The following is a 144179-nucleotide window of genomic DNA, read 5'->3' on the forward strand; positions in this document are numbered from 1 at the left end:
CACCCCTAGTCATTTCTAACTGGGGCCTGGTCATTAGTTTGGATTTTTGTCTCTTCTATTCTTTGAATTAAGGCATAGCTGAAAATCGAGTGTCATTAATTTGTGTGTGAAGCAAATTGCAATGTTTTTTGAATTAGTTCAGTAGAAGGGTCTCTGCCCTGTGAACTTTTAGTGTCCTTGTGATTTCCTAGAACCTTACAGAATATGGGGAAACAAATAATAGCTGTAGCCAAAGCAAACAACATACAGCTTTAAAATAAATACCTGATGCCTATTAGGACCTCTACCATGTTAATTGCCACACAAAAAAATCAGAAATGGTGGGTTCATCAATTGCCAACAGCAAAAACAATAAGTAACCATAAAATAGATCTGACATTAAAACAAACAATAGGTGTCAACTATTTCATCCACAGAATAATCACAACAGCATTAATGGTGGGGGCAGAAATTCTATAAACACATTTTTTTTCTAAAAGATGGTAAAATACAATTAATTAAGAGAAAAGAAAATGTGATAGGAAGGTAGAAAAGAGTTTACAATTTCAAAAAATGCAAAGGAAGAATGCAGAAGAGATGTGGCAGGTGATGGTTAAGAGGAAGGAGGAAAAATAGAAGAAACAAAGTAAAGGGAGAGATAAATAAAGAACAACAGAATCCAGTGCTAGGAGGAGAAGAAAAGAGAGAAAAAAATAAACGAAAATAATACAAAACAAAACCAAAATATATGAAATCCAAACCCTCACCCTCAAAAATCAAGGCATAGAAAAATCACTATATTTAAAAAATACAAAGACGACGACGAAGAAGAAGAAGAAGAAGAAGAAGAAGAAGAAGAAGAAGAAGAAGAAGAAGAAGAAGGAGGAGAAGAAGAAGAAGGAGAAGAAGAAGAAACAAATACACACATGTATATATGTCAATGAATCAATCAACACAGCAAGGCTGCACGCACACACACACACACACACACACACACACACAAAGGAAAAAGATTCTTAATGAAAAAATGAATGAATTGTTTCCACTGAGGTGGTAAAAAAATAGTTGACTAGAACAAATGATCACTGTCTATCCCTAACAATCTTTCTTTGTGATTTTTCTTAAGTTATGTACTGAGAGCAAAATCTATGGCTAGGGATTGTTAACCCCTCCCTCTTTTTGTGTTGTTCTCTGAGCTGTCAGTTGGTGTGGCCCAAGACTAAACCTGATTGAAATATTCTCAAGTTCTCTTCTTATCAGTAGAGAGTAGGATGGAGTGGAATGTATAGTCAGTTGGAGCTTTGTCCGCACAGACTAGATCTAAGCACTCCCAGGGTAGGGCTACTGCAGAGTTTTATGAGTGGAGTTCTTGCAAGTGGGGCTTAGTCAAATCAGACCTCAGGGGCTCTGTTGGGTGTTGTGTGATCAGGAGAGATTAGATCAACATGCTCTTAAGGTCTCATAGTTGCTGATAACTCTAGAAAGTCTGCATCTCAGAAGCCTCCCAAGAATTCTAATCATGGGGTAGGGGAGCTAATCCTCCACACACTGCACTGTCATGAACACACCCGTTCCAAGCTTCTTCTCTAAGTTATTCATACCCCATGTTCAGATTCCCTACCAACTTCAGTTGGTCATGTGAATCAACACACTCAAAGAAGAAGCAACTTGGGCACCCCTTTACTTTTCCAACTTGAGTTCCCCTAGGTATAATCTTCTCTGTGCCTGTTTCATTCACCTTCTGCTAGGTACACCCTAGGCCATATGGTAGGGGCTTGCCTGGACAGTGTGGCAGTGTTTGTTTGCTTTGATCTCCTGGCTCAGCAGCAACTGCAGCTATGACTCCTTCAAGATGGCTTCCACCTCAGATCTCCACCACCAGTTGAAAGTCAGAGAGTATTTTTCAAGCACTGGTGCACTGTGCAGCCTCTGGATCATCTAAATTCAAGCTGCTTTTTAAATCTCGTTATTTCCATATGTAAAGCTGCTGTCACAAGTGCCTTGACTCTAATGTAGTCTTTCTTCTTTGTTTAATGTACTCAAATTTCTGAGTTTCTAAGACACTCTGCTATCCAATATGAAATTTTAGTGAAATCTCTCTTTCACTCACCTCATTGAGAAACAATAATCCCACTGCTTGAATCTTGATCCATAGAGTGACTAGGAATGCAGGCTTCTTCTAATCTGCCATCTTGAATCCTCCCCCAAATGGAAATTAACAAAATTATTTTGATTGGTAATAACATTAATAAGAATGAAATACTTGGAATAAATTTAATCAAGGGGGGTATAAGACTTATACACTGAAAAAGCACAAAATATTCCTGAACAAATTAAGATCCTAATTCATGAAGACATTTTGTTTTCATGGATAAGAAGATTTAATGTTATTAAGATGGCAATTCTCCCAAGGTGATCTACAAATTCAATGCAATCTCTATCAAAATCCCACTAGTCAATTTTTGGCTGAATGGAAAAGCTGATTTTTCAAATTTCAAGGGATGCTGAATAATCAAAGCAATCTTGAAAAAAAGAAGAACAAAATTGGAAGAGTCAGACTTCTCAATTTCAAAAGTTACTACAAAATCACAGAAATCAAAACAAGGCGGTATTGACATTAAAATGAATATATAGATCAATGGAATAAAATTGAGAGTCAAAGAATAAGCACTCGCAATGATGGTCAATTGATGCTCAACAAGGTGGGCAAGATCATTCAATGGCAAAATAATGTTCCTTTCAATAAATGGTACTAAGTACACTGTATATCCAAATGCAAAAGAATGAAGTTGAACCCTTACTTTGTACCATATGCAATGATTAACTCAAATTAATTGAAGAAATGAATATAAAATCTAAAACTATAAAACTGTTAGAATAAATTATAGATAACATCAAGACCTTGAACTAGAAGTTGATTTTTTAGTTATAATACCAAAAGTACAGGTAACCAAAGAAAAAATAGATGTTACTAAAATTGAATGGTTTTATGCATTAAAGGACGCTATTGAGAGAATGAAAAGGTAACACAAGATGGAAGAAAGTGTTTTTAAATCATATATCTAATAAAGTCTAAGTATCCAGAATATGTGTATCTATATCTATCTATATCTCTCTATACATCTATATTATACACACACACACACACACACACACACATCAAATGGAATGAAATTTATAGCATCTTGTACAACTCAAGAACAAATAGACAAACAATTTAATTTAAAAAACAACAAAAATTTGAATAGACATCTCTACAGAGAAGACATATAAATGATCCATAAAATATGCAAAGTTACTAAACATCATTAGACACTAAGAAATTGCAAACTGAAACCACAATGAGATATAATATTAAGTTGTTTACTAAGTTGCCCATAATTTTTAAAAATCAAAAAATAACAAGTATTGGTGAATATATGGGAAAAAACTGTATATTGCTGGTAGAAATGTAAAATGGTGCAGTGGCTATGAATTGGTTGGATAGTTTCTCAAAAAGTTAAACATGAAATTGCCATATGAGCCAGCAATTCTGCTCTTATGTATAACCAAAAGGGATTCAAACAAATGTTTGCAGATAAATGTTCAATGCATCATTGAGTTAGTCAGTTTTTCATTACTGTAACCAGATTACCTAACAAGAACAACTTAGAGAAACAAATGTTTATTTGGGGCTCATAGTTTCAGAGGTCTCAGTTCCTGGTTGGCCAATTCCATTGCTTTGGGCCCAATGAGACAGAACATCATGGCAGAATGGTTGGTAGAAGGAAGCGTCTCAGCTCTTGGGAGCCAGAAACAGAGAGAAAGCAATGAGCCAGGGACAAATACAATCCTTAAGGGCATGCCACAGTGTTCACCACTCCGGCCATGGCTCATCTTCCTATAATTACCACGCTTAATACATTCAAATTATTAATACATAAAATAGATTATTCTACTGATTAGGTTATAACTCTCATAAGCTAATCATTTCACCTCTGAACATTCCTGAATTGTCCAACACATAAACTTTTGGTGGAGCACGTTATATCCAAACTATACACAGGAGAGAGATGAAAACAATTGACAAATGGATAAACAAAATGTGGTATATCTGTACAATGGAATACTACATAACCTTAAAAATAATTCAAGTACTGACACCACAGTATGAATGAATCTTGAAAACATTGTGCTTTGTGAAAGAAGCCATTTACAACATATTAGGTATTTATGATTCCATTTATATGCAACACCCATAGGATGTAAATACACAGAGATAGTGGACTAGAGGTTTCCAGGAGTTACAGGGGGAGAAAATGGAAGGTGACTTCTTAATGAGTATGAGGTTTTCTTTAGGGATGATGAAAATATCTTGGAACTAGACAGAGGTAATAATCAGTGTGCTATATGTACTAAATGCCACTATATTTTATTATGTGAATTTTATTTTTAAAAAAATTAACAAAAAAAGGGATAAAGACTTTGGATAAATACAATAAAAACAGAGAATTCATTGCCAGTACACCAGCACTACAAAAAAAAAAAAAAATAATAAATAAATAAAATAAACCAAAAGCAACAATAAGGGAAAAAAAAAGATAAAAGCAGAAATCAATGAAACCCAGAACAAAAGAATTGGAGAAAAAAATCAACAAAATCAGAAGCTATTAATTTAAAAAAATCAATAATATTGACCAAGAAAATGAAACAGGAAAGATACAAATTACAAATATCAGGAATGAGCTGGAGAGGCAGCCCAGTGGCAGAGCACTTGCTTACCATGCTCAAGGCCCTGAGTTCAGTCCCCAATATTGCAAAAACCAAAATATCAGGAAAGAAAGAGTGGCCATAAAAGGAAAATATGGGACAATTATGAACTATTATGACCATAAATTCAACAATATAAACAAAATGAACAAATCACCTGAAAGACACAAACTTCCAACACTTCCTCCCTCTTTAAGAACAATTAGATAACAAGAACAGTTCTGTATATTTTTCAAACAATTAAACTTGTAATTAAAATCCTCTAAAAAACACCCAAGCCAGGTACGTTTCTGGGATGCCAGTGACTGGGGAAGCTGAGGCCAAGTTTGAGACCAGCCTCGGCCACTTAGCAAGACCCTAGCTCAAAATAAAAACTAAACAATGCTGGGGTTGTAGCTCAGAAGTAGAGCACCCCAATATCACAACAAACAAACAAATAACAAAAAGAAACCAAGGCTTTGTTGGCAAATTCTACCAATGAGCAAGGATCAGATAACATGAATCCACACAAATTCTTTCAGGATAAAGAATCCGAGAGACTACTTCCCAAATCATTGTATGTTACAAGTACTGCCCTGATATAACCACAAAAGACATTACAAGAAAATAAGCTATAGGCTATTATCATTCATAGCTGCAAGTATTCTGAACAAGATGTCAATTAATCAAATCCAGTGATTATATAAAAAGGTCAATACATCAGGTCTAAGTGGTATTTATTATAGGACCTGAAGGTTGGTTCAACATGAAAGAGTCAAGCAATGTAATTTATCATATCAACAGGCTAAAGAAAAAAAAACATATGAGCATCCCAATAGATGTGAAAAAAAATCTTTTGGACGATATTCAACGTCTGTTGTGATTTGGATCTGGATTGTGTCCCGAATTCTCAAGTGGTGAAAGCTTGGTTCCCAAAGCAGCAATGTTCAGAGGTGCAGGTTGTGAGAGGTAGGCCCTGATTGAAGGGAGTGGGTCCGTGGAGGCATGCCCTTCGTGTCTGTATCTTGTCTCTAGCCCCTTCCTCCCTCTTTCCTTGCTTTCTGCCTTCAATGAGATGAGCAATTCTGCCTACCTCATACTGGAGCACCAGAAAAGCCAGGGGGCAGGATGCATGTTCCAGGGGAAACCTTTGTCTCCAAGGGTTAAGCCCCATCCACAGCCTGTGGACCTTTTCAGTTCCACTGTCCTCCTAAATGGGAACCCCAGTGAGACTGTCCTTTGCACCTTCCCCTTGCCCTGTGAGCCTCTGCTGCCTGAGAAGGGCCAAGAGTCAGGGCAAAAGAACATCAGAAGGGCCAGCCAACCTGCCGTTCATTTCCACTTCCCACTGGCAAGGGCCCTCACACCTGACTTAGCCCTCCAGCTTGACTCTGGGCAACCCCATACCAAGGGAAAGCGTTTGAAGAAGGTTACCAGGAGGCTTGCTACCAGTGTACGACAACTGTGTTGTTGCATGACACATGTCAGCAGTAAGGTGGCTCCAATGTAAGAGGGCAGAAATGTGCCAGAGTGTGGCTCCAAAGAAGGGGATAGCTCACACACACACCCACACACACACACACACACACAAAAAAAAAAATGCACAGCCTGAGGATCCTGTTCTCTGTGGATCCTGACACCTTGCATGGGCCTGGGTCATGTGAACCCTGAAACAGCTGCAGGAGCAATATGTGCCAACTAACTCAGGTTTCTCTGCACAAGTTCCAGCGAAGAGCACTTCTGCATCCACCAGGATGTCAGGCATATCCCCTGCTCCCACCTGCAGACGACATCCAGAGGCTGTTCTTCCTGGAACACTCCCCCTGCCTGCTCCTCTATCCTTTCTCCAAATCTTCTGAGATGTTTCTTAACCAATTTATTTCAAATTGTGTAATGAAATTATTCACAATACGGTAGAATAAGGTGACTAGGGAAGAACAGAGGTACTTCAGATTAAACAGAGGGCAGTGAAGGGACAGAAGGGGGTATGGGAATAGGAATGATAGAATAAATGACACATTGTTATCTTACATGCATATATGATCACATGACCTGTATGATTACACGACCTGTGTAACTCTACATCATGTACAACCAGAGATTGAGAAGTTATACTCCATTTATGTATGATGTGTCAAAATGCATTCTACTGCCATGTAGAACTACAAAAATAAAATTAATTTTAAAAACTTCTTATGATCTATAAAATATATTTTGATAGACTATATTAAAATTTACTATTTCTACTCTTGAAAAGAGATGATTAAAAGACAAACCACAGAGCAGTACAAAATATGTTTTATCATGTATCTTATAAATGACTTACAGCCAAAGGATGTAAAAAACTTTCAAAACTCAATAAGAAAAATTATTCAGTAAAAATGGGAGAAACTTTTGAACAAAGATGACACGTAGGTGGCAAACATGTTCGTCAAAAAATGTTCAACATCAATTTTGTTAGGAAAATAAAATCATAATAGAATGACAACACATATTTAGGGAAAAAAAGTTGGCAAATTCAAGTGTCTAGAAATTTTAATTTTTAGAACTCTAGGTATGATAGAGGTGTATAATGGAGCAATCAATTTGGAATCAGTTTGACAGTGTCTTATAAAGTCAGAAAACAATCCAGTAATCCTAGTGGCTGAGCATGTTCACTGCAGGGGGACATGGGGTGGGAGAGAGCCCTGGGACTTGGTGGGGTGACCCCTGGCGAGGCAACCAAAGTGCTGCTGCCAGGAGGAGGATGAGCAGGGATTCCGATTGACAACACCCTTCCTGTAGCAGAGGAACTTTGAGAAGGTTTTGCAAGGCAGCCCAAGGATTAAAAATTCTCACCCATGTATGTGGGCCAGGTCATGCTTCTGCACATAGAGAAAGCACAGTCCTCACCTCCCTGCCTGAGCCTGGTTCCTGGCACCTTCAGACCCCATGTCATGGGCACCCTAGCCCCATCCTGGGACCCTCCTGGCTTGGGCTTCCAAACCAGAGAGTGGAGGGTGTCCAAGCCAGAAGCCTGGCACCCATCTTCACAGCAGTTTGGCAGCTCTCTGGCAGGGCCTGCAAGACCTTCCTGGTCTTCTTTATACCTTTACCCCATGGCCATGCCTGGTAGATGGGAGCTCAGTGATTGCCAGGTGCATGAATCAATGTGTAAACAGGTGAATGACCTAAGCGAGAGTAGAAGGAGTTATCCACACCCTGAAACCAATTCTCTTGGTAAATACTTCATACATGAGGACTTATTCTGGGGGCAGAAAGGCCAAGGCTCAGGGCTCTTCCCTGCACTCAGGGTCTGCAGATGTCTCACGATGACTGAAATCGGGTGAGAGGCTTGGCATCCCTGTCTTCAGAGGTGATATCCGAGTTTCTGGAAGATCTCCGCCTATTCCCCAGAGAAACATGAATATTCCTCCTCCTATTAGCCTATCCCTCTGCCTCATAATTCCTATCCTATGAGTGAGTAATCATATCCTTCAAACCCCTGGACTTGAGAAGGACTTTGGTCACCGAGTAAAATCTTTTCCCCTAACACTTGTCTCTCATTGATTTTCCCACGAGATGAACTTCTTTAACTAGGGCTGCATAAGTGTCCAAGTGACCCTGTCCAAGAGGCATGCTCTTTGTGCCAGGCTCTAGACTGAACTCTTAGACATGTCATCTTATTGATGCTCACAGCTACCCGAGTGGAGAACTATAATTATCCCTTTTAAAGATGAAAAAAGGCAGGCCCAGAGGCAGTAAGTGGCCTTCCCAGAGTCATACAGCTGGCAAATGGCAGAGCTGATGTTTGAATCCAGGAATCTACGTTCAGGGCCAATGGATTCAACCACTGATCTTCATCAGTTGCTGGGCTCTCGGGGACATGGAGGGTGGAGGGGAACAACCTGGGATTAAGAGCCACATAAACCAGGATTTGCAATCCTTGCTCCTAGCTGTGAACACAGACAGGCCTTGGCTTCTTTAGGCCTCATTTCCTCTTCAATGAGTGGGAAAGGGGTTGTTGGATTGGATCCAGTGAGACAATAATACAGGTTAAGTACATTCAACATTTACACAGCAGTTACTGTGTGCCCAGCCCTGGGGACACAGGAGTGAATAGGACGGACATGTCCCTCCCTTATGAAGCTCACAGATTATTGGTGGAAACAAGAGAAATATCTGGGAAGTCACAGGATGTCCTAGTAGCACTAAAGAGGGATTCAAGGAAGGTTATATACGAGCTGAGAAGGCGTTGGGGGGAGGAGCAGGGAGTAGGGAATGTTCCCAGCAATGAGAAACAGCATGATAAAGACCTGGCAGCAAGAGAGTCCACAGTGCATCAAAGACTCACAGTGCTGAACAAGTATGAAGGCCCACAAGAGCACAAAGGACTGAAAGCTTGAGCAATCCTCTGACCTTCAGTAGCAGAGGGTTGGGCATTCTAGGATAGAGGACAGCACCAACAGAGGGCAGAGGTCAGAGAACTTGTGGGAGGATGAGTCTTGGAGGGCAGAGGAGGTGAGGCTGCAGGAAAGGCTGGAACCAGGTCAGGGAGGGCCTTGAAGACCACATGAGGACTTTGTTGGACCATGGGGAATCACTGGAGGTGATTGAGCAAGGGAGAGCCAAAATCATCATCATGCTTCAGGCAGATCACTAATAAAGAAGAAAAGCTCAGATGTGGAAATTTTCCATCTTGTCCCTTTAGAGGGGAAATGGGACTCTGAGAATTCTGTGATTTTCCAGAAATTTTCCTACTTCCCCACATTGGTGATGTTTCCAGCTCCTTGTGGTGATTACCCACAAAACCTAAAGCCAGAAAGAGTGGGGAGGAAGCAAGTGGCAGCCTGATGGGAGGCCTGTCAGAGGAGGAGAAGCCCTGAGCTGGCATGTAGGGAGCTGCTGGGGAGTGCAGCAGGGACACCGTGGTGCAGAGGGAGGCACAGGGAGACAGTCCAGCTTCTGTGATGCCCCTGAGGCCCCGCCCTAGCCCAGGGTCCCTTCACCTGGCCCTGAGGCAGTAGGTACTCCCCATGGCCCAGAGCAGCCATAGAAATGCAGCCCTATCCAAGGAGGAGCCCACGTCTGCACTAGGTGGCAGCACCCTGCCCCCAGGCTCAGCCTGCTGCCTCCACCTATGACACTCCAGACCCTGCACACATACCCCCACACAGGAACTGGACAGAGACACTCCCTGAGGGAGACAGTGGCAAGGCCTGTGTTGACCCTGAGCGAGCCACTCCAGGGCTCTGAGCCTCAGCTTCCTGTCCTGGCCAGTCTCCCCTTGGCACCTCTTCCAGGCTTACTGTGAGGATTGGAGGAGACCACCAACAGGACTCACTCTGCACACTGTGGGTGGGATGTTTCCTCTGGACCTGGTGCAGATGGTGCAGTGGAGCCGGGACCCGGCCTGGGCAGCACTGAATTGCACAATGGGGAAGTTCTGCCTGGTCAAGCGTTCTGGGGCTTTAGTCATGTTAAGGAAGACTCAGCTTGCTCTGTGTTTCTGAATCTGTCTTTGGCTCTCTGTCTGCCTGTCCGTCTCTCTCTCTTTTATGATACTGGGAATTGAATCAGGGGAAAAATTTACCACTGATCTACCCTCACCCACCCACTCCCCACCTTTTTTAAAATTTTTTTTTTTAAATTTTGAGACATGGTCTTGCTGAGTTGCTTAGGGCCTTACTAAATTTCTGAGGCTGGCCTCAAACTTGTGATCCTCCTGCCTCAACCTCCCAAATTTCTGAGATTATAAGTGTGCGCCACTATGCCTTGCTGCACATCTCTCGTTACCTCTTTTGTCACACTAATTTATAGGCTTTTTCAACAAACCTGAGAGGTTCCAGGCTGCCTCCAGAAGACCAGAACAATGTTTTTATGTTTGATTTTCTTATCCTTTGGAAAACACTATTTTTTTTTTTTATTTTAAAGGGAACTTTTAGACTCTACCAACACTTTAAATGTTTATTCTCTCTACTCAGCAACTCTGTGTCTAGAAGTTTATTCTACGGGTACAAACATACAAATGTAGACCAGGGTCATTTCAGCATAATTTATAACTCTAAAAATGTAAAAACAATGTAAATGTCCATCAATAGGGGATCGGTTAGCTAATTTGTGGCACAGGCATGCTTTTAAATGGATGTAGTTCTAAAAATGGATGAATAATATCTGTATGTACCACTATCCTGTGAGTATGTCCACAATGTACAGTTAAGTAGAAAACAAAGTTACAAAATAGTAATGGTAGTTTTGAAAACAACTATAATTCCATTCAATGCAAAATAAAAATATTAGTATGCATGTAAGTGGGGGGAACCCTAGAAAAATAAAATTGAACTATTAACAATTTAAACATATAAAGTCATACACACAGAGCCACTGACTAAAGTAAGAAAGCATTTAAAATGTTTTAATAAAATACCAAACACACAAAGTACAAAAGCACACAAAGGGAATTTTTTCTCTTTCTTTATTACATACTCTGATAATGGGTTTGGGCATATGTTCTTTAAATGCTTTTATAAACTAATTGTTGTAAAACTAGATAATAAACTCAGATAACAGAGGCCTTGGAGAGACATGGTTCTAATTCAGAGGAGGGACATTAATGGGGCTGGAGGCCCCTCCTGGGCTACAGTTCAGGGCCCAGTAAGAACAAACTCTTTCAGTCCTTCCCTCTTTTTCCAGGAACATGGAGAATGGGGTCGTCGAAGAAATGTGTAGTCTAAGTGGCTCCTCTGTCTGGGAACCTGATCATTTCACTTGATCTGTCCAACAACCCAATGGGCTCATGGTCTCCTTCCATCTCCAAAGCTGTAAATCCTGCTGGGACCTTTGCTTTCATTGTCACATCCCTGATGACTGACTCTCCTGCCTTATTCTTTTTTTTTTTTCTTTTTTAATTGATTTTTTTTAAAAAAATAAATGACAGCAGAATGCGTTAGAATTCTTATTACACTTATATACAACAATTTTTCATATCTCTGTTTGTATATAAAGTATGTTGACACCTAATTCGTGTCTTCACATATGTAGTTTGGATAATGATGTCTATCACATTCCACCATCCTTGCTAATCCCCTGCCCCTATTCCCTATCTAGAATTCATCTATTCCTCCCATGTTCCCCATCCCTACCCCACTATGAGTCAGCCTCCTTATATCAGAGAAAACATTAGGCATTTGTTTTTTGGGGATTGGCTAACTTCACCCAGCATTATCTTCTCCAACGCCATCCATTTACCTGCAAATGCCATGACTTTGTTTTCTTTTATTGATGAGTAAAATTCCATTGTGTATATATACCACATTTTTTTATCCACTCATCCACTGAAGGGCATCTAGGTTGGCTCCACAGTTTAGCTATTGTAAATTAAACGTTGACATGGCTGTGTCCCTGAAGTATGCTGTTTTTAAGTCCTTTGGGCATATAGTATAGTCTGAGGAGAGGAGAGGGATAGCTGGGTCAAATGGTAACCATTTGAAGTTAGCCAATCCCCAAAAGGACTTAAAAACAGCATGCTTCCCAGCTATCCCTCTCCTCTCCTGCCTTATTCTTATGAGGACTCTGTGATAACACAGGGGCCCACCCAGGTGACTCAGGTTGTCTCCTTATCTCAAGATCTTATCACATCTGCAAAGCCCCTTTTTGTCATGCTAGATAACATATTCATAGGTTCTGGGGATTGGGATGTGGACATCTTTGGAGGCCATTCTTCTTCCTACCACACTGGAGAAGTAATTAGGAAGCATAAATGGAAGAAGAGAGAGTTGTTTGAGTGTGACTGAAAGTGGGCGGAAGAACATTCTGGAAGAGGAAACAGCACAAACCAGGACCCTGAGGTAGGAGGGAGGATGATGGGGTAAAAAACTACAAACATGGTTGGTGCAGTGGAAGTGCAGAGGGCAGAGCCTGTAGTGGAAGGAGGAAAATGAGAAGGCAGAGTTCCATGGCCCTGCCCTAGAGAAGAGTAGGGGCACAATCAGATGTGTCCTTTGGACATGGATCCCAGAATGGACACAGGGAGCTCTTTAGATGGGTGTGGGTCTGGAAACCACTGGGGCCACCACTTAAAACCTTCTGGCTCTATGAATCATGTGCATCTTACCCATAAAGCTTTGATGTTAATTTTAATATGGGAAATTCTAAATATCTATAAAAACAGAGATAATGGTTGACTGAAGACTCATGTATCTACCCATCTCCTAGATACAAAGTAAGCTGGTAAAGTCATGGCCAATGTTCCAGTATCTATAGTCCTTCAGTCCAGCATTATTTTGAGGCAAATTTCAGGTATCCTATTATTTTATCCAAATTTCTTTCAGATTGTGTTTGTGTATGTATAAAAACTCCTTTAAAAATAAATAATATCCTAAGGGCCAAGAAGTCACCTCTGTGGGTTGGTACATATTTGTGGAAGCTATCAGGGCACACACTTATCCTTACAGGAAGAATATACCTTTTCCTTTTTTCGCTCAGAATTCTAAACTAGTTTCTATGTTAAAACCCACACCTTCTCAGGGCAGAGGATTTCTCCTCCTGTGTCTGCCAAGTTTATTCTGGCCCAACCTGAACCTTCTCTCACCATACCCCAGCATCCCTACTACAAATTGCAAGGCCTGGGTGATATGCCTCCAGTACATCACACGGGGCAATCAGGCTCCAGCCCCTGCCCAACTCACAGAACAGCGGATGCTCCAGGCTGGTGCTCCATCCAGTTGCTTTCTTGGTATTAAGGAGAAGCCCTTTTCAAAATGGGAGGGAAGTTCAAGCAACTCCTGTGACATATCAAGGACACCTGCAGGTAGAACTTTCTCCTTTCCAAATTCCTCTGCATTTTGAAATGAGGGTGGGAGGTGGAGAGGTCTCTAATCATACCTTTCTTACAGTTGCTTGTTTCTGTGACTTTTTCAAGGAAGAGTAGAATGATGCTGATGTCCCTCTTCTTAAATAAAGATGCACCTTGAAGTTTCCTTCTCTGCTCTCCCCCAGCACAGCCCCCACTCTCGGGTGATGTTCTGTTCTCAATATCTATTTTATGTAACAACCCCTCCTCCCATATTCTGAATTAATACAACAATCCTTTTATTATAGAAGTGGGTCTTATGGGTGGCAGGAAATAGGACCAGATTTGTCAATGAGGCTTCTTCAATTCATTCATCACTACTTCCTCCTATTCCCCCAATCCCGTAGTATACTACTGAATCATTCTGGTCATTCTTTCCACAGTGATTGCATCATCAGTCCTACCAGCAAAGTATATAACTAAAAAGTTATACATGAGAGTAGAATATATTTTGACATATCATATACACATGGAGTGTAACTTCCCATTCTTGTGGTTATACATTACGTGGAGTTACACTGGTTGTGTATTCATATATGAACACAGGAAAGTTGCATCCAATTCATTCTTCTGTCTTTCCCATTCCCATCCCTGCTCCCTTTCCCTAACTCACTCCTGTCCAATCCATTGAAACTCCCTCCCCATCCCCTGCCATCCCACCTATAGTGAGTCAGCATCTAAGTATCAGAAGGAACACTCAGCCTTTGATTTTTTGAGATTAACTTATTTAACATAGAATATAGTCTTTTCCATTCATTTATTGGCAAATGCCATAATTTCATTCTTTTTTATGGCTGAGTAATATCCATTGTGTATATATACCATGATTTCTTTTATCCACTCAGCTGATGAAGAGTACCTAGGTTGTTCCATAGCTTAACTATTGTGAATTGAGCTGCTACGAGCATTGATGTGACTGCATCACTATAGCATGCTGATTTTAAGTCCTTTGGGTATATGTCAAGGAGTGGGATAACTGGGTCAAATGGCTGTTGCATTCTAGGTTTTCTGAGGAATACTGCTTTCCAGAGTGGGTTGAATCATCAGTCCTACCAGCAATGTATATATTTGTTGACCATTCATACTCCTTCTTCTGTGAGGTGCCTGTTCAATTCCTTTGCCCATTTATTGATTGGTTGTTTTTTATTTTGTTGTTGTTGGTGGTGGTGGTTTGTTTGTTTGTTTTGGTGTTGTTTATTGAGTTCTTTACATATCCTGTATATTAATACTCTATCTGAAGTACAGGTGGCAAAGATTTTCTCCCATTCTGTAAGCTTTTTTTTCACTTTCTTGATTGCTTCTTTTGCTGTGAAGAAGCTTTTTAGTTTGTTACCATCCCATTTATTGATTTTTTATTTTACTTCTTGCACTTTAGGAGACTTGTTGAGAAATTTAGTTCCTAAGGCAACATGATGGAGATTTAGGACTAGTCTTTCTTCTAGTAGGTGCAGGGTCTCTGTCTAATGCCTATGTCTTTGATCCACTTTGAGTTGAATTTTGTGCAGGGTGAAGGATAGAAGTCTAATTTCATTGTTACATATGGATTTCCAGTTTTCCCAGCACCATTTGTTGAAGAGACTATCTTTTATCCAATGAATGTTTATGGCTCTTTTGTCTAGTAAGAGATAACTGCATTTATGTGGTTTTTGTCTCTGTGGTCACTGTTCTTGTTAGTCCAACCTCTGTGGTTCTGGGTTTTGAACAATCCCACTAATACACATTGGCTGAGAGTGAGGGATCGGTCTATGTTGAAAAGTCTGCATAATACTGCCAGAAGAAGGGGCCATGAACACTGAGAATACAAAAGTAGCTGTTCACTACAGTTCTCCCCTTGAATGCTCTTCTCCAATACACCTCTAATTAGCCTCCAATAAACACAGCTTCAAAAGTACCCTGCCAACATAGGGCAAGTTCTCCATGTGAAACACAAACTACAGTCATCTCGTTCTCTAAAGAGAGACCACCCAAAGTCTTGTCTCATGACTGCAGCCACAGCATGTCCAGTCTTTATTCTGATACATATTCCTCTTCATCTGATTAAGTGTGGTTCTCAGGATCTGCAGCCTTTAAGTAAATGACAGTTATATATCACTTCACCATTCATTGGAATAAACTATAAATATTAGTAGAGAAAAGAAAAAAGACCAGGATACTTGTTATTGAACTCATTTTTTTTTTTTTTTTGAAAAATAGAGAAGCAACAACAGTGGTTATGAGCCCAGGGCATATATCATATTCTGTTGGATAGGGGAAATCCAGCTTTCTTGGGTGGCCTTCATTGATGTAGGAGAGCTGGGCATGGAGTGAACTGCCTCTGGGAATGCAGTTCTGTATCAGGTCATTCCCTGTCCAAGTCAGTGTAGGTATATCAGTGATAACTGCTCTTGGCTGCAGGTGACAGAATACCCAGCTAACAGAGGCTTAAACAAGCATGAATTTATTTTTATCACATAACAATATACCTCAAGGTAAGCATTTACCTATTTAAATTATGACTCAAGGAAATCCATGGTCTGTGAACCACAAATCTGTTGCTTTTTTCAAATAGCTAGAATGCGGCAGACATTGTGCCTGCACTCCACATGTCCCCTTTTATCGTGAATTGCAAAAAACTCTCCCAGAAACCTTCAAACAAACATTTATTTAAATCTCCAGGGGCAGAACAGTGTCACATGCCCACCTCTGGTTGGAAGGAAGGTTGGAAGAAGCTAGACTTTTGTCTTGTATGTGTGTGTGTGTGTGTGTGTGTGTGTGAGAGAGAGAGAGAGAGAGAGAGAGAGAGAGAATTGAGATTCTATTAGCAAAACAAGCATGAAAATTGACTTAGATATTGATAATGGGGAGTAATGAGGATATGAGGGGGTATATAGTTTTTCCAAAAGGAAAGTCAAGGATCAAGAGGGGAGGGGATGCCAGGTAGGGAAAATAATATCTTGCTATTGTGATCCCAAATAAAAACAGTTTTTGATTCTAAGGGAATGGGGAGTTTGTCTCTGGACTTAATAAAATAATAGTAATATCTCAGAGGAGATTGGGCTTCTTAAAAAAATCTTTCTGAGACAATTACAACTTGTGCTTTCATCAGCAATTTCAGAAAAGATGGAAAGGAGACTTAAAGGATGCTGATTTGTGCCTTATTGTCTGTGGCACATGTAGTGTATCTCATGGAGACACCAAGGAACCAGGGCTGCTGTCCCCCCACAGCCTCCCACCCGACCTTGGTGAGTGCTAGGGTTTTCTCATTTACTGAGACTGAATGGTCCAGAGCCCCAGATGCCCCCGCTCCTGCCTCTACCTCATATTAATATTCATGGATCCAGTGCTCAGAGGACTTGGGGGAGATTTTCAGGTGAGTCATAGCAGCAAAGTTTCATTATTTCTAGATCGCATCAGTTAGCTCACCCAACCAACCTAAGCCTAAAAGCTCCCTTAGAGCCTACAGTCAGGGGCTCCTGGGTGGTATTACTGGCTGAGCCTCTAGTGGGCAGGATCTAGCAAAGCAGGCAGTGCACACGTGGGCTGTAATTCTAGACAGAAGAGCACTCCCAGGAGTGGGAAGAAAATGCTGCTGTTCCAGAAATGCCCAGGGAATGAATCTAATAGAACAGACATCTTCATTAGAGACTGAGTTGATTCTGAAGCAACAACTAATCTAGGTTCTCCTTCTTCTCTCTTTCTCTTTCTCCATCTTTACCCTCAGTTAAACTGAAGTAATATTAGAAATGATTAGGAGTGCATCTCTTAAGGACAACAGAGTGAACCTACTGAGTAAGGATAACCTGTCCTATAAAAGAGCATGTGGCTATGTCTTCATTGGTTCAACTGAAGAAAAAAAAAAAATGTGCAGCAAGCCAGAGGGCTGAGAGCGTTACTCAGGCAGATTTTAGATCCCAGGGCCCTTTAAATTTGTCACCCTACAGGGAGGGAATGGGAATCCTTTTTCAGATTCATCCCTAGGATATTAATCTCTTTTCTTTTATCCTTTGGAAGAGAAGATGAGACCCTGCAAACTAAAAGGAGCCATTATCTCTGCTAAAGTAATTTTAGCTCTAGGAAAAGTCCAATTTAGATTTGAGGTTTTTTTTTTTTTTTTTTTTTTTAATTCCTTGCAAATCAGGTGACAAGAATAGTTGAGAAACTGGGGAAATAGATCTGTGAGTACCAGGAAATAGGGCCAGATATGTCAATGGAGCTCCTTCAAATGACGCATCACTACTCTCTGCTGTCCCCCAACTCCTCCAGCTGGACTACCGAATGTCTTCCCAATTGCTCCACTTAAAAAAAATAAATAAATAAATATTTATTTTTTCGTTGTATTTGGTTGGAAACAATACCTTTATTTTATTTATTTTTATGTGGTTCTGAGGATCGAACCCAGGGCCTTGTGCATGCTAGGCGAGCACTCTGCCACTGAGCCACAACCCCAGCACCAATTGCTCCCCTTTTTAATCCATCCTCTACAATTTTGTGTAGATCTTTTTTTTTTTCTTTTCATGGATCCCATCACCATATTCCTGTGCTTGAAAACTATAGTGACCTCCATACTGTCTGTAGAAATAAATGGCCACTCCAAAGCAATGATACACAGGCCTTCCAGCCAACCTCCTGGGTCCAGCCTGCCTTTCCAAGCCCTCTCTGCTCCTCACAGCCAGTGGCCATTGCCTGGCACAATACCTGCTATACACTCAGTCACACTGGTCCTGCAAGGGTTACCGACTGTGCCAGTCTCTATCCCCTGCATATAACATGCTTATGCTTCCTCATATCTTGTACATTCCAGTTATTCCCTTTCCCATCCCATCTGCTTGGAGAATGTGTACTTATTCCTAAATCTCCTGCTCAAATGTCACCTCTTTCCATGGACTAACACTCCCTCTCTCCACCCCTGCTTCTCCAGGCAGAATCATTTGGGGTTTCCATCCCATGTTCTGTGTTCCTCACATGTAACAGCTCCTGCATTGTCAGTTTATACACTCTAATATGCTATCAAGAGATAATTGAGTTCCCAAGAAAATTTATTTTATCAATTCCATTAAAGATAAAAAGAGGTTGAGGTTAGGGTGTTTGAGACTCACAAATAACACAGTTTTCCTCTAGGGATTTCAATAATAACGATGATTCGTAGCTATCAGAGTATTTCATTGCAAGCCAAAATATCAAATTACTTGATCAAGTAAAAATATCTCACTTGCCTCACAAGCCACATACCTGAGTCTTCCAAATCCCAATTGTCTTTGGACTTGAGCTTCTAATTTTGCTGGTGTCAAAATTCCTAACACAAAGTCAACAAAAGGACATGAGTATGAAAGAGTGGGCAAAGGAAGCATCACTCACACCATGGTGGGTCCTGGTGCTCCGGTATTAGGAGACCCCCACCTTTTCAGAGGGATGAAGTCCCAGTGAAAAGCCTGTTGTGACCAATGTTTTTTAATTCATTGACTGTATGGTCAATATCCAGTCTACTTAAGAAAACTCTCTCTTAGGAAAAAGACCTCTACTTAGGAATTCATTATCCTCCTTCTAGATGGAAGGACACCAAAAGCAATTTCATCACCTCAAGATTGCTGAATTGGTGATAAATGTCTTGCACTAACTTGACTTTGACTAGAGCTTGTTTCTATGCCTAGACATTTGTAGCATGAATTGGATACAGTTCCATTCCTCACCTCAAACTTCTATGTACTGATGACAATATTTTATTGTCATTAACGGAGTGATTTTAATATAAAATTAACCCTTTTAAGATAAGATATTAATGTGTATTGATAAATATGCTAAGACATTTACATGAATTATCTCAGCTACTTCTTTAACAACTCTATGTCATAAGCATTATTGCTGAACTATTATATACATGCATAAGTTGGGACCTAGTGGGATCATTATTTGTGCCATAAACAAATTTGTGGGAAATGGCATAAAATAACCTGTCAAAATAAAACCTCTCACTTTGAGTAGATGCCTTCTAATATTTAATCAGCTCATAGTTTTCCTCTCCAAGAAGAAAGTTAATTCATTTACTTGCACATTTGTAAGTTTTGTGATAAGTTTATCTTGCAGGATTTATCAGTTTAGTATTAGATATTCAGTGGATGTTCTATATTTATGCCTGAGATAGTGATGATTTGAACATGCTTAAGCTAAAATGACCATAGCTTTTTTTCTATAGCAGAAAACTGAGGCCCTCACCACATATTTGTTCAGTGTAGCATGGGACCAGAGATGTTTTCTAAAGGAAATCTTGACCCATGAGGGCACTTAACTATAGTGATGTTTGAGCAGTGGAATGGCTTCATTTTAACCAAAGGATATCAACTCTCTGCAAGAGTTGACTATTAGAGAATATGTTCCACACTTAATCCATACCTTAGTGCATGTCTTCCAATACTAATCAAGGTATCCCCGTGAACTCTCTGCTACTTGATTCTTATCAAAAGCTAAGCTTATAGAAATTAGAGTCATGAAAGAGGTTTGGAGGAGTATTATGCCTATAGTCTATTAGATTGCATATGAGGTATCTTAAGTGGACTTGGGAAAGAAGCATTATATATATAATTAATTAATCAGATGAATACATGCAAGCCATTTTACTTCTTTGCATCTTAGTTTCCCCTTTGATACCATGAAGTAGTTGGGCTGAGTGACCTTGATGTGTTTTCCAATGCTAGTATTTCAAGAGGTAGTCTTAACTCTAACCATTTATGTGCTGATGAGAAAATCAAATCACAAATCAGTCAAAGTAGTGGAAGATCCAAATTTTATTTCTATGGGGTCTGGGAATCCGTTAGAGTTTGTGATGTCTCTGAGTCAATGATGAACATATAATGGATGCCTTTCTATCATAACCTATCTCCATTTGGATATTGAAGTAATTTCAAGGAAGCTTTGTCCACCATAGATGAGTTGAGACACTCTTGCCACAGTCCTTGTAAGAGATGATGATGGCTTGGGGCACAACAACATCAATAGAAATGGACTTAGCAAATACTTTTGATGGTTAGAAAATAGGAAATGATAGAGAAAGGTATAACAAGAAGAACTTCTAAGTTTCTGGCCTCACCAAGCTTGTGGATGATAAAACTATTTAATAAGACTGAAGACTAAGGGATAAACAGGTTGTGAGTGAGTTAAGAGTTCTGTTTTGAATGTGTTAGGCTGGACCTTCAGGTGGAAATGTCAAGAAGGTTGACATATCTAAGTCTGGTGTCCAGAGGACAGGTATGAGCTGAATATACAAAAAGTTTGGGACTCATCAGCCTTAAGGTTGGAATTAGTGTTTGGGGATCAGATAAAGTCACTTAAGGGGAGAACAAAAGGAGAAAACAATGTGACTTTCCCCCATTTCCTGGCTCTATTAGATTTTCAGTCCATCTCTTTTCTTGGCCATTTTCTCTTCAGTTACCCTTAATCAAGCAATTAATCAATAAACTGAAAACATTTAATGAATATTTTCAAATCTGAGATCTTATCTGCATTCCTTTTTGCTTTAATGTTCTCTTACCCAAGAATGGGATTTAATACAGATTTAAAAGAGTGCTATCTCCAATACAGTGTCCTCCAAAGAGCCATTCTTCAATGACCACTTCAGTCTTTCAGCAGGGCAGCCAATTCAGTGACCCACACAATTACAGCTTTGAAGAATACCCGTCTAAATATCCTACAAGTAGAAATGCCCCCCTCCTCTGCCTGTGATAGCTTAAGTAATTTAGAAAACAATGTGAAGTTAAACAAAATCTCAGGATGTTGACAACCAAGTAGGAACTTTCAATAGTATTATATACCTTCATTCAAGGAAGATTGCATTCCACACTCTGTATGACAAGCATACAGTACCCAAAGGAAGAGAGTTAGTAACCCAGATGGTCAAAGTAAAATAGGATCTGTATGGAACCCAGAGATAGAAACATTACCAATAGGTAAGATTCCATACAACCTGCCCTGTAAGTGATTTATGGATAACCTTTTATATGCCTCTAAAATATATTTATATACATTTAATTAATATTAATTTTATGTATAGAGATAAACATACAGTTGGTGATAGGGAGGAAAAAAGATCACATATTATTTATTGTTCAATCTATTTGGTTATCTTTAAAGAGCCACAAGTCATGATTATCTCTGCATTTGTCTCCTTCATATTTGAAGGATGTATTTTATTTCCTTGTAAGTTGCCCTGCTTTTCTAATCTTAAAATCTCCCCCAGCCTTCCCTTATACAACAAGCCTTTTACTTTAGAAAAATGTTTTTTGGGAGTTTAAAGAAACCAATTATTTTAAAGTCCTTCTGTAATTTACTACATCAGTCCACATGTAGAGTATGGAATTCAAATGTAGAATTTCATTTTCTGGCATTAGAAAAGTATTACTATTATTATTTCTAGCAGTTGTTTCCAGTCACTTTAAAACTTGGATTTTCACAAGGCATAATGTTGCACGATGAATAAAGTTATTCTTCTCTTGAGTACAGAAAGGGCTGAAATAAGATATATAATTCTTCCTAACTATAAATTGTAAATACAGGGTAGATGCTCACAAAAAGATATATTTCACTTATATATATATGTATTTTCAATAGTTAAAACATATACTGAAGGAAACACTGTACACTTATTAAAAAATTTCCTGCTTCTGTTTTTTTTAACCAGACAGATAACAAAGAAAATGAAAGACATTCAATACTGGGGCAATAAATATAGCAGTGCAGAGTATTAGGTTATGTACACAGGTGGTTCTTAAGATAAACTAAGTTATTCTATTTCTGGCTCTTAAGAAACTGTACAATGATAATTTCTTCAAAATGTCTCTGAGGATAACACTGCAAAGTAAAATCAAATAAAGCTGAACTAAAAATTGTCTACTTAAAAACCTTTGAAAAGAAAAAAGTCACAGATGAATCCTAGAGCTTATTTGTATAGCCTAAACCTGAAAGATTTGTGCAATTATTAAAGTGAACATTTACTTAGGAATACAAAGTCAAATAAAGCCATACTGTAAAAAGATTTTAAAAGTCGTTTTCCTTTTGGGAATGTTCACTCTCAACAGGGGGACTAGCCCATAGTAGGTGAAATACCTACTGAGTGAATATTTGTTGGGATAAAACAGAAAGTGCTGCATTCAGGAAACCTCAAAATTAGTTATGTTAAGGTAATTTTAAATTAAAATTTTTGTAAAACACCCTACCCTGTAAATGATTTATGGATAACCTTATATATGCCTTTAAAATATATTTATATACCTTTAATTAATATTAATTTTATATATAGATATATATGTATACATTTGGTGATTGGGAGGAAAACATCAATTTATATTAATATTTTAAACTATTTTAAAAATCATCAAAATATAACTATGGGGTTAGAAACTAACCATCTTTCCCTATGCTATTATCATACCAATCCTATACCTTGATAAAATGAAGTGTTCTTATAGCAGTAACTTTTGGGTTAACTGAAGGATTATCAGGCAATCAACTTATTTCTAAATTTAATACTAATTACAGCAAATTGCTTCCAAAATGACTTCATATTTTAGGTATATATTTGAATTTAACAAATATTAGAAAAGTAATTTAAATAACACAATTAAGGAGCACAATTGTTTCTAAAATATTAATATATTTTTCCACCAGAGGGCGACATTTGCAAGACATTTCAATCTCTGGAAAGTATTTCTTTACCCAGGGATGTAAATAAACGTAGACATTTTTCATTGCAGTTGGCTTATATTTCATGTAAATATTTAAAAATATCCATATTATCATTTAAAATTTTTATATAAAGCTCAATATCTACTAATAGTAAAATATACACCGTAATAAGTTTACTCTTTATATAAGAGAACTTTCAAAGGAAATAGGTATATATTTTTGTTTTTTATTTCAATTTATTAATAACAATCCAGTTCAAATATTATTAAAAATATTAGTGTGGAAGAAACAAAGGAAAAGAAGTTTTCATGAGGGAATAATGAAAAATTTATAGAATTTTACAAATGGAATGTATAATAGAGATCACCTACTATAAGACTCCATTGTTGCCAATAAAAATGTGGTTCAAAGGGGCTAGAAGTCCTGGGAACTTATGAAAATGCTGAATATTGAGCCCCACCCTATACCTATTGAGTCAGAATCTCTGTTTCAATAACACCTTAAACTGTGAGAAATGGCTGCCACTCATGCTTATAATCAGGTGTGTGACTTCCAGAAACTCTTAAATCTCACTTTCCTCCTCCTTAAAATGGGAAGAAAACCATTTTAGGTCTGAGGTTGTGGCTCAGTGGCAGAGCACTTGCTTAGCATGTGCGAGACACTAGATTCAATTCTCAGCACTGCATATAAATAAATAAAATAAAGGTTCATTGACAGCTAAAAACCTTTTTTAAAAAAAAATTAGTTTAAAAATTATGAGGAGTAAGTGATGTCAGAATGAAAATAAAAGCCATTCATAAACTGTAATATGCTATTCAGGTTTGTTATACTCAATGAAACCTTCTTGGGAGGAGGGACAGTTCTCCCAGAGGAAAGGTTGGACTAATCATGGGATTTGAAGCACTGTTAAAATTGAATATAAAGTATTTGAGATAAAGGAGAGGGTCTAGAGAAAGTAATTTCTTTTTTATCCACCCAAATTAATACCATATGTATAATTGCTAATATGTCTTTGCCTAAAGATAAATCCAATTAATTTATCAGGGTCACAAAAGTCCATGTTTAGTGTTTGAAATTTGGGACCATTTATGAAGAAAATCTGTTGGTTTAGTGAATGGTATGTGTGTATACATCTCACATATTGGGAGAAGCTATTATTTAAAAATAACCCCATGACATTGTTAAGCTTCAGGTGGTCCAACAACAATTCTTATAATTCTCTACATACATTTTCCCCTTGTTTATGACTTTGCTAAAAGTTCCTCCTCTGGCTGGGATGCTTTTCAACTGCTACCACCCCTCCTGCCTGCCCAATTCCACTGGGCTGCCATCATCTTCGTAGGTCTAAATTTCTTTTAAAATATTAGGACAGACAAGAGAACATTGCCTTCTGAGATCTTTTGTGTTTACTTCCACACATAAGCTGGATATTTAACTTGCCTCATTTTACCTATAATTATTTGTAACCATATTTGTCTGTCTCCCATGTAGCTTATACAGTCTCTCATGGGGGTATTCCCAAACCCAGTGTAGTTCTTGGCACTCAATGAATATTCTTAGAATGGATAAATCAATATTAGCACTCAAACTGCTATCAAGAGAATGAAGGAGAAGGCCAGATAATATTTATTTCAGAGTAGGTGAAAATAATGTAATTATTTTACTATAGAAATAATATTTTAATGCTGGATTTATTTTTCTTGGTCTTTTTGAGATACAGAGATAGATAGATAGATAGATAGATAGATAGATAGATAGATAGATAGAGGTAGTAGATGTGGCCCTCAAGTTTTCTGGTGGTTCAGATTTCTAGTCACTGAGGTTAAAATTTAGGCAAGAATTCTTAAGAGTATGATTTTTATATAACAATACCAGCTTCACAAACATTTGTCATAGCTTTCATTTTATATAAATTTTCAGAATTTCAAAATCATATATATTTCTAAATGAAATAAATTTATTGGATGAGTTATTAAAGACTTACTATGGATATATTTTAAAGCACCTGGTTGAGGCAAGTCCTGAATAAGCAAGTTTAATGAGTTTTTTTCTCATACCTGATATTCTTTGGAAGTAGATAATATTTTAAGGCATTCTAGGATTCATTGAAATATTTATTCACTGTTTTATTGGAGATGTATAATTTAATGTATGTTTATCAAAATTTAAAAGAAACTATGTTTCTAGTATTCTTTCTTGCCATAATTCATAGTGGAATATAATTTGGCAACTATCAAATTTAATAATAGAGAGTGTTTTTGAAAACTTGTGAATTTTTCCAATTATCTGTTCATCAAATCTATCCACTATATCATTTACATTATTCAGGGAATATTCTTACATGATTCTATATTTAGGTTCATGTAGGTGAAGATTTAGGACCATGGTCTCTAACTAAAATCTACTTCCCCTCTTGGCTTAAATAACATTTAATGTTTTGACCTTGAGAAAGTGGTTCAAGGCCAAACTGTTTTATAATCAGTCGCCTGAATTGCATCTAAGAGGTTTGTGGGTTTGTGATTCATGTGAAAGGCATTAATAATTCAGATTAATTTTGTACAGTTTTCTTGCTTTGCTTAATGAAATAAATTCATTGATGCTATACTTATAGATGAAAATCTTAAAAAATCTTACACGGATACCTCTCCAAAAGTTTGCTTTAAGAGAAAGCAGCTCAAAGGGGGGAAAGATTTCAACAGAATTTAAGTATATTAAAATAAATCTTAAAACATTTTCAAATTATATGTATACATATACATATATGTATATATGTGTGTGTGTATAAATATATATATACACAGATATGTGTGTGTGTGTGTGTGTGTATTTGGGGGATACAGGGGATTAAACTGAGGGGCACTTGACCACAAAGCCACATCCCCAGCATTATTTTGTATTTTCTTTAGAGACAGGGTCTCACTGAGTTGCATAGTGCCTTTCCATTGCTGAGGCTGGCTTTACAAATTATATACTTTTTAACAACCACAAGTATAGGTACAGATTTCATTAGTAGATTCATTTCAGTAATGTATTGAAAATTAATTATAGATGCTTAAAATTCTAAGGAATTTATATTAATATTTCTGTCTTTTATTTTCTCTAGTGCTCTGACATTATAGCTTTTTTTTTTTTTTTTTTTTGCCTCCTTTCCCTTTCTCCGCCCCCTCCCCCTTATTTCTGTCTCTTTCTGTCTCTCAATTTCTATCTACCACACTACCTTACTTTTCTTTTCAGGGATTAAATCAAACACAGAGATGATATAATTATGCATTTTGTATACAGGTATTTTATGTTTTAAGAAATCCAGGTGCTCAGGAATATCGCAAACCTAAGTGAAATATCTTGCAATCTTCCTTCCCTGCAATACTGTCAGAGCTGGCATCATCATCGTGCTGGGCAAAACGTAGCACTGGAAGTAATTTGTCATTTTTAAAATAAAGTCTTCTTCCCTTGCAGAACCAAATACAACATTCTTCCTGCAAACTCTGGAGATGATGACATTTTCCCTTGGTTTCCATAGCATCCGTTCCTGAAGAGCCTCAGAATGGTCCTTGGTCAAGGCGATCCGCCCAGCTCCCCTGGAAAGTTGATAACCCATGTAGCCAAAAGAAGCGGCGGCCCCTTTTCTGAAACTCTGTCCGTGGTGCTGAACCATCTGTCCAGAACCGCCCAGACGGGCGCTGTCAGCTGTTCTGAAAAATTCTTCCCTGACGCTGCCCAAATCAGAATTGTTTATATTATTTACTCACGTCCTCAAAGAGCAGCGGACCTTCTCCATCTTAATTCGACACTACCGCAGAGCCGAGTTACGCCGGCGTGATGGGAGGAGACCAAGGGAAGGGAGGAAAAACTAGCGGCATTGCTCACCTGAGACCTGAGATGCTCCCATGAGTTTTCAAAGTGTTGGGCTCCTTAAGGCAAAGACACCATTTGAAAAAGTAGTATTCTTTTGATTTTGCCCTTAAACAAGGGTTCTGCGACATTTACAGCCCCTCTGTTTAAAAGCCAGCCGACTTGACTGCAATAAGCTTTCAAAACTGGGAATGTACATTGTTTTTCAGTGAACTGATTTCCAGGACAAGGACTCATCTGCACCCGCCCAAATACCATGGCACTGCTTGCGCCCTTTGCCACCGGATCCTTCTCTTCCAATGAGACTTTCTGATTGTGTCTACCAACTCTCCTATTAGGAAACCCGTGGGTTGCATGCGGCTATTCTGTTGTATTCTCATTCTCACTCTCCCTCCCCTCTCTCACTCGCACTCTTGCTGGAGGCACACCAATACCATTCCGCTGAGAAGAAAAAGCCCACAACTACCTTAAGCGATTAAGACAATATGCGCAAGCCTCGCCTTTCATAGTAATCGCTGTTTAAACCTGGCAAAACCGAACACCAGTCTTTGCAAGAATGGAGTCGGTAAAACAAAGGATTTTGGCCCCAGGAAAAGAGGAACTAAAGAATTTTGCTGGAAAATCCCTTGGCCAGATCTACAGGTAAGAGAAAGCAAACCCGCGGGGCTCGCCATGGAAAAAAAAAACAACAACAACAACAACAAAAAAAAAAAAAAAAAAAAAAAAAAAAAAAAACTGCAGGGCAATTTCCATAAACCTTGGATGCTTAGAGAGACTGTAATATGATCAGAAAATCTTTTTGTTGCTCATTGCTGGAACAAGGCTGCTCTGGAAACCTGCTTATTAATGCAAGAATGTTGCACTAAATGAATCTGTGTGTGTATGTGTGTGTGTGTGTGTGTGTGTGTGAGAGAGAGAGAGAGAGAGAGAGAGAGAGAGAGAGATATTTGTGTTGGTATCTGCAAATTTTCATCCTTTACAACCCAGTACTTATCCCATTTGCATGTGAGAAATGACCAGTTCCTGTTCAAAGAGCTTTCCTTTTGGTGCTTATAAATACCTCAAATTAGATTCCTTTGATACAGCCAAATGAATATCAAAGTACAACACTCTAAAAAATTAACCAAGAAATTCCGAAGACTAGTGGCAAAAAGAAATTAAGGTCTCAGCTTGGAGACCATAGTAGAAATTCCCCATGGGATCTTCCTTTTGTATTGAATGGAAAGGAATAAAAATGTATCAATAATTGATAACTAAAGTAGTTCTTCTCTCTGAACCAGCAATAATGTATATGTATTTTTAATCATTTACCCTCTTCTCCATGTCTATTTCTTTCATGGTAAATGCCCTAGTGTTTTCATGAGCAACAATTAAAATAATCAGTGAATTTACTTTGAAAGTACTAGAATTGGTTTTTTAAAAATTTTAACACCCCTTGTAGCCACTGTACTAATGATACTGTAAATTGCACAACTTAAATCTTTTCAGATATGTTATATGAATGCATCTTTTGGGTAATAATATGAGCAAAATCAACAAGAGAGAGCAGACACAGAAGGATAAACGATTCTAAGCACTAATTTTTCACATTTGGGAAATTTGAAGCATTTGTAAAATATAGGAGATGTCAAGAAAATGACCCATGCTCCTCCCAGTTTTGCAAATCTCTTCGGGTTCTGGTGGGCTTCCTGTACACACCATCATGCACCTATGCGGCAGCACATACCGCAAGGGCCCTGCAGTTCCGCAGCTCCCCTAAAAAGGACTGCTCTTTCCCAGCCCAACTGCCATCAGGTGGGGAGTTTAGATGCTGAGTTCAGATTTGCATTTATGAACATATAAAATACCACATTGATGAATTTCCCCTCGAATAAATAAATTTAATATTTCCTAACATTGGAATCAGACTTGATGGATCAGCTTTAACCTACCTGTAAATACCTTTATGACCTATTATCCAGGTGATAGTCTATAGAATTTGAAAGTCTAATATTCTGTTCTGGTAACCTCAGATCTGGGGGCAGCTTTATACCAAGTATGCATTCTTGGTATTGATCTAAAATTTTCATTGGGTTCACTCGCATGAGTGAAAATAACACAAATGTTCATGTGTTATTTAAAAGATCCCAGATTAAAAATTAATTCCGTGGTAAATTGTGAGAATATTTTCCAACTGTAAACGAAAAGATCTTACTTTTTAAAAAAAACATAAATTTCATGGACATGTTGGATTAGAACAATAGTACCATCTTTTAGTAAATCCATTCCATCACTCGGCTTTCTCTTCCCTTTCTTTTCCCGCTTCCCCCAAGGGCGAAAGCCCGAAAGGAATTGAATCAAACAGGCGAAATCTTATGAAATACTATTTTTTAAAAAGTAAGATCTTTCACCTTGGTGTGGGACAGTGGTTCTGGGGGGCGCCTTTGTATATTTGGAGGTCACATTTTACGTCTTTGGAAATGGGCCCCCGATATTTTTCGGTGTTTGTAACCGAGATAGTAATGACGCAAGATTGTGAATAATTAATTATTCATGTTCTAGCAGTAGAAAGCTAAGGTGTCAGCCATATGTACGGAGGCCTTTGTTTCCAACTCGAATAAAAAATAAAATAAAACAAAGATGCTTAACAGAGAAGTAAGTATTTATCTGGCACCCTGGAGCTGGAGGAGAGGGAAGTAAAGTGCTTGACACTCGCAGAGAGGATTCGGGCCCTTGTTGGAGTGGCCGCTGGCCTCCTGCCCGGGTAGGGTGTGAGGGTGGGCTCAGCTGAGGGGCGGGATCCAGGTGTGCTCAACCCAGAAAGCTTCAACTTGGCTGAGAGGGAGCGGGTTGCGAGGTTGTGGCGGGTCCGCAGCCAGGGAGCCCGCGGGAGGTTGGGTGATTAAGACGCGCAGTTGACAGAGTAAAGCACTGCGGAACCGGGAGATGGGAGCGGGTGGGGAGAAGTCCATAGAGGTGACCAGGACACCCGGCTCTGCTAGCCCCTTCCCACAAGCTGCAGACCCCAAATAAAGTCTGGTTCCAATGACCTATGCCTGAATGGAGGAACTGAAGCGGGGGGGGGGGGATCCCGAGAGCATGGGGAGTCTCTGTTTTAGGCCCGAAGGTATTAAAATTCAAGCAACGCGGCCGCGGGGAGGGGGACTGATAAAATGTTAGAGAACGCAGGAGGCCCTGAAGCTCCAGGGAGGAACGGTGTCAGTACCCCGGTTCCCAGTCCCGAGGGTCCTGGAAAATGCGACTGGGCCTGCGTCCTGGGTGCCTAACCCGGCGTCCTTGCTTCCCACTACTCTGACGCGCAGGGTGCTGGAGAAGAAACAGGAGACCGGGGAGACCATCGAGCTGACCGAGGATGGGAAGCCTCTGGAGGTGCCTGAGAAGAAGGCGCCGCTGTGCGACTGCACGTGCTTTGGCCTGCCGCGCCGCTACATCATCGCGATCATGAGCGGCCTGGGCTTCTGCATCTCCTTTGGCATTCGCTGCAACTTGGGCGTGGCCATTGTGGACATGGTCAACAACAGCACCATCCACCGCGGGGGCAAAGTCATCAAGGAGGTGGGCGACAGCGGGGTCCCCCAGGCTCCCCGCTCGCTGGCCTTGTGGCCTCTCAGAACCACATCAACTGAATCCTGTTATCCCCTCACCGAAAGAGGAAGGAAGGGATGCTTTCCAAGCCCCTTTCAAGTCCTGCCATTGTAGAATGGACCTCAGTAGTGTTCCCTATCTCTTTATCTCTTCCTATCTTTATCTGGGCCTCTCCTTCTTTGTCTGCAAAGTAGAACATAGCGTCCAGCTCACTAGGTTTTTGTGAAGAGTGGCTTTATACGAGTTGGTGACTTACAATGCCTGCTAAGTCTAAATAGAAGTCTTTTCCTTTTCCTTGGAGGGAGAGAGTAGCATATTAGTTATAATTTCCCCCGACTTCCTCCAGATCCCGCCCAAACATTTTTAATAATCAAAATGAAACAAAACAAATCAAATCAGCTGTGTGCATATCCGCAGGTTTTGGTAGGGGCCCTTTAGGAAGGTCTACCTCCCCGATTTGGAAAGGATCTGCAGCACAGCGAGTCCTGGATCCACAGGGAGACCACTCCTTAGTCTTATGATGTGTGTCTTAGGTGGAGACGCCTAGAGACGGGAGGGTCAGTCCAAGGTCACAGAAGTCCCCCTGATTCTTTTTGTTTCGGGACCATAAACCCATAACCGGGTTGCAAAAAGATTGGGAGGAGAAATTGAGGAATGCTCTGTGGGTGGAAAGCAGGTGCATTACTGGGGACTGGGGAGTCCAGAAATCCCTACAAAACCCGTTTGGTTTCAAAATTTCATTAAAGGGAGAAAAAAGGTCCCCAGTTTTCTGGACATGATAGCTGTTCTCTTACTGCGCGAATGCAGATATGTCACCTCAGTATCCTTTGAGATTCACCTTCTGGGGCTGGGTGGAGTTAGGCCTGTCATCCACACCCTTTAATAATAGCTTCCTCTCCACTGATCCCCTGCCCCCAAAACAAAACAAAAAAATCTCAAGGGCAAATGGCTCTAAGACCTTCCTGCGGGAACCCTTCCGATTTGGGAGAGACACCCTTTCTCTTAACCCTTGAAGTCTTACCCTTTCCTTTTACTTAATTTCCCTATTTGGATCAAGAGGGTTGTGTTCCATTCTCCAAAGTCATTACTGCACCCTCATTGGTGCACAGCCAGGGACAAAAATACCCTTGCCAGGAGTCTCTATCGCTAGCTAACCAGTCTTTCATTGGGAGTCTGAATTTCCAATTTACTGGGACAATAGAGATTCCCCACTCACTGAAGCATTCCCACCTGCCTGACGGGGAGGGGAAGCAAAGCTAGGGAGCCCAGCTACACTGTTTTCATGGAGATATATTTCGTCAATGAGCACCTTCTTTCATTAGAGGAAGCAATTTTGTAAGGAAACGAAAATTAAGTCAGGACACCTTCAGACTAAAGGAAATGTCCCCCAGAGTTGAGGGCTGGTTTGGCCTGCAAAACCCTGAAAGTCAATTTTCCACACTAACTCTACTCTTTCCCTTCCCTCCCCTTTCCCCACTCTACCTTTCTAGAAAGCCAAATTCAACTGGGACCCAGAAACCGTGGGAATGATCCATGGTTCCTTCTTTTGGGGCTACATTATCACCCAGATTCCGGGCGGATACATCGCGTCTCGGCTGGCAGCCAACAGGTAATGCGCCTGGCTGGGCTGTAGCTCAGGGGCTTGGTGTTTGTAACCTTGGAAGATAACCCAGTGGGGTTTAGGAATTCCCGGGGGTGGCGGGGGAGTCTTTTGGTGCCTTGACCAACGCACAAGGGGCTAGACGAACTTTTGTCTTTTTCCAGAGTCAAAAAGATTTAGGGTCTCTGAGGCGACCGCGGGCAAATTTGCCCATTCCGGTGACTGAACAGGCTTTTCGAGAAAGGGTGGACAGAATAGGAGTTGTAGCCAGACAAGGAACCGCCACCCCACCCTTCGCCGTCCCCCCTGGCCAAGACAGCGTGATCCCGGGTGTGCAAAGTGGGTGTGGAGGGTCGTCAAGTGTGGTGCTTTTACCCGTGCGTCCCACAAGTTAAAAAAAAAAAAAAAAAATCATCAGTCCCAGATCTCTGCAGCGCTGACCCCCTGCAGGCCGCGAGGAATGCCTGGCCCTGGGGCATGCCTAGATGATGCTTTGTGTCTGAAGAAATCGAAATCGACTGGTCTCTATCAAAGCAGGTGGGGTTTCCAGTGTCCGGGGCGCGAGTCCACCTGTTAATGAGCTTGGCTGCTTAGGGGCGGCAGTGCGGAGAGCGCTCAGCTGCGCCCTCGGGCCTCCTGCTCAGCGGTGGTAGCTGCAGACGGGGTCCTAGCGCTAGCTACCAGGAGTTACCCGGAAGCATCTGCAAAACCTGCTGCAAAAGGACTGATGGGTGGGGATGTCGAGGAGCACTGCCCGGCCACCCGAGGGTGAGAGGCAGCTTCGTTTGCTTTATTGTGTATATTTTGATAATCAAGGCTAAATTTCTTTAGTCTGAATTGTTGTGCTGACAAAGAACACAAAAACGCACACACCCTTCCAGGTCTTGCTGGAATTCACATTTTAGAGGAAGAAGACAATAGAGCGCCTTCCTAATCACAATCCAGTCTTCCACAGTACTCTGGCCCCTCCCACTGCTAACTGAAGTCTTTCAGGCCCCCTCCTCCCTTGGTTTTGGCACCTACAGTTCCTTTCCCTGGAGGGATCTTTCTGACTAGTGCCTCCACCATCTCCAGCCCCCCACCCCCACCCCGCCGGAGAAATTCTTGGGGATTTATTTTAGGCATTATGACCATTGAGCTCAGATTTTGGGGCAGTTCTTCAAAATGTTAAGAGGATGGTGCATGGTGCAATAGATTAGGAATAATGCCTTGGGATATTGTCTTTACCTGACAACATAGATGATTAACCCTCAGACCCAGCAGGAGGCAAATATTCTCTTTTAAAATTAATCAATTTAAGATGGAAATAATTATCTCTAGCTGATGTAAAGACCCACATTTTATGAATGTGATAAATCAAAGAAAAAATCCATGTTAGGCGAAAACGTTTAAAGAAAATATTCACTCCACCTAATATTACTGAATATGAACATGTGACAATTTTAGTTAAGTTTTTTTTTCCTAAAAATCATTTCCTAAAACAAAACAAAATTGGCTAAAAGATTCTCCAAATGTATATGCATGAATATTTTTAATTCAGGAGGAAAAAAATACCAAATGACCCCCCCATCCTGAAAAAAAAAAAAAACCAAACAGAAAATACAATAAGAAATTCAATATGAAGTCAAAAGAAATATAATGGTGGTTCCTTTAAGGGTTGTTTCAGTGTCAAAATATTCAGCTTGCCAAATGCTAAAATGCTAACATTTTCCTGCCAGGAGAAAACACTAGGGATGCTCCAGCTTTCTGTCTTTGTAGCACTGGGAGGTCAGTAAACAGGTCTTTCCTGGTTGGGAAAAAAAAAAAAAAAAAGCAAATTCATTGCTATCATTTGTGTCATGTTTAGTAATTTGTGTCATGTTTAGTAAATGAAAATACTGGTCCTCTTAATTTATTTGCCACATTTTCCTCATAGGAAAATTTGAATTTTGAAATTCTTACTGGATCCAAATTCATCTCCCTTTAAATGGATATTAAAGGGTGGGAAACTTAACAGTTTTTTATATGCAATTGTCTTATGTTAAGTTAGAAATTATTGTAGAATATTATGAACATGCAGAAAATTAAATAGGCATACATCTGAGAGCTTTGACACAGTTTCTTCATTTTAAATATAAAACTAAACATTGCAAATATAGTTGAAGCCTCCCGTGAAAATATATCTTCAGCATATGTAAAATTTTCTTTTTGTGATTGTAAAAGTCTTGTATGCTTAATAATAAAAATATATTAAGAAATCTTGATAAAAATCACAAATAATTTAGTCAGCCAGATACACCTATTTTTTGCACGATGGTAAAAATCCAACTAGTCCTGTGAATGCCACATATAATTTTATTTAGAAGGCTTTTTATAGGTGAAAATCTGAGAAATTTGTATAATAGATTTGAAATGTGCATGTTTCCTAATGTGATTTGTTTCAAAACCAGTAAGAACACAAGGAGACCATTCTTGTACCTACAAGCATTGTATGCCCATTCATGTAAGCTTCTCCATATAGATAATTTGGTAGTAAGATGAGAGTCCCATGAGTGGAAGACTGGGGAGAGATTCTGCTCCCTCTAGATGTAAAAGGAGCTTTACTTTGGAAAGTGTTTGCCATCACTGTTATGGGCAGAACTGGAGTGGAGGAACTGAGGTATATAGAGACAGCTTCTCAGGAGAGAAAGGCTCCTTATTACTCCTGGAAAATTTCTCAATGAAAAACTAGCAGCAATGGTTTAGCTTCTCCCTTTTATTGATTAAGCAAAGACAGCCTCACTTTTTAGTCTGAACACAGACTCTTGGTCCTTTTATTGGTCAAATTCTAAGTATTTCAGCTTTCCTACTCATTGAGAAGAGAAACTGGTAGAGTCAGCAGGGGAAGAAATTCAGTCCCAAAGGAGGGCGCTTATGTAATTTTTTTCCTTTGTCTTTTCTTAAAGAGAAACTGCACATCATTGGCAGGAGAAATTAGTCACTTCCACGAAGGGCCTTAAAATGGGAAATCCAAGAAGATTCCTTTAGAAATCTGTAATGTTCTAAAATGAGAACATACTTAATATTGTGATAAAAAGATATTTGGAGCAAATTAATTTTGTCTTTAAATAATACAGGGCATGGGGAAAATAGTAATTTAGATATTTACAAATGTGAAATTGTTAAGGGTTGTTTTTATCATATGTTTCAATTGCTGCGAAGAACCTGGGTGAGTGTTTAATTGTAAAGGAAAAAAAGAAAAAAACAGATTTGTTTTTGCAAAGAGCATAACCAAAGAAGGCCAGATACACCAAAGACCAAAGGAAATTTGGTCAACATTATGACTTGAATGTATAACACTGTATCTACAAAGACTATTCTTGTCTTTTTCCAGGTGGAAATATTATTTAGACCCTATGTATAATTTCCTGTCCCCTGCTCCTGTCCTCCTGATTTCTCCATGCTGCTTCTACTTTATGCAGTATTTACCACCCTTTATACCAATATTTCACTTTATCCAGTAAATGCAAGCTCCACAAGTATAGGTAATTGCAGGGAACATATCTAAATTTTTTTGAGGTGTCTAGAACCTGGTAATTTCTCGATGTTATCATTTATTATTAATGCCATCTTAGATTAAGAAAAATCAGAATGAAAAAAAACCTTATATCTATTCAGCTTGTTCATATTTGTCTTAAGTATTAGTAATGCTAATGGATTATTTCCATTGTGGTAAAAAAAGCCTGTTTTCATATCTCATTTCTGTTTTTTAAAATTATTCTCCCATCCATATTATTTAGAATTGAAATCATTATTCACTAAAAATTCCATAAATCTCATTTGAAAGCTTTTTAAGAGCTAGCCTAACAATTATTTTTGGTAGTGCATAGAGTCTGCTAGTAATTCAGCGCATCTTTAAATATTAGCCAGGCATAAATACACTTAGATAAATTCATTTAAGCTCAAGGTTAGATTTTTCTGTTAAAAACTACAGTATTCCTTTATTCCTATCTTTATTTACAAAGGTTCAATTTATAGGGCAACATTTTGTTTCCTCGAATATTTCTTGCATTTCTAACTTAACTTTTTGCTAAGAAAAAGATATATCTCTATAAATAAGAGGCTGAAAATCACATATGCTGTAGCATACAGTGACTTTCATGAGAGGAATCCATATTAAAACTGGACAGGGCTCACCTAATCTAACCCTTCTCTTTCACAGACTAGAAAATTAAATAGAGAATCAGGGATATGGTGACTTAGTTAAGGTCACAAAGGGATTTTGATTAGAACTCAGGTGTCTCGAAATGCATGGCTTCAAACTACTTTTACACTGAGATTTAACATCTCTGCCTAAGATTGTGTGCTTCACCATGAAGTTCATTTTCAGCAGCTGACTGAGCTACATGCTCTCTGAATGAATAACTATAATCTATCCTGCTCCAAATCCAGGGGAGAATCCATGAGTTAGAGATAGAAGACTTTGGCAGACCCAAGGTTCCCCTGCCCCCCGCCCCCAGGAGAAACATACTACTGTATTTGTGTGTGCATACTGACTTCCTTATTATTTGTATACAACTTGGGTGATTTTTCTTTTCTAGGCAAAAAGGCAAACTCCACACTTGATAATGTTCTAGAAAAATATTCTAGAGAAAACATGGTATTTAGAATTTTTTCTCTCCAGTCACACCCTTTGACACTTTGGCTCCAAGAAGATGGGAGAGATTTGAGCAAGACTAAAAGCAGTTTAGGCCTTTAGATCTACAAAAAGGAAGGGATTATTCCTTGGGATTTTGACTAATACAACTCAATTCATAACCCTGATATGAGAAAGAGAGAAAGAGTATATACATTTTAAAATGAACAAATCCAAAGGCATGACTTTACATCTCTTTATAAAGGTACATTTTCATTTATAAAGGTGAAGTTTGGTATGATTTAGGTAAATATCCTGGCTTCCCTGATTATATAAAAAAAAATCTCTTGTTAATTTTCAGAGAGTAAAAATATTTTAAGCAAACAACTCAAATGCCAACAATTGACATTTTAAGCCTAGAAAGAAATGATTTTACTACTGCTATTCTTTTTCCTTCACAGAAGTCAAACATAAAAATGTGCTTGGTTTATTTATTAGAAGAGGCATTGGAAATGAATTCCTAGGTCCTGTCAGCAAATACTCATGTACACACACATTCATTCATTCATTCTGTCTGTCTATCTATCTATCTACTATCTATCTATTTCTCATTGTCCTCTCTACTTAGCCATCCCTTTCAAAGAGGGATTCTTAATCTTTTCAGTAAAAAATATATTTGCAAATTCCTTTTGTGTGAGAGAAACCTGATCATAAAGCCTGCTGCAAGAGTCTACCATCCTGCTGTGGTGGAAATGATTTATAGGCACACAGTCTTTAGGGCCAGAGGTGACTTTTTCTATGATTCACCTACCTGCCTATCAAACCAACAAGCAGCTGTTATCTCCTTACCCCCTTAGGGGCCATATAGATTAGGTATCTGGGGGTAATGCAACCTTCTTCTTCTTCTTCTTTATTTTTTCCCTTAACAAAAGAAAATACCCTTTACCAGGAGATGAATAGATGGATTGAGGGCCGGGGAGGGGTCTCCAAGGACTTGCACAAGCTTTGCAGACATGAGCTTCTCTTTCTCCATTCTCCAGTCCCCTCACCCCCTTCCTGGCTCTAGCTTCTGCTGCTGCAGCAATCTACTGCAGTGCAGAGGCAGCTTTTGGAGGGGAGGGACATGATTTTGCAGGAGAGAGAGTCAGGTGGGCAGCTGGTAGAGAGCTTCTCCAGTTGCCATATGCCACCATTGGGGCCTTCTAATTTCTTTGTCGTGAGTGATGAAGTCATTTTTACAACTTAATGATGTACCAAGGGACCTAGTGGGCTGGCTTGTGCCTGTGTACTCCTTTTTTAATACGGAAATGGGGCATCAGATGTGACAAAGGGAGGCACCCAGGCCCTGATTTGATTAGATTAAATAGATTAAACAGCCTGCGTCAGTCTACTAATGCAGACCCTCCAGCAAAGGATTAGTTCCACACCTGGGGTGAGGAACACTAGTCTCCTGTTAGATGACAAGCTACTGCCCAAATGGAAATTGATTGATTGACTTAGAGAAAAATGGATATTATCTGTGGAAGTGACAAGTCACTAGTGTTTCTGTCACCTATTCTGGGCAAATCTTTTTGGGGTGGGCTTGATACTCCAGGGGTTTTGTGACTATGCGTTATGGAAATGAGTGACTGAGAATTTCACTACTAACTCTTTATGGGGCCCCTTCAGACGTTAATCTTCAGGCAGTTTGTGATGCAGTTTTTTTGCAAACACTGCTAATCTCTTTAGTTATATAGAGTCTCCCACCACACCTACACCAGTGTTCCTAAATAGACTGTAGGAAATTTGATCATTTCATATGTAAGAGAAAGGAAAGGAAAGTGTGTGTGTGTGTGTGTGTGTGTGTGTGTGTGTATGTGTGTCAAGTAGAGGAAAAACAAATAGAAATTAGACTTTAAATTGAAAATAATCAAATTTAATTCATTTTAGTTTGTTATTTGAGCAGAGGAAATCATGAGGAAAACAATTTTAAGTGGTTTCAAATGGTTTATCATTTTGAAAAACAACTTCAATATGCAAATGGCCCTCATTTTATCTCTCAGAGATTATAATACTATCCTTTAAAAAAAAATTTAAGAGTTCCCATATGCTTTTAATACTTTTCTTAGGGAAAGAAAAGATTTTAGAAATTAGTTGGCATTTCATTCCTTTTTTTATTCCCCCTCAGCCCAGTTGCTGATGACATATCTCTGACTTGCATTCATACCCTGAGTGGGTTTTGTAGCATTTTAGCTGCCAGTTATAAGAAGCAATTTAAACAAAATTAAATATTAGACTGGTTGAGGTTCAATTTATTATTTGGATTTTCAATTGAGCAATATACATGCATAAATATTTAATAATTATCTAGTTTGATTATTTATTTAGTGGAAGTAATACGTTTACTTCATTGTTGAAAAAAATGTGTGTAATCTGTTAAAATTTTCATTGAGGCTTTATTTGAACATGTAATAGTGATATAAATATACTGCCTGATATGATAGAGCACTTGCCTTTAACAATTCAAAAAGTCAAAAAGAGCCAAAAGTTGGACAAGTTATTTATTTAGAAAACTTTCCTCATTTCTAAACATGCTTTTTTATGTAAGGTGTAGTATTTCTTTTCCTGTTAATTATTCACTCCTGTGTAGGAAAAAAAAAAAAAAAAAGCAATCAAGTCTTAAATGAATTTCTTTATTGAGATAAATGATGCAAAATAAAACAACCAAAACTAGTCTGTAAAGCCAAATTCAAAGATTAATTTTACAAATATGTAATTCATTAATCACACTGAAGAGTCTTAAATGTCTCTTCTATAACCACAAATTGTTACGGCATACTCACATAAAGCTATACTATTATCACATGCTAGCATTTAATCTATGAAGAAGCATTGAAAATGTACCTGAAACATTCCACAGTGGGATGTGAAAAAACATGAAGATTGTAAAAGTACACCTAAAAAACAGTACAAAAGTTTCCTTTTTTTTTCTGTTTTGTTTTTATGATATTTTTTTCTTGTAACCTTATGTAATCTAGTTTGTTTATTTATTTTTCCATATTTTTCATGTTGCATTATAATTATACCTAACAATGTGGTTCGCTGTTACCTATTCGTGTAACACTATGTAACAGTGTAATGTGGACAATATCATTCCCCAGTATTTACAAATGTTTTCTTTAGGCCTGCTGAAGTCAAGCCATACCTGACTCCTTAATTTACAAGATGAGGAAGGGAAGACTATTCCTATCCTCTAGTTAACAACAACAGCAAAGGTCTGGGAATCTAGCTTTTAGACCAAGTTGAAACACAGAAGAGATACTCCATGTAAAGTGGAAAGGAGTCAGTGAATATCAAAAGAGCTTTCCAGTCAATGTAGAGCAGATTATTCAGCAAGAAGTTTTCTACCTCCTTTTAAACAGCAGAAATTTGTATTAAGAAAGGCAGAGGATATGAATTATGAATCATCTTCCTATTTGCTGTAGTTTTCCATTTGAGGAGGCACATGAAATTAGAGTTGAATGAAACAATAACTTCATAGATGAGTTAACTTTTTGATACATGTCTTTCTTCCTGACAGTGACTTTATAAGGCAAGCATCCTGAAACTTATTTTACTCATGAGAAAACTGAATATAGAATTAGTAGAATTATTTTCCCAGACTCCACTCAATGGTCAGAGATATAGTATAAATCCCAGGATGTCTGATTTCAAATTATACTATTCCTTACTAAACACATTTCTCCTATTAAATTCTCCTGTTAAATAAATTTAATTTTTTTTTAAAATATGCACTGAGTCACTATATGACTAGGATCATAAGAAAGAGCATGACTGTGGAATAATTTTAAGCTTTTACATGTTTGCAGGTTTTGATTGCTAGACAGGTCTTTTGATCAGAGGATGACTTAAAATATCTGCTATGGTATATATTATTTTCTGGGCAATATTTCTGTGAAACCTGATTATAGGGTTTCAGAGGATGAGGAGTGTTCAGTGATGAACAGGCAATGGGAGCACAGTTGGTTTCAGGAGATTCCAGGGTTGTTTGAAAGATCTAAGGATGAGGCCAGACTGGGCCATGTACTTGAACTTAGCAACTATCTCAAGTGAGGATTTATCCACAGGTGTGCTCTAAATTCCAACCCAAAGTTGCTGACCTACAATTATTCTGTGAAAGGAACTGAGCTTCATAGAATTGGTAGGATGGCAGAGCAACAGTTCAAGAACAAATAAGTGGTCAATTAATTGGAAAGTTTATTGAGATAAAGGAGATTCAAAGAAGAAAGATTTGATATTGCCTACATATAGGTAGGAAGGGAAGTTATTATTATCCTTAGTTAAGGCATTTACACAAAAATAATTGGAAATGCATGACCTAAGGACATGTCCTATGTCCACAGCATTCTTTTAGCACTATGGGAATAAAATAAATGAAATCTGGACTCCATTCTCCATAGAACACAAATAATGGGTAAAGTGAAAGATCATATGACCTCTTGGGTTAAAAGATCTACAGTGCTTTAGGAATATCTTTACAGAGTAGAATAGAATAGAGATGTGTGTGTGTGTGTGTGTGTGTGTGTGTGTGTGTGTGTGTGTGTGAGACAGAGAGAAGAGAGAGAGAGAGAGGGAGAGAGAGAGAGAAGGAGGGAGAGAAGGAGGGAGAGGGAGAGAGAAGAAAGGAGATGAGATTGAAGGATAAAGGTGGGGTAAACTAAGACAGGTATTTATATAGGAAAGTTTGCACATTTTTAATTTATTATTTGCTTCCCCTTCAGATATTTTAGAAAGACTATTGCAGCTCAAATTAAAAGGTTGGGGTACCTCCATCAATCCTGTATGACTTCAGTATGGAAGATAGAATTCCTGTTACATGTCTTCATGTACCTCAGGCTGCTGGAATTTCTGTAGGGCATGGAAAAACAATGTATCTAAGCTCACTGAAACAGCATAATTGAATCAAGACAAAACTGTCTGGAAGGAAAGGATGAGGAGTAATAACTGTGAAATTTATTAAAGGCTAGGGAATTTTTATGTTATGATAGCTAATGTTTATAAACCATTTATTCCAAAGCAGACATTGTACCCTTTCATGATTGATGTATTCAATCTTTTTAATGTTCCCTTGAAGTTTGGTAACTTGTTATTTCCATTTTACAGGCATAGAAAGTGAGGCTTAGAGAAGTTAAGTGAGGACAACTTGCCCAGGGTCATGCCTAATAAAAATCAGAGCTGAAATCTGAATTCTCACAGTGTATCTACAAAACTTATATTCTTAATTAATACTATGTCAGGTTGTTGTATAAAATTCCACGAGAAAAATATAATAGCAGCTCAGTCAATCTGGTTAGTGAAGACAAATTCAGGTCAAAGAATTTAATTTGGTTCTTGATCTAACTTCAATTTGTGTGTGTGTTTTTTTTTTAATGTACATCTTTTATTTCAGCAGGTGTTTCTATTCTAGCCTTGATCCTGCCTCTTACTATAAAAAATTAAGTCCCATATTTTCATGTCTGACTCTAGTTTTCTAGGCCATCCCCCCTCCCATATCTGCTTCTTTTGTGATGAGCTGGGGGAATACCTCGCATTGCTGAACCAATGATTCTCAAAGCAGGACAAGCAACATTGGCATTGCTTGGGAAATTTTCAGAAATACCATTCTCAGGCCCACAAAAACCTACTGCATTAGAGATTCTGACACCCATCAATCTGTATTTTCAAAAGCGATAGTTGATTATCACGCATACTAAAGTCTAAAAATCATTGTGCTAAACTATTTATAGTCTTGAAATTCTTTTCTATATGGAATTCTAGTACTTCTTCCATTTCTTTATTAAAAGCCAGATTTCTTTACAAAAGGCAAAGCAAAAATAAGTGAACCTCTCATTTAACTACTTAATTCAAAATGAAAGAGCAAAGCAATACAATGCTATCCTCACTCTCAACTGTTTCTACTGTCCATACTTCTAAAGGGTTTTCATTTTTTTTTTGGCAGGTGCTACTAGGGATTGAACTCAGGGGCACTTGACCACTGAGCCACATCTCCAGCCCTATTTTTTGTGTTTTATTTAGAGACAGGGTCTCACTGAGTTGCTTAACACCTCGCCATTGCTGAGATTGACTTTGAACTTGAGATCCTCCTGCCTCATGTTCCCATGCTGCTGGGATTGTAGGTTTGTGCCACCACGCCCAGCTTCAAAGTTCTTATACAATATGTGTGTGTGTGTGTGTGTGTGTGTGTATATGTGTGTGTGTGTGTGTATATACACGTATATATTTACAGTCAGACTGAGAAAGTATAAAAAATAGTTTTCAATTTATTATCTCTATTACCTCTATTAAGTTATTTAAACTCATTGGGACTTGGTTACTCCATCTATAAAAGGGATCTAGAAGTCATAGCTTTATAATACTGTTGTTAGCTGAAAATGAGAATCTGGATACTCTATTCAATAACCATTGACTGTTATGGTTTCTACTTGACTGATTCACAATTATGAATTTATGTGCCAGGCACTAGACCTTTGTTTAGTCTCAGAGCAGTCTTAAGAGCTATAGTTATACATCAATACCATCATTATATAAGTTCTAACATCCCTTAAATGCTTGGGATGTGGCAGACACTTTTCTGAATACTTTACCTGTAATAATCTATATGTTCTGTTAATATTCCCATTTTGGAATCAAGGAATGAAGTACATAAAGTTAAAAGCACATTTCAACGTCACTCTAGTAATAAGTGACAGAAATGATATTTGAGCCCAAGCAAGCTGGCTCTAAGTTCAAATTATTGTTCTTAGCCATTGCACAGTGCTGCTCTCTGCTCTTTTCATGGACAAAATATCAGAAGTCTAGAGAGATTAAATAACTTACCATTTACCATTATTAAATAACAAGACAGAGTCATAGAAAAATTTCTTTATTGTATTTATGTCAGTCTTTTTCTCCTTCAACCACTGCCAGTGACATTAGCTATGTGTGCCTCTGGAAGCCATCAACTCACCTGAAGAGAGTGGTCTTGATCATCTTTAACTTCTTGGCTTCATGGGTCTCTCCTCTCAGTTCCAGTAAGCTTCATGCTTACTTCACTTTAGGGACATAATCATCACTCATCTCATGATCACCCCAAATTCCATCTTCTCTAGAATGTGCTAACACCTTGGACCCTACTCTCCACTTCTTTGTCCTGCCTACATCTCTTCAAACCTTCCTCATTCATCACTGTATACTAGATATTCTTATTTTCCTTTCTACCACTTGTAGCCATATTCAATACTGCCCTGGTATCTGGAACATTGTGTGTTACATAAAGACATTTCAATCAATGATGATCACATTTACAAGGAAGGATCCATAAGATTATATTGTAGCCACAGCAGTTTGTTTAAGTACACTTTGATGTCTGCACAAGGTTAAAATCATCAGCAATGCGTCTCTTAGTACAAGTCCCATTGTTAAAGATGCACCACTGTAGATAATGGATCCTCTTCTACATTTGAAACTGTGCTGATCTGTTTCTTCTTTCAGAATTTCTTTCTTTTAATATTCATCTCCCAAGGCCTAGCTAGAAAGTTTTCCTGTGAAAGGTATGCTTCCTGGTCAATCCAACTGAAATGAGCTTTTCTCTCGTTGGGTTTCTATTTGTACTTCTGTTACGGCTTTTAGCACATGTTTTCTCTTGGTTCTCTCTTTCTCTGTCCTGGAGTACAGGAACCCATCCTTATCTTTCTGAGTGTCTGACAGCATCTTATATATGAAAGAAACATGTTTTCATTTCAGATATCTCTGGATTCAAATCTCAGCTCCAGCATTTACTATTTTCTGGGCCAATCTGTTTCAATTTCCTTAGTTGTTAAAGGAAAGGAAAATTAACACAGAGAGGTTTTGTAAGAATTAAAGGAGTTAATATAGGTGGGAAAAGTATAGTAAGTACTCTGCAAATCTTAGCACTCTTCCTCTAGCATACTGCTCTACTCTAAATATAATCTCACACAGGCTAGATGTGTGAATGAATAAATTAATGTTGTGGATGGAGGCTGCTTCAATTTTAGCTGTATAGTAAAAGAAAGTATAAAGGAGTCTCATACATGGCAAAATGTTTGATAATCAGAATTTTAATTATTTGGATATTAATTTGGATAGCAGTTACATAAAATTAGATAAAATGAGGCAATGCAAATTTTGGTAGATTTTATCCTTAAACAGAATAAAGTCGATTTATTTTCAGAAGCAATGGCAACTAATAATGAAAAGCATAGCTAAAGGGATTAGTGAACTTGAAAGCATTTAGATGATATCATGAAATCATATCGTTAGAAACACTGTTCAGAGGAAGTGTGGAAATTAAACATTGAAAGTGATCTACCAGCATATTATTTCAGAAATAATAGTATGAATATTGATATTTAATTTATAGTTAGAATCCTGAAGTTCATTACTAACTGTGTAGTAATTGCATTGTCAGATATAAATCTTCTGGCAAAACTCACCATCCTGGAAATAAGATAGAACTGGAGCTGTAACAGGCATCCCTTATTTAGAAATGGTTAACAACATGAACAAGTAACTTCACTTATGCATAACTTAATTTCTATATGTACAGTAATAATACCTGTGTCATTGTGTTAAGTAGTTGTGGATTTTATAGCATGTGGAATGTTTAGCATGATGTCCACCAAGTCATATAAGCACTCATTAGTTTTGATTATAGTTCATAAATGATTCAACTCTATTAACAAATATATCCCCCAGGAAATATTTGTTAATTGATAGAAATGTTTTAGTTGTTATAACATGGGAATGGATGGGGACATACTACTTGCAACTAGTGTGTAGAGATGCTACTAAACACAATGCCATATGCAGGCCCACACTCCACACAAAGAATTGTCTAGCCCTAAATGTCAGTAGTATGGAAGTTGAGAGATTCTAAGAGGAAGAATGAGTAAAATTCATCTCTCACCAGCTTATCTACTGACAGTACTGTTTTACGACCTTTTAAACTAGGAGAGAGGAAGTGATGGTGGAAAGTCATAGTCATACAAAATAAAATTTATGCTAACATCTTCAAGAAGAGGCATACACAAGTTAGGCAAACGTAGACAAAAAGATATTTTCCCCCTCAAACCTTAGCATGCAATATTATCTTTGACTCAAACCCAAAGATATCTATTCACACAGATGTGAAAGAGGAAGCAGGAAATAGAATACTTGCCTGATTAGTGATGATTTGTCTCTGGAGAGAAACCACAGAGGGGAAGTGGACATAGCCTGTATATATTTTTACACAACAGTATTTGATGAGTCCTATGAGTGATGGTAAAAGAGCTGTTCCATTCAGCCCTTTATAAAGTCATCTATCAAATTTTGGGGACAAATTAATATTACTCAAGGCCCTTCTCAGAAATCCAGGTTTTTAACAATTATGCTTTTTAACAGTTTAAATGCTTCCCCTGGAACAATTTGAGATTCTATGAGGCAACCAACCTTCACTGAATTTGGAGATCAGTGTGTGACCTGATAAAACTAGCCCTAAACAGACTCAGTTCATTATAAATAGTTTGTACCCAAAACAACTCTGCAAGGGCATAGTTCTTAAGTTCCCCAGCTGAGGGACATTTTTGTTCCATAGAGTGAAAATTACAGAAGCTCTTTTTAAATGATGAAATGGAATAGAATTTTTACTTGCAAATGGGTTAGGTGTCTAGCCCCATATTTGTAGCAATTCTTTCTTGAATTGTGTGTAAGTATGATCTTGGAGGTGTGCCTCAAACAGGATCTTTCCAACTACCTAAACCCCCACCCCTCAAAAAAAAAAAAAAAAAAAGAAAGAAAAATAAGGTGGAATAGAAAAAGATATATTAAGTATGATTATTTGTATTATAAAAACATGTGCTATAATGTGTACTCATTAGATTTCTTGTGAGGCATTTAAAATATGATTCCACTTTTGTAATTTCTATGTATATGCAGTTTCTACAAAGTTGCAAACTTGTATAATGTGAGGCCAGACTCCACTTATGCAATCATTATTTTTCAACAACCCTTCAGTGACTACCAGCTGTGTGTCAGGCACTGTGCCAAGTGCTGGGGCTAAAACAATTGATTTGAAAAACAGGCTCTTGCCCTTAAACAACTTACATTATAGACTGAGATTTGGGCCAAATACATATTCAATGATTCATTAAACATTTTCAATTTGCAATTAGATTTATGACAAAAATAAGTAAGTATAATCAGGTTTATTAGATTCTTCTTTTATTTCTTGTGCATCGAATGATGTATAATTTCTTAGAGAGTTGAAGTATGCATTTACAATGGCTAACCAATCAAGTCCAGAATGTATTTTATTATTTCAGAAAAAAACTACTGTAAAATTATAATTGTTGAGTAAGTGTTTAACTTGACCGGAGAAATTGAGCTCTGTGCCTATATGATGATGAATCATTTAAAGAGTGTTCTGTCTTTTCTATTTCAGGGTTTTTGGAGCTGCCATACTTCTTACCTCTACCCTAAATATGCTAATCCCATCAGCTGCCAGAGTGCATTATGGATGTGTTATCTTTGTTAGAATATTGCAGGGACTTGTTGAGGTATGGAACTATAAGATGGCATCGTTTTAGATTATTTTGTTCTTGAGAACTACTAACTTGTTTTTGTCTAAATAAATATATTTTATTAAGTTGAACTACAGTTTATCAAAATGTAACATTGGAAAGGTTAGGTAATTAGATACTTGGAGATCAAACTGAGGGTCTCACACACAATAGGCAAACACTCTACTGTTGAGCTACATTCCCAGCCCTTGGGCATTTTATAGTAAGTCCTCAATGTTCTTAATCATAAGTACCCACTGATATAATACATTGAATATATACTTTGGGCATCTAATGGTAGTGATTTGCTCTTGTTTCATCTGTCTGCAGACATTGGAAGAATATCATTTAAATACTTGAGTTGGTCCTAACTATTGCCTCTTCTCTATCCACGGAGTATGGTGGAACTAGATAAGTAATCTAAAATATTTAGACACTGGAAAAACTTCCTCTTTACTTAAAAGTAATACATCAAAATAATAGAAAAGGGTTAATTATTTTAAGTATCTTAAGTTCTAGACACTACTATCAGGAAGTATAAACGCCAAGGCTCTAAGCCTCAGATTCTTTTATATAGATTCCTTTTTTTTTTTTTTGAGGAATCACTGAATTTAATATTCACAAAAAATTTCCCAAATTTCATAAACTGTTCAGAATTACTTGTAACTTGATTAATATGATTTTTTTTTAATTTTGCCTGAATCAGAAAAAAAATGTGAGGTGGAAGAAAGACCTGAGGTTTGACGAACATTCCAACAAGTCACTGAAAAAAAATCTGTGTGGTGCATAGTCTGAACTGAAAGATTTTAAAATGAAATTTTAGGGTGTTAGTGAGGACCTGTGTGTAGCAGCTTTCCCTAATATCTTAGGACCATTCTTAGGAAACAGCCTCTGCCAAGGAGACGTGCTTCTTTTCCCATGACTCTGCATTCTAAATGGTGATAATTATCTTCTGCATTGCAGGGTGTCACCTACCCCGCATGTCATGGGATATGGAGCAAATGGGCACCTCCTCTGGAGAGAAGTAGGCTGGCCACCACCTCCTTTTGTGGTGAGTAAAATTTTAGAAAAACCTTTAGAATTAAAAATGTGGTAAACTTGACCCAGTAAACTCTCTGGATTTGTCAGGGGGTTAAGTTCTTGAATATCATTTCAATTTCATCAGTTCTTATTGGTTCCCTCAAACTCTCTATTTCTTCTGTTTTGTATTTCTCTAGGAGTTGAGCCATTTCTTCTAGTTTTTAAATATAGTCATGGTTGGTTTTTATTCCATTATTTTTTTCTATTATTATTTTGAGATTCACAGTGTTAGTTCTTTTTAATAGAGTTAGACATAAAAATGTACAAAACACATAAATTTTAAACACATTTGGAAAAGTGAACATATAAACAAATGACATCTGTGGATTTATGTTTGCAAACATTAATTTTATTTTGAATTCTCTATGGCATTATAGTCTCACAGTTTATTAGAAGTAATATTTGATACAACTATTTGCTAGAATTTTAATGGACAAAATTGATAAAAATCCAAGTCAAATACCCTATAAAATAATTTAAAATTAATATGGTTTTCAACTAGTTTCATAAGTAATGGTACCATAATTTTCTGTTCGTTAAAAATTTTACCTTAGGGAATAAAACTGATTTACTGCTATTTTAAGAAAGATAATTAGTAAACATTTATTACACTTCAATCTCTATTTTTAAAACTCAATGCTTTTTTGGCTATTCTGAAAATACTTTTGGTTCACTGCTAACTTTTAAATCCTTAAGACAATCAATTTGGTCAAAATTTCTTTCTTTCTCTCTCTTTTTTTTTTGTCTGAAGAGTGTTTGGGTTCTTTATTTTTACACCAAAACTTCAAAGCAAGAAAACAGTTTTCTAAATCAAACAAAGAGAAAATATAAATCCTTTGTAAAATTCAAGGATTAGGACTATTGCAAATAATTCTAACAATAGGAAATGAGACATTAACCATAATGAAAGATTAGCAGTGTTATTGTCTATAATTATAGCATTTATAAACATTTGTGCATAAGTCATAAGACATAAATATTGCCATATTTGTCTGCACACCTAAGTTATTGTTTTCACAATAACTTTTGTTAAGTTTTAAAATGAATTTAAAAAAAACACACTATGTAAAGCTGAAATAGTATGATTCTGCTACAAGAAGGTACTTACCTGACCTTCAAGAACAGATCTCCAGTGTCTGGTTAGTGTTGAAACACTCTGCTTTCATCCCAGCACACAAATAGCATCCAACATACACATTTGTTTATTTTTGAATCTATTTTGTGTGTTGGGTAGGTGGGTGCTATTCACTGTATAGCTCTATATCCCGTACAGGTATGCGCGTGCGCGCACACACACACACACACACACACACACACACACTCGCACACACACGCACACATGAGTATATGTATGACTGCACATGGAACTGGGTGAACATGTGTGACTGTGTGAACCAACCCAAGAACGTGAAATGAAGTTAGAATTTCTATTGATTTCACTGACTTTCCTCTCCTCTTTCTTTCTACTTTAGGTTCTTATGCTGGGGCTGTAATTGCAATGCCTTTAGCTGGTATTCTTGTACAGTACACTGGCTGGTCTTCAGTATTTTACGTCTATGGTACGTTACCATTCTTTACAGTAGAATTGTATGAAATATGCATAGGCTAAAAGAAATATGGTTGTAGGCAATGAGGTCACTAAGTGTATTTTTCTGTATTCACTCATTTTCTTGCCTTAAGGGGGCAGAGGGGCAATGGGGTACGTAAGATGGTGGAATGAGATGGACATCATTATGCTAGGTACATACATGTATGATTGCATGAATGGTGTGACTCTACTTCATGTACAACCAGAGAAGTGAAAAATTCTGCTCCATTTGTATACAATGAATCAAAGAGATTTCTACTGTAATGTATAACTGATTAGAACTAATTAAAAGAAGAATTCTTTCCTTATATTCTGTGGTTGAAAAAAATATTTTGTAACTGCTACTTTGCCTACATTGCTATTTCTTATTTTAAAATAAAACAAGTACATTGCTGATGAAGACTTTGTAATGTATGAAATATGTTTTTGGTTATGATGATAAAGGATAGCTCTTGATTTAAAGCTGACAAGGAGAAAAGAGGCAGAAACACACCACTCTTTGTTTTGTTATTGTTTCTTGGTCATTTCCTTGATTCTACCTTCTTAAGACTGAACAGGGAGAGGGAGGTGTAAGATGGTGGTAGTGCTAATGCCACATTTCAACTCTGTGATGAAATAACAGAAATCAGCTCCTGCAGCAGCACATCTTAGTTGTCATTTCCCCATACTTTAAAGCAATTAAGCCCCCACGTTGAAGTGTAAATCGAAACCCTAAATCTAAACATGCTATCAAAAAGCCAAAAGCTTACTGCTTTAAAGTACCCTAAAGTCTCTCTAAGAGGCATTTTAATAGCAAGGAAAGCAGTAGTATTAGATAGCTGAATTCCAATGCTGTTGTCTATGATTAACCTCATCTTTAAATATGGGTATGATAATCTGAAATATTAATGAAGTCATGCCATAGGACAGTGTTGGGATGCTTCCAAATTTACCCTGATTCATTCCCATTTTGAAATGTTCTCATCAGAACAAATACAGAATGCTCTTAGATGTTATTTTACAATAGGGGCTCTTCTGGTCAAAGATTATAGATAGTTTTTTGGTTTATTTGTTTGTCTTTGTTTTCATACATGTACTTAGGGTAATGATGTCCATATCATTCCACCATCTTTCCTATCCTCCTGTCCCTTCCTTTCCCCACCCTCCCGTTTGCCCTGTCTAAAGTTTGTCTATTTCTCCCATGCTCCCCGCCCCATCCGCATTATGAATCAGCATCCTTATATCAGAGAAGAAATACGGTATTTAGCTTCTTGGGATTGGCTAACTTCACTTAACATTATATTCTCCAACTCCATCCATTTACCTGCAAATGTCAGGACTGTATTCTCTTTTAATTCTGAGTAATCCATTCAGTAGATAGGTTTTTGATACATGAATATCCTGATTTTGAGACAAATGTGTAGTTGTTTATATTTTTTCTAGGGAGATCTTTTCATTAGATTTTAATACATACTTCGCCTTAGATCTTCAAATTAGTCTATAATTTAACCAACTTAAAAAGAAACTGTTTGGAATGTATAGTTTTGGTTTGTATGAAGACATGAAGACCTCTTTTTTTAAAAAAAAACCTCTTTTTGTGCCTTTTTGTTCATTACTTACTTGAATATATGATGTATCTTTAATGTAATAAGCATTTGTCTTCAAGTCTTGATATTTTTTTTCATGGGGGAGAGGATATAATTTAGGTAATGTATCATGAATCTAATCTCTTCATTTCAAATTTTATCTCATTTAATATTTATCATTGAAGGATACAAAGCTATAATCTGAAAATCTCATAGTGCTTGCTTACTGTCTCTAAGAAAAATTGGGTTTTGAGCTACACATTCAATATTTATGTATTTTGAATTAACAAGGTAAAAATTGTACAGTAGAGTAAGATGAAAAGATAATACATGCAGAGCAATTAGGAGAGTATATGACACACAAGATGAATTCATTTAGTGGTAATGTAATTATGATTGAATTATGGGTACTCTCCTTTGTTGGATACTTAATATATGCCCTTCATTGTCCTGGATTACAGTTGAAGTTAAAGGATTAACACTGTTAACCTCTTTTTGCCACAATATTATAAAAATGAAATACATTCCATTTTATAGTGGCAGTTTAGAGGGATTCAGTTACTATTTGGATTATATAACTAACTAGGGCCACCACCTGCATTTGGATCTGGGAGAGACCTGTTCTACAACCACTACATTATTCCAAATTTTCACTTACTGTCTGGCCCCAAATCATGCTTGCTTCCATGTTCGGTAATTAAAAGAAACACAGCATATCAGAAGCTCTGTATGGTATTATGGAATACATTTTAGAGATTGAATAGGCAAAAAATAAAGCATTAGAGAGATCAAGGGCATTTAGATTTTTACCCAAGGGACAAAAAGAACAATACGAGGGAAAATGAAATGTCCAGCCGCCAGGAAAACAGAATAAATCACTTGAAATTATTTCTCTTTTTAATACATATGGATTTATGTTGCACCATATAAACATGTTAAAATGGTGAGAATGCTAAATAAAGAAGGGTATAAAAAAAGACTTGCACACTGTTTATGAATATGGAATTTATAATTTCTTTCGCCCAAAGAATAATCAATAGGCAATGTCAGTGCTGAAATTAGTGTGGTATGTTGTCACATACAGCGTGAAATGTTACCGCGGTGATTACAGAGGCCCGTTGGTATGCAATATAACCACTTAGATTAAAATATTCTTCTGGATTTTAGTTAGTAGTCTGTTTATTAGGAATTGCTAACAGGAGAAGGGAATGAACATTTTCCTCTCAGGAAATGCAGACAACTTGGGGCTGAGGTTGTGGCTTAGTGGTAGAGCACTCGCCTCCCAAGTGACAGACCCTGGGTTAGATTCTCAGCACCACATACAAAAATAAACAAGTGAAATAAAGGTGTTGTGTCAATTAAAAAATAAATTAATTAATAAAAAAAAGAAATGCAGGCAACTTTCAGATAAGGCAGGCAAATATGAAAAGGATTCACCCTCAGAAAATTATTTGAGGGTAAGAATTTGTTTTGTTCATTGTATTTTTTTCCTCACTTGGCAGATTTTCTGGAGTAGGAAATGCTCAGTAAATGCTTGTTGGACATGTGAATATCTTCCCAATTACATCATTCAATAGATACAGGGATTTGTTTGCATATCAGTGCATTCAAAACACCTAGAGAGAAAACCATAGGATTAGACTTCAGGAAACTCCAAGTTGAATTGGCAAACACAGGAAGAAGTGACCAAAGTCAATTAGCCATATTTCAAATCAAATTCTCCATCATAATGTGTCATGAGATTACTATAGTTTTGTTTCAGCACGCACTATTCAATGAATTATTTGTGATAGCTTTCTTTGACTTCCTTATTCTGAACTGTTTCTTGCAGGAAGCTTTGGGATGGTCTGGTACATGTTTTGGCTTTTGGTGTCTTATGAGAGCCCTGCAAAGCATCCTACTATTACAGATGAAGAACGTAGGTACATAGAAGAAAGCATTGGAGAGAGTGCAAATCTTTTAGGTGCAATGGAAGTAAGAACCTTATTATGGTGTATATTCCTACTATTATTCCCCATTTCATCTTCCTTTATCAATCAAACTGTTTTATAATTCTCTATTAAGTAAAACTAAGATGATAACAATCATCCTTTTTTTTTTTTTTTTTTTTGAGGGAGGGTTCCATTCATACTTCCTGACTCATTTAGGAAGGATTGCTAGCTACTTCCTCCATCTATATTCCTTTTTTCCCTTTATCTTTTCTCAAGCATCTTAAAGCTTGTCCTGTATTATAGCCATGACTTTAAATCTCAGCCAATTTTAATTCAATATTGTCCACAATTTAAACAAGTTACATTAATACTTGGTAATTTTAAGTTATAGAAAATTTCAAATTGGCCATGAAAAGGTCTATTTTTGTGTATTGAATATTCTAAATGTAGTCTATACACATGTATATTTAGTTACATGTGATTAGTAAATAGTAAGGCATTAGAATGCCAGAAATAAACAGCTTACATGGAAAATATTCTTAACATACTTTAATATATTTATTGATAAAATGTCATTATCTTTTAGGATTTTTATGAATGTCAAATAATATGATGTTGTGAGCTTTTTCTTATAATTTAACCAAATTATATAATTGACAGGATTTGCCTACAAAGAGGGGAAAGATAAATGTTTGGATTCATGTGACATTAATATATAGTACAGAGTAATTAATAAATAGCCATCTGATGTTAAAAAAAGAAAAGTGGTCAACAAAAATAGTGTTTTCTAGAGATGTACAGTAATTCATCCATTGAATGAGTTACTCCAATTTTTATGCTTAGAATTGGAAGGTATAGAGCTCTGAATGAGAAACAAACATCTGCATTATTAAAACAAAAACAACACAAACACTCTCATTTCCCTTCTTTAAGCTTGTTTAGTTTCTGTTCTTATTCTCCACTTAATTTGTTAGAGAACCCTTGTTTTTGACATATCCTAGGTAAAGAGGTCCATCTTCCATTGTTGCTGAGAATATCTTGGCCTTTACTGAATATAAAATCTCATTCTTTCAGAAGCAAAATTTTCATGATTATAAAAATCCTTAATTTCTAGTTATTCCAAGAACTAGACAGATTTGGTGTTAGTACTTTTCTCATTCTGTGTTCTTCTGTAAATGACCTGAAAGTTGCTTTCTATTGGTGGCTACTTGAGAAACAAATGGTAAGGGGTAGGGGTAGGTGGAGTAGGGCTTACAGAGTGCTGTGATATCCACATGCGCTTTTTACTGTGAGCAGAAGCTAAATAGAAGATGGTCTGTGACCAGTTCTGAACAAAGCCTCAATTTCTAGCTAAAAATATTTTGATCAACATATATCCTCATTAGTTTATCATATTTCCTTAGTTTGCCGGTTCTTGAAAGACTATGGGTCTAGATCATACATACTTAAAACAAAAAATCAGAAACATGGATTATCTAGTTCTCAGAAATAAACCCCTAAAGAACAAGCACATAGGTTGGTAAAATAATCTCCAAACTTCCATTTCCTACACGTTATTGCTTTAAAAATGTACAATATTTTACTTCTTAATGATATTTTCTTTGTTCCTGTAGCTTTAAAGTAAATGTAAAAATGGAAGTATAATTCGTATCTTAGTTATTTTGAACTTAGAATTGTGAACAAATTCAATAAATAACAAAGCAGAAAGAAGTGTAACAGATTGTTTCCTCCCACCTAACCAGTGCACAGAGTTGCCTAAGAGTGGTGGCAGGGGAATTCCCACAAAGGAATGGCCCAAAGATTTAGAGATAGGACTCTTTGGGGTTCCAAAGAAAGATTCACTGAATACCAGGGAGATCAATCCAAAGCCTTTATTAGGTGAACTTGCAAAGGGCTGCAGCCTATGCTATGGTCCACTGCAGAAGAACAGGTGTTCTAGCGAATGACTTCAGTGAGAACGCCTGTGTAGAGTTTACATGAGGGTTAAGGAATTCAGCTCAAGGCTGGGGCCACTTTCTTTCAGCATTTTGAGTATCAACCTAGTCATCTTTATCAGTGCCTGGGAATGTTTAAGGCTTGTGCTTGAGGTCCAGCCTTGGGGGAGAACATACAGCTAGTTGAATCATAGAATGCATTTCTCAGTCAGGACAGAAGAAAAATGAGGAGGAGAGTCTGGGATACCCCACCCAGGAAGATCTGTGTACCACATAGGTGTACCAATTGTTAACATATTGCCGTATTTATTTCATTTTTGTTTTTCTGAACAATTTCAAAGTAAAACACCATATCCATGAATACTTTACATGTATCTCTAGAGAAATAATATTCTTCACAATTTTGGTACTACTATCATACCTAATACAATTAGCTGTTACTCCCTAACATTATCTCATACCTATATCACATTCCAATTTCTAATACCCTGTCCATATTTTGAGACCCAGTCTATATTTACATATTTTGGCAGTTAAATTTGAGTTCAGATCCAATTAAGGATCCTGGGTTGTAATTGACTGTAATGTTTCTTAAATATCCTTTTTGTTCTTAAAAATAACATTTAAATGTAGCATACAGAGAGAAAAATATATAAATTCTAAACAGACAGATTGCTGATTTTTATAAATTAAATATATCTATGAAGCAAACAGCCAATTTAATAAATAGAGCATTATCAGAATATCATAAACCCACCTCTAACTCCTAACAATCTTTATGGAATAACATTAGATATTTTCTCTTATTCTTCATGAAGTGCTCTACCACCTAAAGAATAGAATTCTTAGGGGAGATGATTCTGCTATGAATTAAAGAAAGACCTTTTCAACAGGGAAAAGTTATTTGTTTCTGATAATTTTCTGAAATGCAGACATTTCTCTTTGGCCATTTTTATATCTGTGGAATGTGTGTATTCATCAGGCACCATTTGCCTTGGACATATTGAATTAGTTTTGAAATTGTGACTTTTGAATCAGTCTATGGTGCTGTCACTATAAATTTTGCCTAAAGTCATAGAACTCATTATGTATTATTAGGATAGGTTTTTGGTTTTGTTTTGATTATTTTTTTTGTATTACACATATTTGTTATCACCACAATGTAACTTCTGATTAAAAAGCATTTGAAAGGCTAATTATAGTCACATTAATATTAACATTTCTGATGTTCTACCTCTAGGAAAAATTACTAAGTCTGAGTTTAAAATATTGTTTACCCCTGTTTTAGTAATTTGATCAGATCAAGGATCTAAACCTAATATTAAATGTAGTTATTTTAGGCTATTGATTCTTTGCAAATTGTATGTTAGTATTCAAAATAAAGTAATTGAGAGAGTATTTGCGAATATAAGAGATCTTTTTGAAAAATTTTTAAGTATGCTAGTTTTAAATTTTTAAAGGGTATCCTACACAAAGGCAATCATATTCAGATTGTTAATTTTGAATGTTAATACATTATAGGTAACTAATTATGATGTCCACAGTGTTCTGGATGGTCAAATATTTTAACCTAGCTGCATATCACGTAACTTTGATAGAACCTTGTACTCTGTTGTCACAGAACTTGTTAACATCCATGAGCTATCAAGAGAATTTAATTTGCAATATTTAAAAAAATTATTTTGGACATCACAAGGTCACTGATTTTGCAGTGAGTATTTAGCTGAAAAAAAACTGCTAAGAATTTTAGAATCTATGCTTCTGGACTTAATTTTCTATCAATGGAATTTTGCATATTCTTAAAGTGAAACAATTTAATCAGAAGAAGAGTTATTTTATTTTCTTCTTCCAAAGATTATTCCTACAGATAAGGCTAACTGATAATTGGAATGGTCAATTCTCTACTTCCTGCCTACTCTTACTCATGCTCCATCATATGCATCCTGAAAATGGACAGCACCTATTAGTCCAATTTGAATTAGAAAATATTAAAAATGGTCTAAATAACTGTTTTTCAAATTTCAGAAATTCAAGACTCCATGGAGGAAATTCTTTACATCTATGCCAGTCTATGCAATAATTGTTGCAAACTTCTGCAGAAGCTGGACTTTTTATTTATTGCTTATTAGTCAGCCAGCATATTTTGAAGAAGTCTTTGGATTTGAAATTAGCAAGGTATGTGAAAATCAACCTTATTTAAATAGTGAGTGACTTTTGTATTTAAGATAGCATTAAATACTTTTGCCATCAATTTATCCTGTGACTTTCTTGAGTTATTAATTTATTCATTCCACAAATAACTACTGGCAAATAGAGGCTGAGTAAAGTGTTTGAGTGTACTACTGTATTCTGCTGTCTGAAGTTGCTCTCTAGTCCTTTGAATACAGGCAAACAAACCATTGTCTGACTCTACAGAGCTTATATCCCAATTGGTCTGAGGACTAGTGCAGTTTTTTGACATAGATAACACAACTTCCTTGGAGACTGAAGTCAGACATAACATAACAGTAAACAAAAAGTTATTTCAATCAAAGCAAAAGAAATTTTACTTATGTAATTACCAATGTAGCTCTTCTTCCATGTTCTCAGAGATCTGTCCAATTAAAGATGTAAGTTTAGCTAAAAAAAAGAAAATATTCTTGTTTTGTTAATCAAAGAATATAATTTCACAAGCATTTGTTGAGCATAGAATATGAAGCTTTGTGTGAGGTTGTTTAGATGTAAAAGCATGATTTCTGTCTCCCAAATGTTCACAGCTTGGTGCTACAGATAAAAACTAAGTTACCAATTATAGCACAGCATGTTTAGTGCTGCAGACATTGGTTCACAACTATGGAAGTATAATGATTTTGAGATTTTTCTATAGAGTTGAAATGAACTTGCAATACTACCTTATATTTATATCAGGATTTGAAATTTATAAGTTCTTTCATATTCATGAACAATATTGTTTGTTTGACCCACTGAACAACTATCATCATTACTATTCAACTGATAGGCAAACAGGAACTAAGGAAATTATTTAAAAATTACCTAAAACCATGATAGTAATAAGCGACAGAATTACATTTATGCCTTGATTATTTGATTTTTATTTCATTTCCCTTTACTATGCTATTTAAATTCAGGTAAGCCCTAGATCCATTCAAACATTTAGCACGTTATTGAATGCCATCTCTGTGCCAAGCCCTTGGATGAGTCCTGAATACACTTGTCTGTGCCAGCAATGGTCTTGCCATTTTTATTTCATGTCCTTACATAAGACCAGCTGGGCTCTCGTTATTCATATTATGTCTCTACTTGAAAGACTATCTGAGGCCTGGGACTGAAGAAAACCTTAGTTTAGGAGTAGCTATTCTAAGAGCTCTTTTGTAATCCCTGTTTCTAAGGAAACTGTTTCCTCCATCCCTGAGAAGAATGACTGCTTTAGACAGGGCTCTTCTCTCTGGAGCTGATCAAACATTGCAGGGTAGCCTTTGGGAGCTCTGAGAGGTGTAACACTTCTCAACAAAGGATGCGGGAGGTGTGAGTCCATTTTCATAATCTAGGACAAATATGACACTGAGAGGCTATTAATAAAGTCTAGTCTCCTGGGGGAGAGTGAAGAAGCCAAGTGATGCTAATGAAACTGTGTGGTCATTTTGGCCTTCTATTTCCAATGAATTCAAAAAGCATGATACAATCAATGATGCTTTGCAAAAACTAAACATGATAATCAGATGAGTTGATGTATTTAATTCACTGTTGTATTGTTAGCTAAAATTGCGGATAATTTCTATACACAGAGATTGGTCTAAACATTTTGATTAGACTGGAAAAAAGCATCTATGTCTTACCTAAAAAATATGCAGAGGAAATAATGGAAGACTTAGAGCACAGGTTTTAGATTGAGGCTGATGTGGCTTTGAATCCAAGTTCTATAATGAAAAATTAATACACAACATTGGGATAGTTTTTGATTAATTCTCAGTCTCAATTTACTTTTTCTGTGAATAATGGTATTGATACCAGCTTTCAAAATTGAAGCGAATTTCATTTATTTACTTATTTTCATTAGAGTTCTAAATAGTGTTTCAGTTAGCAAATTTTAAATGAAATAAAATATTCATATGGAAGTTTGCTCTCTCAAAACTTCATGAAACTGGGTATCCTACAGATAAAACTGTAAGTTCAAGGGCTTAATATTCATTCCAAATATAATGACTCAGTTATTACAGAATACATATGTAAGTTAACTATATAATATAGTTTTATATGTTAGAACTAACATTTATATACATATAAGTTAACTGTGTAAGTGAGCTGTACTTTTAAACTGATATGTGTGTGTATATATGTACATATATATATATAATATTATATTAGCCTATGGCAATATGAAAGAATTTTCAGTCTCTTTGAGAATGGCATATGAGGGGAAGCCCAATACTAGGGTTAATTAGCATTTGGGGATATGCCAAATGAGAGAGGATATATGTTTCTTTTGACCTTCATATTTTGGGGAAGAAAAACAGTATTGAATGGGTGCTCCTTGCCATGGTGCATCCTGCCAATTTCTAAACAGAATACATATCAGAAGGATTCCATCCAAACTGTAACCCAGAGGAATAAAGAGGAAGAGGTGGCAATATCTAATGACCTGAAGTTTCCATGAAGAATCAGTTATAGAAGTGGAATGAATCTGGTCTAACTTTCCAATGTGTGTGTGTGTGTGTGTGTGTGTGTATAAATACATCACAGTGAATCTCCATCTCATATACAACCACAAGACTGGTATCCTAATGAAAATAAGATGTACTCCATATTTGTATAAATATATCAAAGCATACTCTACTGTCATGTATAAATAAAAAGAAAATCTTTTTTAAAAAAGAATCAATTATGGAACTAAAGCATTTACCCTACTCTTGGGCCATCTTAAAATAATTGGCAAACTTCTTAGTGATCATTATAAATTATGATACTCTTAAGAAAGGTTTGATCAGTCTGATCATGTGTCAAATGCATATTTATGATAAGTCACTAAAAGATGAGAAGACACTTGGAAAACTTTCATGAAGTTTTGAAATGTCTGTGGCCTTGTTGAGGTCACATACAGACTACCTCTACATATTGCTTATGGGAGAAGAGATTGCATACCTTAAAATGTTAAGTCAGTGCACTAAAAGATTCCAAAACTTCTGTCTCATTAACGAGTTTGTGCTCTTTGCATTTCCCACGATGCTTTACACTGCACTTTTCAGAAAGAATGAATAAATGATAATTATATCTTTGTTCCTTTTTTATTCAAAGTAATGAAAATGTTTACTTGAATAGATAGTAAATAGCAGAGAACATTCAATTTAAGAATTTTTCAGATGCCTCATATACAGGGATATAATGCACGTTAATTGGGTGGGCTTAGGAAACGTAGTGACTCCCAATCTTTGAGCTTGCTTTCATGAATATCAAAGGCATGGCATGTTATTCTGTGCAAATCTTTATATGGTGTGTTTAAGAATGTTTTAATTTCCCCCATGGATTTTTTTTCTACACATTGCTTTCTTGAAATGTGTCTAACTGCGACTAAGAAAGAACCGTTGAATTTTTCTAAGATGTTATCATTGAAAGCAATGATGTTCACCTATTGTCAGTTTGCCATATGTTTATTTACCTTGCCTTTGTTAAGCCCCTACTAAATGCTAGGTTTTGAACTAAACTAGTCACATTCATGTATATTATCTGTCATTATTTGATTTTTCTTTATCAAGTGACTTTGGTGCTAGGCATATGGGTTAAAAGCTTCGTCTTTGGAATTAAGTAGAATTGACTTAAAACTTGTCTCTGGCAAAAACTTAACCCTTTTAAGTCTCAGTTTCTTCACTGAATAATAACATTACAGACTTCCACTTGGAGAAGAGAGAATTAAATAGCCTAAACAGTTAGGGTATCTTAGAATCATTCACTCAATTAGTCATTACAACAACTCAAGCTCATGATTATTAAGCTTCACCATAACACCATTCTAAAATAAAATAGAATTCTTATCTCACATCTTCAGTAATGCAACTGAAAAAGCATCCTTAAACACAAATACTAAACACTTACCTATTACTTATCATATGCATGAAGTATACTTAGTGAGAAAGTATACTTCAAAGTATACTTAGTGAGAAACTTCCTTATAGGTTACATTGAAAATTTACTATCTATATATGTAGTAGTATATAATTTAAATACATTTTATTTATACTTCCTGCCCCTATCATGTCCCCATAATGCTTAGAGAACCCTGTCTTGCACATAATCTATGTTAAATTGATGCTTTTGGGTTAGTTTTTAGTTGGGGCTAAATAGTATAAATTCAGTTCAGAAACTATAACACTGTCTGACAATATTTCCCAAATATTGATATTTGGCAGAAAATACCTAATATTGAAGAATTAATCTGCACTCTCTGGACTTTTAGTCTGTGGAACTTAAATATCATTTTTATAATGTATATATGTATATATAGTATATTTAAAATGCAAATATAGAATGTTTAGCCTTAAGAATTTGAAAATATAGACTCCTCATTGTGTACCAAAAGCACTTTTTTCTCTATTTCATCCCCCCTCCTATTCCTTCCTCTTGCTAAAGATGAATCTGTGTAAACATATGTAGGAATATAAAATGACAAACAAATGTGTATCATTCAATGATAAGATCCAGAACAGTTAATTCATGAACTCAAAATTTACTGAGTCACAACATAGCACTAAAAAAATTTCCTTCTTCATGAAGAACAAAAGGGATCCAAGTAAACTTACTTGGTCTTTATTATTTATTCAGTGGGAGCATTGCTTTGTCTAGGAATGAGTAGGAGGTCATTTGGAGACAACACTTTGCCTCCCTTTTTTCGTGAAGAGTTGATGATGGATTCAGAAACCATGGCCATTGAATCGCCCACATATTTATGGTCACATACATCTTTCCCCCTTCTTGTTTTTCATCAGGTTGGCATGCTCTCTGCTGTGCCACACTTAGTCATGACAATCATTGTGCCTATTGGAGGACAAATTGCAGACTTTCTAAGAAGCAGGCAAATTCTTTCAACAACCACAGTGAGAAAGATCATGAACTGTGGTGGTAAGTGCATGTGTCCTAGTAAGGACATGGTTTCAGTTCAGTAAGTTCTGATCTGCATAAGAGGATAACTTCTTCTGCACAGAGGAAACTAATTAATTGCAACTGAATTTGTGCCTTCAGCAGTTGTTTTAAAGTATTTCCCTATCTTACTTCAAACTTTCGTAACTCCTAGTTTTGGTGCATTGCATAATATTATTATTTCTACTCATTGTAACTAAACCTTTCCAACCACTGAAACTTTATGTTGCTTTGAATATTTAAAAAATTAAAACACAAGGAAGGTACCTGCAATCGATGGCATAATTTATTGCTGTTATTGACAATTTAAAATTTAAGTTTTCTGGCATGGAATGTCTAGGTCAGTAAGAGTGAACATTTTTAGCAATTTTGGATCATTGGTCAAATTCACTCAAGTTTCTGAAATACTTCCATTGTTTGCTCCTGAAGGTTTTGGCATGGAAGCCACATTGCTTCTGGTTGTTGGCTATTCTCATACTAGAGGTGTAGCGATCTCATTCTTGGTACTTGCAGTGGGGTTTAGCGGATTTGCTATATCTGGTAAGACACATTTTTCTTTCTTATATGTATGATGTCCTGATTTTGGCTGGTGGCTATATAATGAGTAACAGTTAAGACACTTAGGAAATATTATTTAGATGTGTTACTATTTTACTTTTTTCCTTGTGTACTGATTGTTTCTTGCTGTTGTTTCTTAATAGAACATTTCCCTTACTTTATGGACTGAGCATTACATGTTAAATACTGAATAAGAAGTCATAACTCACTCATTGCCACTGTATTCCTGAGCTAAATGATCAGAACATGATAAGCACCTGCTATGTGTTGAGCTGTGGTATGATTCTCTACAGGTACTTATTTCTAAGAGATCAATGACTCCCTAAGTCAAAGCTTATTGTGTATTTCAGGCTTCAACGTCAACCACTTGGATATTGCTCCAAGATATGCCAGTATCTTAATGGGCATTTCGAATGGTGTTGGCACATTGTCAGGAATGGTTTGCCCTATCATTGTTGGTGCAATGACCAAGAATAAGGTAAGATGGACCAGGATAGATATTCAGTTATAGAAGATTCTTTGTCATGATTGGAAAAAGTTACTATGTCTACCTTGGTATGCTCCTTCTGAATGTGGTTCAGTCACCATATTTCTGAGTAGGAAAGATAATTGAGGTCCACAGGAAAACCTCTCCCCAGAAATTCTGAAAGAGTCCACTTTTCCAATCAATAAGCAAGTTGTTCTTTGACAACTTTTAACACCTATTTCTTTTAAAATTTTTTGTGGTGCTAGGAAGTGTACCCAGGTCCTTGTATATAACATGTATTTCTGGTGTTTTTGGTGCAACAACAACAACAACAAAATTACCCCTAGCTTATTAAAATAGGCAAGCAGAAGATTTCTCAACTTTATTTGTAAGCCTCAATTTTGAATCTCCTGTAGTTGTCCATGGGAGAATATTAATATTAGCTATTTCTCCTTATAAACATACATGTAGAGCTTCAAAATTATAGTTTAACAGGAGATAAACAAAGGAGTAAGAAAAAAGATAAGTATATGAAAATACAAAGAGAATATGAGTGTTTTTTTAAATCAGCAGGGTATAGATATATTTAGAGTTTCACTTTAGAACTTTTAATTAAAAAGTTAAATAATGAAAGAAATAGTTTTATAAAAAGGTTCTAGAAAAGTGTTTGCATGATCAGATCCAGTAGTAGTGAGAACTATAATGGCGGAGCATTCAGATCAGATGCTAAGCTTTTCAGTCACTTAGGGTTTGTTCTCACAGCACCATGTCTTGTCCCTGCAGTCACGTGAAGAGTGGCAGTATGTCTTCCTGATCGCTGCACTTGTCCACTATGGCGGAGTTATATTTTATGCAATATTTGCCTCAGGAGAGAAGCAACCCTGGGCAGACCCTGAAGAAACAAGTGAAGAAAAATGTGGATTTATCCATGAAGATGAACTTGATGAGGAAACAGGGGACATTACTCAGAATTATATAAATTATGGCACCACCAAGTCTTATGGTGCCACAACACAGGCCAATGGAGGTTGGCCTAATGGTTGGGAAAAGAAAGAGGAATTCGTACAAGAAGAAGTACAAAACTCATATACCTATAAAGACCGAGATGATTATTCATAACAAAACTACTTGCTGGATTTATTTTTAGTGTTTGTGATTAAGTTGTGATTGCACAAAAAATTTAAAAACATGTCGTGTAAACATGTAAACATATCAACAAGGCAAGTCTTGCTGTAAAAATGAAATCAAACAAATTCATGAAATTATCATCAAGTGCAATCTGTAGAAGTTGTGAATTTACATCATTTCCATATTGGTCCTCCATTCTTGTATTTGTGATTTAGGGTTTCACTATAGAAACAAGTAGGATTCATTGGATTCATATGCGCTAGAACTCATCACCATTTAATAAAGCACAACTAAAACAGTTGGCACATCTCATCTTACAAAAGTTAGGAAGCCAAAGCTACTTGATCATGCAAAATGCACTTATATACTTGTTACCCTGTGCTGCAAGATATCATACAGAAAGTTCTGTGTTTTAAAAAAGAAACTGTCAAATTGGTTGCATCAGAAGTTGACAAAATTAAGTGTAAATTATGGAATTGAGATATAACTCAATTGAAGAAATATATTATGTATTAGCAGCTAGCAAGTTGAAATGAATAATTATCAAGATTGCATATTGTGGAATATTTTGTGATCCTCAAAATGAATAGATATCTTGCAGTGTTTTATATGAAATGCTTGGGCACAAACACTTATTTTTGTGAAAGAAAACTTGTAAAGTGAGGGGTATGCTTCATGTTCTTCCATTCATTACCTAACAGTATAAAAACACTTCACATTTCAATAAAATTCAACTTTTCATGTAGCATATCACATAACTTTTTTGCAAAAAAAAGATATAAAAGAAATAGACTTCAATGTATTTTTTATTACAACTTTGTACTGGTTGTAACTTGCATTAGGGAAAAAATATATACACCATAAAGAATCTAATAAGAAATTTACTATGAAGGTATAGCCCTTATAATGCAATATTAACAACAAAAGGAATAGAAAATGATTTAGATATTCTTCTTCCTTAATAATTAAATACTATATGACACTTGTGCCACAGAGCTATATATAATATGAAAAAATAAACTTAATAGAGAGATTATAAGTAGACAATTTTATTATTTAAAGTCCCACCTAAGAGATATTTGTCTTAAATATATAGGACAATAAATTATATTAAAATTATATCTATATATATCTATATATCTTATACATATCCATACACACAGAAACATTATAAAAAAATCTTCACACAAAACCAAAAATAGCATACGCCTAATGTTGGGTTAGGGAATTGCAATTTCTACTTTCATAGAGTCATAGAATTTTAGATGGGGAAGAGGCATTTTGCTTGCCATTTCTTAATATAACAACAGGAATTGCAACATTTGTGTACCAAGCAATAAGTGCAATGCATAAAATTTCCTGTCTGTATATTATCTTCATTTTGCTTGTGGTAGCTTTTTTGGGTGGTTGGAATGATTTTTTTTCCTTTCAAAAAAGTTAACATCAGATCTCTTTATAATGTTCTAAAATAATAATAATGCATTTCCCCATTCAACTCCAAATATTATTGGTGTATTTAATTGTCTGTTCTCGATATTTGATCTGTTCATTGTATTGTGCTAGTGACTGGAGGCCCTGCTACTGCAAATGTAAACCATAAAGTTTGTTAAAAAATGCAAACCATTCTTGACCTTAAGAAAATAAAAGTATCTTTTTGCTTTGTGTCTCAAAGTGATGTAATATGACCATAGCTTTTGTTGTGATGAATAAAAATAGCGTGAACTCTCATTTTGCTGCAGGAAAAAAGTGTCAATAAAATGCTCTGTTTATCATTTTGTAAAAAGGAGTACATAAGTTTGGTTTTATCTTAGTTGGTAGCTTTGATGTGAATTTGACTGATGGATACTCCAACGAAGCCAAGTCTAGGCTGAAGAGTAATAACCTGTTCAGCCACTTGGGATTTAATGGAATAATATGGCATTCTTTAGATTGTGTGAGACATGGTTTCCTAGGGAGAGTTTAAAACTAAATAGGTCTCTGAGTCAAATTCTATCATTCAATGTCAGTATTGTTATAACTGCTGCTGAATTTAAAGAAAATTTGGAAACAAATTTGAAACTTGTCAGTTCAGGACGGCCACCTAATTTTCTTTGCTCACATAACTTATGATAGGTACTACCACTCATTTTTCTATAGTATCTTATGTAACTCTAAAAATGACCCTCCAAAGTAGGTATTAATTTATTCCCAGCTTACAAATGAAACAAATGCAAGTCTGGAAAAACTGATTAACTTTTCCTAGGTAAAATGGAGCAATGGCATTATGTTTCAGTGTTTTAGCCAAACCACTTGGCAGGGAGCAAGGCAGCCAATTGAGTGTTTTTGCCACTGGAGAGGTGATCATTGAGCTCTGATTTCTCATTTTATGGATGTGTAGAAAACGAATGCTATATACAATCTACAGAATCTATATATCTAAATGCAATCTATAGAATCTATGTGTGTAGAATAAATAGAATCCAAGACACATAAAACTTTATTGCTCAAAAGATTTAGTTGACACAAATTATTTTGAAAATGATAAAACTGAAAATCAAAAAGGAAAACCTGGGGCTGTGGTTGTGGCTCAGTGGTAGAGCGCTTGCCTAGCATGGGTTCATTCCTCAGCATCACACAAAAATAAATAAACAAAATAAAGGTATTGTGTCCATCTACAACTATATATATATATGTTCATGCTTGTATGATTATGTCAAAATTAACCCCAATATTACAAGAAAAGGAAAACTCATTTGATCTAGGGGGTACAGAGATTGTTATGGTTTTGAAATAAATAATCACATTAGGTATGTGTTTATTTTAAATCAGGTTTTTATTTAAGAAATTGACTAAATAAGTTATTTATTACTTCAAAAACTACCCCCGTATTAACCACTCAAATTGTCTACAGCAAGTGTGGTTTGGTAGGTGGGAATTGAAGGGATACATTTTCTCTTCCTACCAACAACTTCATAAAGAAACAAGAGACCCAACCTAACTCTAAAGGAGGTTTCGTGTATCATCTCTTCATAATTTGATGTCAGGAATGAAAATATCTTGACTCCAAACTATGTAATTTTCCCAACTCCATGACACAATATTCACATTTTGTGTAGAATTGCTCTATGGATGTCTTCAAATATTACCACCAGTCACATTTGTTTTCTCTTAACCCACCACAAAGCCATCATCCCTTCTTACTCTTTGTCCTTCCTTTCTCCTCATTTTACTCATCACTATTAAATGTATCTAGTATTTTGCAATTTGCAACATGCTTATTCAATTCTATGATCACATTTGTCTTGTAAAATTGGAAGACCATGCTTCATTATTAGTATTTCTATTTTCTAGATGAGGAGACCAGGCCTATGAGTGTAATTAACTTCTTAAAGATTCTCCAGGCAATATAAATGTAGTACTCGGTGTGAGGGAGATTCATTAAGTAGAGTTCAGTATTAAAAAATGAAAATAAAGGTAATCAATAATTTTGCTATCTTGAGAAAAGCATGATCAACACTTCAAAAACATGAAAAACACACAGAAAACTTGAACATATTTTGTAATTTGCAAATTTGAAACTACTCTTCATTTACTGTTTCAATCTACATTCTTCATTCCATAGCATGGTATGTATATTTCCCTATTTGAATAGATTTCTCTCATTTTAATATTCCACTAAGTGATATCAACCACAGTTGTGTGTAGGCCTTAAGATGTTTCCATTAGTAATGGACTGCAATACAATGGTGGTTCTATTAGTTACAAAAGAGCTGGAAATTTTCTTTTGATAGGTAGCATAAAGCCTACACAATGTCAACACCAAAAAATTTACTTACTAAATTTATAAGATTCCAGAGTAAAGACACGTTTTGCAGTTCTATTATGTATAAAAGCGTAGCACATAGTGTTATGTACAATACATAATACTTGATAATAAACTAATATTTTATGGATCAATGTATTTACTATATTGTAATTTTTATTGTTATTTTAGAGTTTACTCCATATTTCTTGGAAAAAAATTATTGTTAAGCAATACACCACATCACTGCAGTAGCAGTGAAGTGTATCTTGGTTTGCTGCTTCTCTTAATTGAGTCAAGAACCCACATGGAGTGATTAACCTGTATACACCTTTAGGCTTGTGTAAGTGCACTATATGATGCTCACACAATTACAAGATCACCTGATGTGTTTGTTAGAACATATCACCATCATTAAGCAACACACTGACTTTATATTTAAACTACTCATCCCATACCTTATTTATGGGTATTTTAGCTATTTCTAATATTTGGCTATTGTAACCAACATTGTTACAAAGATCTTTGTGTGTTAATATTTGCTGCCCTTTCCTTTCATTTTTCTCCTTGTGTAGACAATTTTGAGATATACAAAGTCACACATGCATATATTTAACTATAGTCATTATGAATGATCAAGTTACCATCTGTGGTATATTATTCCTGAGTTTGTCTACAGAGAATACTACTGGAAATTGGCTTTCCTGGGGTTTCACTCGATAATTGCTTATTAAGCATCTACACTATGTGAAGCCCTGGGGAAAGAGTCCTGAGATGAAAGACCCAGTTTCTTATGTCTTCCAGTTGCCCATTGAGGCCACACAGATGTGACCAGGAGAAGCAGATCTGCACATCAGGCTTTCACTAGCAACCAGGAGAAAGGGTTTTTCTTAAACCCTAAAACTCCCAAAGACAGACTGACTTCAGAATGCTTCCCTGTCATTTTTTTTTTTTTAATTTAAGTAAGGAAACTCTTCTGATTCACAGAGACCCCCCAGTTGCAGGGAGTCTAAGTCATTGGGGGAAATCAGCATATACTATCTCCCTTACCAGAATCCCTTCTGCTGAAAATTTGATCTAAGCTTCTAAGTGCACTTTCCAGTTCTTCAAATTTCTCTCTGTTGTGTTATTCCCCTGGGCTTCTTATAACCTGTGCATTTTCCTTTCCCATTTTTTCCCTTACCCTATATGTCACATCCTTAAGTTTTAACAATACATAGTAGCTACTGAGATTAAATGCATTTTACACTGAAGTTATTGGAAGGGATTTCTTTTTTTCTTTTCTGTCCTAATCCAAGACTTGAAACCTGAATTTTCATTCAAATGCTATCAAAAACACTTAATCTGTAAAGGTTGGTCTAATGCTATTCATTCTCTTAAAATGCTTGAGCTTCTCTAAGGTTTCTTAAGCACCCAAAAATGGCATTATCGAGACATATCACTCTGTGCTCTGCCCACATTCAGCAGCATTCTTGTCAATAAAAACCTTGGCTTTCACCAAGAGAAAACAAAATGAAGAACTCTTTCTTCTCTTATTAAGTCATATTTGAAGGCATGTTTATTAATTTGCCCTCTATGAATTGATAAATATCCTTATATTTCTAAGAGATTGAGGATTATTTTTCTTGATACATGAGCTCATGAGCAACAATTGGAATTGGATATGAAAAAATCTAGAGCTCTTGAGATTTTCTTCTTTATCTCCTTCATTTGGGAGCTTAACACTTTTGGGCTCATTTGCTGTTTTTATGTCCTTTATTTATTGTATCTGTTTTCTGTCTTTTACTTTTTGTGTGTTTAAATGTTATGTGCCTTTGATTTTATTTAAAAGAAGGATGTGAAAGAGGATTTAGGAATAATAATAGGTGTATACGCACATTCACTTTTCACAATAAACTTTTGTGGTAGATACTCTTGTAAACTCAATGTTATAGATGAGGGAACTTAGGCACAGAAAAGGAAACTCATGTATACAATGTCATAAAGCTTTAATGTGGTGTTGGCATGTGAACACAAGCCACCTGGTTGCAGATCCAGTGCTTTTCATCACTACAATCCACAGCCTATGCATAACTATGTGACTTTGGGAAATCAATTTCTTGGAACCTCCATTTTCCATATATTATAGGGTACTCTGATACCCAATTTGTAATTTGTTTTGTGTTTAAACTCAATGACATATATGCTTAGTACAGCACTCTGCATATTAGTTAAGTCACGTATGCATATATGTGACTTACTCCTTTATCCCAAGATGCTAAGTAATAAAAGGTGTTAACTCTTCAAATATGTCTTCAATATCAGATCCATCATAATGGGCCATTTGGAAATATATCTCAAGTTATTTTTAGATTACTACAGATTGATTATTGACATTACTTATATTTTATAAATATCATATGATGTAAAACAAGTGTAGAACAATGAACATTATAAAATACTATTTATGTAAAATATAATGATTTATATATATTTATAAAAAATATACTACATACTTTGTAGTAAGAAGAAAAAACATGAACAGGAAAGGTATATATAAACATTCATAGTTGCTCTGGAGAAGAAGGAAGAAAAATATTTAGCAAAGCATAACAAATTTTAAATTTAGCATTTTAAAAATATTTTTAGCATTTTTTAAAATATTTGAAGCAAATATAAAATATCAATATCTATTTATTCTGGGAATTGACAGATAGATTATATGGTTTTGCATTTTTAAAAAATGAGCAAGCCAATATAAATCCCCTCAACTCCAGAAAACATGTTTTATTGCTCTTCTGCCTTTGAATATATTTAGTTTTTAATCTCTGTGCTGCCAATGAAGATATTGTCATAATCGTCAAGGACATTTCAGTTTTCTGATTACACAGAATTCAATGCAATAGCTTTGGGAAATGCTTTTATTTTATAAAGTCAAGGTAAAGAAGGAGTTATGCACATTTATGAATAGGTTTATGAATCCAAATGAAGTTCTTCTGCACAAAGCCAACAAAAGTGTGCATGAGAATAAATGTCACAGATAAAAGCCATCTTTCCATCAGAGGCTATTGGATTGCTTCTTTAAGATTTATAAAAAGGGAATGGGGGAAGGCCTGTCTATCTCCATAAGTGTAGGGTGGAAATTAGTACGTCACCATTAGCCCAAGGCACACTAACTCTCAGGCCCAGTTGCAATGCAGTGGGAGGAAAAAGCAAGACTGCTTGTAATTGAGCCTATACCTGCTTTTTCTCTCTTATATAATCTAGGAAAAGTTTTGTTAGTTTGGGTCTCAGTATCCTCATGTAGAATATAAAATAATTTGCATATATCCAGCTACCTAGAGGTGGTGGGGGGAGCTTAAATTTACATTCTGGGATTCATAACTGTGTTTTTGAAATAACTGAAAACCACGTTTTCATTCAGTAAGTTAATTTGTCAAAAATATTTATTGAAAATAAATTATGTGATAGATGTTAGAAACAAAGAAAACTAAATAGACTCTGCCTCCATAGAACTCTTAATGCAATATGAATAAAGAGTAAAGAAATGAAGATAAAACCATTTACAATTATGATAGATGCCATGAAAGAGAATTTGGGTCCTTTAAAATGTCAAACAGGACCTTGACCCAGTCTATCAGTTGAGAAATTTCCTAATGGATATGATTTGAAAATGAGACCTCAAAGGTGAGTATAAGTTAGCCCTGCAGAGCATGATAGAAAAGATTGTCAGAAAGGAGAAATGAAACTGCAAAAAATCCTAGGGGGAAAGATCTTCGTATGTTTTTTAATACTTTAGTGTGAAAACAGCTCTAATACTAGTAAGCAAGTGAGGTTTACTTAATAGGTAGTAATGCTAATTAGCTAAGCCTAAATGTGGAATAGAAAAACATTTTCTAACAAGCAAAAATATTCATCTCTTCTTTCAAAATTCTTTGAGCTATGTTCTGGCCTGCAACTGCACTGCGAGGATACAAAGATAAATGAGAAATGGTCTCAGTTCTTGAGAAACTCACAGTTTAATGGAGAAGAATGTAAGCAGAGATAGGAACAGAATGTAAAAGCCAATAAAGGGGTACTTCTTGTGTGCAGAATCTCATGGTAGCTGGGAAGCCTACCTAACACAGTAGCTCTTTAAGGGATGGTTTCATTTCCAAACCATTACAGTAGAGTAGCAGATATGAAGCTGGTTAGAATGATCAAGCTGTTCACATAGTGCCTGAGATCTCCCACTAAGGTGATCAATGGTATCTTATAACTGATATCATAGTAAGTAGAGGCAGAAATGATCAGATCTGTGCTGCAAGGAAGTGGGGAGACTGGAAGCCAGTTCTGTGCAACAGTACCAAAGAAGACAAAGAGGCAGAAGATGGCATGTCGTGGGATTATCCCAGGTGTTGAGACCAAAGCTTGAGGAGGTTCATTCATTCCTCATCCCCCACTTACAACTCCAACCACCAAGAAGGATGTGAACATGAAAATTTACTGACAAATCATGTTTCATGCTTTCTGCATCTTGCATAATAATCCCAAAACTGAAGGGTCCATGTGTCCCTGACTTCTACAACTCTAGACAGAACCTATGGCATTTGTTATTAAAATACTTCTTTATTTCTCCTCTTTTAATATCCAGTCTCAAACATCAAGGTTATACATAATGAGAAGAGAAAACATAAACAGCGATTTTATTTTCTCCATCAAAGCTAGGAATGGATTTATTCTAGAAATATTCCCAGCATAGTGTCCTTCTTCAAGAAACGTAGTGCACTCAACCCAGGACATAAGAGACACATATTAATGGTATATTCAACTCAAGTTTCTAACTATAGCCTCATAATATTTTTGATATATTTTCATTTGATCTATTTCTTCTCTCCTGAAAGAGCATAGTTCTTTATGGTATGTCTAGAAGAATGTATGAAAGCTTGATATGTCTGAGGACTTTCAACTTCAATGTCAAAATCTCATTCGTCATCAATAAGGATGGAAATTATGGTCACTTGCATTAAGGCTTAATTCTAAAAGCTCTAGAAAGCACTGAGTGGTATAAAATGCCATGCTTAGGGTTTATCAAATGTAATTAGATGAGCAGTAAACTTGACTTCACACTATACCTCTGGCCCCTTATAATCAAACTTACTTCATTTCTTCAAGTTTCTGTACCCTCATTTGCAAAACGTGCAAAACAGGGTAACTTACTAAACCTTGGCAAAAACTAAATGAGGTTACCTGATTTTTAAGCTTTGTTAATTTGTTGAATGAAAGATTTCAAGTTCCTCCATTTGGTTGAAGATAATTAAGTCTCTCAGGGATGCCCTGTAAAAGAAGAATTTTTAAATTAAATGTAATTATATTAAACATATTACATGTTACAGAATTCCAAAACACTTCAAGATATTCTTCCTTATTTGTTATTCACCCCAATATTTTGAAATAGAATGGAGAGGAGTAAAAATTCACATCTTTCCAAATTAAAAAAAAAATCAAGACTCGAAGAAAATCTTAAATTTGTTCAATTTGGGGCTAGAACGCAGGAAAAGTGCTAATTCAGATGCAACACAATATTCATTCTTGGATAGTATATATCCAAGGTAGATGAACCCCAGTAGAAATAATAATTGTAATAATTGGAAAAAGCTGTTTTCCCAGAATGGTAGGTTCAATAGGAACTCCCTGGGAGGTTGGAGTAGGAGCAGCCAGGTACCTGCAAGAAAACCCTGCATGGTGTGAAAACAAAGACAACACTGAGAAGGAAGAGAATGATCTAGAAAGCTGGTATACCATGCCTTTTTCTTCTCACTTATAGCACATTATCACTTTTATTTCCTTTATCTCTAATTTATTATGTGCACTTAAATTTGTGTTCACCAAAAAACTAAATGAAGTTTATGTTTCTTTGAAATTAATCACAATGCCCAACATTGTCTCCCACCTAATAAATTCACAGTTTAATGAAGGATAATAGTGCCCAATCCAAAATTTTCAACTCAGAACATCACTGTGCTAGTTTCCTAAGGCTGTCTGATTAAGTACCGCAAACTAGGTGTCATCAAAAAATGGCAGGGTTTACAGTTCCAGAAGTCATAAGTTTAAAATTGAAATTAATATGTCATCAAAGTTGTACCCCTGCTGAGGAGGCTAGGAAAGGTTCTAGGTCTCTCTCCTATGTTCTGGAAGTTCCTTGGCTTTTTGGCAGCACATAGCTGCAATCTTGACAAAGAATTCTACTTTTGCATATGTTTGACTCTTGACATGTTTTTTTTTTTTTTTTTTTTAATGAAGATACTAGTTTCATTGGATTAAGGTCCCATTCAATTGTAGCATGACTTTATTTTAACCAATTACATCTGCATTGATCCTATTTCCAGATCTCATTTTGAAGCTAGAGTTAGAACTTCAATACATGAATTTTGAGTAGACAGTTCAACACATAACAATCTCCCTTGCTGGGAGCCATTAGCCAAGTAGGTATGACAATTTCCTTGCCAGCGTACCCCATGTTGCTTAGTGGAAGGACTCATGGAAATAGGACATTTTGCAGTGACATTGCATGTAAGGTGACCTTGCTCTAGGACCAGGGCGGATCCTGGTTTAGGGCGTTCCCGGTTTAGGAAGGTTATTCCTGCTGGGAATAGGGTGTATCCTGCTGCCTGAGTTCCTCTTGAGTTCTCACGGGATTCAGACAGTATTTTTGGGAGACAGAAGCCCAGTGGAGGTGTGGATTTGGGCAGAGAACGTGGATTTCCCCAGAACGTGTTTGTAGACGGCCAGTGAGAGATCGGGAATAAAGAATTGCTGTTTGAATCTACAAAGCTGTGAGTGGCTCGTGATTTGTGCCCAGCCAGACTGCGGCACTCCCTCTTAGATAATCTATCATATTCCCAGTTTTTAAGATCTTGTGCAATGTGGGGCCACAAAGCAGCTGTCCTTACTGCAAATCTCTCCATTTCACCTGTTTTCTCTGGGTGATGAGATTCTTGACCAGCACTGTTAAGATTCAGCTCAGCATGAGCACCAGTTTCCCAGCATTGTTTCCAAAATGTGAAAGAATATGTTCATTTGATACCATCATTAGCACCATCCAGGATGTGGAATGCCAATCAGCAATGCAGAAGTGAACATGAATTCCAGGTAGTGAGGAAGGCATCACAGAGATGCTGTTCTGCCATTCTGCTGACAAGATGTCCCTCTGACAAGACATGTTGTTGATTCCTTCAAGGATCAAGTGGCAGACTGTCCTATAGCAAAGGGCAAGAAATAAAATGAGCACAGAGACAAGGGCTTAGAACAAGTGTACTTGGCTGTATGACTGGTGTATGAAATCACTTAAGAATCTGATTTATTTTACTTGCTGATTTTTGTCTTAGTCTAAAAACACTCAGAAAAGTCAGTGAAGCTAGTCTATGTGACAGCAACTTCAATCCCTACAGAAGGTGGAGCTATTATTTGGGGTAATATATTTACTTAAGAAACAGTTAAATGCATCTCAAGTTTAGATAAGCAAAGTATATGAAACTGAAAAAATTCTGGAAAGCAAATTAAGACAGAATCCCTCTAAATTGTTATGCCTCTGGGTTTTAATGAGGTCATTTATCAGTTAACTCAGAAAGCCATCTTAAAGTTCAGTTTTCTTTTGGGAGAGCATCCCTCTTGCTTCTATCTCCATCTGAGTCCTTGATTGAGCCTCTGATGTGTTAGGTGCTGGGAAATCATTTCACTCACCAGCCACTGCCTGTACTATCATAAAGAGTACCTGCAAGGACACTTCCTGATCTACCATGGTGGCTTGTTTAGGGACATGGCTCTTGCATGGCTCACCATTGGCCAATTAGTTACAAAGAGGTAGATGTTTTTGAAAAGGATACCCCCTTTTTTATTTTCTGGTTGAAGCTGACTCTTTCCAAGGTACATTGCTTGGCACACAGAGTTCTGGCTGAGCTTCAGTTCTCACTGGCTTCTCTTATCCTGGCCTCTTTATGCAGGTTAAATTTTGCACTAAGTTATGAGTGGTCCAAAAATCTCCTGATTACCACTCTCATATTTCCTTCAGTCACTCACAGCACAGCCCAAGACAAGCTAAAAGTTCCCAAAAGGGGGTTTTTCAAAGAAAAAAAATCTAGAAATATAAAAGCAGTTTTCAATTGGACACTATGGGGAGTACAACTGAAAGGCTTATATAGTGAGCAATATATTATGCAAAATAAGGAGGAAAGTTGGTGGGCAACTTCACACCAGTTGAAATGGGGCTGCAGCTACTCAGTCCTAGAAGTTTATGGCCATGTGGAAATGATAGTATGTTTTTTCCCAAGAGGGCTGCAAATCTGGATATTTATACAAATAGTAACATTTTTCTTTGAGTGTTGGCAAGCATAATGGAAACTTAATAAACAATACAAGCTGAACAAAATGCCTCCAGGTCAATTTGTCCCTTAAGTTTGTACTTGGAAATCTCTGGTCTGATACTTTTAGAGTCTAGATTGTTGATTCTCCCTTAAGTATCTTTTATAGATAGGATGCCTTGGATTGATTTACTGGTAAGGTTCAGAGCTATCTAACTGCCTTGCTCTCAATCTGTGTCTCTGTGGTTGAGATTGCTTCTCCCCTTTATTGTTGCTATATTAAAGGAAACATCTACCCATCTCAGAGGCCAGGCAAGAGATTCAAATCCAAAGAAAGAAAGTACTTCCTGCCTTATCCAAGCTTGAAGCCTGCACTCTATCATTTAATCAACTTTGACTGTAAACACACATAGACATATATATATCCTGGATTTTATTGCATGTTTAGGAGACAGATATTTTTTAAAAAGTAAATAAGTTAAAAAACATTTTCAGAATGTTATGTGTTAGAGCCAAAATAAAAGAGAGGTGAAATAGAAAGGATGGTGTTCTATTTAAATTGGGATGTCAATATAGCCTCTCTTGAGAGAAATCTTATGCAGGATAAGCAGAGAACAAGGTGGAAAGTCCTATGAGTCATATGTTTAAGGAATGCTCTCAGGAGAAGGGGAACTAGGGGGAAAAGAGGGCAGGCAAAGAAAGCTAAAAAGGGATGCGATCCCAGCTGGGGTCTCTTTTGGCTTGTCTCACTAGGAGCTCTAGAACGTGAATTGAGGAAAAGGCTAAACTTTTTTTTTTTTTTTTTTAATATTCCTGTCACCAGTCATTGGCTGCATTCTAATCCCTGATGGGGGAAACACTGTTTCTAAGGCTCAGGAACAGAGGACAATTCTTTGGAAAAAGTGGAAGCTACCAATTGTTAATAATACACCCAACAGCTGGAGATGGGTGGCCCAGCCAGGCAAAGGGAAAATGGAGGTAGACAACCACATCTAATACAGAAGGCGGCATTTGATTTGGGACCTAAAAGTAAGAAAGAGTTGCCAAGAAAATAACTTTAGGAACAGAGCTTCAGGTCAAAAGAAGAGAAAATGATCCTCCCCAGCATGGAAATGAACTTGGTCAATGTTTGTGGAGTGCAATGAAAATGTAGAACATGTTATAAAATATGCCTTGAAAAATAAAGAGGAAACCAAGACCTGTAATGGATTTTCTTGTGCTATGTGAAACCATTTTTAAGGTTTTGAGCAGACAGCAAATATATATATATATATATATATATATATATATATATATATATATATATATGACTTAAATTCAAAAAAAGAACCTCATTTCTTTTGAGGAGGATAAATTATAGGGGAAACAAGAATAGTGATAGGAGATGACTGAGTTCCTGCAGTATTCAGTTAAAAATAGTGTTAGTACTGGGGCAGAAGGCACAGAAAAGATGAGAAGCCATCTGAACTGCAAATTATTTTAAAGGAAGAACTGCCAAGATTTCTGGAAGGACTGAATTAGGAAAAAACAAACAAACAAACAAACAAATAAATAAATAAATAGAGAATCAAAGATAATTTCCAGAATTTTTGTAAGAAGTTTGTGACTTAGCATCCTCCATTTCATCCCTTCTTTCTAGTGTGGCATCTGTAGAATTTGAACTGGATTGATCCCACCCTATTTCTAGAAAGTGTCTCAGTATAACCCTATCAGGTTAATCTTATCTCTCTTGGATAGGTCAGTAGTTGGCTTCAGTAGCCTTGACTTTGGTCAAGTTGTATATTGCATTATCTCGACTATAAGATTCCGTTCTAATCTACACCATTCAGTAAGAAAATGAGTATTTTATCCTTCTATAAGGAAAGAAAATTTTTCATTTCTTCCTGGTTGTCCATAAAGAACACACTAACAAATGAATCTGAGTTTTGTAGATGTGCAGAGCTTACACTGGGTAAAATGGGGCTGGGGCCCAGACTCTGTAGTGTTTACTAACTTTTAACCCAACACTTTCTAGTCAATGTAGATTTCAGAAGCTTATGTTAGGAAGGAAGGGGTGGAACAGTGCCAAAAACTGATGAGAGTTATTTAAAGGAGGACAGACATTAATGCTTAAATTTTGCAGCATGAAAAATTTTGTGGCATCAATAAACATTTTTTTCTCTTGTGACAAAGCAGAAAAGAGTTAGCACATGTAACTCCACAAGATATTTGCTATTTTGGAAGCATACCACTCTAAATCCAGACTTAGAAACAGATGTTCTCCGAAAGAAACAGTATTTGGAAATGCATGTGTGCCCAGCATCAACAAACATTCACATTAGCACATCAAACATTTTAGCACCTAAGTTCCACAGCTTCTGGACACTTTTGTTTCTGATTATAGTCTCTTCAAAACACTTGAACAAGTAAATGATCCATATGTGTGGTTTTCCAAGAACTAAGAAATTATCTACCACAAAAATGGAGTTAAATTACCACCATCTGTGTAATAGGAGGGTAATTGTGAAAATTTCTCAAATTTCTACCAGTTCCATAAATAATTAAACAATCCCAGGAGTGGAATCTGTCTGATTTTAATTATAAGATACTTTGTGTTCATCTAGATATCTGTGCAAGAAGATAACTCTTCCTAAGTCCTTGACCTAGAAATACATCCAAACCCTGAGAGATAGCAGTTTTGCTTTTCCAAATTTTCCTCTGAGGAATCGTTACCTTTTCTCAGGATATTTGGAAGCTGACCTTCTTGGCAAGTCTGCACATAATCTCTGCTAGGGTTGAGCTAGAATGCCCTATAAAAGATTTGTTGTTGTTGCTGAAGCTATTAAGCTTACTTCTTACAAAAATATATTCAAATTTTCTCTTGTTGCCTTAGCAACTTAAGATATGTCCCTATTTCCATTGGTGATTACCCAATGATGTTTAAAAGGATACTTTGGGGGAGGGGTGAGAGTGTACTCCTTGGTAGAGTATGTACTTAACATGTACAAGGCCCTGGGCTTGATCCCCAAAAGCATTAAGAAAAGGAAAGTAAAAAAGAAAAATAGGTTACTATGACAGATGCTCAGGGTTTCAATTTTAAAAAATTAATGGAATTAATAACTTAACCAGATTTAAAAGTTTATCCTCTCTGCAATGGACATATTTTGAGATTCTTCGCATTATTTTAGCCCTCTTCTGTGTGTGTGTGTGTGTGTATGTGTGTGTGTGTGTGTGTGTGTGTGTGTGTTACTGGGGATTGAACCTGAACCCTTAGTTTTACCACTCAGCTGCAGCACCAGCCCTTTATATATTTTGACAGGGTCTTGCTGTGTTGTTCAGGCTAGCCTTGAACTTACAAACCTTCTCCCTCAGTCTTCTAAGTAGCTGTGACTGCAAGTGTGCACCACCATGTCATGCTTATTTTGTCCCTCTTTGCTTTATTCTTCCGTATTACTGATTTTTCAATAATAATGCTTTTATTTTTCATTTTCAATTTATTCTGTTGCTTTTGGATATAATGATGCTTCTTCTCCTGAGTGGCATCCAAAGGAACTGATAAAATCTGAATTTCTCCCTATGCTTCCTTCTTAATGTTAATTAGGACTCTTTCTGGAAAGAGGAAAAAGTCTAGCCTAAATTAAAATGTATATAAAACTGAAAAAACTGCATCAGTATACGAATTTCAGGAATAGATGTATCCCATCTCTCAAAGGCTAAAATTGAGGACTTGACTACTTTTCTTTCTTTTAAATTTAAGCCACTCTGTGAAGCCAACTATAGTTTTCTGGAAATAACAACTTGGCAAAGAACATGATGTTCTAATCAAGCAAACCTGAGTGTAATTCATATTCCTGGAATTAGTGGCTTAGTCAGTTCCATTTGAAGTTTGTGATTTGAAAACTGTGGACAGGATGATAAAGAAGGAGGGGGTGGATATTCAAGGTCAAGGAAAGGTGATTTGTTGACAGTTTCCAAATATTCCCTTTGATCCCCATTATTCTACATGCACATCAGCTCTTGGAACTAATTAGATTTCTGTAGGCGCAGGTATAAAGTAGAAATTTTGTCATGAAGTTTCTGATGAAACACTGAAGTAAGAAAAGAGAGCTGAAAAGAGGAATTTATGTGATGACAAAGGAAAATTTAATGAGACACTTTCCGAAACAGAAATAGATGCTGGGGCATATATTTATATGAGTATCAGAGTAGGAAAAAAATAACCTGTATAGTTGTTTAGAAGTACATATTCAAATATATCTACTGTTTTGGCATAGGAAAGTAGCATGCTGAAGAGAGAAAGTAGATGTTCACCCAAACTGTGACATTCCTTTCCTGAGCTAACAGATGTACTGCCTCTCCCAGTTGTTTGCATTAGGTGTTCCCATGTGACTAATTTTGGGTCAATGAATGTTAAAGGAAGTTCATAGGTTCCACCTTTGAGCCTGACTCCAGAAATCTCCCATGCTTCCGTGCCTCTTATGAGTTGGCAAGATCTGGAGAATCCCATGTAGGAGTTTGAAGCAACCAGAAGATGGCAAAGCCACTGGTGGATGGATCTTGGGTTCTTAGAATGAATGAATGAATGTAGTAAATGTCCTGGGTAAACCATACTTGACTATGGTTTAAGCAAGAAATACTCTTATTCTGTTGAACATTGCCACTGGAGTAGCTTGATGTAGTAGTTAGCGTGCCCTGACTATTGCACATTAATATAGAGTTGGGTTAGTTTTTGAAAATAAAAATTATGTAATATAACAATTATCTTGAGAAATAAAATAAGAAATGGCTACAAATGGTTTACTTGGTATTAGGTTTATTGGCAAATTTAAATTTTTTTCTGGGATTTAAAACAAATTTTAAATAAAAATAATGTTATATACTATAAATAAAGGTTTGTTTTAAGAAAATCTAGCAGGACTTGGTGGAGCATGCCTATAATCTCAGCTTCTCAGAGGCTGAGGCAGGAGGATCACAAGTTCAAAGCCAGCCTCAGCAAAAGTGAGGTGCTGAGCAACTTAGTGAGACCCTGTTTCTAAATAAAATACAAAATAGGGTGGGGATGTGGCTCAGTGTGGTCAAATGCCCCTGAGTTCATTCCCCCATTTCCCTGCCTGCCTTCACCCCCCTGCCCCCCAGAAAAGAAAATATAAACAGGAAGGCATGTTAGGAAATTATTTGTACTCTGTGTTCATTTGTATTGTTTTTGTTTTGTTTTGTTTTTTGTTTCTGGAACAAAAGAGCATGGAAAGGGTGATTGTGTTTAAAAGGATGGAACACACTCTCTCCTAAAGGATTTCCATTTGAATATTCAAGGAACTTCCATACCTTCAAGTTGCTCTGCCAATAGGTCCATAATAATCAGGAAAGATTATTTCCTATATGTGAAAAAAATTTCTTTGGAATGAAGAAACCTCTGTCTGAATAAGTTTATGGGAATTCTAAAACACCAGTTGGATCAAATACAAACCAGGAGTCTTAATCCTAGGAAAGGACCCTGGTGACATGGAGTGACCAACCCAGTGAAAACTGGTGAGGACACGAATATAGACTGATCCTTAGGTTGAGACCTGCTTGTTGTAAGAAAAGACCTCAACACTGTAGCTTATAAGGCATAAACAATCAAGATCTAAGTTGACTTCTTGGACTTACCTCCTGGGAGATGAGTCCAAGGTGAATAGAATGACTTGACAGTACTGAAGATCAAGGCGTCTTCATTGGGTTACTTTTCCAACCTGAGTTGCCCTCACCTACAGGTCCAGGGATGACCCTCCTCTACTCTACATCCTAGAAATTCAACCTAGTGCTCATATTACATTGACCCAAACCTAAATAGAACCATCAAATCTTCAAATGAGAATGGAAAATGTAGTGTTTATGTGGATGACCCCATATACAGTTAACATTTCTCTTAATAAAAATAAAAAGAAAGAATATATTTTAGGGGTTAATTGAAATTATGTTGTATACCTGGAAGGATCCTGGAAAATAGAGAAGAGAGAAAAACCAAAGTCAGTTAGAACCATAACAAAGAAGGGTAGTAGAAGAAGAAGATTGGAAGGTAAACTGGCATTGTGTATGTTATTGTGTTAAAATTACCTTTCTTGTTAAACACACACACACACACAAAAGAGTCCACAGGTTGCATTTAGTGACTTTCAAAGTCTTGATTCTGTGAAGAAAATTCTTATGATATTGCTATATATTGATGAATGCCATCCGTGGGACTACACTGACTCTTGTCATGAATTTAGGCATGTTACTTACTATTCAAACAGAGCTTTAGGAAGGTACAGGTACTGACATGGCTGTGGTGAAGATATCTGCGAGAAATGCAATAGCTAGGAGATTCAGTGAACCAACAATAAAATTAATAGAAAAGATATCCAGGAAAGGTTAAATAAGGATGAATCTTTGATGTCAAGATCATGGCCACCCAGCCTCTGTGAGTTTTATTCCAACCTTCTCACTCTGGCAAGATGCAATTAATTCCCCCCTTGTCTAGTGAATAACTAAGACTTAGGAGGAGGATTCAGATGATTATTAAGGACTTTTCCTAGACTCAAAGAAAGCTTTCCTTGAAGGTACGGAGCACTGGACTTGCCCTTTTCTCTCCTGCAAATACGAGCATTTATAAGAATCAGATTACTTTCCTCCTCACATTCGTCAACCTGATTTGTCACCCACTGATTCAAATACCCTGAAGAACTGGGTCTATGCTTTCCTACAGCTACAAATCTCCACTCCATTCCCATGGTGCTTCTCTCCTCTTCCACTGTAATTTATCTTATTGTGACCTTTAGATAAGCTTAAAGACCACAGAGGTATGTGCTCTTTAAATACAGGAGAAGAATATATACTTAAAAGAAAGGTTTGATTAAGACAGAAAGGGTAAAGTTCAGCCATTTTTCAAACCCACTTGATGTGAATTACATTGTCTGTATCATCAGAAGAGGAATTTCACAAATAGTCCTCACTCACAAGGTGATTTCTCTTTCCATCTTTCTTTTGCATATAACTAGCATGCAAAAGAGAAATTCAGGCCCTATTGGAACAGTGAATGTTTTGTAGCTAAAATTTTCTATCAATTTCTTTCTTTTTGTTTATTTTTTTTTTAAATTATAGTTGGACACAATACCTTTATATTATTTGTTTTTATGTGGTGCTGAGGATCGAACCCAGGGCCTCACACATACTAGGCAAGTGCTGTATCACGGAGGCACAACCCCAGCTCCTCTACCAATTTCTCATTAGCCAGAACTGGTAATTAATATTGCACTAAGCAAGCATGCATTGAACACGTTCTAATTGCCACAAGACAATCCAGAACCTAACTGCACAATCCCTCATGTGAAGTAGACCTATGTTCCTTTATCAGGACAGTCATTTAAACGCTATGCAGCTTGAGTAAAGAGTCTTCATGGTGCCTCACAAATCCTATCCTGGAAGCTGGGATAATAAAAATGCCTACATCATAGGGATTATGAGGAAGAAATGAAAAGGCATGCATAAGGGATTTAGGGGAGGGACTGGCATATAATAGGTACCTAATAAATGGACCTTGTTAGTATAAAATAGTGGTATGTCTTGAGAATCCTATGATGAATGGCATGATTCTTGGCTTTGACGGTCTTTGATGGGCCAGCAAAAAGAGGGTTCAGAGACATAGAAGAGAGTGTTGAAATACATTGCCTCAGAGGAAATTTCAAGTTTTACAGTTAATACCACCTGAAGGAGAATGAAAGATCTGAGAACAGGTTTTGATAAAAGGTAGAGATACAAAACTATACGAGGCGCATTACAGGAGGATGGTTAAATCTGTGTTGGGAAGGCTTTGGTGGAGGGAACAGTGTCACCGAAAGCCAAAACTGAGCCTGTGTGTGATGATGATTTTCTTCATTTTTCTGTCTTTTAATTTTCCTGTTATTCCATGCAGTTCTGGTTCTGCAGACTTTATCAGAAGTAATACATTTTACTAATACACCTATTTTTTAATTTAGGAGAAAATTGTGTAATTTAGGGGAAAAAACCCAGAAATACTATAAGTCAGACATTCTGCAGTTAGTACATAGTGAGAGAATATTTAATTATCTGAACATTTTTAGTACTAAGAACAGTGCTCTTGACAAAGCAAATCATATAACTGAGGCCAAACTATCATATCACTGAACCCCAAAATATCATGGATATAGAGACGGGTGAAACATCACAGACAATAATTCATCCTACAACACGACATAATTTTCATAAGTTTTTTATGAGCAAATAAAAACAGACCATGGATCCTTCTCTAATGTTCTTTTCAGATAGGATTTCTGGAGAAACCAGAGGCAAGGTGACAAATTAGAGTCTTTTAGGTCAAGATAAAAATGTTGGATTTTTATCTTAGTTTGAACGGGAACCACTGAAATATTTTAAGCAAATGGTGAAGAGTAACATATTTTAAGTAATATATTTTCAATATTTACATTCTATTTATGAATTATTATATGGTGGTTTCAGTATTGACATACATTGTAGATGGAGACTAGTGGAGATTATGTACACATAGGACAATTCCCAATGTAAGATGGTTTGGTTTATGATTTTTAAAATCTATGATGATGCAAAAGCAATGAGTAGTAGACACTCCTCCACCTTGATAGGGGAACTCCAGAATATCATGAGGAAGGGTGTGGACACAGGGAAAGGTAACACATTGCAGCTGCTAATTCAAACTAAAGCATTATATAATCTTCATAAGTTTCATATGAGCAGATAAAAATGATCATGGATCCTACATGTACTTTAAAAACTTTTTTTTTAGTTGTAGATGGACATGATACCTTTACTTTATTTATTTATTTTTACATGGTGCTGAGGGTTGAACCCAGAGCCTCATACATGCTAGGTGACACTCTACACTGAGCCACAACTCCAGGCCCTTTCTGTACTTTTAGTTTACACTTTTCATTAATGCAAGATGGACAAATTCAAGAGATCCATTACACAACATAAGGACAACAGCTAAAACTGCTGAATGTTATACTTAACATTTGCTGAGAGGAAGATTAAATTAAATCTTCTCATCATACCCACTAACTATCTAGACCTACTATGTACATTAATCAGTCAGAATGTGGTCATCATTTAACAACATGTAAGTATATAAAAATATCAAATTGTTTACTTAAACTTATACAATATTACTGTGTCAATAATAAAGCTGCTATTTTTTACTTTCTTGGTTTAAATTTATTTTTTATCTGATACATAAAAATATAAACATTGTATTAATTATTTTTTAAAAAGAGATTGCTTCCAAATTTCTGGCATAGCAACTAGTTAGGTGGGGGAGGGGGCTTATTCACCGAAGTGGGAACACTGAAGAATAGCATCTTTGGTGGGAAGATGAGTGTTACCTCTAATTGCCTGTGTTTCTTATTTTACTCCCTGTTAATTAACTATATACCACAGGGTTCAAAAAAAAAATCTCCTATTCTGTTTTCTCTTTGAAAGTTGATATATTTACAATAGATATTGTGGTGAGCAGTAACCCTGAGGCGATAAAATCCTAGAAGCCTTAGTGCAAATGAGGGACTCCCAGTGATTGCCTGGGCCTGGATATTATGGCACATAAAGGACTCAGCAAAGACAAATATAATTAGATATATTTCCTGAGAAAAAAAAACATCAACATTAACTTGTCTTATATATTGTTAATAGTCCCTCTTTCATAATGTGAGCTATCAGACTAAATTTGGAAAGGACTATGAATCATATTTTGACTGGAAAAATAATACTGAAGCCACCTCAATGAACTTTTTATCTTTCCAAAATCTTGGCACCTAAAATTCTGGCTGCATCTGCAGCTCACTGTTGCATTCAAATAAATGTGTTTTGTATTTTATTTATGTGTTGTGGTGGAACAAAGATAGAAATGGAATGGGTCTTGCCCTATTCTATTATTATCAGCTCATCAGATGAGGAGTTAGTCTGAAATGAATCAACTATGAAAAGTAAAATTTCTATGGAGAATTCAGGGAAGTCCTGAATGATAGCTGAGAGTCTATGGAATGGCCAATTGCAGACATCAGCCACCATGCCTGGCCCAAAGTCTATTTTTAAATAAGAAATATTTTCATAGACTCTAGGTAGCATCTTTGGTGTTATCTGTCTCAACATCTGAACCAAACTTTGAATGGGTGGGGGCGGGGGTCCATTCTCCTTCAGTAAGGTGATGGGGGAAGGAACTGAGCAGTGTCATATAACACTTAGGCACTCAAGTCACTCTTGGGCACAACTAAATGATTCCTGACTATGTCACCTGATGACCCCTCTCTTTTACCATAGCTCACAGAACTGTAAAATATCGATGCCTCTTCCCACAGCTAATAGTTGGTCTTTACAGGTTTGATTGGATTGAATGTCGGTGCTGGTATATCTAAGGAAGGATGGCTTCCTGAAAACAGAAGAAAAAAAAAAAACTTGCTAGTTTTGATTATTTAAAAATAACAATTTCTCAGATTATAGATTAAGCAATGTCACAAGAAACATGTGACTCATAAGCTGCCAGAGCAAGGAATGTGAAAAATGAAGAGACTGTGTCATTGGGACTGAAGTGGTGCCACCTCCCCCCAGGGGAAACAGAGTAGAGTCATTACTTTTGGCTGTCAGGGTTGCTGTTAATTTTGTATGCAATTGCCAGCAAAGTGCAAGAAGATGTATGAAGATGAATTATTGATTTTCACTTGCATTTTGATTGGAGCAGCTTTGCAGCTTATTTCCAAGTAACTCTTTTCATCTTCATGGCAATAAATACAAATATCAGTTTAATTTATCACCTTGCGTTAGCACCTTCATGATAAATTGTATTTTTGAAACAACTAACCATTTCCTCATTAGAACCAGCAAATGAAGAGCTACAGTTGAACAAATTCTTCTAACGTCAAAATTTAGAAATAGCAACTTTCAGTGGAAAAGATTCATGGAACAGTGAACACAGCTTGTAGAAGGTTTTAAGTATAATAAATTGTGTAAGCTTGAGGACCAAACTCTTCCTGTGGAAAATATCGTGGAGGGTGATTGAGGAATATATTTTTTCGCTCAAACTCAATTTCCCACATTATGAGAGCCTCAGTTTATGTTAACCCTCTGTGTTTCTGTGGTTTCCCCACTCCCCCATCCCCCATCCTGCAGGAAGAAAGGCTACATCTCACAGGGTTCTGAGCTAAGCTACATTACTCTAAAAGCACTCGCCCTGTGTGCCTTTTTGTTTGCTGTGTCCTCTGTAGTGCTGAAGAGCTCTTGACCCTTTCTTCCATTTGCTTAGGAGACAGTGCTTTCAAAGAACAACTTGGATAGCTATTGGCCACAAAGTAGACCCCTCACGGCTCAGCAGCTGTTTGAAACCTTCTGGTCTCAACATGCATAAAGATTTGATCTTTTAAAATTTTATTTAATGAGGATGGTAAAAGACTCACAGCTTCAGAATAGTTCACCCTATCTAAAATTGTCACATTTTACCAAAGTTTTAATAATTCAAAAAAAATTTCAGTATGATCTGCCCCCCCCCAAAATCAGATACTTTCTTCTCTATCAGGCTGAGAAGTGAGGTTCATCAGCTTAAACACACACACACACACACACACACACACACACACACACAAATCTTATATCTGATAGCTTGTTTTTAGTATAGTTCCAATATCTCTTTCTTTGAGAAATGTTGGTGGAAGAAAGTTTTAATTAGGTATAAACCATGTTTGTTAACAATTATCTCCCTAAAATGTTATAATCAGTAGTGAAAGTAATTACAAAGAAATTTCACCATATTTTTAAACTGTAGTGGTGATGTATAACTCATTTATATCTTTAGTTTGAATGCTAATAAACAAAAGCATTCAAAATAATAGCAGCTACACTAAATTCTGAAGTGATACACAGTGTAGAAAGGTGTAAATTGTGATATCAAAGGCATAACAGTAGGAAAGGGTAGTGTGAAAGTGTTGAAGTTTTTTTTTTAAATATAAAAACAGTTAATTATCAGATTAACATAGGCTTATATTATTATAAGTTGTTTTATGTAAGCCTCATGACAATCACAAAGCAAAAATTCATAGCAGATATACAAAAGATTTTTAAAGTAAGAAATCCAATCACACTACTAGAGAAAATTATGTAATCACAAAGGAAGATAGCAAGAGAACAAAAGAAGGGAACAAAGGAACAGTTAAACAACAACAACAAAAAGAACAAAAGAAAGGAACAAAGGAACAGTTAAACAACAGCAACAACAACAAAAACCAAATAACAAAAAGCAGTAGTAAGTCCTCACTTATCAACAATTACCTTGGATCAAATGGATTAAATTATCCAATCCAAAGATATAAAGAGACTTGATGTATTAAAAAATAAGACCCAACTATATGCTGCCTAAAAGACTGACTCATCTTTAAGGACAGAGCATATATTAAAATTGAAAGGACAGGGATAGACATTTCACGAAAATGAAAAGAGATCAGGGACAGCTGTTCTTACATCAGATAAAATAGAATTTCAGTTAAAAAGTACAAAATGAGTAAAATAAGATCATTATGTAGTGGTATAAGGGTCAACTTATCAAGAGGATGCAACAATCATAAATATATATGTATTCAACATGGGAGCACCTAACCTATAAAGTAAATATTAATAGATCTGAAGACAGACTGTAATACACCAATATAAAGAGACCTACAACCTGATTTCAGTATGGACAGATCATTCACACACAAAAAATCAGTAAGGAAACATTGAACTTAACCTACACCTTAAACCAATGAACTTAACAAGTACTTGTATAGAACAGTCCATTCAACAGCAGCAGAACACACATTCTTTTTAAATGAATGTGGAATAATCTCCAAGACTGATCACATGTTGGAACACAAAGTAAGTCTTAATGAAGTTAGGGAGACTGAAATTATTTTAAGCATTTTTTATGATCACAGTTGTAGGAAATAAGAGATCAACAACAAGAGAAATTTCAAAACATCCACAAATACACAAAAATTAAATGGCATGACTCTGAGCAACCAGAAACCAAAAAGGAAATTAAAAGAAATTTTAAGATATTGAAAGTGAAAACACAAACATAACAAAAATACATGGTATATAACAAAAGGAGTCTTAAGAGGGAATTTTATAGTAATCAACATATCAAAAAGAAGAAATCTCCCAAATAAACAGCATGACATAACCAGTCAAAGAACTAGAAAAAGAAGACCAAAATTAGTAGAAAGAAGAAAATAGTTAAGATCAGAGCCGAGGTAAATGATCTAGAAAAACAACAGGAAAGATCAACAAAAATTAGAGCTAGTTTTTTTTAAAAGATTGACAACATTGTAGCTACACCAATAAAGAAAAAAGAAAAGACTCAAATAACTAAAATTGGAAATGAAAGAGGAGACATTATGACAGATAATATTGAAACAAAAAAATAATGAGATACTATTATAAACAAGCACATATCCAGAATTTGGATAACCTATGGGAAAAATTTCTTAGACATACCCAACCTTCCAAGAATGAATCATGAAGAAATAGAAAATCTGAACAAACCAATAATTGAATCAGAAACAAAAATTCACCCATCAAGAAAAGTCCAGGATTACATGTTTTTACTGCTGAGCTTTACTAAATATTATGGTTTGAATGTGGGACATCCCCTAAAAAAGTTCATGTGTGAGACAATGCAAGAAAGTTCAGAGAAGAAATGATTGTGTTATGAGAGCCTTAACCTAATTAGCGAATTAATCACCTGATGGGATTGATTGAGTGGTAAAACCAGGTTGGGTGTGGCTGGAGGAGGTTGGGACTTGGGGGTATGCCTTTGGGGTATATATTTGTATCTGGAAAGTGGAGATCTGTTTCTCTGCTTGCTGATCATCTTGTGAGCCACTTCCTTACATCACATTCTTCTGCCATGATATTCTGCCTCACCTTGAGCTCCAAAGGAATGGAGCCTGCTGTCTACGGATTGAGACCTCTGAAACTGTGAGCACTCAAATAAACTTTTCTTCCTCTATAGTTGTTCTGTTGGGCCTTTTAGTCACAGCTGTGAAAAAGCTGATAAAAACACCAAACATTTAAGGAACTAAGACTAATCATTCTTTTATTTATGACAGCAGAATGCATTACAATTCTTATTACACATATAGAACACAATTTTTCATATCTCTGGTTGTATACAAAGTATATTCACACCAATTCATGTCTTCATACCTGCACTTTGGATAATAATGTCCATCACATTCCACTATCATTAATAACCCATGCCCCTTCCCTTTCCCTCCAAACCCTCTTCCCTATCTAGAGTTTGTCTATTCCGCCCAAGCTCCCTCTCCATATCCCACTATGAATCAGCCTCCTTATATCAAAGAAAACATTTGGCATTTGCTTTTTGGGGATTGGCTAACTTCACTTAGCATTATCTTCTCTAACTCCATCCATTTTCTTGCAAATACCATGATTTTATTCTCTTTTATTGCTGAGTAATATTCCATTGTATATATATGCCACATTTTTCTTAACCATTCATCTATTGAAGGGCATCAAGGTTGGTTTCACAGTTTAGCTTTGTGAATTGTGCTGCTATAAACATTGATGTGGCTGTATCCCTGTAGTATGCTATTTTTAAGTCCTTTGGGTATAGACCAAGGAGAGGAATAGCTGGATCAAATGGTGGTTCCATTCCTAATTTTCCAAGAAATCTCCTTACTGCTTTCCATATTGGGTGCACCAATTTGCAGTCCCACCAGCAGTGTATGAGTGTACCTTTTCCCCCATATCCTTGCCAACACTTACTGTTGTTTGTATGCATAATAGCTGCCATTCTGGCTGGAGTGAGATGAAATCTTAGAGTGGTTTTGATTTACATTCCTCTAATTGCTAGTAATGATGAACATTTTTTTCATATATTTGTTGATTGATTGTACATCATTTTCTGAGAAGTGTCTTTTCAGGTCCTTGGCCCATTTATTGATTGGGTTATTTGGTTTTTTTTTTTTTTTTTTTTTTTTTTGGTGTTTAGCTTTTTTAGTTCTTTATATACCTTAGAGATTAGTATTCTATCTGATGTGTGAGGGGTAAAAATTTGCTCCCAAGATGTAGGCTCTCTATTTACCTCATAGATTGTTTCTTTTGCTAAGAAGAAACTTTTAGTTTGATTCCATCCCATTTATTGATTCTTGATTTTAATTCTTGTACCACAGAAATCTTATTAAGTTGTGGCCTAATCCCATATGATGGAGATTAGGGCCTACTTTTTCTTCAATTAGATGCAGGGTCTCTGGTTGTATTCCTAAGTCCTTGATCCATTTGAGTTGAATTTTGTGCATGGTGAGAGATAGGGGTTTAATTTTATTTTGTTGCATATGGATTTCCAATTTTCCCAGCACCATTTGTTGAAGAGGCTATCTTTTCTCTAATGCATGTTTTTGGCACTTTTGTCTAATATAAGATAATTGTAGTTTTGTGGGTTAATCTCTGTGTCCTCTATTCTGTACCATTGGTCTACCAGTCTGTTTTGGTGCCAATATAATGCTGCTTTTGTTACTATTGCTCTGTAGTATAGTTTAAGGTCTGGTATAGTGATACTACCTGCTGGGGCTGGTGTGGGTGGTCTGGGCTGGATCTTGGCTCCCAGGGTGGTCTGCTGGTCGGAACTAAGTCTAACCATTCTTAAATTGTTTCAAGAAACTGAAGAAAATGTAATTCTTATAAAGTCATTCTATATGGTAGTATGACCTCAGCATCAAAGTGGAACAAGGATAATGCAAGAAAAGAACAGGGTAATGCCTTTGATGAATACAATGCAAAAATTCTCAACAAAATACAAGTAAGCTGAATGCAACAGCTAATAAAAAGAATCACTTACTATGATCAAGTGGAATTTATACCTGGTATGTATGGATGGTTCAACATATGCAAATCAATAAAGGTGATGCACCACATTCACAGAATGAAGGACAAAACTGTGTTCATTTGAATAGATTTAGAAAAGATATATATGACAAAATTCAACAACTCATCATGAAAGAATACAACTCAACAAAATAAAGTAAAAAGAATACAACTCAACAAAATAAAGTTCATATACAAAAGGTCATTGTGAACATTATACCTAATGGAAAAAAAATTGAAAGCTTTTCCTCTAACATCAAGACTAGGACAAAGATACCCCCCTTTTCCACTTCTGTTTCACATAATACTACAAGTACTCTAGGCAGAGCAATGAGACAAGGGGAAAAAAAGGAATTTAATAGGAAAAGAAGAAATTAAATGCTCTCGTTTATGGGTGACACAATCCCATGTAAATAAAGCCAAACTCTATGGAAAAAATGATGTTAATACTATTAAATTAATTCAGTAAAGTTTCAAGATACAGAATGAACATACAAAAGCGGGTACCATTTCTGTATTCAAAAAAGCAAAGAAAACCAAACCAACAAACAAAAAACTATCCAAAAATGAAATTAAGAAAGCAGTTCCATATATTTATAAAAAAGTTGCAAATAATAAAATATGGATGTGACAAATTGAAGATGAAACTGTAAATGGAAAGATATCTCATGTTCATAGATTAGAGGAATTAATATTACATACTGCTTGATCAACCTATAGAATCAATGCATCCTTTCTCATAATCTCAATAATACTTGTTACAGATATTTTTAAAAAGTTTCAAAGTTTATGTAGAACCACAAAAGATCCCAAATAGCCAAAGCAACATTGAGCAAATAGAATAAAGCTGGCACTATAACAAAAATTGACTTCCAAATCTACAACAAAATTGTAGTAATCAAAACAGAATTGTAGTAGCATAAAAATTATCAATAAATATAACAAAATAGAAAGCAAAGAAATAAATCCAAATATTTATGGTCAATTGATTTTCAACAAAGTTGTCAAGAACACACCACAGGACAAAGTTGATCTCATCCGTAAATGGTGTTGAAGAAACAGAATATCCTTATGCAGAAAAATAAAACTAAACCCTTGTCCCTCATCATACACAAAATTTAACACAAAATATATTGAAGACTTAAAAATAAGACCTGAAGCTATAAAACTACAGGGAGAAACCTCCATGACATTGGTCTGGGGGCAACACCACAATGAGATTGCATCATACTAAAAAACTTCTACACAGCCAAGGAAACAATCAACAGAATTAATAGACAACCTACCAAACAAGAAAGGCATTTTCAAACCATATATACAATAAGGAGTTAATTTATATACAATTATAAGGAACTTAAACAACTCAATAGAGAGAACAAAGAAGAAATGGATAAAGAACCTGAAAAGACATTTCGCAAAAGAGAATATACAAATGGCCAAGAGGTATAAGACAATATTCTCAATCATCAAAGAAAGGCAAATTAAAGTCATAATGAGATCTCACTTCACACCTATGAGAATGGCTGTTATCAAAAAGAGGAAACATAACAAGTGTTGGAGAAGATGTAGAGAATAGAAAACCCTTGCACACTGTTGTTGGGATTGTAAGTAAGTCATTTGGGAAAATAATATAGAGATCCCATAAAAATTAAAACCATAAATTTTATATATTAGTTAACATAAAATATATTAAAATACATGATAAAATAATACCACTGAAGAGTATCTGTACAAAGTAATTGAAATTCAAATGCCAAAGAGATATCTTCACTCCTATGTTCATTGCAGCACTTTTCACAACAGCCAAGATATTGGCTTATATCTCCATCAATGAATGATTAGATAAAGTATATGTAGTAAAGAAATTACGTCATTAATGTTAATATGGATCAGGCTGGGGAATGCTATGTTAAGTGAAATAAGCAAGGCATGTGTGTTATTGCACATGATCTTTCTTGTGTGTATACTCTTAAAAAAGTTAATCTCATAGAAGTAGAAAATAAAAATGGTAGTTATCAGGGCCTAGAACCAGGAGGGAGGTGGGCAGGTATAGGAGAATGTTGATCAAAGGACACAAAACTTCAGTTAGATGATAGAAAAACATCTAAAAGTTCCAATATACATTATGGAATTATACTTAATAATTACATTATTAAAAAATAACATAAAGTGTTCTCATTACAAAATTTAAATGTGAAATAATGCACATGTTTATTAGCTCAATTGCTATTGCATAACATATATATACTTCAAAACTCCAAGTTGTACACAAAAATGCAATGTAATTTTTGTCAATTTAAAAAAATTCTTAAAAACATGTTCTTAAATATTATCCTTTCAACTTTCTTCTGTGTAACAATTTAATTTTTAAGAATCTTTGATAATATTATCATTATTTTAGATTTAAATTATATTATTGATAATTTACATTCTCTCATGCATATACTTGTTCATGCACATACTTCTTTGGGTTTTAAGAAACAATATAAAAACTACAGTTTTTTCCAATTTCTGGGGGAAAATATAATGAAAAATAATACCTTTTGTTCCTGAGGAGTTCAAGGATAGAATGATAGAATTGAAAGCCAGATTTTTTATGAACATTATTAGCCAGACATTCTCCCATGCTGTCGATACACCATGAGATGGTTCAAAGTGTCCAGATTGTCTTCAGATTGTTTGTCCTTTTCACTCTCACCTTCAATTAGAGCAGAGTTTCAAAGCTGTGGAAATTGGTAGGTTAAGAGAGGGATGCTAAGCAAAAGAATTACTTGCATTATTTTATTTTATAGGACAGGAACATCAAGCCCAGGACAAGAAGGCTCTGTGCCTGCTGGGTCAATCTATTGTATAAGAATGTCAGTGGCTCCCTCAGTCCTGGGATTTTGAAGACAGAGAAAACTCCCCCGTTTTCTCCTCTAAATATATCCTTTATTCACATAGTTCAAAATACACATATAAAGGACTTACTTTTTGCCAGGGTCTCTGCCTGGTATGAGCTACAAAGATGGAAAAGAGTTCCCTTCTGCCTTTAGATAGTCTTAGAGTATAGTAAAGCATACACAAAAGGAGATTTTTAAAGATTAAAAGTGAAAAAAAATTGCAAAGTTGAACAACAAACCAAAACCAAAACAACCATGGGGAATAGGCAGATGCATAAAAACATTTGCCTGGTCCTTGGAGTCAAGGAAATCTTCTCGAATGCATGGTGATTGCTGAATTGAAGATGCCACAGAAGCCAGGTAGGTGAAGGGTGAGTGGAGAAGAGAAAGAACATGCATGGAAATGGGAGGCAAAAGGGAGTGCTAAGAAGAAGTGAGATCACATCCCGTCTTGGCCTCCTCATTGGTTAGTAGTTTGACCTTGAGCAATGACTTACCTTTGAATCTCAGTTTCCTCATCTAGAAAATATAGACAATAAAGCTTATCTCTCATCATTACTGAAAAAGAAGTGAGAAAATATAGGTGAAGTGTTACCATTGATACCAAGTGACAGAAATCTGTCAAGTAGTGTAAATATGAAGGGAAACATTATGGAAGGTTATTGAGATACACCATAGAGCATGAAGACTTTGTGGAATAAAGGGATGTGTCTAAGTATGATGGTAATCAGAGATTGAAATACTATTAGGATGCTACCACTTCTCATGCTTATTTTCATTTTTATGTATACACCAACCTCTTTCATTGGGCACCAGATTTTCATTCTTGGTAGATGATCTTGCCTTCATAAGACCTTGCCTTCTAAGTTTTAGCTATATATATTTGTTGTAGTTTCTCATTCAAAGAGAATGACTTCTTCACAGGTAGTTCCAAATGCCAATCTATGTCACTATCTGTGACCAGAGGGTGAGGTCATAGTATACTTAAATGGTGGCTCTTGGTATGACTAATGGTTGAAATAGAGTTTCTAGTCAGCTGAACAGGCACTCCAGTTCATGGTACTTTATAATAATTACATTATGTCAGTGCTTCTATACACTACACACAAAGCACCAGACACTATTTCCAATTAAATTTTAACAGTGAAGTAGTTACTACTATTATTTTCAATCGCAGATGAAGAAACTCAGCTATAGAAAAAGGGTCAATTTCTCAAGCATCATACTGTTAATGAAATGAGAATTCAAGATACCAAACCAGGTTTGCCTGCTTAGAGTTTGTTATGGTTTAAATGCAGTGTCCTCCAAAAGCTCACATGTGAGACAATACAAGAAGATTTGGAGGAGAAATGATCGGATCAAAGCTTTAACCTAATCAGTGAGTTAAATCCTGATGGGATTAATGGGTGGTAACTGGAGACAGGTGGAGTGTGGCTGGAGGAAGTTCTTCACTGGGGGTGTGGCTATGGGCTCTCTATATGTATCTGGTAGTTGGAGTCTCTCTGCCTCCCTCTGCTACACTCCACCATGATGTCCTGCCTCACTTTGAGCCCAATGAAGGAGCCAGCTACTTATAGACTGAAACCATAAATAAAACTTTCCTCCTCTACAGTTGTTCTGGTTGGGTCTTTTTAATGGCAGCAGTGAAAAAGCTGAGTAAAACAGAGCTTTTGGCTATTATAGATTAAATTAATTAATGTCTTTTGTTTGTAAGTTACAGACCAGATTCCTACTTCCCTTTCCCAAATGCAAGAGTCCTGACCCTGGAGAGATGGTGAGCAGCTCATTCTTTTTTCTCTCTCTAGTGTTTAGGGCAGATAGGGATTGCAAGCAATTCTTCCTTGAACAGGAAAGCCAGAGCTGAACTCAAAGACAGGAATTCTTTAGATGTTGTAGGTCACACAACTTTGATGTAATTTTGCTTTCCATGCCTGCATTGCCTTCCCCTTTCCAACTGAGTATAAAATATCACACCTTTCATGCTAAAAAGTGGCTTTCACATATGGAAGCTGTTTTTTTCATAACCTTTGGTGGTGTTAGTCATCACAACCTATAGATCTCAGTAGAAATTAAAAGGAAACAGTTCTATGATCCTAAAAATGGATATGGGGAGATTCGGATAGTGTTCTTTAAAAAGACAGTTGCATCCATGGCCTGTAAGTTGATCATAGATTAAGTGATGGACCAAGAATGAGTTGATTGAAAGTTTTCCAATCAGTGTTTCTCAAGAATTTATTGGATTCCCCAGTTATTTTCTTTGGCATTCTGAACAAATTGGAATATCCACCTCGAGTTCCTTCTTCTTTGAATATGCAGAATGCTGAGAAGAAAAGAAGGTGCATGGTTACATATTATTGTACAAGTATTTATTTATGCAATAGTATATTAATTTATTTATTCAGCAAATAGTTACTGAGGTGGAGATAAATAAGATTGAGAAGGGAATACACTAGTGGCTTAATTTGTACCTATAAAATTTTATTTTAAAATTGTGAAGCAGATATGGCAAAATAGCAAGATTTGTTTAAAGCTTATTCTAGGTACATGGTGCTTGTTGTAAAGTCAAGTACCTTGAATATAACATAGAGCATTTGGTTAGGGATGAAGAAGAAAAGGAAATGTGCTTCCATTGCCCAAAGTACTACAATCACTTCACTTGCTTCCCTTGTCTCTTTAATGCACCATTACCATTCTTGCCCATAAATCCTCAGAATGGTTTCAAGCTTTTGGCTTCATGGTGCATTGTTCCTCTAAGTTCTTTGCTTAGTTCGAGAGGGTGAGACAGAGTGACATACATCTGGGAGTTGGGGATTTAAAAGGCACATCAAACTAGAAGGTACAGATGTCTCAGAAAGGCCTCCCTTCAACCAAAATCAGAAACTTTCCATTTAAAATGTTACTGAATATACTTATCAGGAAAAACCTTAAGCCTCAGTCATGACATGTAATTAAATCTTAGAGATTTGCATTGCCCCACCCTGAACTCTAAGGAGACAGGTAACAAGTCACTCTTCTAAAACTCATTTCCCTCATATGCAGGTTGAAAAAAATAAAAATAAAATTATCCATGTCACAGATGAATCATTTAAAAGACGTAGACTTAGTAAGGTGCTAATTCAGGTTAAGTTTCAATGCTTCATTTGTATAGATTTACTCCAGAGTCATACTTAATTTTATATTTTTAGTTTTGTATTTTTTAAAAGGGTTTCCGTAATTAGATTCAAAGCTCATATTATCTGTATCTCCTGATTCTATTCTATTCTGACTGTATCTCCTGATTGATATTGTTAATACAAAGCTTCATTAAAGTGCCTAATGCAGAGATGAGACACACACACACACACACACACACACACACACAGAGAGAGAGAGAGAGAGAGAGAGAGAGAGAGAGAGAGAGACATGGAGAGGGAGATTGACTTAGATAAATAATTGGATCACATAATTGTGAAGGCTGGTAAAATCTTTAGAGTAGAACAGCATCTGGAAACTCAGAGAACTGATGGTCCAGGCTCTTTTTCAGTTTACATAGTTAAGGTGTAAATATACAAATGCATAACAAAATGATTTCTACAGTTAAGCAAATAAATATATCCATTTCCTTATATAGCTACTTTTGGGGAATGTGTGTGTATTTTCATATAGTAAGCACACCTAAAATCTACTCTCTTAGCAAATTTCCAGTATACAATAGAAAATTATTAACTGTAGCAACAAAGTGCTTTATTAGATGTTTAGACTTATTTATCCTATGTAACTAATATCTTGAAACTTTTAACCCTTATCTTACCATATTTATCAATCCTTGACCTCATTATCCTACACTATTTCCATGTATTCAACTGTTTTTAATATTCCATATAAAAGTGAAATCATGCAGAATTATCTTTATTTGTCTGACTTATTTCACTTAGTTATGAAACTCTAGTTTCATAATTACTGTCACTAATGTTAGGACTCCTTCTTTTTAAACACTGAGTAATGTTCATATATATATATATATATATGTTCATATATATGATATAGTCATATATATGTTATAATATATATATAATATATATGTTATAATATTAGGTTATTCTAAAACATTCTAATAATATAAGAAATGTATTATAAAATAAATTCCTGCCAAACATAAATGCCTGTCTTTATGAAATGCTGATTTCATTTACTTTGGGTATATATACAGAAGAAAGACTACTGGGGTCATATGGTAATTCTGTTTTTAATTTTTTAGGAATTGGGAATTTTTTTTCCATAGTGGATGTTTCAATTTACATTTTGGCAGTGCATAGTATTCTTTCCCATAGCCTCACCAACACTTTTTATGTCTTGTCCTTTTGAGAATAGCTGTTTTAACAAATAAGAGGTGATATCTCATTGCAGTTTTGATTTGTTTCTCTGATGGTTATTAATGCCAAGCACCTTTTAATTATATGAAAATACGCGCGCGCGCACACACACACACGCACACACACACACACATCCTGATTAGCCAATGCAATTTGTGAAAGAAGAACAAAATTGAAGGCACCACCCTTCCTAATTTCAAATTATATTACAAAGTTATAGTAATCAAAACAATATGATAATGACATAAAGCAGTAATATACCAGTGTAGCAGAATAGAGAACTTAGAAATAAACTCAAGCACATAAAGTTAACTAATCTTTGACAAAATCACGTAGGGTAGAAAGACTCTTCAATAAATGTGAATGGGATATCCATAATACAATGAATTTGGACCTCTATCTTACACCATACACAGTATCTTATTAAAATACATCAAAGACCTAAATGTACGACCTGAAACCTAGCACTTTCAGAGAAAAACATATGGAAAAAGCTCCTTGACACTGCCATTGCCAATTATGTTTTGGGTATCAGACCAAAATTTCAGGCAACAAAGGCAGAAAAACAAAAACAAAAACAAAATAATAAGGAGGAACACATCAAACTGAAAACCTTCTGCACATCAGAGGAAACAACCAATAAAATTAAATGACAGCCAGATGATTTGTAGAAAATATTTGCAAGGAATATATCTGATAAAGGGTTAAGATTGAAAATATACAAGAAGCTCACAAAACTGATTAGCAAGAAACAACCCAATCAATAAAGAAATGAAGGGCCTGAATAGACTTTTTTTTTTTTTTTTTAATAAGACATAAAATGCCCAACACATTTGTGAAAAGTTGTCTTGGTCATCAGCCTGAAATCTTCAGTTATGGAAATTCAGGTGTGACTTCTGTGTTACAATCTCGAGGCAAAATTTTTCTAGTACACCTCAGTTTTTTAATTAAATTATTCAACTGATTGATTGAGGATTACTCACATTATATAATTACTTTCTTAAAGTCAACTGATTGTTAATGCTAAATCATATTTACAAAATACCTTTACAATAATATCCAAAAGAGTGTTCAACCAAATAATTGGGCACTATAGTTTTGGCCAGTTGACAAATTATCCACTACACAGAATAAGCACTTAACAAAGCAAACTTTGTACTATGCAAAGTCTTAATTAATCTTAATTAGTTTTTTTTTTTTTTTGCCTCATTGTAACTCTAATTTCTAGAATAGTTGGAATTAGAAAGGTTCCTTAAAACCTTTTGCAAAAAATGAATGCAAAAAAATGCAAGAATGGGCCTGGGGTTGTGGCTCAGTGGTAGAGCACTTGCTGAGCACATACAAGGCCCTGGGTTCCATCCTCAGCATCACATAAAAATAAATAAATAAAAGGCATTGTTTCCAACTACAACTAAAAAATAAATATTAAAAAATGCAAGAATGAATGAATGAACTAAAATATAATATGAAAGCTCCAACAAATGGCTGACAAATGGATCCTACCACATTGTAAGCATAGTTAAATGCAATGAATGTGGCCAGATGGCACATTAGCTAACACCAAATGGAGTCTGGTGTGCATCTTATGTTTTTTGTCTTGGGCCATGAGCCTGAGTCTCAACATATGGTTGTGAAGTAAAATGTAGAGTCTCCAAAACGAGTAATTAATCTGTGCACAATTATTTTAATTTATCAGGACAGAAATGGCCTTAGGATATCCAGTATTTATAGCTTCTTAAGTAATATTTCCTGGTTATTGCTAAAATGGGCAGATTTAGGTTAAAGATCATAACAGATAGGTTCATTCCTTTTATCTGGAGAGCTTACAATGTAAGGCAGCATTTAGTCACATATCCTTAAAAACCTTTCTCATTTTTTCCATGTTCCAAGAAGTCCATCCAGTGTTCACCTTGCTTTCACTCTCATTTGTCTCTTAGTTTAAGGAGTATTCATTCTTCATAAGAAATTCACAGAGTGGGAGGTGGCAGGCAAAAGAATTATGTCCTAAAATTCAATAAGCACTCTTCTTTTATTCATGGGCGGCCTGTTGGCTTGCCTGCAGAGGGATAAGGCAAAATAGATTAAAACAAACCCACTTTCCTTTCCTTCCAGGATCATACTTCAGTCTCTGCTAACACTAGGAATGAAATTATTCTGCTTTCCTGTGTTCTTAATAAATCAAGCTTCTCTGGAGGTCAAAGATGAAAGAGGTATTTGTGTGTATCTCAGCTACAATCTCTGTTTGGTGGTTTGCTTTGAAATGGTTCTTCCTGGAAACACATGTATCCTTATCAAAATGCCAATTACATTTGTTCCTTCAGTACTATCAGATAAGATTCCTTGCCCCCCTCTTGTGAGTGCTTTGTGTATAATTTACACAGATCTGACACTGGCTCCACCTAAGGCCTCTGAAGTGTGAAGCCACACTACTGATGGCAACTAAAACAAACTCTCCACTTGCAAGAGCCAAGTCACCCCTCCCAAGTCACGTTTCATTATTTGAATGGGATGTGGTTAAGTCACCCACACAACAGGTGGAGGAATTATGATAGCAATCAGATATGTGTTGTGTGACACTTGTGGAATAGGAGGAAAAAAAAATCAGACTTACCACTCAATTTCTTTTTGAGTTGGTATAAATCTTAAAGATAATATAGTTCAATTTCTCACTTTATAAATGAAATAATACACAGGTTCATTCCATTGACAGTTGCTTGACTTTTTAAATATTTGTGAGTCGCCCTATATTTGCTTGGCATGTACTAATCAATGAGAATCCAGATTGTAGAGCTAATGGTAGCTTTTGTTTGTGGCAACAGACCCTAAACCAAAAAAATTATGAATTTCAAATGCAGGATTAAAAATTACATTAAGTGCTATGAAACAAAACGCAAAGGAATTAGTTAATATGTAATAAAGGGACCTCCAATTTTGATGGTGGCAGGAAGCAGAGGCTTCCCCAAGTGACTCTGAGCATACCACTAGAAGGATTAATATGGGATATTCAGATGGAGTCTCACTGTGCCTCAATTTCCTCATGTTATATTAGGGAATTGGACTAAAATGTCCTTCCAGCTCAAAAATTGAATCACTTGCCAAATTCAGAGATAGGGGATATAAGTTTGACTGGAAAACAGATGTGGCCATTTTTCAGGAAGTTCCTGGTTTTTACATTCATGTGGATGGTTTATTATGTAGTTTGGTAAGAAAGGATATTTAAAACTGGTATTGGGGCACCTGATCTTTTTTCAATATGTTCAATTCAAATTCTCTACCTTGGGCTGAGCACTCATGAGATTTTCATTGTATCTTTTAATCAAAATCTTAAGCATAAACTATATAATGGCTCCAGATTTCTCTTTTGATATACACAGAGGGACTAAAGGAGTTATTACTTCCCCATATACAATCATCTATTTAATGGGAAATATGTTTCAAATTAGGCATCAATTGCATGAATGAGTGCAGTGTGAATGCTCTATGTCAACATTTACAAGACTATTGAAAATGAGAAATATGCATATTATGTATTTATGCTCAACTCTGTTTTCAATCTTTTAAGAAATATTAGCATCTCAATTCCCATCAGAATAAAACCCTCCAGTTTTAAATTGCAGTTTATTTTAAGGGAAAAAGTAGGGGTAATAGTTGTTTTAGAAGTTAGTTGAGGAATGTGAGCACAATAATTCTGAAACTCTGACAGTGTGGAAGTTGGGATGTCTTTGAATGAGGCTGCAGTATGTTGCTTTCCAAAGTGAAAAGTAATTTTTTGAGTCAAATAATGATGTAAATCTTAGCATTTCTTCCACATATATTTCTTGATATTTGATACTTTCTACAGGTTGTCTTATAAAAGGAATTACTGTGGAAGAAGTATGTAGGACAAATGAGAAATGGAAATTCATGCTGGCTTTGAATGCTTGACTCCCCCTGCACTCAACACCATGATACCCAGGATTGTGATTTTATGGCAGATATAATGGTCATGTTTTCTGCTAGAATATATCTAGCTCATGTGATGTAATTCAATATATAAATAATTCTTGACATCACACATACACAGCATAATAAAATCCCATCAAGACTTCCCCAAATAAAACAGAAGAGAGCCCGCTTTTTTATTATTTTGAAGTAATGGGGTAGAACCCAGCACCTCTTACATGCTAGGCAAGTGCTTTACCACTGAGCTACATTTGAAGCCTAACTCATTCTTTTTGCCTTTATCCTTCAGAGTGTTTCTTTTATTTGTTCTAATTAGTTATACATGACAGTAGAATACATTTTGACACATTATACATAAATGGAGTGCAATTTATCATTCTTCTGGTTGTACATGATGCAAAATCACACTGGCCATGTAGTCACATATGTACGTAGGGCAATAATGTCTAGTTCATTCTACTGTCCTTCCACCACCATACCCCCCTCCCCTCCCTTTACTCTCCTCTACCTAATCCAAAGTAAATCTGTTCTTCCCTAGCCCCTGCCTTTATTGTGAATTAGCATCTACATATCAGAGAGAATATTAGGACTTTGTTTTTTTGGGAATTGGCTTGTTTCTCATAGCATGATATTCTCCAGCTCCATCCATTTACCGGCAAAGGCCATAATTTCATTCTTCTTTAAGGCTGAATAATATTCATTTTCTTTATTCATTGATCTGTTGAAGGACACCTAGGTTAATTCCATTGTTTATCTACTGTGAGTTGAGCTGCTATAAACACTGATGTGGTTGCATCAATGCAGTATGCTGATTTTAAGTCCCAAGGAGTGGGATGACTGGATCAAGTCGTGGTTCCATTCCAAATTTTCTAAGGAATCTCCATACCACTTAACAGAGTTGTTGCATCAATTTGCATTCCCACCAGCAATGTATAAGTGAACCCCTTTCCCCACATCCTTGCCAACATTTATTGTTGCTTGTATTTTTGATAATTGCCATTATAACTGGAGTGAGATGAAATTTCAGAGTAGTTTTGATTTGTATTTTTCTAATTGCTAGAGATATTAAACATTTTTTCCTATATTTGTTGATTAATTGTATTTCTTCTTCTGTGAAGTGCCCATTCAGTTCCTTAGCCTAATTATTGATTGGGTATTTGGGTTTTTTGGTGTTAAGTTTTTTGAGTTTTTAAATATCCTGTATATTAATGCTCTATCTGAGTTTCACGTGATGAAGATTTTTCTCCCATTCTGTAGGCTCTCTCTTCATGTTACTGATTGTTTCCTTGGGTGAAAAGAAGCTTTTTTAGTTTGAATCCATCCCATTTATTGATTCTTGATTTTACTTTTTGTGCTTTAGGAGACTTGTTAAGGAAGTCAGATCCTTAGCCTGACATTTTAGGCTTACCTTTTCTTCTATTATGTGCAGGGTCTCTGTTCTAGTGCTTAAATTTTGATAACACTTTGAATTGATTTTTGGGCAAGATGAGAGATAGGGGTTTAATTTCATTTCATTACATGCGGGCAGATTTCCAATTTTACCAGCACTACTTGTTGAATAGGCTATCTTTTCTCCAATGAGTGTTTTTGGCACCTTTGTCTACTATGAGATAAATGTATATATGTGGATTTATCTCTGTGTCTTCTATTCTGTATCATTGGTCTATATATCTGTTTTGGTGCCAATACCAGACTATTTTTGTTACTATGGCTCTGTAGTAGAGTTTAAGTTCTGGGATTGTGATGCCCCCTATTTCATTCTTCTTGCTAAAGTTTGCTTTGGCTATTCTGGGTGTCTTGTTTTTTCCAAATGAATTTCATGATTTCTTTTCCTAGTTATATGAAGAATGTCATTGGGATTTTAATAGGAATTGTATTGAATCTATATAATGCTTCTGTTAGTATTTTACAACATTAATTCTGCCTACCCAGGATCATGGGAGGTCTTTCCATCTTCTAAGGTGTTCTTCAATTTCTTTCTTCAGTGTTCTGTAGTTTTCACAGAGTGTTTTTAATTCTAATTCTTCACAAATAAATGTCAAATTTGATATTACTTTTTCAAGCAATATATGTTCTTCTAGTAAATTATATAGATAGTGATTTTGAGGTTGGAAAGAAGAAAAAAGTAGATAGGAGACAAAAAGAAAGAAAAAGAAATATGATTGCAATTCAGAAGTTCCACATACTTTTCCAGTCATGTCACTCACTAAGCTTGTCTCCTTTTCTAGGCATGTTACCCCCAAATTCCTGGAAATTCTGTTAGTCTATCTGAGCCCTGTGAACCCCCTAACCAAAGAATAAGCAAAGAAACATATGATATCTTAAGGGTCCTATAATTTAGGAGACTTCTCAGCCCTATTTATTGATCAGATAATGAAGACCACATCAGCCTGAGGATCCTGAGACTGATCACATCCATCTTGAGATTACCAGACTGATACCATTCCTACACACCTTTCTATACCTACCCTTACCAGGTTTCCAGAGCTAGAAACCCCTGGAATATATCTCTCACTCTCGAGGCAACCTACTATCTCCCTTGAGTGAGTATTTCTTGCTTTATCCCCAAAGGGGTCTTTCTTGATAAGGCCCCAATTCTCCTTTGAATATATATTTTCTTTCCTAAATAAACCTGTCTATACCTTTGGTGCATGCTGAATTTCTTTTTCCTCAAGTATTGCCAAGAATCCTGTGGGTCCTGAATTGAGTTCCTCTTTCTCTGTGGGAATGCCTGAGACCCTTCTTGGAAACACCTTTTCTTCTGCCGTGACTGTATATATTCACAAATAGCCAAAGTTAAGGATTAGAATTCAGGAAATGCTGAGCCCATGCAAACTTTACTGCTAATTGTTGGTCATTCAAATTTGGCCAAGAGCCATCTGGCTTCTATTACAAGAGATTAGTCATATATTTGTGATGGAAAAGTGGAAATAAGAACTTGTCAAATCTTTGCCTGTTCAGTCCTTCTACCCTGTACTCTCCCTAAAAGAAGCTGGGGAGTGACCCAGGAAAGAGAAAGCCCACTGGGACCCGGGAGCAGTATCCTCATGTGAGGTAACAGGGACTAAAGTCAAAATTCTTGCTAATTACTGATGTCTTAAATGTCAGGGACAAGTTACAAAATATGAGGGTGCCAGATGAGCCTCCACACATGAGCTTTTGCAAAGAACAACGTTGATATTGATGACACATTTGTCAAGGTCAATGCAGCAGGATGGCAGTGTCAGTCGATAAATTTCATAAAATTACAGAATAAAAACTATAGACCCTTCCAAAATAAGATTTTTTCCCCCTAGGTTTAGAAATGCTATTAGATCAATATTTGGAATAACAGGAGTATTGCCACTATATAATAAGCTCCCTGTCATTTAACATCATGTTAAGACTTCTTAATTAATTGATGTTAGGGCATACACATTACAATTACTAAGGGCCTCTGATGTTCCCAGCTATCATAATATCAAAACTGTTTTGTCAGGGAAACTTTATTTTTAGTAACATTTTCATGTATTTCATGATATTATGGTTATTTGGTATTATTTCTGGGATAATCTCTTACACAGATTATTTATTTAATCAGAACATTCTATGCAGAAATCAAACTGAGTTTATAAGACTTTGGACTAAAAACAATGTATTAGTTTCCAAAGTACTGAGTCATTAATTATTTAATTTGTTGACAGACATTTATTGGGTACTTCATATATCTCAGGCCAGATAGAGGCTGAAGTTTAAAGACAAATTGATGCAATTTCACCTTTAGTAACAGAAAGAGGTAAGCTACCAACATAACACCGACTGAAACATCCCATGTTTGAGATAGACACAGGATTCTTCAGAAATCTGTGGGAGTAAGAGGTGTTTGTTGGTTCTTTCCACCAACCATGACAGTCTTGTTAAGAAATTATTAGCAGGAAAATTATTAGCAGGAATTTACATATTATTGTCCAGTTCTTTCTGCCCTTGGTTACAATTAAAAATTTTTCCTCTTGGAATCCTGAAAAAAGCAAGCATGAAGAGAAGTATCAAATAAAAAAGTGACCTTTAGTATCAGATGGACTTGAGTTTGAATTTTATCTTCTTTACTTCTTAGCCCTATAACCTTCAGAAAAGCATTAAATATTCTAAGTTGCAGTACACTGTTGTTATGAGTTTTAAATAAACTAATACACAGAAAGTTCTCACCTCATGGTTTGCAATGTGTTTTTAATTGTTCATTTTGCATTTTTCACGTGTGCATCTTTTATACTGAAACACACTTTTTATTAGAAATAATAGGAGGGGTACCTATTTGCATTATAGCAATAATAAACTTGGCTAGGCTTATGACTTTAAGGTCAAATTTGATTTAGGACTAGTGATAAAAAAAAATGCTACCTCCATTTTAGAATTATCACAACACATTACAGATTTTGGCCGATGTGAAATTCTCTTTCCTTTTAATTTTCATCTCAAGCCCTACTGAAATGACTATCTATTGGCAAAATCAAAAAAAAAAATGCAACATGGTTGGCCAGTCTGCTTCACCATTGGAAGAACAGATAGAGGCAGTAATCCTAAAGATCCTTTCTGGTTCACAAGAGATTTCCAACTATCTTTCATGATTATTGCAAAATATACACCCAGCTGGGTAGAAGTTGGCATTAAGTACTTCTGAGGTGCTTTCAACTCAGATTTTATGATTTCTTAACTTTTTAGTGCATTATAACATGTACAGAAAACTCTCCAAGGAGTCACCACGTTCCTAATTTGGAAAAAGAATCCTCAAATGTGCAATGGGAGTACAATATAAAGAGAAAATTTTCTAGAAAATCAAATGAAACTTCTAATATTAAAATCTCAGTTTCTATAATTAGAATGCAGGAAATATATTGGGTGAAATTAGTTTGATTTCCTTCCAAATGAGTGGACACAAGGTTCCTGAGATTTTGACACTTTTCTTCAAAGCATTTGTTTTGGCATCTGTGAGGATCTCCTAGATTCTGTTAGAAATGTGGTCACAATTAAACCTAAAAGCCCAAAGCAAAGTTTAAACCAGACCCTCAAAGTCAACTAAGAGCATGTTTATTTTCATCTTATGTATGTGTTTATTCTCAGACTTTTTCCAAAGATATTTGAAGTAGCCTCATGAAAGTGCAGGCATAACAGTAAGATGATGTGATAGTAAGAATGATGCAAACAGAAACATGTTTAGAAGGTGCCAAGAACATATGTTGGAGAAAAGACAGCCTTTTTAACAAATGGTGCTGGGGAAACTGGATAGCCATATGTAGAAGTCTGAAAATAGATTCCTCTCTTTCACCCTGCACAAAAGCTAATCCAAAGTGGATCAAACACTTAGGAATTAGACCAGAAACTTTGTAGCTACTGGAAGAAAATATACAGTCAACATTTAATATGTATGGACAGGTACCGACTTCCTTAATAAGACTCTTAAAGCTCAAGAAATAAAACCAAGAATCTCTAAATGGGATGGCATCCAATTAAAAAGCTTCTGCACATATTTTGTTAAATTTATGTTTAAATACTTCATATTTTGATGGTATTATAAGTGACAGTTAATTTCAAAACAAAGTTCTAAAAAAAAAAAGCTTCTGCACAGCAAATCATTAAGAACATAAAGAGAGAGCCTACAGAATAGAAGAAAATCTTTGCCAATTACACTTCTGAGAGATTAATATCCAGATCAAAAAATGGGCAAATGAACTATCTGACATTTCTCAAAAGAAGAAATGCAAATGGCCAACTCGTATATTAAAAAGTGTTCAACATCTTTAGCAATGACAGAAATGTAAACCATAACTACACTGAGATTTCATCTCAGACTAGTTAGAATGGCAATTATCAAGAACCCCAAACAATCATAAATACTGGTGAGAATGTGGGGAGAAGGGAACACTGTACATTGTTGGTGGGACTGCAAATTAGTACAACCACTATGGAAATCAGTATGGTGATTCCTCAAAAAACCTGAATTGAAAACATTTTATGACTTGGCTATTCCACTCCTTGGTATTTATCAAAGAGAACTTACATCAGCATACTATAGCAATATGTGCATCCTAATGTTTATAGCATTCTAATGTTTATAAAGAAAATGTGACATATATACATAATGGAGTTTTATTTAGCCATAAATAGAATGAAATCATTTTATTTGCTAGTAAGTGGATGAACTGGAGAACATCATGCTCAGCAAAATACACAAGACTCAGAAAGTCAAGAATCAAATGTTTTCTCTTATATGTGGAAGCTGAAGAGAAATAAGGAATTTAAAAAAGTGGATCTCCTGAAAATAGAAGGGAAAATAGTAGAACAGAGGAATGCTTTTGAGGGAAGGAGAGGAACATGAGGGAAGAACTGAAGAATGACCAAATTGTGCTAAGTTCATGTAAAAATATACCACAGTAAGTCCCATTTTTATGCCTAAGTATAATTCACCAACTAAAAATATAAGTAAATAGAAGGAAGATCAGCAGATTAGAGGAAGGGAGTCAGGGAGAAAGAAAGACAGGGAAAGGGGAAGTACTAGTAGATATGGTAGATAAAATGGAGCAAATTATGTGATGTGCATATATGATTATGTCACAATGAGCCCCACTATTGTGTATAATTATAGTGCACTATTAAAAATTAAAAAGAAACATCTTTTTATATACTCATTACGCATTTATGTTGCATAAATAGCAGTAACCTTCCACTGTTTGAGTTAGTCCTACATAGTGGCCTGATTGTAATGAAAAGAAAAACTTCTTATCATTGACCATGAGTTTCAGGCCTGTCTTAGTGGAATATGACAGGTAGAGGCAGGGTGAATTGTCCTGAGCAGATATCTCTGGCACTAATTTTTGGTTGATGACTAGAATCTCAGCAAGGTGTGCTCTTTTGATCATCTACCAAACTCCAAGCCCTCTATTAAACTCAGTTGTCCTATGCTACATGTTTTGGGTCCCTTCTTTTTTAGTAGGGTAGCTGATAAATTATCAAAATTTATTCCTGATAATATTTTTATGGGTCCTCTTAACATTATCCCTCCCCTCCCCAAGACTAAGTCCAGATTTACCAAGAGCCCGGCAGGAGAAGTTTGTACTTAAATAACGAAGCCAAAGTTACACTGGCCTTCTGGCTATGAGCCCAGTGTTTGGCTACACAGCACCTACTCTAATAGTGGGACAATGTCTATTATGTATGGTAACCATATTTGGGAGCCAGCAGAATTATATGGTATTCCTTATAATCATTCATACCTTGACTAATTATTAAGTACCTCTTATGAGTCAGATACCGAACTGGACACTGGAGGTATAAAATCAATAGAAATTTGAAACCTGGCTTTGAAATGCTCAAAGACTAATGGTGAAAGTAGGAGCTACACTATGCCTAAGAACAATGTGACAAGTACATAACTGAGGCATGTATGGTGGCATAGAGGAAATCCTTAAGTCTACCTATGATGACTGAGGAACACTTTTCAGGGGAGTAGAGAGCAAAGTAGACAGGACTCTTACAGAGGAAAAAAAAATGTCTAAGTCAAACCAGAGGGTCACTGAAACTAATGCTTTATCTGGGAAGCCACTTAGCAGTTATACTCATGGTATAACTGCACAGAGTCAGGCTTCCTGGGCTTGTACCCAAATGCTTATTAATTGTAGATGATATGTAAGATAGTTTAACTCTCTGTCTCCTTTTGTTGATTTGTAAAATACGAAGGACAATATTATAATAATACTGATCCAATAGATTTTTTGAATTATAAAAATGCCAAGCTCAGAAAAAAGATTTAATGGGTGTTAGCTGTTGTAGTCTCACAGTGTTCAAGCATAGGAGATGGGAAAGGCAGTGTTGGGATTCAAACCTTCAGTGGGTTAACCGGGTTCAGGTAACAAAGGAATGGCAAAGTTGTGCTAAAAAAAACCTTTGCCATCCACCCTAAATGGGGAGTGCTTGTGGATTTTCAATTATGGAGTTATATGGCCAACTGTTTCACCATTTATGAAGGAGAAGTTTATGGAAAATCAGATCTGAATCCAGAGTACATATTTATTCTCAGAATGCACAGAATGTGCTTGGTAGGGGCCTGCACAACCTTTAGTTTCATTTAATCCTTTCAATGTTGTAAACAGATGTCCCCAGGTAAATGGTATAATATGTGCTCTAAAAATTAGGTTGGAAAGAAACACAAGGTCCAAGAACTCTAGTTCAGATGAAAGAGTATATGAAATGGGTAATGTGACTCAGGCCATGTATCATCCTTAATTACTGAACTTTTAAAAAGGTAAGTTTGGGAACTGTTTCAAGTTGCTTGCAAAATGCATTACCTAAAAAATATCAGCAGAGCATGTAGTACATTTTCCTGGCTACTAATAAAATATGCTTTCTCTTGTTAATGCCTTATTAATAAATACATAAGCATTAACACCCCATTACTAATGGACTTATTTTTTTTTCCTTTTGACTTCTCTAATAACTGGCTAGCCATAATTTTGGAGTTTAAAAATTTCACTTACATATGAAATATGTTAACTATTGTGTGCAATATGAACTGTTTTATAAAATGGGGTCATGCTGTACATTCTATTTTTAATACTCCTTTCCTTTCACTTAATACTGCACCGTGAGCACTTTCCTGCCTGATTGAATATTCTATTATATCTTCAGTTTTAATGGCTGCATGCAGTCTTATAATCCAGCTGCAATACAATGTCTCTAACTCTTGGACATTTATGTAGATTCTAAAATTCTGTTAGAATATCACGTGAAAGGCAACGTTATCACACCTAATCTTCACCCACGTCTATGATCCCACGAACAAGATAATTCTCAGTAAGCAGTTCTTAAGCATTAAGAAGCTCTGATTTAATTGCACCCATTGGTCAGTCCTGGGCTCAGAGTGAGCCTTCTTTAGAAATAAGGTGCCTTCTGTGTAATGCTGCAGGGCTCTCAGGCTGCTTAGCAACAGCCAGGTTTACCCTCATAGGGCAGGAAGGGAACAGAGTCCCTGCAGGATGAAGTAGAAGTGTGTGAATGAGATGACAGGCCATTCCCTGCTGCTCTGGGTCTGGGTGTAGGGCCTCAGAGAAGGAGGTTTTAAAGGATTCCACTCTGAACACTATCTGACATGGGAGCCAGACCTCTCATCACTCACTGATTTCCATTTGAAACCAATAACTGTTCTTCCATTTGAAATTCTATAATCAGATAACTGGAACAAAATGAAAGTCTTAATCCTTAATGAAGGCTTAGGACACTAAAATGTTTTTGATATTTCCTAAAATCATTGCGGTTTCGATGGAAACTCCTTTGTTAGAGCATAAATAATTAAAGAAATATTTCTTTTCCCAATCAAATGCAAATGCTAGGATAGCTGAGGGGGAAAGGACAAATGATCCCAATGATCCGGAGCTCTTCTGTTTAAAGCTTCACACTTAGATAAAAATATATTTAATTGCAATCTGTTCAAAGATGCTTTTTATAGCAATATAATCATAATCTATGTGAGACACATATATTATTATAATCTATGTATAATTTTATTGCTATTCCATATCATTTATTTATATATTTATTTATAAAAGACATCAGACATGTTAACACAATAATAGAAAACAAAACACGTTTTTTGCTTTTTTTATTGTTAAATAAAATCATTCTTGTCACTGTTGAAGCAAAAGGATAAAGAAAGTCACCTGTAATTCCCCCATCCAGAAATAACCACTGTTCACACTTTCCTTGTTGTATACATTACATTAAAGTAAAAATAGGATGAGATTAATCACTATTTAATATCTCTTTTTCACTTAGCCATGAATCATTAAAAAAAATCTTTCAGCGAATTATGGATTTTTTTCATTTTTTAAAAAAAGATACATAGTATCTCACTGTATTTTCTATAGTCAATTGTTTTTTGCATATTAGCTCATTTAAAAAAAATAGACATTGCTGCTATAAGAATCTTTGCAGTTGTATTTTGTTTTAACCTATAATTATTTCTTGAAACACTTGCCTCCAGGAAGAGTACAGCAATTTACCCACTCATTGGCCATTTAGGAGATAGGTAGTCATATAACAATTAGTGGTTTTTATCTAGTGAAACTGAAACCTCTAAATGCCAAGATGGCTCCAATGTTAGTGTCCGTAAATTAGAGTTGGAGTTGAACCCTTGCTGCGTTCTTCCAGTTGATTCTGTAGCACTTGCTTGGAGCAGAAAGACCAGATTCAGTAAAATTTTGGCCTAGGAGGAGTGGTAGAGAGAGAAGGAGCACATTTGGAATATACTGGTAGGGCTTTTTGTTGTTGTTGTTTTTATTTTTATTTTTCCAGGAAGCAGTCCTGCTCAAAGAACAATAGTTAGGAAACCAAGCCCTCAGAGGACCGCGTTAACTTGTTCAGTAACAAGTTCAAGGGCCGCTCACTGTCTCAGCTGTTCAATAATAAAAGGGTGGGGGAAGGAAGGTTGCTATGGCGATGCCTGGCAGCACGTGCCAGGAAGGGGAGGGAAGTGCAGAGGTGACCTTCTACTGTGCTAAATGACGACGTGGAGGTCGCCCCTCCTTGGCCTTGGGAAGTGCTCCAAATTCCGGGGCGTCGTCCTGGCTGCTGCCTGGAGTCTCGCTCTCGGGTGCCGCGCGCTCAGGGAACACTGGGCCCCTTGGGGAGGGCGCTCTACCCTTGGCACCGAGCAGCCTCCTCCAGGCAGCGACCTAGGTGGCAGCCATTTTTGCGCATCTCAGACCTGGATCGAGCCTCAGTGGGTGGCGATCAGTGCCAGGGATCTGACGCGCAGAGGAGCGCTCGCAGTGACGGCTCTCCTACCCGCACCCTGGCTCCCAGGCGGAGTCGCGCAAGGCGGGGTTGTTTTTCGTGATTGTTTGGTGTTCAGAAAGGATGTGGAAATTGAATTCCCGGCTCTGATTATGCCATTGCACATCTTTGTGGCTGCGGATGCGCGAGGGAAGAGGAACTACAGATGTGATTCCCAAGTAAAGGCTGCAGTCTTGGAGCTTTGACAAAAGGCCTTTAATTTCACATTTAATTTGCATTTTGCCGCAGTGATTTTGAGGGCAAAGCAGACGCGGACTTGCCTGAAATTAAGACTGATAATTCACACTTTCTTAAGGATGCCAAGCACATACTAACAAATCCCTGGAGTCTGTACCGAAAAGAAAATACGCAGCAGCCCATGTCTTCACATTTTACTCTGCTGCTGTGGGATGATGGAAAGCGGCCTAGATAGTAGTGTGCTGTATTAAATTAGGTCTCAGTGATTGCTTTATTTATTTTATTTTTTGTGTGATGGATGGGTTGACACCATGGCATTTTCTCGGTCTGCACAGCATTTTTGTATCCGGTACATGACGTATAGCTTAGACCAGAACTGGTCTGATTTCTTGACAACTGAAAGTAGTGACATGTGTAATTATATTGATGTAATTGAATGTTAAATCTTTTGGGGGACAAGAGCTAAAGCAGAAAAGATTATTAAACATAGTGATGATGTGGGTTGTAGGTTAAAAAAAAAAGATGGCAAAACAAAACATTTCTATTGCCTTCACACTAGGAGCAAAGCTCACTTGTAATTCTCATATTTAAGAATTTAAGAACTAAAAATAAATCTGTGAGATCATCTTGCTTAGCATTGGCCTTTGCAGGTAAATATCTGAAGAGATGGAGAATTAATTTCTCAAGGTCAAGAAGACAGGAATAGAGACCTGCTTTCTATTGTGACAACACTAAAGAAAGCAGAATGAGGCATTAACAACACTAATAATTGAATGGTTCTCAAACTTTTGATCCCAGGCCATTTCTTTTTTCTTAAATAGATAAAACAATTTTTATACCTTTTTTATTCATTTGTATGTGATACTGAAGATGGAACCCAGTGCCTCACACGTGCTAGGCAAGTGGTCTACCTCTAAGTCACAACCCCAAGCCCCCCCACCCCCCACCACCAATTCTTATTCTTTAACAAGTATTGAGGACCCTACAGAGCTTTTGTTTTTGTGAGTTATCTCCACCAATATTTATCTTACTTGAGTTTAAGAAGAAAAAATAAGTATGAATTCATTAAAAATAGCAATAAAATTAATACTAATGCAACCCAAGAAAATAGTGAGAGGAGGGACATATTTATACACTATTTCACAATTGCTTTAATATTGGTCTTATAGTTAGTCTCTCATCTCTGCTTCTATACTTCATGTTTTAATGTGTTGTTCTGATTGACATATATGAAGATAATAAGCCTTTCCCATAAAAAAACATGGACTTGGAAAGGGAAAGGACTAGGAAAGGGTTTGAGAACTCTGGGAATGTGGTATGCTGCTCTATTACCTGAAATTTTAAAAAATTAACAACTGATTAGGGGCAAAAAAAAATCTTCCTATTTGTAGCACTTGCCTATTTCTCTAGTGTAAATACACTGACATGGCTGTTAATTCAAAGTTGGGAAGAACTGAGCTGTAGCAAGTCAATAAATAATATTCTACCATAAAATATAGTAAATTAAATAAACTCTAGTAGATTAAATAAACTTAGATAATGGAAAAATATAGCAAAATAATAAAAAATGATGGGTTTTGAGTTTTAATTGCCTATATTTTAATTTTGTTTCTATAATTAAAATTTTAATAGTGGCTATATTTAACATCTGGCTTATTTTTTTTTTAATATTTGAAAGTTGACCCTTACAACATGATGTAAGTTTCTCTAGCACACCAATCCTCCAGGAGTCCTTAGATCATAATTTGAGAACTAGTGAACAGTGGTGTCTCCTTATCAAAGGAGGATACATTTCAAGACCCTCATCCATGCCTAAAAAACGTAGCTATTATGGAAAATTCTATATACTAAGTTTTTTCCTATGCATATGTAATGTAATTTATAAACTTAATTTATGAATTAGGCATAGTAAGGGATTAACAATGACTAACAAAATAGAACAATTCTAACAATAGACTGTAATTAATGTTGTGTTGATGCAGTGTCTCTCACCTCTCTCTCTATCCCTTCTTACCTCAGACATCTTAATGTACTATACTCACTCTTGTGATGATGATATAATGCCTACATGATCAGATGAAGTGGCATTATATGATAAATGACATAGACATTGTGACATAGAATTAGGCTACTACATAAAGGTAACTTAAATGCATGCTCTGCTATAGCAAATTTGGTAACTGAGATGGTCAATGAATTATTAATGAAGGGGTAGCATTTGTAGCATGGATGCACTGAGCAAAGTGACAATTTACATCCTGGGCAGGATGGAGTAGACAGCATGAGATTTCATCATGCTACTCAAAATGGCGTGCCATTTAAAACTTATACTCATTTCTGGAAATTTTCATCTAATAATTCAGACAGAAGTTGACTACATGTAATTGAAATAATGAAAAATAAAACCAGTATATTAAATTAACACAAATTATAAAGCCTTTAGTTCGTGCAAGTGTCTGGATGTTATAGGGATTGAAATCCAGAAGCATAATGAGTAACATTCATGATAGGAAAAAATAATTGACAGATGTGATAATTAGTGTTGTGTCCATTCAGACTGCTGTAACAAAATAGCAATAAACTGGGCGACTTATAAACAAACACTCATTTTTCACTAGTGTGGACACTGAGAAGTCCATAGTCAGGGTGTCAAAAGATTTAGGCTCCTCCTTCTTCATCATCATCTGGTGCATGGTGCACGCATTTAGCTCTCAGGGGCTTCTTTTAAGGGGCACTAATCCTCTTGATGGGGGTTCTGTCCTTACAACCTTACCACCTTCCCAGGGACCCACTTCATAATATCACCACATTGGTGTTTTTATTTTAACAAAAGAATTTGTGGGGACAAGTAAAAACATTCAGATCATAGCAATCAGGAGAGTTTTAAACCTTTAATTGTGGATTTAATTAATTTAAAAGTATCTAAATTCTTAATGCCCTCCCCAATTCCCCCAGTCCCATGTTTTTTTTTTCTAGATTTTATTATTTTATATTTTGTAGTAGAACTGTAGGCTAAGTCAGTATTTTTGTCTGACAGCAGTGATCTGGATTTAAGTCTATCTAAAGGTAAAATAGCATCATCTTTCTAACAGAAGTACATAAACCTGCATGATTTATGAATTTAACCTTCCCTGGTACAGACAAGATGATTTGTTTTGTCTTTGATATAACCATAATACTTTCAGATTAGAGGAACCATACCTATGTTGATTGCTTGAAATATGTGCCAGCATGAAGACAATTAGTCATCCCATGATTATTTATTGATCATCTGCTATGTGCTAGAAGCTGGGGAGCTTACTACCTTAAGAAGCCACTCAGTGCTTAAGGCCAGCCTTGATCAAGGGTATTTCCCTGGGGACTGGAATTGGTGTGAGATGGGCATTGCCCTGAGCACTGTTAGGCAAAATGCAGTCACAATGGCCATTGTCATTCTTCCACATTCAGCTGTGTTACATGTGAATGTACACATGAACATAGTCTTCAATGACACTTTGAGTCACATTTGCTTTGGTTGCTGTCTTTCACCATTTGAAATAATGTGGTACTAAAATATTTCTCTTTGATTGTTTAAGTGTCAAATCTTCCTTCCCACCTTCTGTACTGGGTATGAAACCTAGAGCCTCACACATGCCAGGCCAGCACTCTACCACTGAGCCACATCCCCAACACTGAAGTGTTAAATGTAAAGAAAAAAAAAGTAATTAAATTATAAGAGAGACTTGGCAAAGGCTTTTCCAAAAGGCCATGATCTCTAATGAACTGCACATTGAATGTACCTCTGCCAAGTGCTGGAATGGTCAGAGTGTGCTTCTATTTCAAGTGCTGAAGGCTGTGGTAGGGCGGGGGCTACTTTGTGTAGCAGGATGTCATTGATCAAGGCATACCTCTAAAAGATGTGTGGCCTTGTTGTCAGCAATAAAAAATAGATCTGTGGTCAAAAAGTCAATGCCATCAACTTAGCATGCCAGGTTCCATTTCTTTTATGCATCTCCTCATCATCTGGTGTTTTAGAAAAGGCTGCACTGGAATGAGGCAGAAGAAATGAAAATCACTTGATGTGATTTTTGCCCTGATGGATGTGGATGGAAGTTTCAGGACTTACTCCTTCAGCTATATGAATAGCTAACCTTCTGACCCTTGGGTAAGTCTATGAAAGGTTGGATTTAAATACCCTTTAAGTTTTCTCTGTGCTATAAAAAATAGTTTTATGTAACATATAAGATGCTATGAATGTTCATGTGGGCTAGAAGGCTAGATACAAGAGCCAACTATTGCTTTGACTAGACTACTTCTAAATCCTCATTACAGAGGCAATATAGCTGAGTAATCAAGAGCATGAGCTTTGCAGTTGGACAGAGATGGATTTGGATCTCTCCTCAGTTACTAACTGGCAACATAACTTTGGGCACACAAACTCTGTAAATGGAGATTTATTCATGCAATCATACATTTATTGAGCATCTAGTATGTGCCATATGCCAGTCACTCTGAGGCACAAAGGCTGTCAATGAACAAGACAGATCTAGATCATATTCTCATGGCTAATAACCTAATAAATGGAGATAGACAATGAATAATAATTTTAACATGGATAGAATGAAAACTTGTTATATGTGCTATAAAACATTGATCATCCCCAAATTTCTATGTCTTGGTTCTCTTAAAATCTTACATAATAGAAAATCTCAAAGAAGTTTTATTTATGTGAGTTATAGCTTTAATATCGTAATTTATCATATTACGATATTAAATAAATATTAAATATTAAAAATAATTTAAAAATAGTTCTTTTCTTATCTAAAAATAACAGTAAAGTATTTTATTTAAAAATTACAGGTTTTTTTCAAGGTAAAAACAAATTGAAAGAATGTCATCATTTTACAATTTTGCTTATCTCCCTGATATAAGGATAAGAGAACATAGCTGGAATCTTGTGAATCTGTTTCTGTATTAAATTTATTCTGATGTTATTTTGGATTGAGTATGGGAATAATATTCAGACTCATACAGATAAGTACAGTCAGCTCTTTGTATTTAAGAGCCCTGGGTTTTCAGATTCATCCAAACTCAGATTAAAAGAATTTTTTTAAAATTATGTTTGTATTGAATGTGTGCACACTTTTATTTTTCATTATTCCATACAGACTATATGACAATTCAGGTGACATTTAGTTTCTATAAGTAATAAGAGAAATGATTTAAACTATACAGTATATATATGTGCCTAGGTTACAAGCAAATACTACATTATTTTATACAAAGGACTTGAGAATCTTCTGTGGATTATTTATCTCGAGGAGACATGGGGGCCTGAAACCCATTCCTTGCAGATATCAAGGGAAGTTTGAAGTTTTAACAGGGAAGTTACTATAATAGCATTTTCAGATAGTAATGGCTGTTCATTGTTACTGTCTCAAAAACTTGACAAGTGGTAGTTTCTTAGATCTTAATTACAATGTCAAATCGAAAGTCATCAATAAACTTTTTTTTTTTTAAAGAGAGAGAGAGAAAATCTTTTTTTTTTTTTTTTTTTGTAGATGAACACAACAGAATGCCTTTATTTTGCTGAGAATTGAACCCGGATCGCGCCCGTGCTAGGCAAGTGCTCTACCGCTGAGCCACAATCCTAGCCCTCAATAAACTTTTTATGCTTTATTAGATTAAAAGCCACCAGCCAGTCTTTGAATGGAACTTTTCTCAATTTGTGATTTTGTAATATCATGCATAGGTCACTCAGAAAATACCATTTTATTTAGTTTGTGTATTTTTTAAATATTGACAGATTTCATTATGTGATGTCAAATATTCACTTGTTAATATAACCACTTTTCTCATCAGGAAAGACTTGAGTATTTGGAAGCTTTCAAAATCATGGTGGCATATACAATTTTTCTCAAAATTCTAAATTTTGCTGGAAAACTCAAATTTTATCACTGGCTACAAATACTGCTACTTGTTTTCCTTAGAGTGATGAGCTTGCTATGTTTGTTTTTTAAAAACATCTTCCAATATTGAGTTTGTCAGTTATTCTTTTGAATAAAAGTGTTGTTGCATGAAAATTGGTTGATTTAATTTCCAACTAATCACAATCATTCAAGTGCTTTTTTATCCAAAATAATGACTATATTTGCCATATAGCAAAAGTGTTTTTTGTATACTTTTCACTTCACATAGAATAGAGAATAGGTCAGAGTTTTAATAAAAGGAGCACATTTTACTGTCCTTTTACCAAGGACAGTCTTATGTAACATTTTTATTTTGTTTATTTTTTGTTTCTGTTTTGTGTCCTGTAACAACATGGCTGTGAAGTCAGTGACCACTAGTGTAGTTTGGTGTTAATGCTTTGATTCATGCCGAAGGGTGGGAGGGTTTTCAAGAGTGGGGATGAACTAGTGACTGAACAGTACAGGGCAGTCATAGGCGACTCATTGTATTTGCTAACTGGTTTTGTCCAAAGGGAGAGAAATGAACTCCCCATATCTTTATGTAAGTACATTGTTTTGCAACTTGAAGCAAGGTACCTACACCAAAGTAATGTCCTCCTCTCCCATAGGGACTGGGAGAGAGAATGCCCTCTTCTCAGATGATTACATTTCAAATGGTTAGCTTGGACATCCTTGACATCCGTGGGTTATAAAACTGGCAAGAGAGTGGGATAATATTTATATCTCAAAGAGGTAGAGAAAAGATTTAAAACTATAAGTTTTCTAAAGCAAAATGATGTTAAGAAAAGAGAGGTCAGGGACCTAGCATCAGGAAGAAGTCTATCTAAAGATTAGTCAAACTTAAGGAAACTTTAAGGCCATTTGTTAACCAGGGAAATCATGGGAAAATACATTGCAGGCATTATAGTGCTAATCTTGTCACAGCACACACTGAATACTTAATATATTCCACAAAACTCACTTTGTCCACACACATAGGCACACAAATCCCATTTACTAGTCACATTTTATGAATCAGTAAATTGGGTCTTAGAGTTCCTGGAAAACACAATCAAGTTGTGCAACTAGGATAACTGCAGAATAACATGAAATAACTAGAGTAACTTGAAATCAGTCCACTTACCCACCCATTAGGTTTTTTTTCACCACTCTTAAAAACACTTCCTTCCAGCAAGAGGAAGTGGCATGCTCACAGGTGCTGAATGTGGGATAGTTTTTCACTTACTATGGGTCAGGGTGTGAGGGGCAAGTAAGGGAGTAGCAGGATATGTGGTTTTGGAACATGTGGCTTAAGAAGGAGGTAAGGCAGTGACAGGATATTTGCATTTGCATGACCAAGACATTTGGACTTCCTACTGAAAGGTTTATTGTTGATATTGACAGATTTTAAAAGCAAATGATGAAATCTGAGTTTTAGGTAAACTACACGGACAGAAATGGAATGGAGACATACTTTACCCAAAACAGATATATTGATTAGAAAGGTTATCAACAGTGTAAGTGTGTGTGTGTGGTGGGGAGTGTAGTTCCACAGTGCAATGGGGAGGAAAAGGAGGTGGAGACCTATATGAGAGACATTTTAAAACTGATTGAGTGGAATCTGCTTATTGTACAAAGGAGAGAAGCAAGGACTCTGACTGCACTTCTCATTAGGGGTCCTGAATGAAATATGGTGACGTTAACTGAGATGTAGGGTGTGGTGGGGAGGAGAAGAGTACTATATTGAGAGGGAAGATACACTTAGCTTATGATATAGTGACTCTCTGCAGTATTTATGGAACATTCAAAGAGAAACTGTCAATATGCAGTTGGACATACAAGTCTGGAACTGAAGAGAATGGATAGAGATAGAGGTTTGGGAATCCAGCATTAATTGAAGTAGGATTGCAAAAACTTGGGCAGGACAAAGGCTCAGACTGTAAGAGTAGAAGAGAGCCACAGTATCAGGGACAGAATGGGTTTACATGTGTGAAAAGAAGAAAAGGAGCCTGAGAAGGAGACTTGGAAGGAAAATTTGAGCTGTAGATAGAAAGTCAGGAGGCAATAGTGTCTTGATGTGGTAGATGGTGTGGACAACTTAGAAGTCGGTGCTTCCCATTGTCTAATGTGCACAGGGATCACTGTCTTATTTAAATACAGATTTGCGCTGGGCAGGTCAGTATACTCAGGCCTAAGACTCTGTATTTCTAACAAGTTCCTAGGTTAACAACAATGTTGCTATGAACACCAATCTGCCAGGACACACAAGATCCACAAAGGTGAAGAGGTTTCTGTTTAGGAAGAAGAAGCAAAATCAGTGATTTTGCATAAAATCTTGATAATATTTAAATATCTTCTCCCAAAAGTATGTAATGAGATCTAAGGTTCAAAGCAACCTCCTCTGAAATATAAAATGCACTATGGCTGGAATAGTGCCTTCCAGATTTAGCAGCATAGAGGTCAATGGCCTTTTTGAAAGTGGTTTAATTAAATAGTCTGGCGATTGATTGCAGTTAGTTGGGGGAGAAAAGATTGTCATAACTTATTTTGAGAGATTGGTTTGCTTACCCAAGATTTGTTAGGATAGTTTTTAAAAATTTTTAATGAACACATGATAATTAGGCATATGACGTGGAATAGTATGATAATTTGATGCATGCATACAAGATATAGTGATCAAATCAAGGTAATTAGAATTTTCGTCTCCTTAAACATCCCTATTTTGTGATGCGAGTCAAGTCTTTTAAGTTCCTTTCTTCTGATTCTTTAAAAACTACATAATAAGTTATAAACTATAGTCATCCTACTGTGCTGTAGAACACTGGACCTAATTCCTCCTGCCTAACTGTATTTTGGTATCCATTATTCAACCTCCCTTTATCCTTCCTTACCCAACCTTTCCTAGCCTTCACTGAACACTGTTTTAATCTCTTCTTCTATAAAATAAACTATTTAAAACCCAAATGCAGGAGCATCTGACAATTAAATCTTATATATTCCTTAGTCCTCTGTGCCCTTCCATTTACATTCTATAACCATCTATTGTCCATCAATCTCATTTTGCAGAGCATTTAAAAGTACATTAGTATACTTCCACCTAAACACTTCATATATATCATTAACTAGAGTTGAATGTTTACATATTTTTTCTTTTGACATAAAATTTGTTTATGTAAAGTGCACAGTTCTCAAGTATGCATTCACTGACTTCTAACAAATGCACACTGCTGTGTAATTCAAAAACCTGTCAACACAGAGAAAGTTGCCATCATTCTAGAAAGTTCTCTCTTGCTCCTTCCAAGTTACCTAACTGCTAAGCCCAAAAGGTGAGCTTGGTTTTCATTGTATACATCTATGAATTGGTTTTACCAGTTCCAAAATTTCATAAAATAAAATCAGACAGTATAGACTTTTATATAAGGACTCTGTGATAGTGAATTGTGCTAACTTGACTAGGCTCTGGTACCTTTATTTAAATACCAATCTAGATGTAGCTGTGTAGGTATTCTCTAGATGTGATTTACACATACATTCAACTGACTTTAAGTGGAATGGATTATATTGTTGCACCCCATTGAGTCAGTTAAAGGCCTGAAGACACGTCACAGAAGAAATACAAATGGTCAAAAAATATATGAAAAAAAAAATGTTCAACATCTCTAGTCACTAGAAAAATGTAATTCAAACCTACACCAAGATTTCATCTCACTCCAGTCAAAATGGCGATTATCAAGAATACAAGCAGCAAAAAATTTTGGCAGGATATGGAGAAAGAGGTTCACTTATACATTGCTGGGACAGCAAATTGGTGCAACCACTCTGGAAAGCAGCATGGAGGTTCCTTAGAAAACTAGGAATGGAACCACCACTTGACCCTGTTATCCCATTTTGCAATTTATACCCAAAGAACTTAAAATCAGCATACTACAATGATGAAACCACTTCAATGTTTGTAACAGCTCAATTCAAAATAGCCAAGCTATGGGATCAAGCTAGGTACCCTTCAAGAGATGAATGGATAAGGAAAATGTGGTACATATACACAATGGAATATTATTCAGATATTATTATCTTAATAAACAAGAGTGAAATTATGGCATTTGCCAGTATATAACTGGAGAATATCATGCTAAGTCCCAAAAAAGCAAAGGTAGAATATTCTCTCTGATATGTGGATGCTAATCCAGAAATTCATTGGATTAGGCAAAGGGGAATGAAGGGAAGGGAGCAAGGATGGGAGTAGAAAAGATAGTAGAATGAATGGGACATAACTTTTCCATGCTCATATATGAATATATGACCAGTATAACTGCACATTATGTACAACCACAAGAATGAGATCCTAATTGGAACAAGTTATACTTATTCTATATATGTATAATATTTCAAAATACAATCTATGGTCATGTTAAATAAAAATAAAATTTAAAAAAGGCCTAAGGAACTAAACTGAGGTTTCCCAAGATAGAAGAAATCTGCTCCAAAACTGCAACATCAACTCTTGCCAGGGTTTCTAACTTGCTTGTCTGCCCTATATATTTTGTCCTTGTTAGCTCCCATAGTCACATGAGCCAGTTCCTTAAAATAAATCATATATCTTATTGATTCTGGTTCTGTCCAGATTTGGGCTAATTATAAAAGTAGCTGCTATAAACAATTTTAGCAAGGCAATTTGTGAACACATTTTTATTTTTCTTGAATAATTATTTGGGAGTGAAATGCTGTGTCATAGAATAAATATATATTTAATTTTACAAGAAAGTATCACATCTCTTTTCCAAAGTGACGATACCAATTTAGTATCCCACCAGAAGGTAGGAGAGTTCTAACTGCTCCACATCCTCAGCAACATCCATAAGGGTCAGTCCTGCATGTTCTGGCCGTTTTTGTGAGTGCAGAGTTGTATACCATTGTTGATGAAATTGCTTGACCCCCACAGAATGACTCCTTCATGTAATTCTTAAATCTTAATAAGTCCTTCCTTGTAATGTGTCTATTCAAAATCAGCCCATTCCTCCACTGCTCTGTCATCTGTGGTATCAGCTTCTTGCTACACACATGTCTTGAGAAGACCCTTTCCCTGGATGGTTGGCTTTCATGGACACATCATTTTAGAGTTAATAGAGTCACTTGGGAAGATCTTCTAACAAGAATACTTCACAGATTTGAAGATAAGATTACAAAGCATTTTTCTGGAAAGCAGTAACTCTTATCCTCTAAATTCTTTTTAAAAATATTTTTTATTTGTCAATGAACCTTTATTTTAGTTATTTATATGCAGTGCTGAAAATCAAACACAGGGCCTCACACATACTAGGCAAGTGCTCCACCATTGAGTCTCAACCTCAGCAACTTTATACTCTAAATTCTTAAGTAGTTTATGTGTGGGGTGAATACTATGCAGTGCTGTGTATACTTTATTGGGTACATATTTTCAGGACATATGACTTCATAGTTTTAAACTTAAATTGACATATCTTTTCTTAATCAGGTCAAGACCTAAGTCTCTTATTTGCCATCACATTTTTGAGTTGTATTTTCTTATATAAAGTATTCTGTTCACTGGTTTATTGCTTCCATTTTCTATCTCTGTAGCAGCACAGAAACTCCTAGCCAGTATCTCTGAGAAAATAACTTCGTGTCAAAAGAAATGCCAAACATCCCACTATATACACTATATATTATACATATGCTCTTTTGCTCCTACCCTGATCATTGTCACTTTACTTTAGTCATGAAAATGCATTCATGAAAAATCATTTCATTTCTCTGTGTCAGAAGTGTAAAGCCAGTTCTTTCTTTCTCCTCTTGATCAGTTGGAGAGGTACACTTTCTTCCTTCACTCTCTATCCTAGTTATGCAATGCAGGTTCAGTTTGAGAAAACCATCTTTGCTCATCTCACATGTGTAGAACTTTCATGCAACAAGGAGGTTCAGTAGGAGATCTCATTAGTGAAACCGACTCTGCTCTTTTGGTTGAGACAGTCTCCCATTTGTGTCAGCAGTACATGTCACTTCTCAACAGCTATTTTCTTTTTCAGGATATATCAAAAGAGCACATTATATTAGAAAAGGAAAAGAGCATAACTTTCCCATTTTAAATATTCTTGAGAACCAGGGACTTATCAGTTCTGATTAAATCTGAAGAAGACAGGAAACTCTTTGGTCTCTTTACTTGGCTTTGTTGGTACTTACTAAAGCACTGAACTGGTTCAAATCTTGTTCCTCCCTAGTAGGAAATCCATGCACCACCTCTCTAGGGAAGTTAAGGTCCAAGGCACATCACCAGGTTGTGATTGTAAGAGAAGATACAAACTGACCTCACTGGAGTTAGTGGTCTGCAACTTTAGTTTGAAGTATTCAAAAACTTTCAATTTCTTATAAATTACTGTGGAATTTTGTGGGATGGAGAATTAGTATGGTAGACTCAACATAGATCTGCACCTTCTCCTAGCTATAGGATATATACAGGTTGGAAGGTATTGTTCTGCTTTTGTTAGCCTGGGTTGGGTTGGACAGACAATAACAGTCCTCTGAAGCTCTTAATTGTTCTTCATTGTCCAGCATCCATCTTCAAATTGATATTACTAAGAATTCCTCTAGATATTGCCAACTCTACATCAAGAGAGTGCCATGAAAATCAACTGTTAGGGGCAATATATGAAAAATTCATATGCTTTATCAAAGGGAATAAAAGGAAAATGGAGCAGCTTTTTTTGATGCATTAATATTTATTTAGTGCTTACTGTGTTCCAGATGCTCCTGCCCAATGACTTGGGTAGAGGCTCTATAGCTTCTGTCTAATGTAGAAAGTCAGAAACATACATGGATAGTTATAATCCCTAGGATGTTAGACATGTAGGTGTCCACAGAGAAATATTGAGGTCCATAGGAGGAAATATTTACATCTGTGATTGTGTTGGTGGGTGTATGTTGCATGGGGTGTCACTGGTGGCTAGATTTTGGAAGGTTGGGGTGCCAATTAGGCAGGTCAGGAGAGAATGTATTTGTAATAGAAATAATACACTTGCAATAAGACAGGCATGCAAGAGTGTGACCTATTTCAGGACCGTCAAATAGCTGTTTGGTATTTAAGCTTTAGTGGCGAAGAGTGGGCCTAGATGAAGTTTGAGATGCTGGATCATGAAAAGGGTAATAGGTAGGACATCACAGAATAAACAAAAGAATGTTGTGACCAGATCTGAGGCTAATAAATATCATCTTTGCAAGGTAAAAATGGATATAAAAGTAGAAAGATCGATAATTACAGTAACTATTGGAAACACTCGTCTAGTGTTCCCTGTTTGGCAATGTTTTTCAATGTTTTCCATGCACTAACTCCTGTGCTGCTACATATTTAATATTTAATATTATTTAATACTATTATTTATATTTAATACTATTATTTAATATTATTTAGAATTTATTACTATTACTTACACCTGTATTACAGATGAAGAAATGGAGGCACAGAGCAATGAAACAAGTTCACTCAGAATAAGAATGCAAACCCAGCAGGCTGGCTGTCCATGTCCTTATCACCATGCCAGAATGCCTTTGAATAATAAATTAGCATTTGCTGAGAGCTTTCAATATTGCCAGGTAGTGTTCCAAATGTCTAGCATGCACAGACTAATATACCAAAACCACCCTGTGAAGTATTATTATGTCCCTGTTTTGTAGATGATATAACTAAGGAGAAAGTCTTAATATCACCTTGATAGTAAATAAAAGATGAGGGATTCAAACTGGGCAGTCTGAATTAAGAACCTGAACTCTCCACCTCTCTGTGGCATGTATGTAGATAAGCTTTATAGGAGTGAATTAAAATAATCAAGGCAGAAATAAAAGTGACCTGAAGCTAAGGTTATAGGTTCAAAGCATATTAAGGAAGTAGATTTTATTGGATTTTAAATAGTTATTTAAAGAACAGTTGGGTATGAGAGCGAGACATCATTATGACCTAGGTGATAGCAGCTCCATTTATTAAAGTGGGAAATAAAGTTGGGAAACAGGTTTTTCAAGAAAGTTTATAAGTTGGATAGGTTCACCTTCAGGTGCCCCTAAGACTTCAAGTGGTGTGGCCAATGATCAGTTAAGCTTCAAATTAAGTTGAATGTTAATTTGGGATCTATAGAAATAGGGGAAGGCTGGGGTTATGACTAAGTGGCAAAGTGCTTGTCTAGTATGCATAAAGTCCTAGGTTCAATCTCTAGCACCATAAAAATAAAAATAGGGAAAACAATTATAGGTATTTTGGACATAAAGTGAGAAGAGAAGCCAAGGAAGAAAACATTAACATTTAGGGAGCTACTTCTCAACTAATTTTTAGCTGTGGAAATAGTTGTGCAACTGAAATTGTATGGAAAATTAATTTACAGGAAAGAGCAAAACAGAACTTCCCCAGTTGAATGTTCTAAAAGTGGTGAGGAAAGGAGAATTGGTAAGGAATGGCGGCAGCAGGCTGGGGCTACAATACTGGGAACAGAAAGTACCAGGTAGGTGGTAGAGCCTAACAGGTTTTCTGTATTAGTTATCTGTTGCTACATAACAAATCACACCAAATTTCTAGCAGCTTAAAACAACAAATATTCTTCATTCACATTTTCTGCGGGCCGAGAATCTGGATGAGGCTTAGTTCAGTGCCTCAGATTTCTAATGAGGCTGTAGCCCACTTTCAGCCATCTCTGTGGTATCATCTTAAGGCTTGAATGATAAAGTGTCTTCCTCCAAGCTTACTCACATGGGTTTTGGCAGGCCTCTGTCCCTCATCACATGGGCTTTCCATATGGCTGCCTGTTAACATGGCAGCTGGCTTCTCCAGAGTGAGTGATTTAGGAGACAGTGAGAGGGGAATACTTTCACGATAGAAGCCACAGTTCTGTCATAGCCAGCTCTCAGAAGTAACATCTTATTGCATCTGCAATATTCTTGTCACTGTAAGGGAGTCAACAAGTACAGTCCACACTCAGGAGACATGTGTGCACAAGGGTATACACTGAAGATCATTGATTGTCATTTTTGAGGTCACCTATCAAAACCCTTAATGTCATGGTATCTCCTTCTTAGCAACTTATAATGCTTTGTTTGAAAACCACTGAGTTAATCAGAAATACGGAAACCAGAGTTCAAAAAGGACAATGAGATCTAAGAAACTAAAGTAAGAATGAAACCAGAAAGAGGTTTCCAAACCCACCAAAAGAGCAAGTGTCAGGAAGGTGTGTCAAATATTACACTAACATCAGAAGCCACCTTGCACCTAGATAGTCTAGGCAGGAACAATTGCAGTGCAGTAATGGGGTGGAGGGCAGGGAAGCAGGGTACTTCATACAGAACTAAAGCCAGGGAATAAAAATAGAGAAGATAGGTGACTGTAAAAGGAATCTTATTGTACTAGATATAATCCTAAAAGAGAATATGTTCTAAGGGATAACCTAAGCTTAAAGAAAAATTTTTTCTTATAAAATAGAAATGCAATATTTAAACCCTTTCTGATGATTAGGTAACTCTGTACTATCGATAAAAAATAAGGAAATAAACGTTTGGAACATGCAGTTCTTTATACCATGGATGAACACCTCTGATATTACCTATCTTGGCTCACCAGAGGAGTAGAGGAAGAATTTACACTATGGACTACGTGGAGATAAAAAATTTGAAAAGCAAGTCCAAAGTGAGGTTCAGTGTTTTCTATCATTTCATATTCCTGTGTGATAATATGCTGCATTATCTTAGGACATTATGTTGCTATGCTATACAGAACACTGTTTATTATGTTTTTCATATCTTTTAAGTCACATTTTAGGGAGGTTTTGTACTCTCAATGCATCAAATGTAATTTTGATTCTGAAATAAATGCTAGGACATGTAATTCTTTATACCTGCTTATTTTTCCACTTTGTCTTTTTTTTTTTTTTCCTTAAAGGAATTCTCTTTTGTTAAAAGTAGCACCAGCATATATCTTAGGCAGTTCTAATATAGTGGTTGAATTTAAGATTTTGGATTCTAATCATCTGGATTTCTTTTCTAAATATCACATTCATCAGTTTGAGGCAAAGTATTTAACTTCTTTGTGTCTCAGTTTTAATCATTTAAAAAAGGATAAAAGTTTTACTACATGAGAAATGGTAATGTCTGTCACATTAGGGTAGTTATGGGCAGTATATGAAGTAGTTGCAGTTAGGAAAGTGCCTGGCACTTGGACATCCTCAACAAACGACAGGTGCCATCACCACCATCATCCCACCACCTCCACTAGGAACCTGAACAACTATTGACCCTTCTTCCTTCCCGGCTCCTTTCACCTCTTGCTGACTATTGAGTCTATGCAACTATTGAAGTAGCCAGTGTACTTTTCTTATTAAGAAGATTTTAGAAGTATTGCACATTGTTTGCCTGTGTGAATCTGGGAGAGGTTATTCCCACCTCTTGCCTCCAAAATGACATGGTTACTGTACTAGGTTTAGTAGCATCCCTCTGCTCCTTCACAAATTTATGGCTATTTTGAATCTCAGAACTTAATCTTATTTGAAAATAGCATCTTTGCAGATGTACTTAGGTGAATCCCAACAAATGCGATCCATGTAGGAAAAGAAAGCAGACTGCCACAGAGGGAAGATGAACCTGTGGAGAGGAAGGTGTAAATTGTAGCAGTTCAGCTATGGGCTAGGAAATAATAAGACTTTGAGAATTCCATCTAAAAAGAAAAATGGAATGTGTTTTTTTCTAGAACCTTCTCCTAGATCATGGCCCTATTGATACTTTAATTTGGAATTCTGTTTCTGTGGAGAGTTATTGGAATTTTGATGGGAATTGCATTGAATCTATATTGCGCTTTTGATAGTGTGGCCATTTTGACAATATTAATTCTGCCTATCCAAGACCATGGGAAGCCTGTCCATCTTCTAAGGTCTTTCTCAATTTCTTTCTTTAGTGTTCTGTGGTTTTTATTGTAGAAATCTTTCATCTCTTTTTAAAGATTAATTCCCAAGTATTTTTTAAAAGGCTATTGTGAATGGGATGGCTTTCCTAATTTCTCTTTCAGCTGATTCATCACTGGAGTATAAGAGCACAATTGATTTATGGGTGTTTATTCTGTATCTTGCTACTTTGCTGAATTGAGTATTTACATAGACTCGTAAATTGAATATTTACGAGTTGTAGAGGTTTTCTGGTGGAGTTTTTTGGAGGTCTTCTAAATATAGGATCATGTCATTGACAAACAGAGATGCTTTGAGCTCTTCTTTTCCTAGTCACAACCCTTTCTTTTGCCTAGTTTCTCTGACTAGAGTTTCAAGGACTATGTTGAATACAAGCGGTGAAAGTGGGATTCCTTATCTTGTTCCTGTTTTTAGAGAGAATGTTTTCAGTTCTTCTCTATTTGGAATAATGTTGGCTTTGGGTTTGTTGCATATGGCTTTTGTTGAGGTATGTTCCTTCTGTCCCTAGTTTTTCTGGTGTTTTAAATATGAATGGATGTTGTATTTTGTCCAATGCTTTTCCTGCATCTATTGAGATAATCATGTGATTCTTGTCTTTAAGTCTATTTATGTGATGAATTACACTTATTGATTTTCAGATGTTGAACCAACCTTGCTTGCATCCCTGGGATGAAACCTACTTGATCATGGTGCACTATCTTTTTAATGTATTTTGAATGCAATTTGCCAGAATTTTCTTAAGAAATTGTGCATCTATGCCCATCAAGGATATTTGTCTGCAGTTTGCTTTCCTTGCTGTATCTGTGTCTGGTTTTGGTATCAGGGTGATACTAGCTTCTTAGAATGTATTTGAAAGGGTTCCTTCCTTTTCTATTTTGTGGAATAACTTGAGGAGGGTTGGCATTAATTCCTTTCTACAAGCATGGTAAAACTCGGCTGAGAATCCATCTGGTTCTGGGCTTTTCTTTGTTGGAAGACTTTTGATATCTTCTTTAATTTTATTATTTGAAATTGATCTGTTTAAATTTTCTATATTTTTCTGGTTCAATTTGGGTAGGAATTTGTTGATGTCTTCAATATTTTCTAGCTTATTGGAGTATAAATTTTCAAAATAGTTTCTGATTATCCTCTGCATTTCAGTAGCCTTTATGGTTATATTTCTTTTCATCATAAATTATAATAATTTGAGTTTTCTCTCTCTCTCTGTCTTTGAATTCTGGCTTCTAGACTGTGAAAAAAAAATAATTCCTTTTTCTTGTGGTCACCCAGTTTGTGGTAGTTTGTTAGCAGCTGTAGAAAACTAATACAGCTCCTATGGGACTTTTTCAAACTACTAACCACAGTAGCATACAGTCACCTCAGTGATCTGATTTGTGTTCTGGTCAGATTCTGTTTCTATGTTCAGGTATTTTGTCTACCACTTGTGCTTTGTTCTCAGCTCAGTATATTTGTATTCCCTGCCTATTGTCAAGTATGAAACACTTAAGTATGAAACACTGGCTTCTATAGTATGTTGCTGTGACCTCTATCTTGTTTTGTTTAGTGTTGTAGTTTTTTGTTTAGATGGCTATTTCAACAAATTGGAAGTTTCATTAAATCAAGATCTCTGTATTTTATTTCTGTATGTTTGTTAATAATGAGAACAATTATCTGCTTACTGGATTTCATGTCTGTTAAATGAATAAATTAGTGAAAGAGTCAATGAAACTTGTAATTACCTAGTGCTCTCAGTTTGGTTAGCAGTTAGATAGACCTCTCTTCTTTCCCTATCAATCAATGACAGTATATATAGAAAGCCCACCTTTCAAGATTCATTATTTTGGCCTGGTGTGGTGGCACATGCCTGTAATCCCAGAGGCTCAGGTGGCTGAGGCAGGAGGAGCTAGAGTTCAATGTCAGACTCATCAAAAGCAAAGTGTTAAGCAACTCAGTGAGACCCTGTCTCTAAATCAAATACAAAATAGAGCTGGGGATGGGGCTCACTGGGTGAGTCTCCTGAGTTCAATCCCTGGTACACCCCATCAAAAAAATATTATTATTTTGTATTACATGATTCTCACTGTCTCTTTAGAAACCACAGCTTTGGAAAGAAATAAGATGTGAAACCTGTAATATTTTTTAGAGAATGTATTATCAGAGACAAAGAAAAAATGAAATAATTGGGTTACCAGGGGGAAAAAAAAGGAAGCAGAATGAACTTAAGGATGAACCTTTTTTGAAAGTTTTAGATATAGCTAAGGAGCCAGGAAGAGGATTCAATCAGATTTCTTTTAATTCCAATTTTATGTGGGAGGCAGACAATCATGCTTAGTCATGACATAGTTGCTGCTATTTGACAAGTGAACCCTTTGCTGTGTGCATGTATCCTGTTTCAGGGGTGCTGGGCAAACGAATGACAGCTGAAAGAGCATCTGTGGGTTTTCTGGTTCAGGTCCGCTACCTCCTTCTATGTCCTAGTTGGAACTTCTTTCTGTATTCCAGTCCTCCAGGGAAGCTGTTTGTTATAGCAGATGTACTGCTAAATTCATTATTCTTCCAAGCCCCGTTTATCCTAATTTCACCTCCTGTTTTTTTGAGAAGAAACACTCAAGCTAGGTACTGCAGTGCTCAGTATTTGCTGAGGCACAGAGGGCTTTGATGGGCTGAGCTGTCTCTCCTTCTGCAGCTCACTAGAAGAGGCTCTGAGGCTCTCTATTCTTCACATAGCGAGGCTCTGCAGCAGCAGACATTTTTTTTTTTTTTTTTTTTTTTTTAAAGAAGGTCTTTGGCTGAAAAAGCAGAGATTTGTCAGTCTTACCCATTATGTCTGAAACCCTCAAGGCAGTACTTAAAATTCATGCTTCCCACCTGTGTCTACCAATATACTCCCCAGTGCATGACAAAATTATTCATATGCTGGGTCTCAGGTCTGTACCCAAATCTTTTTAATTATTTATACTCTAATCACACTTCATTACTTTTTAACTAAAGATCTCATTTCAGTAGGGTGAAGAATCCAATGCAATTTGAGTAACTTCAAAGAGCCATGAAAATCCTGCATTTGGGGGCCATATTTTAAGAAAGATGCAGAATACTATTTAGAACCTTTTCCAATTTATGTAATAAAATGCCACACAGTGATTTGTGCTTCAGTGAAACTCAAAAAACAAGTTGGAAGCAGTTATAAAAGGTAACTTAAATTTTTTGTTCTTGGAGCTCTTTTTGATCAATTTCTGGCAATATCCATGCAGCAGTTTGCTTTTCTTTTTTTAAAGCAGATTTTATTTCTTCCTTCAATTTTGTGCTGAAACCCACATGATGTTTCGGTAAATCTTTACTCTCATGACAGATCTATCATTTTGACTACTGTGGTTTTGTGAAGTAGGAGAAAATTCTACTCAGGCCTCCAGCACCAGTCAAAATAAATTGTTTTAAAGTGTCTTTGGTGACTTAAAAACAAGCTCGGTGAACCAGATATTTTCTCCCTAGTTTCAGGATGAAATCTCATTTTTTTGGCCAAGTATTTCTCCAAGGAGGAGGAATCCAATATGTCCTTGAGGTTCTCATCAGCAGGTTCTTAGCAAGAGAGCTCATCTTTTGCACAAGGCCGTAGAACTATGGTTCAGGAGACCCAGCTGAGAGATTTCTCTTTTCTTTCTCACATCTAAAAATGTTACCTCTGTTAAGTCTGGCTTTTGTCTTGGTTGAAATTTTGAATTTCTCATGGGTGTTTCTTTTTACTAATTCTCTGCAGACAGAAATTTATTTGGATTTATTTTAATATGCATGGTGAGGTGGTACGTGTGGACTAGACTGACTCTTTAAAGACGCATGTAAAAAGCTTGATCATTAGTGAACATTTGATGTACTTGAGAAAGCTATCTTATCTTGTGAAGTCCAGAATGTGGCCAAGAGGCATCAGTCATGTGTCTACCACTGACAAATGCCTCACTGAGTATATATGTCCTGGAGGAAGACCTTCTTTCCTAGAGCCTTAATTACTGTGTAAACTGCAGAGATGGGGTCAAACATGGTTTCCCTAATTGTTGTGTGGAATACTATGATCTTTGATATCCTAATAAATATTCTGCAGTTGTACAAAAACTTCCATGGTCAAAATGGTGGGAGAAAAACTTCCCAGTGCATTCCTTTCTTCTTTTTAATATTTATTTATTTTTCAGTTGTAGTTGGACACAATACCTTTGTTCCATATGTTTCCTGGGGTTGGGGTAGTGGCTCAGTGGTAGTGCATTCGCCTAGCACATACCAGGCGTGGGTTCGATCCCCAGACCGCATAAATAAATAAATAAATAGATAGATAAAATAAAGGTATTGTGTCCAACTACAACTGAAAAATAAATATTAAAAAGATATACAATTCCTATTAGCATTTTGAAGCTTTGAACACTTCTTTATTAAGAAAACCTGCATAAATCTGTAAACTTAAACTCAACTGGTTATTGCATACATCAACCAGATAGACAAGGCATGCAGCTATAAAAATTACATCCAAATTTGACTGGCTTGAAATAAGGAAATCTCCCTCTTTCTCTCTCTTCCTCTTCCTCTCTCTCTCTCTCTCTCACACACACACACACATGGTCTAATGACAGTGGAGTGAGGGTTTTTTCTTCATAGTCACTCAAGGATAACAGCTGATGGAGTAGAGGCAGGCCATCATGAAAATTGCAGGTAATTTTGTTAGAAAACAAAGAGAAAGTTTATGAAGGCCTCAACCCATCACTAAATATTACAGCCCAAATATAATGCATAGCACTTGCACTACAACTCATTGGTCATAATTAGTCACATGACCCTAGTAAACTACAAAGGAGACAGAAGTATCCAGAGGAGAGAAAAATTGGATGGTGGTGAGCAGAACTAATGGCAACCACGACTCTGAAGTCTTTTCTTAGTAAAAAGCTATAAGTAACTTGTAGAATTACATTCTGGAAAACTCTGTGGTGAAAGAATCTCTTAAGAGCACTTCCAGTCTATAATTCTGTGATTTAATCATAGAAAACCTTTTTCTTTTCAAATTAGTGTGTGTGCTTTTCTCACCTTTTTTTTTCTTTTTGTTTTTAATTGTGGTAAAATATACATAGCATAAAAGAAAACATCACACTTTACAAGCTAAAGCTTTAACAGATTAATCTTTTAACTGACTGCAGAACCTTTCAGGAGATTTGGTTTATACCAAAACATATCTTCACATCAATCATTGAACTAAGAGAGAGATTAATTGCATTTTAAGTTCAGTTAAATATAAAAAGTTCAGTTCATATAAAAATAATTAAATTAAAAGATTAAAGGAGAAAAAGTAGATTTGCCTGTGATTAAATTCTGTTGAAACCCAGGAGCTAGGCAGTGAGTTCAGGGCAAATCTGTGAGCCACTCCTTGGTATTTCCTTTTCTATACACCTTCTAGGGCCTGTTACAGTTCCAAAGATAAGAGGGGGAAGAACTCACTTACTAGAAATAGAGCACACATAGTCTCAGGGAAATTAGTATCCTCTGGATTTTATATTTTTAATTATTCTGAAGCCCATTGTTTCCATAAAAATGAGAAAAAAAAAAAATCTCAGGTGCTGAAAATACGAATTTTTTTTTTTTGTCATAAAAATCTCTTTGTTTTCTAATCTAAGAAAGTCATTAGGCTGAAGTCTTGTAGAAATGAGAGACTTGACTTTAGCATGGTGTAATTTTCTTTCTAGTGTGGAATTCAATTCATACTGTTTGGCTGAGCTGCTTACAGTCCCCAATCAGAGAGGTTCAATTCATCTACAGTTCATTCTGACCAGCTGTCTGGTAAGGTCCTCAGTGGTCAGGGTGGTATTTAATTTGTCACAGAACAGCCTGAGGCTATGATAAATTCATAACCTTCTACCTTCCTTCCCATAATATGTGTGTGATTTGTTGATGTGTTTATACAACATTCTGGGAATACAGGCAGATTTATAAACATTTTGTAATGGCAAATGGAGTTTAGCACAGCCCTGCGCACAGTCATGGTTTGTGAATTGCTAATAGGCCGCGATTCTGGCTTAAATATACATCACACCCCGAGATATTAATCAATTCCTAAAGCTGAACACAACACTTGTCCTTCAGGGACACAAAATGCCTGTTTTGAAGAAAGGAATTATAATAAGGAGCACATAGTTATTCCAGACCTTGAAGCTCTTAGCAGCAGCACATCTTTTGTTTGATTTCTGAATGAAAAGCATTTACAAGAAGATACTTGTGGTAGATTCAGCCTGATGACTTTTTTTTTTTTTTTAGGAATTAATATAGTGGTTTTGCATCTATATGAAATATCCAATTGTTTGACAATGTATTGATTGCAAAATATTGGCCCTTAAATTATATAATGAAAATCTCCTCTTATATGTAAAAATCTCTCCAAGGCTGAGCACATTGTGAAAGATTAATGGATTTATGAGTGGAAAAAACCAGAATCTCCTTTTCCTTCTTTTCTCTTTGTGCTTTGCTATCATATACTGTTAAAATTCTGATGGCTTTATTTCCTTTGCTTATGTTTCCAGGGTACAGATTTTTTTTTATTCTTTTCAGTTAGATTAAGGTACATTAAGAGCCCTTTAAGATGCCATATCCAAAGGCACAGCACCTTCAAATATCTTTTAATATATCCTTTAATGATGTACTCAGCATCATGTGAAATATCTTAAGCAACCTAGCATCCTCTCCATTGTAAAGATGTGGAAACTGAGATTTAAGTTTCTAGTTAAGAATATTTGGCTAAAATGTGGTTGAATTGGGATGGAAAATCAAACTTCCTGGTTATAAACCTAGAGTTTTCCCTGATTTTGGTAGCTGTTAATACAATCAGCTCTCTGGTTAAGTGATTTCGTACCATTTGCTTAAAAGTGGTTCCTTGGGCTTCAATGTGGTAATGAATTCCTCAAATTGCAAAAATGAAAATACAGCATTAAAATAAAATATTTGGTGAGAATATATACCATATGAAATCTAGAGGATTTAAAAATTTTGAACTGCTTTTTGGTGTCTTTGTTTCCAGACCTGAGCTTCTAGACTGGCCTGGGGTTAGGAACATTCAGAATTTCTCTATAAAAACACTATTTGGAGGAAACATTTCTTTGGCATTCCATCAGTTTGAAAGGATCTCAATTAGTGTATCTTGTCTCAGTCCATCCTCTTCCCTACTGTAATCTAGAGAATGGGGTGTGACTGATCTGATTAACGCACCTGGGAAAAAATGAACAGAGCATGCATAGACATGCTCAGCTAAGCTGCTCCCATCTATTTTCAAAGTAGTCCTTCTGCTCTGCTCCTCCAGGGTAGGAGGTTTGTTCCAACTCTGTGTGGCTGGGACTGACTGGGTTATTCTGCCAGATTCTTTGATATAGATATTAGCTGGCTCTGCTCAACCTTTGTGTATTCAATGTGATGTTTGGGTGTCCATCTGCTGTTCCTTGACCTTATTTTTTTTTAAATTTGTTCACATCCTAGGATGGTGATTACATAGGTGTCATATATTGAACTCGCTTAAAGATCTCAGTAGCCATGATCTTAGTTTTTCTGTATCATTTAAATGTTGTTAACTTTGGAGCATTTGTTGGAATAATGAGCGCTCCAGATCCTGTAAAATAGTTGATAATAATAATAATAGTTGCTGCTGAAAATGATACTTTCCTAAATATTCTGCTTGCTTTATTTCATTTAATCCTAATTGTAATAGTTTGATGAACATATGTTTCTCTTTCCAGTAAATGGCTGAGATTTGGGTTTAGTGTCTTTGAAAGAGAATGTCTCTCTTTATCAACAAAGTAGCATAAAAATACTACTGTCTAGAGCAGCAAAGGATGATTGAATGGGGGAAGAATTCTGTACTGTGCTTCCAGCACCACTCCTTAGTTCCAAATAACTTCCTTCCTAGGTTGTTGGAGGGCTCTGATGACAGTCTTTAGCTGGTCACCTTCTTGGAGACAAGGCAGCAAGCAGTAAACAGTAGTTTTCTGTTCTTGCTCCTCACAACAGGAAGCCATAGAAAGCTGTTGCATAAAAGGAACCATTCTTGTCCCAGCAGGGCATTTTGCCTACACCATTCTTTCCCCTCTTTTACTTTCTTACCTACTTTTCTTAGTCCATTCATTCATCCTGCAATAAGAAAAGAATTGAGACTGGGAAATTTGTAAAGAAAGGAAATTTATTTCTCATACTTTGGGAGGCTGAGTATTCCAAGTTCAAGGTGCTGGCATAGCTGGTGCCTGGTAGGGGACAGCTTAGCAGAAGAGCTGAAGAAAACAAAACCTCTGCCTGGAGACTCCCTTGTATAAGGACTCTAATCCTATCCAGGAGGGCATGACCCTCATTACTTAATCACTGGCCCAAGATCCCACCTTTTAATATCACTACCACATGGCCATGCAACTTTATCACCTGAGTTTTTGGAGACACATTTGGACAATAGCAGACCCACATTTCTTTCTTCATTTAGTTGTTCATTTATTTGTTTTCCTTCTATCCTCTTTCACTCTTTTTCGCTTTTTTTTTTTTTTTTAACTGTGCATTGAACCCAGGGGTGTTTCACCACTGAGCCACTGCCTGAGCCCTTTTTATTTTTATTTTTTATTTTGATATGCTTACGGCCTCGCCAAGTTTCTGAGCTGGCCATGAACTTGCAATCCTCCTGCCTCAGCCTCCTGAGTGGCTGGGATTACAAGGCATCACCATACCCAGCTCTTTCTTGCTTTTCTTCTGCTCTTCCTTCCTCTCCCCCCTTCTTCATCTGTTTATTTTATTAAAGCCTCCTGACGTTTTTGTGGCATATTACTGAAGTGGTGATCTGGATCATCCTCTGTTATCCCCACCTGCTTTGATTTTCTCATCAACTGAAATTTTATCCCTTATTTAATTAAATTCAAGCCACTGCTGCCAGAAAAGTAGCTTTTAAATGACAGTGTAAGTTATTTCTCAATGGGGCTTCCCTCTCCCTGTTTTTGAGATAATTGGAAATAAATCTGAGAGCATAAAAGAAATAGGAGGGTTGAAAACGATATGAAATAATTTTATAGTAGACTCTGTTGGAATCTTTTAGAACTTTTAACTGCTCTAGCTGAATAAATAGCCAAATTTCTTCACCATTTCTCATATTTCAGAAAATAATTTTATGAGACTGATATTGTTTGAGAATGAAGGATTATGCATACAGCAGAACATTAAAGAATTAGTTTTACCTGCCACAATTGATACTAATTCACAATAAGTAAATCCCTAAGTTTTAATTATTTGACTTTGTCAATAAATGATATATTATGATTAATTCAAAATTCTACATACTAAATCATTTCCAAGTATTCTAGATATACATTATAAATCTTAAAAAAATTTATAATTTTGACTGAAAAAAGGTAATTTTGAGATGATTCAAAATGTTTTGTCTCAACATTTTGTCTTCAGACTAGCTGGTTTGTACTTCCAGAAATATCAGATCTATGTAGATATCTTAAACTTTCTAAGTCTCAGCTATTTCAGCTATGAAATAAGGAATGTGATAATTTCTAGCCTCACTGAGCTGTGATACAAACTAAATAGGAACAATTTTTAATCACACTATTAAAATAGTTTCTAGAATACAGAGATTGAGGTGGATTTCAAACATGTCCACATAATCTTTGATATTCTCACTTCAAGTGGTAGATCTCAATTCCCTCCGACAGTGATCTGGACTTAATTGCTTAATTCCAATGAATGGATTACAGAAGATATAGCAATGTGTCATTTCTACTACTAGGCATAATGTCCTAGTTGCTCTCTTGAGTGATTTGCTCTGAAGGAAGCCAACTGCATATTGCTAGACCACTTAAGTTGCACGTGGTGAGCACCGAACAAGGAAGTGAATCTTCCTGTCAGCACTCCTATGAATGAACCACATCAGATGATTAAATTGCCCATCATCTTGCCTAAAACCTCATGAGAGACCCTGAGTCAGAACTACTAAACTATCTGCTTTTCTATCTGAACCCTCAACTATGAGATAATAAGTATTTGTTACTTTAAGTTTGGGCATTATTTATTATGCAGATAGTAACTAATACATTTGTCACTCAAGAAATTTTAGCCATCATTATTGTTCATTCACTCTGAGTAGTCTGAAACTTTTCTTGAGGCACATGAGCACATACAGTTTTTAGTTGGACTCCCATTAGGTCTCTAGTTGGTGAAAACTGGACAAACTGTTTTAAGTTAGTGTTTCAATCTGGTTTTGAGGTGATTTCTAAATTCAGAACCAGAGTTAAATGCTCTTACTTCATGAAGAACAACTGATGAATCTATTTGCTACAGCAGAATGATAATTTTAAAGAAAGTGACCGAAAAATACTACTTGTCAAGCCTCGCTGATACTCAAAGGGGTGCACATATATGTGCTCTTGTCTTATGTAAGTACATTTCACTTACCATAAGTCTATTTATTCCTTTTGATCAAAGAGAGCTCCAAAGCTCTTGAATATAAATAATTTTTGGAGATGGTTTAAGAGTCAGAATGTAGAATGTTCCTAGTGCCCTTGAGAAAGGAAATATAGGATCAGAATCCTTAAGAATATTCTTTCATTAATTGAGCAGGACCCTAGGCTAGATGACTTAAGTGGGTGCCCCGAGGGTACCAATGATTATGCATATGTGCCTCGGTATGTATGCAGAAATGTGCGCGAACACACACACACACACACACACACACACTCCACATGTACACAAAGATTAGATCACAGCTAGAGACCACATGCCTTATCCCAGTGAGACTTCTCCCTAATGTGCATAGAAACTCCTGGTGAGTAATCAGAAGAATGAGTGGGGCTAGGGATGACTCATCACAGCCTGTGACACATTTAGCAAATCTAATTCCAGAGCACACCAGCCTTGCTGAGAATGACTGAGTTGTTCTTTCTCTTCTTCACAATGCACAGATTTACCTGAACTGATCAAGGCTGTCAAGAGAATGAAAAAAACATGATAAATAATGAAAATAATTCAAATGTATTCTGGTATCCTTTGTCCATAAAATTTAGTGTTGCTTCACTGTAGTGTCCTTGAAATAATGTTTTTCAAGAGTAATTTTCCAGTGAACAAGGGAATAAACTGATAGCCTAACTTGTAAGTATTTCTTTTGGTGGAGGGAGATATAAAGGGGCTTTTTAATAGTACAGGCATTTTTATGTTCTTTCTGTGTTTTAGTCAGCTCTTTTACTTCTTTGACTAAAAGACCGTATCAAAACAACTGTAGAGGAGGAAAAATTTATTTAAGGGCTCATGGTTTCAGAGGTCTCAGTCCATATACAACAGCTTCATTTCCCAGGGGCTTCAGGTAATCTAAACATCATGTCATGTCAGAAGAATATAGCAGAGGAAAGCAGCTCACATGATGATCAGAAAGCAGAGAGAAAGACTCTACTTGCCAAGTACAAAGCCATGCCGCATCCCTGTGCCCACCTCCTCCAACCACACTCCACCACTTCAGTTACCACTCAGTTAATCCCTATCAGGAGATTAATTCACTGATTAATTCACACTCACAACCCAATCATTTCTCCTCTGAATCTTCTTGTATTATCTCACACATGAGCTTTTGAGGGACACTTCACACCCAAACCATAATATTCTGTCTACTGAGGAATTTGAATGATGCCTTTTACTGTCTCTCGAATGTCTAGATATTTCTTCTCTAAGATTTTGCTTGTTTGTTTGTTTTTAAGCAGCCATCTTGGCTACTGGTCATGCCAACATAAAGAATTGTTATTTCTTAACAAATTGATGCTGAATGATAATAAAATTGAACTACTGCCCCATTCACTAGAGGTCTGGTATCTAATTTTTGGTATATGACCAAACATGTGAACTCAGAGGCTAGTACCAACATGGTGATGTGATTGCAGAAATACTAATTGATAGTCTTAATTGGGTCAGACATGCATGTCAGAAGGCTACCTCTCAGTTGGCTCTTGGCCACTCATTAGTCAGTCTGACCATGAGATACCTTGTCTTAGCAATGGTGGACTGTCTTATAAAGGCATGGCAAAGTCAGCTCTTGACTGTATTTCAGGAGCCAAGAAAATTCTAGTGTTGATTTCAGACAAACGAATCCTATTGGGAATCACAAAAAAGAACAGCTGGTAACAGAGCTGAAAGTACCTATATTATCCAGAGAACAGAGCATTATTTAGGAGGACTGAACATTTCTGTTCTTATTTTTTGCCCAAGTTGCCTAGAGGCAAACTTTTGGTTTTGAAAAGAGAATTTGCCTGTTACTTGTTGTGTGGCCTTAGATACTTTACTTCACCTCTCATAGGTTTCGCACCATCATTGGAAAATCAGGGTGATATTAATACCAACCTCAGAGGATGTCAAGA

The 144179-nt window shown here is 36.2% G+C and overlaps 1 protein-coding gene across 2 annotated transcripts; it reads left to right on the plus strand.

Moving 5' to 3' along the window:
* Nucleotides 1–27596: 27596 nt before the first annotated feature.
* Slc17a6 (solute carrier family 17 member 6) lies at nucleotides 27597–64765 on the plus strand. 2 transcript variants are annotated; one of them, XM_076844273.2, is made up of 12 exons: nucleotides 27597–27682; nucleotides 30343–30610; nucleotides 32116–32234; nucleotides 47279–47393; nucleotides 48360–48447; nucleotides 49949–50035; nucleotides 53461–53603; nucleotides 57520–57669; nucleotides 62472–62604; nucleotides 63052–63162; nucleotides 63531–63658; nucleotides 64430–64765. In XM_076844273.2, exons 1-12 carry the CDS (start codon nucleotides 27597–27599, stop codon nucleotides 64763–64765), a joined length of 1764 nt encoding a protein of 587 aa, XP_076700388.1. The 2 variants fall into 2 exon arrangements, with proteins under 2 accessions (XP_076700388.1, XP_076700390.1); XM_076844275.2 differs by having other exon boundaries at nucleotides 30343–30595.
* Nucleotides 64766–144179: the final 79414 nt, after the last annotated feature.

Source organism: Callospermophilus lateralis, chromosome 2 (assembly GCF_048772815.1).
Source record: "Callospermophilus lateralis isolate mCalLat2 chromosome 2, mCalLat2.hap1, whole genome shotgun sequence".
NCBI lineage: Eukaryota > Metazoa > Chordata > Mammalia > Rodentia > Sciuridae > Callospermophilus > Callospermophilus lateralis.

Coding starts and splice junctions, on each gene's coding strand:
- Slc17a6 (XM_076844273.2), top strand. CDS start 27,597: ATGGAGTCGGTAAAACAAAGGATTTTGGCCCCAGGAAAAGAGGAACTA. Junction 47,394..48,359: donor TATTGCAGGGACTTGTTGAG/GTATGGAACTAT, acceptor TCTGCATTGCAG/GGTGTCACCTACCCCGCATG. Junction 50,036..53,460: donor TTCAGTATTTTACGTCTATG/GTACGTTACCAT, acceptor TGTTTCTTGCAG/GAAGCTTTGGGATGGTCTGG.